The 144,179-nt window shown below is 40.7% G+C and overlaps 1 protein-coding gene across 4 annotated transcripts; it reads right to left on the bottom strand.

Moving 5' to 3' along the window:
- Positions 1–36,664: 36,664 nt before the first annotated feature.
- SHPRH (SNF2 histone linker PHD RING helicase) lies at positions 36,665–133,584 on the bottom strand. 4 transcript variants are annotated; one of them, XM_066373042.1, is made up of 30 exons: positions 133,467–133,584; positions 125,885–126,550; positions 123,231–123,357; positions 119,891–120,109; positions 117,357–117,435; positions 116,548–116,698; positions 114,900–115,008; positions 114,367–114,623; positions 111,931–112,584; positions 110,413–110,664; positions 109,520–109,598; positions 91,472–91,635; positions 91,111–91,367; positions 90,493–90,641; positions 85,627–85,715; positions 82,867–82,959; positions 80,743–80,850; positions 79,307–79,449; positions 74,638–74,811; positions 74,275–74,337; positions 73,070–73,295; positions 71,290–71,433; positions 69,428–69,529; positions 68,180–68,251; positions 63,657–63,845; positions 54,470–54,562; positions 53,708–53,794; positions 52,479–52,657; positions 41,422–41,502; positions 36,665–40,272 (listed from the first exon to the last, which is right to left on the bottom strand). In XM_066373042.1, exons 2-30 carry the CDS (start codon positions 126,515–126,517, stop codon positions 40,179–40,181), a joined length of 5,067 nt encoding a protein of 1,688 aa, XP_066229139.1. In that variant the 5' UTR covers positions 126,518–126,550; positions 133,467–133,584; the 3' UTR covers positions 36,665–40,178. The 4 variants fall into 4 exon arrangements, with proteins under 4 accessions (XP_066229139.1, XP_066229138.1, XP_066229143.1 ...); XM_066373041.1 differs by having other exon boundaries at positions 133,378–133,561; XM_066373046.1 differs by having other exon boundaries at positions 90,493–90,614; positions 133,378–133,561.
- Positions 133,585–144,179: the final 10,595 nt, after the last annotated feature.

Below are 144,179 nucleotides of genomic sequence, written 5' to 3'. Positions count from 1 at the left end.
GCCTGGGGTTTCGAACCGGCAACCTCAGCGTTCCAGGACAACGTGTTATCCACTGCGCAACTGCAGGTCAGGCCAGGAGTCCTAGTTTCTAAAATATCATTATACATTAGAATTTTTTTTCTTGCTATCTTAGGTATCTTATATAAGTGGGATTGAGGCAGGTAAGTAAGAAACTAGAAAACTCTTGGGCAAGTCGAATGGGGAAACTGAGACAAGATAATTAAACAAGGCCAAACAATTGAACCAATTTGCAGGCAGCTAGTGAATCTCCAGACCTTATCTTCCCCAACCAAGGATACTTGAGAACAAATGGTTTATACCTCTCCTCCCTGACAAGAGAATAAGTAGCTTAAATCACCCTGGTCAGGAACAGAGAGGACAAAGACCCAATTAATACCATGTGTGCCAGCCAAACCCAAGGACAGATGAAGTTAGGGGAACAAATAACAGAAATCCGATTAGAGCCAGACGGACCCAAGATAAAAGAAAAACAATGAGGCCAACCAAAGAAACCCCCAAACTCCCTTATTCACTCATTTTAATGTGTCAGCATATTAAAAATGCACACGGGAAGCTGATAAATATTCTACTGAAATCCTCCCCTAAGATTCTTGCCTGCAGAAGAGAGATGCTAACCCTCAAGAGAAAGGACACCAGAGCAGGCTCGCTCTAGAGCACACCAATCCCCTTTCCTGAGGGGCGTGAATGGTTTACTTTCTTTCTCCGAAGCTCTAAGGCTCCCCATGAGACTTGCAACCAGGGGAGCAATGGGCAATGGCAGCTTGTCCTGGGCTAGCCCGTTGAACCTGTCTCCAAGTCGCTGAGTTTCCAGTAAGCTAAAAGCAGCCCCACCTTAGCTCACTTCTGTCACTATGACTTTTCCTTCTTAGTGAGTTCATGCAGCCCCATGTGGCTCACTTTTTTTCTATAACATTTCTAAGAAGCCAAAGCAACATTGCCTAGGCTCTTCTCTGTGGCTTCTTCTATCCGAACCCCTTCTTTGTCTGACTGTCCCCAGCTATAATAAACATGCTCTCAAAATCACCTGGATTCATGTTGTGAAATCTTTTCCTGCACCAAGTTAAGAACCACACACAAGAATCCTGAGGCAGACCTGCTTTCAGGCCTGGTCCTTATCCAGTGACAGAATCAGGTAGTATTTGTACTGCAACTGGCTTATTCCACTTAACATAATGTCCTCCAATTCATCCATGTTGTTGCAAAGGACAGGATTTTCTTCTTGTTTAAGGCTGAATAATTATTCATTGCATGGATTGACCACATTTTCTTTATCCACTCATCCAACAATGGACATTTAGGTTGTTTCCATATCTTAGCTCCGTGATGGCGAACCTTTTTATAAAAACTGCCCACTTTTGCAGTGCTGGTCAACCTGGTCCCTCCCACCCACTAGTGGGCGTTCCAGCTTTCATGGTGGGCCAATCACGGCACTGTTTGGTTGCTCTGCTACGCCCACCATGAAAGCAATGAATATGGGAATATAGATATCTCTTCAAAATCCTGATTTCTATTCTTTTGAATAGAGTATACTCAGAAGTGGTGGCTGGGGGTAGGGAGAGTGGGAAATGGGGAGCTGATGTTCAAGTGATATAAAATTTCAGTTATACAACATGAGTAAGTTTTGAAGACCTGTCGTACAACATTGTGCCTATAGTGAACAGTCCTGTATTGTGCACTTAAAATTCCCTTAGAAGGTCATCATATGTTCAATGTTCATATTACAAAACAACAACAACAAAACATATAAAACCTTAAGTTCCATCTACGGAGTCAGTCCCTGCTTTTTATGTCTCTTCACTATGGGAAGCACTACTCAGAGCTTGGGGGGAAGATCAGAGTGAGTATTATAAAAAGGATAGATTGAATTGTTACTCGATATTTAGTAAAAATTTTTAATCATGAAAGGTACCACAGTTTAAATTTGTTTAAATTACTGTATTTACTTATGTTTAGCAATATACAATATATATCTGAATTTATAAGAATTGCTGAACTATTCGATTAATATGCATAAGTAAAAAGATTCATGATTTAAAAAACATAGAAAATAATGTTTTATCAGGGAAAATTCCAAACACATTGAAAAGCAGAGACACTAGAATACTAAACCCTTCTCTACCCATCATCTGGCTTTAATAATTACAACCTCATGGACAAACTCCTTTCACCAGTTACCCTGCTCCGCTCACCTAGATTACTTAGAAGACAATACCAGACATTGCATTATTTCCTAATGTAAAGAATTAGATCAAGAAAAGATTTAGACTATGTCTGTAAATACATTCACAACATCATCACATGTTAAAAATAATAATTTAATATTATTATGAAACATCAGGTCAGTGTTCAAATACTCCTAATTGTCTTATAAAGATTTTTGAAGTTTTAGATATTAGAAACAAATTAAATCTATACATTGCCATTGGTTGGTATGTCTCCTAAATTCTTCTTTCTTCAAATAGTGCTGTAATTTACCTACAACACAATTCATTGGTCTGTGGGTTTCAACAAACACATACAGTCTTGTAATCTCCTTCACAATAAAGATTCAGAATATCTGCATTATCCCAAAAACTTTGCTCATGCACCTTGATTGTCAGTCCTTCCACTCATCCTCAATCCTTGGCAACTACTTGTTTCATTTCCCTAAAGCAGGGGTCAGGGACCTTTTTGGCTGAGAGAGCCATGAACGCCACATATTTTAAAATGTAATTACATGAGAGCCATACAATATGTTTAACACTAAATACAAGTAAATGTGTGCATCTTATGTAAGACCAACACTTTTAAAGTACAATAAGTCTCTGAATTCTTTTTAATAATGTTGTTATGCTGTTGCTAACTAATGATGAATAAAGTACTTCTTACCATTAATGCGACTTCTGGTGCTGCATGGTTTTGCTGATGGCTTTGTAGTCTGGTTGATACGTGGTGAGGTTAAGCTTCATGCAGGCGTTGAGACTTCCATCCATTAAACGTGATCATAGGTTGGTCTTAACTTTCTTTAGATGTGAGAAAGACTGTTCACATGCATATGTAGAGCCAAACATGGTCAGTATAACAATACTCACACACTGCAGTGTGTGGTATGTGACGGGAAGTGTGTTCCAAATTTTGACAATCAGTTGGTCCGCGGGTTGAAATTTTTTCATTTCTCCCCACTTGTGTTTGCTTGCCAACTCTGCTTGCTGTCATGCAAGTCTTTCCAAATCTTCATTCAGTGACTGGAACTTATTCACCCACGTCTGAGGCCTTCAAATAAGCAGCTTGTAGCTCAAAATCTCTGACCGAGACACTAGGGATGTAACGCAGGTCGGCGCTGTTCACTGCACACTCGTGTGGATGGGGTGATGAACTTAAAAAGACGAGCGCGCTCACAAAGTTCTCCAAAGCACGCTTTGAATGACTGCAGGAGATTAGATGTGAAGCTCACTAGCTGCTGGAGATCAAGATGTTGAGCAGGATCACTTGCTGTGCATGCATCTTTAAACTCTCCCAGTATTTCAAAGTATAGTAAATGACCTGTTTCAATGTCTGCGATGAAGAGTTCCAGCTTGTTTTCAAATGCAAACACTGCTTGTTGAAGGGATAAGACTGTATTTCCAACACCTTGCATTTTCTCATTGAGCTGGTTCAGATGTTCAGTCATGTCCACGAGATAGTAGAACTTCAGGAGCCACTCAGTGTTAGCTAACTCAGGATGCTCGACGTTTTTCATTTCAAGAAAAGTCCGGATTTCTCTCAGATAAGCCGCGAAACCGCTGAGCACCTTCCCTCTTGACAACCAATGTACATTGCTGTGCAGAAGCAGACCAGGATAATTATTCCCAACTTCATCCAGTAGTGTTTTAAACTGGCGATCATTTAAAGCTTGGGCAACAATAAAGTTGACCACCCGAATGACCAGCGACATCACCTCACCAAGCTGCTCACCACACATCTGAGCACAAAGTGCGTCCTGATGTAGGATGCAGTGAAAACTTAGGATGGGTCTCTTTTCATGTTCACGAAGAAGCACTACGAATCCTGTTTTTCCCCACCATGCACGGAGCACCATCAGTACACACCGAAATAAGTTTATCCATCGGTAGATTTTTTTCTTTAGCAAACTCAGTGAAAGACTTGAATAAATCCTCCCCTCTTGTTGTCTCTTTCATAGGCAAAACAGCAAGACTTTCCTCACAGTGTGTCACCAATAGCATACCTTGCAATCACGCTGAACTGGGATAAATGGCTTACATCTGTTGACTCATCCAAAGTGAGAGAAAAGAATGGTGCTGCATTTATGTCCTTCACTTGTGTTGCCTCAATTTGATTTGCCATCATGATGGTACAATCGTGAACAGTTCTTGCCGACAGAGGCATGTCTTTTTTTTTTTTTTTTTTTTTTTCATTTTTTCTGAAGCTGGAAACAGGGAGAGACAGTCAGACAAACTCCCGCATGCGCCCGACCGGGATCCACCCGGCACGCCCACCATGGGGCGACGCTCTGCCCACCAGGGGGCGATGCTCTGCCCATCCTGGGCGTCGCCATGTTGCGACCAGAGCCACTCTAGCGCCTGGGGCAGAGGCCACAGAGCCATCCCCAGCGCCCGGGCCATTTTTGCTCCAATGGAGCCTTGGCTGCGGGAGGGGAAGAGAGAGACAGAGAGGAAAGCGCTGCGGAGGGGTGGAGAAGCAAATGGGCGCTTCTCCTGTGTGCCCTGGCCGGAATCGAACCCGGGTCCTCCGCACGCTAGGCCGACGCTCTACCGCTGAGCCAACCGGCCAGGGCTAGAGGCATGTCTTTTATTCGTTTGATTATCTTGTCTTTATCTGAAAAGTCATCGAAAAGTTCATTGGCAACATCAAGCATGAATGTTTTGGCATACTCCCCATCTGTGAATGGCTTTCCGTTTCTCACAATTGCTAAAGCACCAGCAAAGCTAGCCGAATTCCGGTCACCTTGTTGGGTCCAAATACGGAGTTGCTGCTGACTAGCTTGCACTCTGCACAGTAGCTCTTGACATGCTTTCTTCCTGCTGTTCCCTGCTGGATATTTTGATGCAAATGTAGTATGGCGTGTGTTGAAGTGTCGCTTTATATTTGACTGTTTCATTGATGCAATTTTATCATTGCATATTAGACACACTGCAGAACCTGCTCTCTCCACAAAGGTGAATTCCTCTGTCCATTCTGCTGAAAAGTACGATACTCCTCATCTTTTTTTCTTTTAGCCATCTTCTTCGTCAAAAGGGTTTCTGCAATTAGCTAGCTGACTACTTGATTAAAAGGAGGGAAGTTTACTTCCTGACCTCACAACGACCCATGTCGTTACGTGCATTATCCAATAAAAATTTGATGTTGTCCCGGAGGACAGCTGTGATTGGCTCCAGCCACCCACAACCATGAACATGAACGGTAGGAAATGAATGGATTATAATACATGAGAATGTTTTATACTTTTAACGTCATTATTTTTTATTAAAGATTTGTCTGCGCCCTGGCTGGTTGGCTCAGCGGTAGAGCGTCGGCCTAGCGTGCGGAGGACCCGGGTTCGATTCCCGGCCAGGGCACACAGGAGAAGCGCCCATTTGCTTCTCCACCCCTCCGCCGCGCTTTCCTCTCTGTCTCTCTCTTCCCCTCCCGCAGCCAAGGCTCCATTGGAGCAAAGATGGCCCGGGCCCTGGGCATGGCTCTGTGGCCTCTGCTTCAGGCGCTAGAGTGGCTCTGGTCGCAATATGGCGACGCCCAGGATGGGCAGAGCATTGCCCCTGGTGGGCGTGCCGGGTGGATCCCGGTCGGGCACATGCGGGAGTCTGTCTGACTGTCTCTCCCTGTTTCCAGCTTCAGAAAAATGAAAAAAAAAAAAAAAAAAGATTTGTCTGCGAGCCAGATGCAGCCATCAAAAGAGCCACATCTGACTCACGAGCCAGAGTTTCGCAACCCCTGCTCTAAAGGTTTGCCTTTTCCAAAATGTCACACAAAGCAATTCACACCATGTAGCCTTTTGAGTCTGGCTTCCTCCACTTTATATAATGAATTTGAGATTCGGCCACGTTGCTGTATGTATTAGAAACGTATCCTTTTTTATTGCTGAGCAGTAGTCCATTGTGTGGATGCATTACAGTTACTTAATCAGCTGTTTATTTGGGTTGTTTTCAATTTTTGGTAATTATGATTTTTTAAAAAGATTTTATTTATTCATTATAGAGAGGGGAGAGAGAGAGAGAGAGAGAGAGAGAGAAGGGGGGAGGAGCAGAAAGCATCAACTCCCATATGTGCCTTGACCAGGCAAGCCCAGGGTTTTGAACCAGCAACCTCAGCGTTTCCAGGTTGACGCTTTATCCACTGTGCCACCACAGGTCAGGCCATAATTATGACTTTGAATATGGCTTTCAATATCTTAACCTGCCACAAATAGAGGCTACAGATAGAGATGGAGATAGGATTGCAATAAGCACATACACTACAAGCAGCGAGAAATAGTTGCCTAGGAGTCTGGTGAAAGGAGAGACAGTAAGAAAATTCAGACAGAAAAACAACAACAAAAAACCAGATGGATCTTGAGAACAGTGCTGTAACTGATGTTTGTAACATCATTGTTTAGCATCAAAGAAAAAATGGGTATGCCCAATGATTTGTTTAAGAAAATAGAAACAGGAATATTGATCAACATTTACGTTTAATATGGATAAACAAAACGAAAAACAGAGCCATTCATTTTCAATCTCAAAAGAGTAACCCTTGCTTTCCTCTATTGCCTGGCCTTTTAGGATATTTAATTTCCAGTGGTTTCTGGATAGTCAAGTTTTCACTGGAAATTTGTAATAGTATTATCTCTAAACAGAACCAACAATTCTATTTAAATCCCTTGATTAATCAACTTAGGTTGACACTGATCCCCTTTGCCACTCTAATTTAACGTCAAAATTACCTTTATTAGCTCACCTCTATATCTGTAGCAAAGGCCCAAACATGTTGTTGGAGAAAACACATGTACAGTGTCAACATTTAATATATGGGAGCTATTATCACTATGTTGGCTCCTATAGAAAGACCTTTGGAGAGATTTAACAATTTGCCTTCAGTTTATATATGGTGTATGTGCAGCGTGTGTACACACACACACTCACCCCCCCATACACACAACAAGCTGCATGTATGTATGTATGTATGTATCTGCATCCTTTGTACATCTTCTACTTACCTAATTAACTTCATAGAAATATCCTTATAATATAACTCTCTTAGGACTTTGCCCTAGAGAAAGAATAAAGTCACTTCTGAATCGCAGATTTCCTTTTAATCTAATGATAAAAGGGAAGTGAACTCATCTTGCTCACCTTCCTTCATCTTCTTTCTTCTTTCCCTTTCCCCCCGCCTCAACTATTAGTGAGAATAGAGCTAAAGTTATGTATCAATTGCATACAACTAGGCTCAACTATCTACTCACTACCTCCTTCATTACTTAACATTTATTATTTTATTCTTTTATTGATCATATTGTATGGGTATATTTTATTTCAGGAAGCATTCTCAAATTCTTTCTGGAAATAGGCAGCAGGATATGAACAATAAATGCAGTAAAAAGTCCCTGCTATTTTAGTAACCCTCAAATGGAGAACGGCCAAGCCAGAAGTATGAGGACAGTAGCCCTAGCCCTTGCGTCTGACAGCTGTTGGGTGACGCGTCCAGCCTTCCTGATGATCACCATCCAGGCAGCAGAACTACCTTAGAGTTTCTGTTCTTATTCCTAGTAATCGCCCTGAGAGGTGTCCGCTGCTGAGGGCAACTCCAGACTAAGAAGGCACGTAGTAGACATTTAGAGACTTTACATAGTCCTTTTAACTGAGACTGTTGTTAAGCTCTTCTCTCTGAAGAAGACTTGATCCTCCTTTGTGTCTTGGGCCCTCTATTTCTGTGTCCCGTATACTAATTTAGCTGCCTACTTTTCCTACTGGAACAGGAGCTTCTTGAGGTCAGGGGCTGTGTTTTACTCCTCTTCCGATCACCAGCGTATCTCACAGGACTAGGACATCGTTTTCAAAATGTGTTGAAGGAATAAATGAATGAACAGTACCTGAGTGGTGGCACAGTGGATAGAGCATTGTCAGGGAGCACTGAGGTTGCAGAATCTTGGGTTGCCTCTTCAATCCTGGGGTTGCTGGCTCGAGCTGCCACCCTGAGGTCAATGGTTTGAGCTCTGGTCAGGGCACATATGAGAAGTAATCAGTGGGGTACACAACTAAATGGAGCAACCAGCTGATGCTTCTCTCTCTCTCTCTCTCTCTCTCTAAAAAAAAAAATCTGTTGAGAATAGCAAGAAGAAAGGATCATTGAATGAATGTTTTTTATATTTCATTGATCTCAAACTCAAGAAGTAAAACTATAGAAATAATTATTTACTACAAGGAACAACAGGTAAATAGAAAATTTTCACCCCAAATGATATTTTGTTGTCAGTTCCAAGAATCAGCTTTAGTTCCTTTGTAAAGAACTTACTTAGTCTCAAGGTGATGTCTTACATTTAAAGCAACATAATTTATTCAAGAATTAAGTTTACTTTATAAATGTTTTGAGGCCCTGGCCGGTTGGCTCAGTGGTAGAGCGTCGGCCTGGCGTGCAGGAGTCCCGGGTTCGATTGCCGGCCAGGGTACACAGGAGAAGCGCCCATCTGCTTCTCCACCCCTCCCCCTCTCCTTCCTGTCTCTCTCTTTCCCTCCCGCAGCCAAGGCTCCATTGGAGCAAAGATGGCCCGGGCGCTGGGGATGGCTCCTTGGCCTCTGCCCCAGGCGCTAGAGAGGCTCTGGTTTGCCGCAGAGCATCGCCCCCTGGTGGGCAGAGCGTCGCCCCTGGTGGGCGTGCTGGGTGGATCCCGGTGGGGCACATGCGGGAGTCTGTCTGACTGTCTCTCCCGGTTTCCAGCTTCAGAAAAATACAAAAGAAAAAAAATAAAAATAAATAAATAAATAAATGTTTTGATATCTCTTTTCTACAAAATGTCTTTTTCTGCGTATTTTTCTCTGAAAGAAAAATAAAAGCCAGGAAGGTTTTCTGAGATAGTTTCAAATTTCTACTTAAAGTAACCTGTGCCATTGTCCACGCATGCGGAAGCCCAGGCACCTCTGTTTGAGGTGTAGCTATTCTGGCCCCTGAGAGCTTCTTGGGACATTCACTGTCTGGTCACCATTTGACTCCAAGATTGCCCTTGGGATTAAGAAACTATCCTTGATTAAAAATAGGAAGTATATTTCTAGTGGTGAAAGATATTTTCATATCTTTTCAAGCATGATTTATAAAACACATTTTGTGTTTTCAAATTCCAGAAATTGTTCTCTGACAGCTTTCTGAGAAAAATCAACCACACATTATCTTATTTTTGTCAGAAGCAGCAAGTCTGAATGAAATGGTACAACTTTCTTAGTTGTTTATCTTCATCGCATTATTATATAGCTCAGTTGCAAGGAATGAATTCGTACGAATATTTTCCTAGAAGTGGTATCCTCTGAAATACAAGTCAGGAATCCTGGGAAAAACTCAAGGGAATTAATTTTTAAATTTTTTTTAATGCTTTTTAGGAAAGAATTCTGCTCTGTGTTACTCATTTCAAATCCAGGCAAAGAAAGACAAATACCATATAATCTTACATATATGTGGAATCTAACGGACACAATAAACTGAAGAACAAAATAGAAACAGAAGCGTGGCCACAGGGAACAGATGGACAGCAGTCAGATGGAAGGGGGAAGGAGGGACTGAATTAAGGAAGGTGAAGGGATTAGCCAAAAATCATATATGCATAACAGATAGATACAGACAACATGGTAGCAATAGCCAGAGGGAAAGGGGGGTGGAGGTGAGAGGAGGAGGGCAAAGGGGACTAAATGGGGTCGGAAAGAGACTTTGCATGGGGCACAGGGTGGGGGCATGATGTGGTCTGTAGATGGTGTTACATTGAGTTGTCCACTTGAAACCATGTCAGCACAATATAATTAAAAAGTAAATTTTAATAATGCAAAAAAATAACAGTAATAATTTTCAATAGGTCTTTTGTTTTGTTTGTTTTACATTGCAAATATACACTCTCAGCTACAAATACTCTCTGGCCTCTGACAATTGTTAACTGGGCTTTGAAAATCTAAACAAGAGCAAAGTTGCATTAGGCTGGTGACAGTAGCTGTGAGGGCTAATTTCATGTGCCAGCCCGGCCAAGCGCACCACCCAGATATTTGGTCAAACATTATTCTAGATCAGCGATTCAGCCTTTTTCATCTCATGGCACACATAAACTAATTACTAAAATGCTGCAGCACTCCAAAAAAAAAAAATGTATATATATATTTTTGTTGATCTGACCAAAAATAGGTATAATTTTGATTCATTCATACCTGACGGCTATTGTTGTGTTGGCTGTTGTTATTTTTTGTTTGTTTGTTTGACAATCCAAGGGTAAAGAGGTCATTGCCCTAACTAGTCAGGTACATGCTGCATTTTACAAATGATTGCAGCACACTGGTTGAAAATCACTGTTTTATATGTTTCTGGGAAGGCCTTAAATGAGTAGACTTTGAATAAAGCATATTGCTCTGCTTAATGTAGGTGAGCCTCCCTGATCTCATCAGATAAAGTCCTTCCTGACCTCTTGCAGGGAGGGAATCCCACCAGCAATGGCCTTTGGGTTTTAACTCCAGCTGCCCCTTGGGTCTCCAGCCCACTGGCCTACTTTGCAGGGTTTGGATTTGCCAGCCTCTTGAACGTGTGCTTCAGTGTCTTAAAATCTCTCTCCCTCTCCTCTCTCTCTCCCCCTTTATATGTCAAAATAAATATATATATTTATAAGAAGAGATTATATATATATAAATTTATATATTTAAATTTACATACATTATATAAAAATTACATTTTTTATTTTTTATTTTTACAGAGACAGAGTCAGAGAGAGGGATAGACAGGGACAGACAGGAACGAAGAGATGAGAAGCATCAATCATTAGTTTTTCGTTGCACATTGCAACACCTTAGTTGTTCATTGATTGCTTTCTCATATGTGCCTTGACCATGGGCCTTCAGCAGACCGAGTAACCCCTTGCTTGAGCCAGCGACCTTGGGTCCAAGCTGGTGAATTTTTGCTCAAACCAGATGAGCCCACACTCAAGCTGGCGACCTCGGGGTCTCAAACCTGGGTCTTCCGCATCCCAGTTCGATGCTCTATCCACTGCGCCACTGCCTGGTCAGGCTAAAAATTACGTACTTCTATAAAAGTATATATATGTGTGTATATTCACACACACATACACACATACACATTCTGCTGACTTAGTTTTATCTGGACTTTTTATCTTGTTTGGTCAGTGAAATCTGAACAGCCTCAAGGAGTGATGCCAGGTGGACCTTTTGTTTTATTGATCTGCTTTCACGATGTGTTACAATGTATGATATTAAACACCAAGGGAAGTAGTTTGTTTTGAGCCAGGAATTTCCCTATTGAAACCATTTGGCATTTCTGCTATGAAGAAGGTCACTACTGCATGTTCACTGACCGATGTTCTTTAGGTTAACAGTGTTTCGTAATTGCATGCTTTTCTTTCCTCACCGCAATTCAAGCAATGATGATGTCTTTAAAGGTCCCTGTGGTCTCCGATGTGACTGTTTGTCTGCCAACGGCAGTTTAGTGACAGAATAGAGCCACAGACATAGCCATCAGTCTGTGGGGAGCTCTTTCCCAGGGTTTTCGCCTGCACCCTTCTCCTTGTTTCCCTTCTACTATTGGAAGTCAGCAGATGGCGGGGGCAGGATGAGGACACGAGGGAAAGCTTGTCTTGAACAATTGTCGGTGTGGTGGGCAGCTTATAGTTTAAGGTTGACTGAGGCAACAAAACTGGTTTTATCTTCCCCAACTCTCACCAAGGCATGTGACAAAGAGCCAGGGGCAGAGCTAGGCAAAGCCAGTGTCTCATTTCCTATAACCCCTTCCCGCTCGTCGCTTTTTCAGTCGACTTTCATGTTCTAAACCATACGTGCTCCTTCCCAGGGGTTGACACTCCCAGTCCCCTGCGTGGTGCAGGCCTTTCCCCCTGGTTCCTAACCGGCCCTGGCTTCCTTGAGCACCTGGGTGCCCATCGTCCATCGTAGTAAGCCTAGGATAACGGCCATGCAGGTTAAGTGAAAAACTAGAACTGCAAAAATAATGGATCACTAATTATTTAATATAAAGTGTTCATACTTATGAGTTATTGCAATTGCCTTAACCGCTTCTTATCAAAAAGCTTCTGAGTATGTCCCTGTACACAGTCATGTTTATAAATTGCAACGGTACCTTTAGAACAGCGGTTCTCAACCTGTGGGTCGCGACCCCAGCGGGGTCGCATAAGCCATCAGAAAATACATAATGCATATCAGGTATTTACATTCCGAATCATAACTGTAGCAAAATTACAGTTATGAAGTAGCCACCAAAATTATTTTTTGGTTTGGGGTCACCGCAACATGAGGAACTGTATTGCGGGGTCACAGCATTAGAAAGGTTGAGAACCACTGCTTTAGAAATATAGACTATTTGTGGAGTGACTATACATTTTATCATCCACACCAGAGAACCTTTTTTTTTTTTTTTTTGTATTTTTCTGAAGCTGGAAACGGGGAGAGACAGTCAGACAGACTCCGCATGCGCCCGACCGGGATCCACCCGGCACGCCCACCAGGGGCGACACTCTGCCCACCAGGGGGCGATGCTCTGCCCCTCCGGGGCATCGCTCTGCCGCAACCAGAGCCACTCTAGCGCCTGGGGCAGAGGCCAAGGAGCCATCCCCAGCACCCAGGCCATCTTTGCTCCAATGGAGCCTTGGCTGCAGGAGGGGAAGAGAGAGACAGAGAGGAAGGGGGGGGGGGTGGAGAAGCAAATGGGCGCTTCTCCTATGTGCCCTGGCCGGGAATCGAACCCGGGTCCCCCGCACGCCAGGCCGACGCTCTACCGCTGAGCCAACCAGCCAGGGCCCAGAGAACCTTTTGAGAGTAAAAGAAGACACTATTAATTATTCCAAGCAAACCAGTATGAACCTACATCTAAGTATCAGGCATTTACTTTTTTTCCTTTCTCTGATGTTGTCTAGCTTTCCCTTAATAATACCGTAAGGCTGCTCTGTGATGTAGGATATTGAGGTTATTTTATATCTAAACACCCACCCCTTCAAATAAAAGGCAACATGTACTCATTAAAGCCCATATTAGCAAAACTTCCTCGGAGAGTGCAGTGCGATGCAATAGCCATGTATCGGATCCAGAAACCCGTCTTTAACTAGAGAAGCTCAGGGAGAGGGAAACGGCACTTTAACATGATTGGGTCCAGCCAGTCGGAAAGATGGGGCGATGCCAGCCCACGTTGCTGAGTCAGTTTCTTTCCAGACAGCTCTCATCTCCTAGCTCAATGAACCTCGCTTTCTGTTTGGGTTGTGTCCACAGTGCAGCCCAACTACATTTAAGAGAGGAATAAAATATGTTAAAAATAAAAAATAAAAGCAACAACTCCATTTAACGTCATAAGAAAAAGACAGTATTTCACAGTTCCAAAAAGAACGGAGTGTTGGAGAGGATGCCTGCCACAGAATGAAACTCATTATAAGACTGACATTCAGCCTCAAAGAGGCTGGAAAGTTTTACCTGAACGGATCCACAAAGAGGGGAGGCTGCTCCCCCTGTTGGTCTCTGGTCTCTTTCACCACGTGGATGGTTAAGGGATTGTTTAACTCGTAAAATCCCTTTTATACCCTCTGTTCTGGAAGGCACTTTGTTTATGGTTTGATACTGTGCCAGCTCTCTTGAATTCTTTTTCCTTCCTTCCTTCCTTCCCCTCTTCCTTCTTTCCCTCTTTCCCGCTCTGTCTCTCCTCCTTCTCCCTTTCCCTTGGATTCCTCTTCCTTCCTTCCTTCCTTCCTTCCTTCCTTCCTTCCTTCCTTCCTTCCTTCCTTCCTTCCTTCCTCCTTCCTTCCTTCCTTCCTTCCTTCCTTCCTTCCTTCCTTCCTTCCTTCCTTCCTTCCTTCCTTCCTCCCTCCCTCCCTCCCTTCCTCCCTCCCTCCCTCTCTCCCTTCCTTCCTCCCTCCTTCCCTCCCTCCCTCTCTCCTTCCTTCCTTCCTTTCTTTCAAGACTTTATTTATTTATTTATTTTAGAGCAGTGAGGGAGAGAAGGGCCAGAGGAGCAGGAAGCATCAACTCCTGTATGTGCCGTGACCAGGCAAGCCCAGGGTTTCGAACCAGCGACCTCAGTGTGCCAGGTCCTCACTTTATCCACTGTGCCACCATAGGTCAGGCTCTTGTTTTTTCTTGTCTAACATGAAATACTGACTACTCTGTCCTTGCTGCCTTTTCTCCCTCCTCCCTCCACTTTCATTCTCCCCATCTCTACTCCTCAAGTTGTTTACAAGAACAATGATTAAGAATAACATATATTTACTTAACAGTAATATAATAAAGGAATTTCCCCCCTAAACTATGTACAAATATATGTTTGTCAATATTTTCTAAAAGCTAGCTTATATAAAGACAGTTTTGATAATCCTAACACTTTTCAGTTATAAGCTACTGGGTTTTGGTCATATTTCACAATGTATGTTTCAGAAACATTGACTAGCCTTTTAATTTAGTCAGTTCCCAAAATGTCATTCTGTTTCTTATTTGACTTTTCTTTGCCTGTTATGCCAGCCAGTTAACACCCATTAAAATATATTCTGAAGATTTTTGGTTTTGTTTCCACTGGAAAGGATATGTCAATTGATAGTCATTTGAATTTAAATTAAATAAGTTATAAAATATGTTTTAATGCATATGCTGTACTGGGAGTTTATCTGTGTTATTTTAAACAATATTTGTTGATAGAAATAAAGGATAAATATTGTTTTCTTTCTAATGACATTATAACATATTCTTGAAATGTATGGGAAGTATTGTGGGAAATTATTTTCTAAAGATGCTTTGTTTTGGTCATTAAAAAGACAGATTTTCTTTATTTGATTTGCCTGTGTAGAAGACATCTGAAGCTTCTTTTTGTGCTTATTTTTTTATTCACTCTGTATATTTCCTTCTGGAAAACGAACCCATTCTCCACTCCCCATTCAATCACAGTCAAGGTGGTACATGCCTAGACTAGGCTGGCGAAGGGTCCTTCCTCCCCTGCACACAGTGATCAGTTCAAGGACAGACAGGTAATGCAAACTAGGTTGTTGATTGTAAGTCTAATTGTCAAAATGAAAGGTGAGCCCTTCCTCTGGGATGCAGCCATATGGATAAGGGAGCATTGGGTGGCCAGGCACCATCTCTGCCAGCACTTCGAAAAAGCCTGACTTAGAATGAGGGCGATACAAAGGCCTGAACAGCCCGAGATGGAGAAAAGAGCCTGGTGACCTTGCTTGGTCTTCTGAATCTGTTCACGGCTCGTTCAGGATGGACTGTCCAGCTTCTTAAGACTGTAAATTCTGCCCCCCCTTTTTTTTGCTTAGGATGGTTTAAGGTAGATTTCTAACTTAACTTTGAGAAAGTTTCAATGTCCCTATTAATGTGTAATTGAAATGCAGTATCACACAGTCATACTTGGTCTAAGACCAAATGATCTCTGTTTTTATTTGCACCCCCAACCCTAACTTTTCTAGATGAGAATCTTACCAGTTTGCTGATAGCAGAACTCTGTCTTATAGATTTGACTGTGGTATGGAGTACAGCTATAAGAAATCTCAACAAATCTGAACATTTGGAATTGTTTTATAGATTTTTTTCATTCATTATTTCCCATAGTATCCTATTCTTCTCAACTTCAGGGCACCTATAAGTAATTGAGAAGACATAAAGCCACGGATTGACTATACCTGTTCAAAACTCAGGAATCCTTCTGTTATCGCAAACTAATTTATAAGGTCTTTGACATGGTTCCATATGGCTAAAGCAAGAATCCTTGGACAAATGAGCAATAAATGCAAAGACTGAGACAGATTCATTTTTACACTACTTAAAAATCTCTTCTATCTAGATTTAACTTAACATTATGTCACACTTGGTGATCAGTCACTCATATGGAGAAGATTGACAGCTCATCACACTGCTCATTGCCCAGAGTTTGTTCCTAACTTTGCCAAGTTGTTGTGACTATGCAACTTATAGCCAGCTCACCACACTGCTCATTGCCCAGAGTTTGTTCCTAACTTTGCCAAGTTGTTGTGACTATGCAACTTATAGCCAGCTCACCACACTGCTCATTGCCCAGAGTTTGTTCCTAACTTTGTCGAGTTGTTGTGACTATGCAACTTATAGCCAGCTCACCACACTGCTCATTGCCCAGAGTTTGTTCCTAACTTTGTCGAGTTGTTGTGACTGTGCAACTTATAGCCAGCTCACCACACTGCTCATTGCCCAGAGTTTGTTCCTAACTTTGCCAAGTTGTTGTGAGTATGCAACTTAAGGAGGGAAAATTTGATTTGTCATTCTTACTCGGTTAACTTACCCATGAATGTGTCATTATAACTTGAATTCTCCGGATCTAATACGTTTGAAAATAGAAGCAAGAATTCCAGGATCCTAATTCTGTCAAATGAGTCACTTTTTATTTCTGCCAACGACCCCTTAGGGAATCATTCTAAAGTCTAAATGCTACGAGAGCCGTGGGTGAGTCTCTTAAAGGGTGATGCAGAAGAGTGTGAAAGTCGGTGGCTTAGAAATAACTTGCTGGTTGAAGAATGAAAGTCAACAGAACACGGCTACCGACACTCGACACTCCTCCCCCAAACACTTAACATTCTGGCATCAAGGGGCGGTCTCGTGAACAGACTATAGATCACGTTTATTAAATAAGGTTAGTAAATCACTTTACTCTGATCCTAAGTTTCTCTCCCATAAAAAGGACAATACACTTTCTAAGCATGTTTATGGGTTTTTTTTTTCTATGTGGAAAATAAATGAAGATCCAGTATATATGTGGAAGATATTTATAAATTAAGGCTCAACAAACATACTCTTTCTTCACAATCTGGTCTCACTTGCCTGTCCAGTCTTACTTTTCACCACTATCTGTCCTTGTCCCTCCAAATTCTCCACTTTGACCTAAATACTATCTGATTTCTTTTGCCTCTGAAACCTTTGCAAATAATATTCCTTCTGACCCAAAATTCTCATCTCTCCTCCAACTGCTGCCAAAATTTGGCTCACACTTATTGTCCAGGTTTCTGTTTATATTCTACTTTCTTAATCTCCCCAAACTGGATTGAGGTATTTCTTCTATTAGAGTGCTTCCTGTATTTTGTGGTACCTGTCCATTTTCCTGTTTGTCCCCTTTGTTACTTGTTCCCTCCAACATGTTGAAGTCTTAACTCCACATGTCTCAAACTTAAAATTTGACTATATTTGAAGATAGGGTCTTTAAGACATAACTAAGTTAAAACAAGGACAATGGGGTGGGTGAGCCCTAATCTGATATGACTGGTGTCTATATAAGAAGATATTTGGACATCAGCACATATGGATGATGTGAAGACAACCATCCACAAGACAAGGCAAGAGGTCTGGAGAGCCTTCCTTCATAGCCCTCGTTGAAAACCAGCTCTGCCAAAACTTTAATCTCAGACTGCTAGCATGCAGAACTCTGAGAAAATAAATCTATGCTGCTTCAGCCACCCAGTTTGTATGACTTTGTTACAGCAGTCCTGGCAGACTAACACACCATATCCACAAACTCAAATGGGAAAACTGTGATTATCTCAAGACACAGGAAAATATTTTGACAAAATTTGACATTCGTTCCTGACTCTCAAAACATTCAGAATAGAAGGAAACTTCATCTCGATAAAAGGCCTCTACAAAAAAGCTAAGATAACATGAAACTTAGTGATGAAAATTGAAGCCTTTTCTCCTATGTTTAGGAAAAAGACTAGAATGTACGATCTTACCACTCCTATACCAGAACTTCTAGCCAATGCGTTAGGACGACAAAAACAAACAAACAAAAAAGCAAGCACCTAAAGTGGGAAAAAATATGTAAAATTACCTTTACTTAAAAATATTTATATGTAAAATTACCTTTATTTGAACACATGATCATCTACGTAGATATTAATATACAGAAATCAGTGGTGTTTCCATATACTCGCAATTTGAAATTGAAATTTGAAAAGCAATAGTATTTATAACAGCATCGAATATATGGGAGACTTAGGAAAAAGTCTAACAAATGATGCGCAAACCTGGACACTGGAGAACACAACATGTAACTGAAACTTAAGAAGACCTGAACAAATCAGAGCGATATGATATTCATGAAGAGGCATACTTAGTACCACTAACATTTCAGTTCTTGCCAAATTTTTTATAGACTCAACATAATCACAATAAAAAAAACCCAAGCAAGATTTTTTTAATGAAAACTGGCAAATTGATTGTAAAATTTATATGAGATTACAAAGAGTCTAGAATAGCCAAAATGTCTTTGACAGAAATAATAAGAACAAAGTTGAGGGAACACTACCAGAAATGATAATTTATTATAAATCTGTAATTAACAAGACAATGTGGTATTGGTATAATGGCTGAAAAATAGTCCAATGAAACAGAGTAGAGTTCAGAAATATACATATATGCACAACTAATTTTTTACATGATGAAAGACAATTTAGTGACAAAAGATAGTCTTTCAACAAGTGATATTGGACAAATTAGATATCCATATGCAAAAAAGAGAAAGAATTTTTGAAAATGGTCTATGAAAGCACAGGAAGAGAGGTGACATTTTTTGAGATAAAATTTTACTTCTGTTGGGACTTGAAAATAAGAGAAATAAATGAAGAGGTTTTGATTACAGTTAACCAAGGAAGAAATCTTCAGAATAACATTTTAACATAACATAGCCCTTAAAAAGTAGACATAAATGAAATTGCAATTCCAAAGAAATACAGGGGACTAATGCTAGTCTATTGAAATGCATCTCCCCAGTTTAAGTTGTATAGCCACAAATATTTTAAGTCACCTGGATGAAAATGGCAGCGGTTGGTTGTCATCGTGCAATAGCCTCTTTTATTAAAAACACAGAGAAGGCCCTGGCTGGTTGGTTCAGTGGTAGAGCATCGGCCCGGCGTGCAGAAGTCCCGGGTTCGATTCCTGGCCAGGGCACACAGGAGAAGTGCCCATTTGCTTTTCCACCCCTCCCCCTCTCCTTCCTCTCTGTCTCTCTCTTCCCCTCCCGCAGCCGAGGCTCCATTGGAGCAAAGTTTGCCAGGGCGCTGAGCATGGCTCTGTGGCCTCTGCCTCAGGCGCTAGAATGGCTCTGATTGCGGCAGAGCGACGCCCCAGATGGACAGAGCATCGCCCCCTGGTGGGTATGCCAGGTGGATCCCGGTCGGGCGCATGCGGGAGTCTGTCTGACTGCCTCCCCGTTTCCAATCTCAGAAAAATACAAAAAAAGGAAAAAAAAAACCCACAGAGAGCCTGACCTGTGGTGGCGCAGTGGCCAAAGCATCGACCTGGAACGCTGAGGTCTCAGGTTCGGAACCCTGGGCTTCCCCAGTCAAGGCACATATGAGAAGCAACAAGCAAGCAATGAACAACTAAAGTGAAACAACTATGAGTTTGTACTTCTTGCTGCACCCACCCCTCTGTAAAATTAATAAATAAAATCTTAAAAAAAAACAAACAGAAAAAAAGGAGGAGTGCATTCTAGGTAAGGAAAACAGCGTATGCAGAGGCACTGAGCAGTGTGAGGAGAGCTTTGTCAGGGCTGCCGTCTTCGTTTGCCTGGCCTGCCATCGTGAAACACCAGAGACTGGGGGCTTAAACAACAGAAACCGACTTCTCACAGCTCTGGAGGCTGAGTCCCAGATCAAGGTGCCTGTTGATTCAGGCTCTGGTGAGGGCTCTCCTCCTGGCTTGCAGACAGCTGCCTTCTCACCATGTCCTCACATGGCCTTTCTTTGGTGAGAAAGAGGGAGAGAGAGAGAGAGAGAGAGAGAGGGAGAGAGCTCTCGTGTCTCTTCTTCTAAGGGCAATAATCCCCAGCCTCATGATCTCACCTAACTCTAGTTTCTTCTTTAAAGTTCCCATCTCCAAACATCTTCATACAGGGGGTTAAGGTTTAACATAAGAGAGGCACAACTTAGTTCATAGCAGTGACTGAAATGGGACCGGAAGTGCAGAACTGAGCCAGTTCATACAGGACAGATTGTGTCCTGTTCAGGAGTTTAGGACATTTCCAATGTCAGCAAGGAGCCTCCTGCCTTTAGTGGCTTATTAAGTGACTGGCTGGTTGTGAGGAAGCAGGACCCACATGCAGTAGGATACAGGGTAGCAAAACATTGCAAGTATTGTAATATGAAGTATTGTTGGAAGATTGTTGCTAAACAGATGGTGTTAAAATCTTTTGTGACAATCTTTTTTTTTTTTTTCTCTAATTCTTTATTTACACGAGTCATTTGAGTCATAAGAGCATCAGACTGCGGTTCCACAAACCTACAAAGCATTTCTTTCTATGAGCGGTTTATTCTTTTGTCTTGTTGACAAATGAGATCACCTCTTTGTCTTTCCTTTAATTTAGACACATTATATAATTTAAGACACATTCCTATAGTCCATCTCCTTTTTTTTCTACATTTTTTGTTTTTCATCCTTCCTCGCTTTGGACCTTAATTTGGGTTTCTTCACACTTAATTCCTTAAAACACTTATTATTGACTAAACCCCACTATTTTTACTTGTACCAAACATCTTTAAGCTGAAAAATGTCCTTTAAAAAGAAATGGAAGATTTTTTTAAAAGTAAAAACACCACAATTACAACAAAAACAAAACAAAAAGAAAAAAAGAAAAAGACCCCAGTAAGCTCCTTGTAAAGAGGTAGCTTTCTGTTATTTGGGGCAAAGAAATGTGTGGGTTGTTTATGGTCATTTAGTTTAGAGACCAGACTTTTGGAGACTTGGAGCCTAAGGCAAGTAAAAAAAAAAAAAAAAAAAAAAAAAAAAAAAAAGCACACATTCATTCCAAGTGAAAAGCCCAAAGGGAACAAGGTTTGATGATGTCCTAGATTTCTGAGATAGTCTACATTGAAATGATTATTTGTTTCTTTTGGAGTGGCCGCACTTTTTAGGTCATTAGTGGAAGGCAAATTTGTTAATGCCCCTATCTTTCTTTTGTTCATGCTTACCCCATCAAATAAAATTTAAAACGCAAACACAAGGCTTGGGATTGTGGTGCCTTTATTTCTAGTATGGAACGTTCAAAACCATAAACAGCCACATTTTCGAAAACGACTAGCTTTTTATTATTCTGGGCTGCATATTTTCTTTCCCAGGAATGACCCTGCCAGGTCCCTGACGTAAGCCTCTGATTGAGTTCACATTTTGGTGCCTCTGGCCCCTCTTGGGCGCTTCCGGCCAGTATGTGGAAGGAAGCAGAGGGTTACTTTTCATTCCAGTTCAAGCTGCGATTGCAACCACAGTGAGCAGCAATACACATTTGAGCAAATTCCAAAGCCGCTCATTTCAGGAGTCAGGAGTCGTGTCCTGGTCTGGGCAACCGCCCCGAGCCAGGAGCCAGGTTTAGCTGCATATTGCTGGGCTTGTTGGCTGTTTAAATGAGTATTTCAACACAAAGCAGGACTGCGTGTGCACAGCCGGAAGTCTCTAACCGGTTTCCCTTTTATGCTCTCATTTACCATTTTGGGAGTAACTTTATTCTACCTATTCAAAGCAACAAAGGAGTACCTTCCGCAGCAGCTAAGACCACACGTGGACTGACCCAAACTCTGAATTAGGTGCCAGAGAATCTAAGATGCAGACCCAGGCTCTATTTGGGAAAACCTATATATTGTCTAGACACCCTTCCTCAAGTTATTCTATTTTGACTTCATGGGAGCTATTTTACAACTCCATACTTTGTAAATAACTGATCGGCATATGTATTTTGTCCTGCTGGGTCTGAAGTTCATTGACGTCCCTTGGCCCCTCCCCTTTGTGTGCGTGGTGGAGAGGGAAGGTTGCTTCCGTTTGCAGTTCTCTTCACCATTCCTTTATTCTGTATTTGTGCTTCTTGATTTCTTTTTTGAATGAGCTATAACATCTGCTTACTTCCCTCATCGAATGAAGTGAACAAAATCTTTAACCCATGTCCATTCTTTTTATCCCTATGCAAGTCACAATTTTACCTTTTTTTTCTTCAAATTTTAACATTCAACTTCCCCATGGAAATGAGTATAAAAATACCTATCTCCCATTTCTCCGTGAGTTTTGGGGTGAAATGAGTTATAATTAATTGGGTTGAAACAATCCCTAAGGGCTAAAAATGTGTCTTATTTCCTTTTGTATTCCTAGTCTCTGGGAAAGAGAATCTGCACAAAGTGCTCTTTATTATAAAATACTAGACTAATAGGAGGTATTGTTATTTTCTCAGACCTCATTGGCAGCACAGGAGCCAGCCACCTCTGACCTCATTTTGGTGGTGGCCAGAGGGTTCATCCTAGGTAGCACTCACAGAGCCTAAGGTTCAGAGCTCACGCGCAGGGCAAATGGGGACATGGTGACACTTAAGTGGTTTCCGATTCCAGTGCAGAGGCCACTGGTGGCAGAAAAGGGTTAAAGGAGACTCTAAGAGTGGCCTCTTCTTTTCTGGGCTCTTCGCCACCAAGGGATTCAGAGGTCAAAGGTGCTTTCCCACACAAACATCAGCTAGTCTGACACACAATTACTTGTCACTCCTCCTGGCCTTTGCCTGTGTGGCTGAGGTGGGGCGACAGACAGACGGTGGACAGAAGGGGTGGACAGCAGAATTTCTGGGATGCAAAATCTACTTACAGTGCATATAAAGATTTTTCAGAGCACACAAAGATTGCCAACACAAATTGGCTCGATCTGTATCTAGCTTTTAACATTTAAATTATCTGTTTCAGTTCCAAAATATAAAATCCAGAACTTTAAAATAGGAAACTAAAGTTCAAAATATAGGTCTCTCTAGAAATATTCTGTGATGGTTTTAAGTTTCAGTATTCTTTTTTTTTTTTTTTTTTTTTTTTGGTGAAAGAGAGAGAGAGATAGAAAGGGACAAACAGGAAGGAAGAGAGATGAGAACAGAGGCGGATTAAGGTCAGTTGAGGTCTCAGGCGCAGAAGAAAATATAGGGACCCTTAAAAAAAGAGAGAGACAGGGAAAATAAAAATACATGTTAATCATATTTTTAAATAAATAAAAATATTATATACTATTAATGCTAAAATTGCACATATGAAACCAAACTTGGTGTCATTAGAAAAAAGTGTAAAATAGGGGTTTTGTGGGGCCTTCAGAAGTCAGGGCACGGGGCATGCGCCCAGTGCGCCCGCCATTAAATCTGCCTCTGGATGAGAAGCATCAACTCATAGTTGCAGCACCTTAGTTGTTCATTGATTGCTTTCTCATATGTGCTTTGACTGGGGGGCTCCAGCCTAACCAGTGACCCCTTGCTCAAGCCAATGACCTTGGGCTCAAGCCAGCGAACATGGGGTCATGTCTGTGACTCAGTATGCAAGCTGGCGACCCCACACTCAAGCTGGAGAGCCTGCGCTCAAGCCAGCAACCTTGGTGTTTTGAACCTGGGTCCTCTGCGTCCCAGGCTCATGCTCTATTCACTGCACCTCTGCCTGGTCAGGCAGACTCAGCATTGTTAACTTTACTTTTCCACTCTTTATCTCTCTCTGATTTCAAAGTGAACAGGTACACTGAACATCTTGTTCATCAAACATTATTAACTCACGGGTTCACAGGAAGCCAATTTGTGTCCACTAAGTGAGTATCCGAACACAGCCCTCTAATAGACTGTCACAGGCTGGAAAATGCCTCCCAAAGATATCAGGTCCTAATCCCTGGAATCTGTAACTCTTGCCTTACATAGAAAAAAGATGTTTATAAAAGTAAGTTAAGGATTGCGACAAGGGGAGATTATCTTAACTGAGTGCACCCAAATGCAATCATAAGTGACAGTATGTAGACATGGGTGACCCAGACAGAAGAGAAAAAGGCTCTATGACCATGGAGGCAGAAACCAGAGTGACATCAGCGTGATCCAGGGGACACCTGCAGCACCAGAAGCTGACTGAGACAAGGAGGGGACTTCCCCTTGAGCTTCCAGGCCGAGTGTCGCCATGCCAACACCTTTACGGCACCCCAGGGAGGCTGATTTTAAACTTCTGGCCTTCAGACTGGGAGCGAATCAGTTTCTATTGCTGTAAGCCACTGAGTTTGTGAAAATATGTCACACCAGCCACAGGAAACATACAGATAATTCTGCAAGCACTGTCTTATAGAGATGAAAAAAAAAAAAAAAATCCCTATAACTTTGTCAAGTATATTTGTTCGTTAGGACTGCTATAATAGAGGACCACAGACTGGGTGACAAACATCATGAATTTATTTTCTCACACTTTTGGGGGCTGGAAGTTGAAGATCAAGGTATCTACAGAGTTGATTTCTTTTGAGAATTCTTTCCTTTAGTGTATAAATGGCGTCCCCTGTGTCTTCACATGGTCTTCCTTTTGTGCACGCTCATGTCCGTGTCCTAATCTCTTGGAAGGATGCCAGGCACATTGAATTAGGGCCAATCCATATGACCTCAGGATACCCTAATCATCTCTTTAAAGACTTTATTGTTACCTGACTGAAGGGGTGTGTTTGCCCGTGCACATCAAAACCCAATCAAATGCTAACAGAAATTTGCAGTCATGAAAAGTTGAAGAAATGAAGCCATACCTGGAGTCCCCTGTAAGCTAGTGCTCAAAGCCCTGGGTGCCCGTTGGATTCTAGGGGACGGGTTATGCAGGGGGGAAATCATTCATCATGGTGGCTAAAGGAGTTGGAGTCCTGGGTTTTAGGGATTGGTTGGGGCCAGGGCAAGGAGTAGTTGATCACTGTATCAGGCCCTGATGTTAGTCATGGTGTTATTCTGTCTGGTTACATGAAGGTGTGGTCTGTAGGGTCTTGACTTGCATGGGCCTGGGGCTGAAACAGAACTAAAGTCGAGATGTTATCTTCAGCTTGAAGAAACTCTTTTCCTATGGTCATCAGACCTGAAGCTTTGTTATCAAGACAGTTTGCTACTGACCAGAATCCGATCCTAGAGGCTTAATGATTAAGGAAGGGAGTGCATGGAGAGAAAGGAGGAAGGCTCATGTTGAAGAAATGGAGATTTTGCACAGTTAGGTTATATCTGAATGCAGTTACCTTTGAGGTGTGGAGGATTAGGACTTTGACAGGCATATGAATTTTGAGGGGAATACAATTCAATCCATAACTCCAAGTATGATCATTATCTTCATTTCTACTTGTGGACAAGTCCTGCCAGGGGTGAGGACGATGGAGACCAGGTTCAGGGATGCAGATCCACTTTATTCAGGAAGTAAGCTAGCTTATATACGTGGGTTCAGCCTATAGGGTGTTACAGCGTGTCCTTCATAGCCAATGGCTGAAAAGATCAGGGAGCTGTGTGGTTGGCGCTGAGTCACTTCCTTATAGCGGGAGAGCTTCCTTCCTGGGTATGCCCAGGAGGCTTCTGGGAGCTGGAGTATTCTCACAGCATTGCATCAGCCACAGCTGCTAGGAATGCGCTTTGCGCTCCACCAACATTTCTCATGAAGAAAGCCCAAAGCCCAAAACTTTGCTTAACACCACACAGCTAAGTCTAGGAGCTTGAATTTAAAATCAAGTTGCTCTGACTCCTTACTGAGTTCTTAATAATAACAATAATGATAATTTTTTTGGGATACAATTAACTTTTGTTGAACTTTATTTCATATTAGGAAGTTTTGACTAGGTCACCGGTTTCAGCCAGGTAGAAATAATGATACCAAAGTTAACTTACGACACAGAAAATCAGTTGAAAGGAAAGAACCCCTGGTTTGCATTATTAAATTAAAGACAGAACAAATATATAAATTTCTAATATTTGTACTTAGAACATAAAGAGTCAAATGAAAAGCAAAAATATCAAAGGAATAGAATGTAGCTGTCTTAGAAGACTCTTGTTTTTCATACCTCACCCCTTTAATTTCTTGTTCAGTAAATTTACTCTGCACCTGAAGAAGGAGATGGAGCCTAAGCAGTCGGGATCTTTATAATATTTTTAAAAGTTAGCTATAAAACAACCACTCTTACAGCTGATTTCTTAAGATACCATTTTTGAGACAAGCATCAGAACTCTACAACAAATCATCAGAATTATTTTTAGGAGAAATTAAAAAATCTTGCATTGTAATAGTTTTTATTATTATTAAGTAATAATGCTTCCCATATACATTATTTCATGAGACAGCTTCCTTTTTTCTTAAAAAATTTGATCAAGTTCGAAAATGTTGCCTTTCATTGGGGGTTAATTTCCAAACATAACGGCCTTCGTTGAACAAATATTTATTAAAGACTATCTGCCAAATATTGTTTTAAATATTAGGAATGAAGTATAACAGCAACAACAAGAAACAAACCCAGAAACACCACCCTGAATGAAGGTGAAAGACGGAGAAGAAGGAGCAGTTTTAAGAAATGGAAAGAATTTGATAAGAGATCTTCGGAAAGAACTCGATGAGAGATGTGATCTTTGGTAGAGGAAAGCGGCTAATCGTTGCGGACCCTGCAGGGAGGGGGCTGGGAGGAGAAATGTCCTGACTCCACTCTCCATCCACCCTTCAGTCTCCTGCTCAGGCTCCCATGGGCCAAGCCCCGTGAGAAGCTAGAAGACCTGGAAGCTCACTGATGAGCAGGAAGCTGCAGAGGCAGATGGGAAATAGTGAGCCCATAGGTTAATCAGTTGGAAGGGTAGCTTGGGCTCATATCACCAAGGACTTTGAACCCTAAACTGAGGAATTTAAACTTCATCCTTTAGAAAAAGAGGAATCATTGATCATGTTTGGAGCTATAATTGAGAAGGAATTCAGTCATGGAAAGAATGGAGGAAGCTGAGATGAGAAGAAATGAAGATATGAATTTAAATAATGATAATTATCCAGAAGACAGCTTTTGTATATAAAGTTAACAGAATATTTATAGGGAGTGAGTAATAAAAAAGTTAATAGGGAGCCTGGTGCCTTGATAGGAAGGGAACTTTGAAAGCAGGTGAGATGAAGATGATAAAGACTTTGTTTGGAATGGTGGACTCGTGGAATTCTACTGCCAGAATGGCAGATCTAGGTGGTAGCTGTGGAGTTGATGAAAAGTGGTTGGAGTACAGATGTATTTGGAGGGTGGACTTTATTGGCTGATGAATTAGATGTGAAGCGTGAGAGAAGATAAAGGCATTAGGATGACCCCAAGGCTTTTGGCTTGAGCAAGGGAAGGATGGAGTGTTATTTACTGACATGCAGAAAATAGCCAGTTGATTGTTAACAACTTCCAATTAACAAGTTTATTTTATTTTTTGAAAGTTCTGGGAGAAGAACTTTCTTATTGCTTATAATCTTATATTCCTATAGTGGGCATCTGTAGCCAAAACCATGGATGTAAACTCTGGGGAGGGCTCTGGGTAGAACTTCACATCCCATGACTAAGAGTGACTAGCATGTCCACAGTTCCCTGAAGTATAATTGCAAAGAGTGGGTGAGGATGTTAGTGTTGGCTTTAGTGCCTTAATGATGTTCATTAAAGGAAAAAAGGAAAGTTAGGGACCATTTAACCCTATACTCTAAAAAGCAGAGGCATCAGGTCTACTTACAGTCCTCTTGAGGCAGGGGAAGACTTTTCAGTAGGCAAATTAATGTCATAAAGAGTTATTGTATTGGCCCTGGCCGGTTGGCTCAGTGGTAGAGCGTCGGCCTGGCGTGCGGGGGACCCGGGTTCGATTCCCGGCCAGGGCACATAGGAGAAGCGCCCATTTGCTTCTCCACCCCCCCCCCCCCTCCTTCCTCTCTGTCTCTCTCTTCCCCTCCCGCAGCGAGGCTCCATTGGAGCAAAGATGGCCCAGGCGCTGGGGATGGCTCCTTGGCCTCTGCCCCAGGCGCTAGAGTGGCTCTGGTCGCGGCAGAGTGACGCCCCAGAGGGGCAGAGCATCGCCCCCTGGTGGGCGTGCCGGGTGGATCCCGGTCGGGCGCATGCGGGAGTCTGTCTGACTGTCTCTCCCCGTTTCCAGCTTCAGAAAAAAAAAAAAAAAAAAAAAAAAAAAAAGTTATTGTATTACTGCTATGACATACCAAATTTGTGGGCAGATACCATCTACACCATCATTTCACAATGCAACTGGTTAGATAGCTCAGTTGGTTAGAGGTGTTGTCCTGATACACTAAGTTTGTGGATACATTAAAAAATCAACCAATCATTTCATAAGTAAATGGAACAAACAAATCCTTCTCTCTCTCATATTCTTTCTCTCTCATCCTTCTTCTCTCTCTGAAATCAATAATAATACACATTTTAAAACCTTGAGGTCCAATGTATTGAAACTTAAAATGACTATATCCTTCATTCTTTGGTGATTTAAATTATGTTAGAAAGACAATGAAAGTGAATTCTACCATGCTAAATTGGTGTCCTTAGTGATAAATTTATGTAGTGCTTTTGCAAACTCTTTGTCAGTAATAGTAAATATTTTACTCTCTAGCAAAATTGATTATACAAGGTGGGGCAAAAACAGGATGACAGCTATGAGTATATGAAACACAGAGTTTATTCATGTATTATTACTTATTAATTATTGTATTATTTTCCATATAAACAACTATAAACCTACTTTTGTCCCACCCTGTATAATTACATTCCTACTCCTCTGAAATGTTCTCATTCGTGTCTGAGGGCAGTCTTTTACTGTAATACAAACAACTCAATTCTTCTGTGGCTCCAAGCTGGCATTTCAGCACTGGGTTCCAATTTTAGAGCAAAGTATGAAAATCTTCTAAGTAAACTTGGCAAAGAATATGGTCACCTAAATTTATTAAAAGCAATAATTTCCCTTAACAATGGTTTGTAGTTTTCATTATATAGGTCCTTTACATTCTTTGTTATGTTTATACCTAGGTATTTTATTTTTTTTGTTGCAACCATGAAGGGGATTGATTTTTTGAGCTCATTTTCTGATGTTTCATTGTTGGCATATAGGAAGGCGATGGTTACAAAGAGCACTTTATGAATTTGACTCGAAAGGCAAGGGAAGTGAAGGCAAAGATAAATGAATGGGACTATATCAGACTAAGAAGCTTTTGCTCAGCAAAAGAAACTGACAACAAAACAAACAGCCAACTAAATAGGAGATGATATTTACAAACAACAGCTCAGATTAGGGCCTAATATCCAAAATATACAAAGAACTCATAAAACTCAACAACAAACAAGCAAACACTCCAATAAAAAAATGGGAAGAGGACATGAACAGACACTTTTCCCAGGAAGAAATACAAATGGCCAACAGATATATGAAAAGATGCTAATTTTCATTAGCTATTAGAGATATGCAAACCATAACTGCAATGAGATACCACCTCACACCTGTTAGATTAGCTATTATCAACAACACAGGTAATAACAAATGTTGAAGAGGCTGTGGAGAAAAAGGAACCCTCATCCACTGTTCATGGGAGTGTAAAGTAGTACAACCATTATGGAAGAAAGTATGGTAGTTCTTCAAAAAATTAATAGAACTATCATATAACCCAGCAATCCCTCTATTGGGAATATACTCCCATAACTCAAAAATACTGGTACGTAAAGACACATGCAGCCCCATGTTCATTGCAGCATTGTTCACAGTGGCCAAGACACGGAAACAACCAAAAAGCCCTTCAATAGATGACTAGATAAAGAAGATGTGGTACATATATACTATGGAACACTACTCAGCCATAAGAAATGATAACATCGAATCATTTACAACAACATGGATGGACCTTGATAACATTATACTGAGCGAAATAAGTAAATCAGAAAAAACTAAGAACTATATAATTCCATACATAGGTGGGACATAAAAATGGGACTCAGGGACATGGACAAGAGTGTGGTGGTTATGGGGGGGAGGGGAAAGAAGGGGGTAAGGGCAGAGGAGGGGCTCAAAGAAAACCAGATAGAAGGTGACGGAAGACTATATGACTTTGGGTGATGGGTATGCAACATAATCAAATGTCAAAATAACCTGGAGATGTTTTCTCTGAACTTATGTACCCTGATTAACTAATGTCACCCCATTAAAAAAAAAGGCAATGAAACTGCTTTTTACAGGTTATTCTATTTCTAATCAACAAAACTAATACAAGTGAACTGGAAATCAAATATACGGATTTTTCTTACTGTTTGGTTAATGGAAACTGGTTAAGTCCTCTTTGATTTAAGCCAGTGGGCCTCAGTTTTTTTTCCACTAGGAGAGATTTGGTAATGTCTGGAAACATTCTTGTCATAACCTGGGGAATGGGATGTGCTACTGTATTTGCATCTAGTGGGTTGAGGCCAGGGATACTGCTCAACATCTTTAATGAACAGAACAGTCCACCCAAGAAAGAGTTATCTGGCCTAAAATGTCAAGAGTGCTGAGATGGCACCTGGTTTATGCTACAGTTTATAGTTCATTCCACAGCTCACGTCCCATTTTCCTTTCTTTGTGCATCCTAGTTCCGTTGCTCAACTCCGTATTTGAGTGTATGAAGGAGACAGACACTGGAATGTAGTTCCCGGATGGGAAGAACCCAGTACTTTGAGGTTACACGTTTTGCAGTTAGTCATTGTTTGAGTTGGAAGACCATGTGATTCTTTATTGGAAACCAGCCGGTGTGCCGGATTATGGCTTTATGTAAGAATATCATGAGGGTTAATGGGTTTTAGAAAGATAATAGTGACCTTTGTTTTACGTCTAAGAAGTCTGTGCATTGTTTAGTTATTCCAGTCCCATGGCTCCATTCAATTGAGTGTCAACTGCAGCCAGCAATTCCAGATGCGACCACATTGTAACTGTGGCAGCTGGATATCAGCGAGATCCATGGGCCCTGAGCATTATATTCTCTACAATGTGTGACTGATTTTGAAAACCATCTGTCTCATTTTAATCAGAAGAGGCTCTGCCAAAGCTTTTGCATGCCAAATAACTTAAAAAAAAAACAAAACACCACACACCATAAAATGGTGCTATGCTAAACAATGTTTTAAAATATTTTTATTCAAATGTAATTCACATACCACAAAATCCAGCCATTTAAAGTGTTTAATTCAATATATGTTTTGTAGTGTATTCACAGAGTTGTGCAACTATCACTACAATCTAAGTTTAGAGCATTCTCATTATTCCATAAAAAACCCTCAAGCATTAGCAGTCACTCTACATACCTCAGCCTCTCTCCTAGGCCTACATAACCTCTGCTACACCTTTAACTCTAGAGATTTGACTGTTGTAGATATTTCAGACAAATAGAAGTAGACAATATGTCAGGGGTCCCCAAACTACAGCCCGCGGGCCATATGCGGCCCACTGAGGCCATTTATCCAGCCCCCGCCGCACTTCTGGAAGGGGCACCTCTTTCATTGGTGGTCAGTGAGAGAGCACAGGATGCACCCTGTGTGCTGTATGTGGTGGCGCCACAAAGCGCAGCGATGCGGGACGCACGCGTCAGGGCTCCGGAAGCACGTCATATCACTTGTTACGGCTAGCATTGACAAATATGGAACCAGACACTGACCATCTCATTAGCCAAAAGCAGGCCCATAGTTCCCATTGAAATACTGGTCAGTTTGTTGATTTAAATTTACCTGTTCTTTATTTTAAATATTGTATTTGTTCCTGTTTTGTTTTTTTTACTTTAAAATAAGATATGTGCAGTGTGCTTAGGGATTTGTTCATAGTTTTTTTATAGTCCGGCCCTCCAACGGTCCGAGGGACAGTGAACTGGCCCCCTGTGTAAAAAGTTTGGGGACACCTGCAATATGTTATTGTTTTTCTTCTCTTAGCATGTTTTTAAGATTCATTCTTTGTAGCATGTATCGTTACTTCATTTCTTTTTATGTCTATTCCATTGGAAGTCTATGCTACCTTTTGTTTATCCATTCATCATTTGATGAACACTTGGGTTGCTGACCTTTTGTTTATTGGAAATGACGTTGATAAGAACAAGTTTGAGGTGGGGCTGTAATCCAATATGATGGTGTTGAAAAAAGGGCCTCCTACTTACCCTGACAAGCTCGGGGAGGCCTGTACTGCAGACCTTACAAACTCAGAGACCTAGAGTAACCACACAGGATGGTCTGAACATGAAAAGTCCCACCTAAGAGCAAGTCATGGCAAGTAGTCATGTCCTAGGCCTGTAGCTTCCCTGACCCAAAGGTCAGGCAACCTTTACCTTATGTGAACCAACTTTCCTTCTGCATCTAAGCTAAAATACCTTTGAAATGTCAGAGTAATCTTTTCTAGAGCCCTCAGGGCACAACCCACAGACCAGAGCACAAGACTGCAGAACCCCTCATCACCTTGTTCCCATGTACCATCCCTGTGTCCTGATGTTAAGCATGAACTGTCCGGTACCCACCCAATGTAAGAGAAGTGTGTCTCTCCATTTTACTTTTTTTTTTTTTTTGTATTTCTCTGAAGTTGGAAAAGGGAAGGCAGTCAGACAGACTCCCTCATGCGCCCGACCGGGATCCACCCGCCATGCCCACCAGGGGGCGATGCTCTACCCATCCCAGTCGTTGTTCTGTTGCAACCAGAGCCACTCTAGCGCCTGAGGCAGAGGCCACAGAGCCATCCTCCAATGGAGCCCTGGCTGCCGGAGGGGAAGAGGGAGACAGAGAGGAAGGAGAGGGGGAGGGGTGGAGAAGCAGATGGGCGCGTCTCCTGTGTGCCCTGGCCGGGAATCGAACCCGGGACTCTCGCACGCCAGGCCGACACTCTACCATTGAACCATTTTACTTTTTATCCCATCCCAGAGATTCCCCTGCTTTGCTTTCTCCCTCCCCCATAATCCATCCCAATGGAGTTCTTGTAACCCTTTCATCTCCTACTTTGAGTCTAATGTATAAAACAAGCTGCAAAAGGGCCATTCTCTGGGGCATTTTCGGAATCCGTTTGAGATTTTGCTTCTTGTCAATTGTTGTCAGTTTGGCTCAAATATACTCAGATTATTTACAGGTTTGGACACTTCTTAAGAAAGGAGACACCAAGGGAGCATGCACACGGAGGAGGGACCATGTGAGGCACAGGGAAAAGGCTTGAGCGCGGGTTCATCCGGCTTGAGCGGGGAATCACTGGCTTGAATGTGGGATCACAGACATAACCCCATGGCCGTTGGCTTCAAGCCCAAGGTCACTGGCTTGAGCCCAAGATTGTTGGCTTGAGGAAGAGGTCACTCGCTCTGCTGGAGCCCCCGGTCAAGACACATATGAGAAAGCAATCAATTAACAATTAAGGTGCCACAATGAAGAATTCGTGCTTCTTATCTCTCTCCCTTCCTGCCTGCTTGTCCTTATCTGTCCCTCTCTCTCTCTCGTTAAAAAAATAAAAATAATCCTAGATATTGTTAAAATCTTTGAAAGATCACGGACAACTAAAACTGTACTGGATACTATAGGGCCGTTCTCACTGGAATCTTGAAACAACGAAATTTTTCATCAAAACTTCTTTGGCAAACAATGATGAAATCCTTCACCACACTTCCTTGGCATGATAGAGAATAGGGGAGCTCCCTTAGCCACCACGCGAGGCAACATGTGACTAGTCAGTGGATGGGAATAAAGGTCTTCATGTTGATCTGCATATTTATAAATAAGAGGAAACTTAAATTTGTTTTACAGACATTACCCCACTCAAAACGTGTTCCCCTATCTTCTTTACTATTCCTGGAATATGCACACCCCACATTGGAGGCCATTAATGAACACCAGCGACACTCATCTCAAAAGCTGTCTTTTTGTGTGTGTGCAACCTTTATTCCTTACATGTTTATGTCTAAACATTTATGGGGATGTTTTCTTAGAAACATTATCATTCCATTTAAAAGCGGCAGCACAAACAGCATGGCCCATTTGCTTCCCCAAGGGTGGTGTATGAGTCAGAGTTCAACCAGAGAAAACACAACCAGTAGGGGATCTACATTAAGGGGCTCATGGCGGGGGGGGGGGGGGGGGGGGGGGGGGGGGGCACTGACACGTGACTGTGGAGGCTGGGCAGGCACGATGGAAACCCACAGGGTAGGCCATCAGGATCCGCAGGCTGGAACTCTCGGGAATGGCTGAAGCTGCTGTCCACAGATGGAATTTCTTCTCAGGGGAGTTTTATTCCTGCTCCTAAGGCCTTTCAGCTGATTGAATCAAGCCCACCCAGGTCATCAGAAATAACTTTCCTTAAAGTTGGCTGATTACGGGCTTTAATTATATCTACAAAACTTTCACCGCAATCCACAGATTAGTGTCCGATTGAGTAACTGGTACTACAGCCTAGCTAAGGTGACCCACACATGACCACCACAGGTGCCCATTATCTCTGTGGTCACATAATTTTTTTTAAAAAAAATATTCATATGAAGGTAGCATTTAAAAAGTCAGCTGCTATATCCAAACTCAATAATTTAGATTTTTTAACAAAGTGTAAGATACAAAATTAAACAACTCCTCATTGTATACGAAGTCCACCGAACTTGCATCTATTGTGGTTGCTGAGGGGTAGCTTCCTTTCCACAACAGGCCCCTGGCTATGATCAGTAAAAATGGGCATATAACAACTTGCTACAAGCACGGGAAGAAAGTTCTGCCCATTCCCTGCCTTCCTCTTCATGAGACTTAAGATACTTTAAAAATACGCTATTTTATTCGCCCCTGGTGGGCAGAGCGTCGCCCCCTGGTGGGCATGCTGGGTGGATCCCGGTCTGGCGCATGCGGGAGTCTGTCTGTCTCTCCCCGTTTCCAGCTTCAGGAAAAAAAAAACACAAAAAAACAAAAAAACAACAAAAAAACGCTATTGCATTTGTTCTCAAACTTTCTGGTCTCAGGATCTTTATGAATCAAAATTAGTGAGAATCCTAAAGAGCTTTTGTTTACATGGGTTGTGTTTCTGTCAGTTTGGGTTGCCATAGGCCAGGTGGACTCTCTCCAGAGAGCTGCAGATTTCCAGTACATAGGCAGACAGTTTTTTAAGACCAAGGAGGAAAATAACAGATAAGAAAGGAAGAGCCTGAGTAGGTGGTGGCACAGTGGATAGCATGTCGGACTGGGAAGCAGGGGACCCAGGTTTGAACCCCGAGGTCGCTGGCTTGAGTGCAGGCTCTTCTGGCTAGAGTGCGGGGTCGCTGGCTTAAACAAGGGTTCATAGACATGACCCCATGATCGCTGTCCCGAGCCCAAAGGTTACTGGCTTAAAGCCCAAGGTGGCAGGCTTGAGCAAAGGGGTTCCTCGGTCTGCTGTAGCCCCCCCCCCCCCCCCCGCAATCAAGGCACGTATGAGAAAGCAATCAACGAACAACTATGGTGCCACAATAAAGACTGATGCTTCTCACCTGTTTGTCCTTCTAGCTAAAAAAAAAAAAGGGGGGGGGGGGAAGGAAGGAATTAAAAAGTGGTTTGCTCAGTAAAAGTGTTTTTAACCTTAACACTTGCAAGACCAAAGATATTTAAGGAAACTTGCTCATGTTTTGCTCTATGCACAAGAAAAATTGAGTAAAAACAGTATCTTCCCTTAAAAACAGTTCACTGCATACATTAGACGTCTGCTTGAGTCACTGTTAACAAACAGGAAGCCAGAAGTGCTCTGTGAATGTTTTTCATAGCCTGTCGTACAAGCAGCCAATCCTCTGGGAAGGTGAATTTGAGTGCAAGGTAGAAAACATTCCTGCAGATAGAGGCAGCCCCCTGATGGCCCATTAGGGTTTAAAACGTGAAAAGCACTGAGACAGTTTTAAGTAAATACAAACTCCACAATGATGCTTACCATTTTAATAGCTAATTATTTATAAACATTCTGATACAACAAAGCAAGATCAGGCACTAACATACATTCCCTTTTCAAACACAGGTTTGCATTTTCCAAAGAAGACACTATTCTGTGACAGTCAAAGGAAACATATTTAACATGATCAACAGGCATAATGTTCTCATTTTAGTCAATAACATTTTTTATGAAGAGTTTGGACAACACAGTGGATGTAGCGTTCATCTGATTACTGGAAGCTGAGTAACAGTAGGGGAAGAAGGCGTCTTTACAGGTCTAAGCACAGAATTAGAGATGTGGTAAATACAAAGTAAGTGGTCTTGAAAGAAAATATATACAGGTAATAAATCTCAGTAGACAACCCCTAAATAAATTATAAATAAAGTGAGGAGACACTCAATTTCTAAGGACATCTGGGTACAAATATTTGCTCTGTAAGGCACTGGAGGGGTCAATGATCAGAAGTGTGAGTCATAAAGATCACAGATCTGAAAAAATCCCACATGCCAAAAATATGTTTGCACAAAACTGTTCCTTGACTAGGTTCTATCAGGGGCGTGGTTTCCAGGAGACAAAGAAACGAGGAGGGGTTTGAAGAGGGAGACCTTTAAGAAAAGGCTGAAGGGCTGTGTATTTGATAGGCAGGAAGAAAAAGTTACTGAACAATTCTGTAACAATAGTCTTTTGTATAAAGGATCATTATACAGATAACGGAGGTTAAATTTTGTTTTACATGCGAAAAAAAGCCTAAGCTACAGTACAAAAGATTTGGTTTCAACATAAGTTTAGTTTTAGTGAACAAAATCAGTCTTGAGAGTCACTGATATTAAATAATGAAACAGGATACCATAGATGGTGAGGGACCTTCAAAGACAAGACACAGAGTTAGCTCCCGATGAAGGCAAGGGAAGGCTAGAGATGGGCGTTTTGGTCCCTGCCAAGTTCTCGTGCTATTTTCTCCACGTGATCCTTTTCTGCTCTGTAACTCTAACAGTGAAATGCCTGGTCTTTCTGATGCCATCTTGTTCAGGCCTTATTCCCATAATCTTCAGGCTACCAGCTCAGGCTTTAGACTTGAAAATCATCAGAGGAATTCAGCTTTGGCCTTGAGTTTTTACAAACACATCCCTCCTATTTTCTTTTCCTTAGACTTCGAGGAAGCCTGAACTCTTTGCTTGCTTAAGATGGATTTGAGGAAGCTCTGAGGCGCCCATCTTCTTGACTAGGCGCCTTCTCGATCAATAAAGCTTTCCTTACTCCAAACTCGGATGTGTTGATTATGGGTCTTTTGGAAGTGTAGGGAACTCCCTTCGGGAGAATCAATTACTCACAGTCCTTTCTAAGGGAGGCTTGCAGGTGGTTCATGTTCTACAGTGTTACAGAGGTACATGGAGATTCTCATAAACTTTATAAAATACAGTTAATTGAACCTATTTTGAAGAAACGCTATTGAAGATTAGATTTCTCTTAGTCCTGTCCTGTTTTGATGACATTCCATTTTTATACTGGCATGCCATTTAAAAATTATGAAATGGCATATTATTGTGGAATTTTGTTAAAATTCTAGAGAAACTGAAAGATGCTTTCTATTCCATTTAACTAAACCTGAGGTCATTTAGCATGGTGATTTTGCATTTTGTAAAGATTCTCCTTTGAGTTTAATAAACATAAAAAATGCCCAGCACACTCAATGTTGGAAGAACTCGCCAAGGACAGCAGGGGAGATTATATAGGCACCATCTCTTCCCTTGTCCACTTGAAAGGGCAGCTTGTGGCGATGGCTAATCTCGCATTGCTAAATTCAGTTCCTAAATATTTTGATAAGTACTGTTAGGCTTAATAATTACTTGTAAAGTATTTGTGGATTACATGTTAAATTATTATGTCAGGAGTCCTTAGTCTGTTGTTATCAGTATGATATGCAAGGGACCAATTGTTAAAATCAAACGCATCGATCATTCCGCAGAAAGTACATACGAAGAGAAAAGTTGAAGCTGCAATCAACACAGTCAATAAACATATCTGGTTTGAAGCAAAAGTTACGAAATTAGGTGCATGTATTTTCCATGGTGTGTATGTATCCATATAAACAAGTCTTTCAGTCTTGTAAGCTCATCTGACTCACTTCACAGAAGCTGGTTCCCTGTGACACACACACTTAAGCCCTCCACAGACTGCAACTGCCTCATTGTTTCCGGTTCATCAGCACAGCACCCATTTAAGAACTATTTATAAGCACAGGGACATTTCAGAGACTATAAAATGATGAAAAAAGAAAATAAAGTCCTTTGCAGCCAAGAAGACGTGGGGGTTAGATCTGTATTTGTTTTGAACAAGTATTTGGAAGAATTGTCACAACTGTTTTAAAGAAGTAACAAATGTCTGTAAAATATGGGATTCTATACTATAAGCAATTTTGACGTATTTTGTTGAGAAAGCAAAACAAACGAACCCTCCCACACAAAAACACTGTATATCCTACAGCTCAGAAATTAAATAAATCCCCAGATTTCAGCTTCCACTCAGATATTTATTTAATTGCTGATATCTTACAGAAATAAATAGCAGTGTGTCCTCTAACACAGACAGGTAGATTTACGTTTGTGTGTGACATACGTAGATTTTTTTTTTTACAAAATTTAAGCGTATCAAATTGCTTCCCCTAAAACTTTAGTTCAAAAGGAATACTAGAAAATAAACACAAATACTAAAATATACTCATCATTAAATTATAACCATCGGCTTTCTGAATGTCAGCATAACAGGTGAGTTAGAGAAAGAACATGAGATTTGGAGCCGGGGACCTGAGCTCCATGGTCAAACTTGCCTGTTTTACAAGCACGTTTCTGAATATTTCTGAACCTCAGTTCTCTACCTTGAAAACAGGAATGATATAAATGACAACTTCACAGGATTGTTGGGTAAATGAAACACGTGAACGCATAGGAAAGCTCATATGCAAAGAGCTATACCAATAATAGTTGTTTAATATCATATAAAAGAATCCATGCAGACCTCCATTCAACTGAAGAATAAGCACCAAAAATGTGTGTGTTTTCTTCAGCAGAATTATGTCAAATGTAGAATAAGAAAATGCACCTTAACTAAGCACCAGAGCCTCTCGGACAAATGTGATCAAGGGGGTATTTCTATTAAAGTTGGCTAAGTAAAGCTAATGAGTCCTGAGGGTCATTTAAAACTCGAACGGCTCACAGAAAACAACACAGAACACGATCATCTGCGTTACGCCCAGTGGCGGGGATGTGCTAAGCTACTGCTCGTGAGCTCCCAACCCACAGCCCACCGCTTCTTCACAGAAGAAGGAACACGAAGTCGTCAGCACTTACAATGATCTGCGTATGTAAATATGACATCCTCTTGCTTCAAAGATATAATACTAGTTCTTGAAATAAGTATTAGTGGAATAAAATGGCAAACCCAATCATAAATTTAGGAATTTGTGATTAGAAGTCACTAGGTACACAAGAACATGAAAAAGAACGCAAGACAATGCTTTTTAAAACACTTGACATATTTGCATGTCATAACAATAAAAACTGAAGTTTAAAAAATTGTAATATTTACAGATACCTTACTCTTAAAACTTGTAAAAACGTAATGAGAAAAGATAAAAGTAGAGAAAGCAGGTTAGATAATTTGAATGTAAACAGTAATACACTTAGGAACCCTATGTAAAGTGAACTGCTTACACTGACACTACTTAACATGTGCGAGACAGAAACAGGCAAAGTCGCGAGAGACAGAGAAAAGACACACCTGCCGAATATTAACCACTGTTAGGAGCTGTATTACTGTGAAGTTCCTAGGTATGGAGTTATCTAAACCTACTTGAATGACTAGGAGTTAACAAAATTTATCATCTATTTATAATATTGATATTACTAACAAGATATTGCTGAATCATATGCTAAAGATACTAAAGGCCCTTCCAAAAACAAGACTCATGTTGGTTAACAACCAGGTCATAGAAAACTAGGCTAGATTACTTCCTCTTATTCCAACTCTTTTTAAGACTGACCTTATCAAAAGAATAGTATGTTTTACGTATCTTAATTCCCTCAGATATATTCTTTAGAACAAAAATAAACGTTTTATTGGGAGTGAGAAATTAAAACCCTTTGTAAGAGCTCAGGAAACGGTGTATTTATTGAGAAGGACTCAATAACTACTAGGACACTGACAACTAAAACAAATTCACTCAACTAAGAACAGCGTGTACTGACATCTACTGGGTGTTTCCTTGTAACTTTGCTCGACAAGCTAAGCGTGTAGATGCGCTCATGCCCGCACTCGGCGTCAAGGGCTCTTCAGTCCAGGTCCTCGGTGTCTCGGGTAAACAGGTCTGCCAGGCCAGCCACGGTCAGGACGGAGGCCTCGGCGTGCTTCACCGAGTTCGTGCGGCTGCAGGGTTTTCCAGGCGAGCAGGGTCAGAAACACCAAAGAATGAATGATTTTATTTGTACTATGTAGTGTTCCAGTCTATAATAATACGTTATAACACATGAATATAATCATATTATATTCTTATGATAACATAAGGACATTATTTGTAACTAAGTCTTAAGAAACTCCCAGGAGAAGGTAGGTGATAGGATCATTATTACTTCTTGTTAAAATTAGTGAAGACTTCTATATATTATTTTCAGGCTTTGTCATAAAAATATACTTGTTCTTGGCACAATTAATAAAACAGAGAAACAACTCTCCTCCCCCACAGATACTAAGGCTCTCACTTCAGTTCATTTTCCTAGCATGCAAAGCTAATTTGTTTTAAGAGAATGTCAACAGCTCTTCTAAAACTGAGGCAACTTAAATATAATCACTGAATTCTATTACGCATGAAAACAACAACAAAAAGCCTTCATGTTTGAGGCAAAAATCTCGTGTAGCCTCTTTGCTTTCCATAAGCCACCACAGATGACCATTCCTGGCTGCAAACTGCTTCTGTGCTAACTATGCAAAGAAGTCCTCTAAGGACACATCCCTTTTAGGAGAATCATCTCTACTGTGCTATCTCACGAGGGTGCTAAGACATTTGTTGATGTTTTCAAAACAACTTTAAAGAAAACAAGTTCTGGAATAAATATTAGCAAGTTTTAGGACTCCAAAGCTGAGTTTTTAAAATCAGGGCTGTTTTGGTCTCTGCTGCTGCTCTGCCTTTAGAATTAACACCATAATGACCAGCAGAGGTTTAGTCTGGTCCTTCCTATCTGCACGTGACTAACAAATGTGAAGTTCCAAGCAGCTCTTTTGTTTTATAAATAACACACTAAGGCTTTTAGGCCGGGCATGAAGGTAGATTTCATTTAAAAATCCAACGTGGTAAAGAAATGTAGGATGGTTCAAATATTTTTATGCATTTTAATCCCTATTAACATGTTAAGTCATATACAGAACGAATAGCAGTTGAAGCATTTGAACAGGTAAAATGCCACACCACGCTTTCAAAGAGCACTCACACTTCCATCTTTCAGCTGCCTGGTGGCCGCCTAGTGAAGCAGCTCACTTACACCCTGTACATAAACAGAAAGGCTTCCCCCTGCCACCTACCTCCTCTCAGCAGCTCTCCGTATTCCTTGCATTCTTTCTTCTATGGTTGCTTTAATTAAGAATCTGTGTACAATAGTAGGTCTAGGAGGCACATAATGACAAGTTTAAACACATCTTAAAACTAAAGGCATCAAACTATTTGGTGTATGCTATATCATCCGTCAGTTCATCCCCACTGTGGCAGGCACTAGCCAAGGTGCTGGAGGGGTATTCAGCAGTGAACAGAGCTATTTAATCTCGATGAACTAACATTCTAACGAGGGGAGACACAATAATAAACACATCAACAATCAGGATACTTTCAGGTACAGATAATGCCAGGAGGAGCTGACACAGGAGTTGAAACGTAGGCAAAGGAGGAGTGGGAAGGGTACCCAAACAAAAGGAGCAGGAATGAAAAGCCAAGTCCCGGGAGGAGAGCAGGCTAGGCGCGGCTTACGAAGTTCCGGGGGCAGAGGGGTGACTACCGGGGCAGCAGCACACTAGAAACGTGGGGGAGGTGACTGTGAGCCTGGACGGGCGGCCCTGGCATGTTGGGGCTGGCAGGACATGCAGGAGCTTAGATCACACTGCGGTTCCAGTGGGAAGCCAGCAGCGGGTTTTCTGCAGGATTTGAGGTACACTTGATTACACTATAGAAACCCCTGGGGCAGCTGTGCGGAGGCTGGACCAGCGGGGCAGCGAAGCGGGTGACAGAGAAGCCAGTGAGGTTCTGTTGTCAGCCAGCTGAGAGGTAGGTGGGCCGTGGTGTGTCAGCGAAGGCAGCCAGCGCTCAGGGGACCAGGAGTACCTTTCAGGGGTGGAGCTGACAAAGCCTGAATGACGGTTTGGATGGGAGGCAAGAAAGGAGAACCATGGGAGGGTCCTAGACATCTGCTGTGAGACACCAGACAGGGCCACACCTGCAGAGGGCCAGCCTCGGGGTGGGTGGCAGTGTGGTGGGAATAGTTCGGTTCTGCCCACATTAACCTCGAGTTTTCTATCAGACAGGCACCTGAGGGCAGGTGTCGTGTCCACAGACACAGGTGCAGAGATGGACGTGGATAGACAGGCGCTAAAGAGGCGCGTCCGGAACACGGAGCCTCCCCACACGTCACTAGAGAGAAGCGTCATGCTCCTGCTGAACACCGGGCTCCACACCGAGGATCAGACCTCCCGCGCTGAAGGCCAGGGCTCCAGCCTTCTCCCCACCTCTTGCTTCATAGTTTCTCTAACAAATCATTCTCTATTTCTCCCACGTGAAGAGGAAGAGAAACCCTCTCCCAGCCCCCTCCTCCTTCCCCTGCTCTCTGCAGGAGAGAGACTCCTCACGCACTGTCCCCCAGCTCCCACAGGCAGCCGGGCCCTGGGGCCGGCACTGTCCCCCCAGCTCCCACAGGCAGCCGGGCCCTGGGGCCGGCACTGTCCCCCCAGCTCCCACAGGCAGCCGGGCCCTGGGGCCGGCACTGTCCCCCCAGCTCCCACAGGCAGCCGGGCCCTGGGGCCGGCACTGTCCCCCCAGCTCCCACAGGCAGCCGGGCCCTGGGGCCGGCTCTGTCCCCCCAGCTCCCACAGGCAGCCGGGCCCTGGGGCCAAGAGCACAGACAGTGAAGGCCTAATGGCTGTGTCTTACACCTGCCACCACTTTCCCGAGCCATGTGACCCAGACAGGTCACTTAACACCCCTAGGCTATGTAAGTGTTGCTAATAAATAAATAAAATCCTAGTCTCTCTCACACTCACCCCAGTCCATGTCTCTGCTGCTCTGGCCAAACCGGTTTGATTTCCTTGTGCTAGACCTAATGATCAATTCTCAATTCCCACTCACTGACACCTGGACAGGACTGGCACAGCTGATCCATTCTTCACTTGGCTCCGAGGACGCCCCTCCCTCCAGTTTCCTTCCTCCCACTTTGAGCTCTGTCCTCTATGCTGCTGTCTCCTCTGTTCCCAGCGCCCTTCACTTCGGTGTGCCTGGAGGCTTGTCCTTGGTCCTCTGTCTACACTTCTGTTGGCAATCCCACTCCATGCTAGTGACTTCCCAACATATCTCTCCACCCAGGCTTTCCTCCTCGACTCCGGACATCTACATCCAGTTAGAGAACAGACATCTCCATTTGGATGTCTAATAAACATGCAAATTTAGATCTAAAATGAAGTTCTGCCTTCTGTCACCAAATCTGCGCTGCCTCCCAGTCTGCCCAGGCCACAGAGAGCTGCTGCATCCTTCAGCTGTCCAGGCCAGAACCGTGGTGTTCACCTCGACTCTCACACCCCGTGCCCAGTCTGTCCACAAATACCACTGGTTCTGCCTTCAAAAGAAATCAGACCTGACCCTGCCTCACCACTGCCCCTGCTGTGAACATGGGCCAGGTCCCGCCCACCCCGCCAGGATCACTGCACCGCCTTCTACCTCGTCTGCTTGCTTCTAGTCTCCCTGCTGCCCTCGCCCCAGGCCCAGACCCGGAACTCAGTGACTGTTTCAATCCTTACGTTAGATCACGTTACTCCGCCGCTCAGAGCCCTCCAAAGGCCTGTGGGCCCTGTGTCCAGCCAAGCTGTCTGACTTCATCTCCTACCCCTCTTCTCTGCTCACTCGACCCCAGCAATTCTGGCTCTTTCGTAACCCCGAAACACATCAGGTGTGTTCCTGACTCAGGGCCTTCGAGCGGAGTATTCTGTCAGGAACACTCTTCCCTCAGGCATCTGCTGGGCTTTCCTGACCTCACTCTATATCTCTCTGTTCACAGTACCTTCTCCACAGGACTGACCTGACCTCACTCTATCTCTCTGTTCACAGTACCTTCTCCATAGGACCGACCTGACCTCACTCTATCTCTGTTCACAGTACCTTCTCCATAGGACCGACCTGACCTCACTCTATCTCTCTGTTCACAGTACCTTCTCCACAGGACCGACCTGACCTCACTCTATATCTCTGTTCACAGTACCTTCTCCATAGGACCGACCTGACCTCACTCTATCTCTCTGTTCAGACAGTACCTTCTCCATAGGACCGACCTGACCTCACTCTATCTCTCTGTTCACAGTACCTTCTCCATAGGACCGACCTGACCTCACTCTATCTCTCTGTTCACAGTACCTTCTCCACAGGACCGACCTGACCTCACTCTATCTCTCTGTTCACAGTACCTTCTCCACAGGACTGACCTGACCTCACTCTATCTCTCTGTTCACAGTACCTTCTCCACAGGACCAACCTGACCTCACTCTATCTCTCTGTTCACAGTACCTTCTCCACAGGACCGACCTGACCTCACTCTATCTCTCTGTTCACAGTACCTTCTCCATAGGACCGACCTGACCTCACTCTATCTCTGTTCACAGTACCTTCTCCATAGGACCGACCTGACCTCACTCTATCTCTCTGTTCACAGTACCTTCTCCACAGGACCGACCTGACCTCACTCTATCTCTCTGTTCACAGTACCTTCTCCATAGGACCGACCTGACCTCACTCTATCTCTCTGTTCACAGTACCTTCTCCACAGGACCGACCTGACCTCACTCTATCTCTCTGTTCACAGTACCTTCTCCACAGGACTGACCTGACCTCACTCTATCTCTGTTCATAGTACCTTCTCCATAGGACTGACCTGACCTCACTCTATCTCTGTTCACAGTACCTTCTCCACAGGACTGACCTGACCTCACTCTATCTCTGTTCATAGTACCTTCTCCACAGGACCGACCTGACCTCACTCTATCTCTGTTCACAGTACCTTCTCCATAGGACCGACCTGACCTCACTCTATATCTCTCTGTTCACAGTACCTTCTCCATAGGACCGACCTGACCTCACTCTATCTCTGTTCACAGTACCTTCTCCATAGGACCGACCTGACCTCACTCTATCTCTGTTCACAGTACCTTCTCCATAGGACTGACCTGACCTCACTCTATCTCTCTGTTCACAGTACCTTCTCCACAGGACCGACCTGACCTCACTCTATCTCTCTGTTCACAGTACCTTCTCCATAGGACCGACCTGACCTCACTCTATCTCTCTGTTCACAGTACCTTCTCCACAGGACCGACCTGACCTCACTCTATCTCTCTGTTCACAGTACCTTCTCCACAGGACTGACCTGACCTCACTCTATCTCTGTTCACAGTACCTTCTCCACAGGACCGACCTGACCTCACTCTATCTCTCTGTTCACAGTACCTTCTCCACAGGACTGACCTGACCTCACTCTATCTCTGTTCACAGTACCTTCTCCATAGGACTGACCTGACCTCACTCTATCTCTGTTCACAGTACCTACTCCACAGGACCGACCTGACCTCACTCTATCTCTCTGTTCACAGTACCTTCTCCATAGGACCGACCTGACCTCACTCTATCTCTCTCTGTTCACAGTACCTTCTCCACAGGACTGACCTGACCTCACTCTATCTCTGTTCACAGTACCTTTCTCCATAGGACCGACCTGACCTCACTCTATCTCTGTTCACAGTACCTTCTCCATAGGACCGACCTGACCTCACTCTATCTCTGTTCACAGTACCTTCTCCATAGGACTGACCTGACCTCACTCTATCTCTGTTCACAGTACCTTCTCCACAGGACTGACCTGACCTCACTCTATCTCTGTTCATAGTACCTTCTCCACAGGACCGACCTGACCTCACTCTATCTCTGTTCACAGTACCTTCTCCATAGGACCGACCTGACCTCACTCTATCTCTGTTCACAGTACCTTCTCCACAGGACTGACCTGACCTCACTCTATCTCTCTGTTCACAGTACCTTCTCCACAGGACCGACCTGACCTCACTCTATCTCTCTGTTCACAGTACCTTCTCCACAGGACTGACCTGACCTCACTCTATCTCTGTTCACAGTACCTTCTCCATAGGACTGACCTGACCTCACTCTATCTCTGTTCACAGTACCTTCTCCACAGGACTGACCTGACCTCACTCTATCTCTGTTCACAGTACCTTCTCCACAGGACTGACCTGACCTCACTCTATCTCTGTTCACAGTACCTTCTCCATAGGACTGACCTGACCTCACTCTATCTCTGTTCACAGTACCTTCTCCACAGGACTGACCTGACCTCACTCTATCTCTGTTCACAGTACCTTCTCCATAGGACTGACCTGACCTCACTCTATCTCTCTGTTCACAGTACCTTCTCCATAGGACTGACCTGACCTCACTCTATCTCTCTCTGTTCACAGTACCTTCTCCATAGGACCGACCTGACCTCACTCTATCTCTGTTCACAGTACCTTCTCCATAGGACCGACCTGACCTCACTCTATCTCTCTGTTCACAGTACCTTCTCCATAGGACTGACCTGACCTCACTCTATCTCTCTGTTCACAGTACCTTCTCCATAGGACTGACCTGACCTCACTCTATCTCTCTGTTCACAGTACCTTCTCCATAGGAATGACCTGACCTCACTCTATCTCTGTTCACAGTACCTTCTCCATAGGACCGACCTGACCTCACTCTATCTCTGTTCAGAGGGTACCTTCTCCATAGGACCGACCTGACCTCACTCTATCTCTCTGTTCACAGTACCTTCTCCACAGGACCGACCTGACCTCACTCTATCTCTCTGTTCACAGTACCTTCTCCATAGGACCGACCTGACCTCACTCTATCTCTCTGTTCACAGTACCTTCTCCACAGGACTGACCTGACCTCACTCTATCTCTGTTCACAGTACCTTCTCCATAGGACCGACCTGACCTCACTCTATCTCTCTGTTCACAGTACCTTCTCCATAGGACCGACCTGACCTCACTCTATCTCTCTCTGTTCACAGTACCTTCTCCACAGGACCGACCTGACCTCACTCTATCTCTCTGTTCACAGTACCTTCTCCATAGGACCGACCTGACCTCACTCTATCTCTCTGTTCACAGTACCTTCTCCACAGGACCGACCTGACCTCACTCTATCTCTGTTCACAGTACCTTCTCCATAGGACCGACCTGACCTCACTCTATCTCTGTTCACAGTACCTTCTCCATAGGACCGACCTGACCTCACTCTATCTCTGTTCACAGTACCTTCTCCATAGGACCGACCTGACCTCACTCTATCTCTCTCTGTTCACAGTACCTTCTCCATAGGACCGACCTGACCTCACTCTATCTCTGTTCACAGTACCTTCTCCATAGGACCGACCTGACCTCACTCTATCTCTGTTCACAGTACCTTCTCCACAGGACCGACCTGACCTCACTCTATCTCTGTTCACAGTACCTTCTCCATAGGACCGACCTGACCTCACTCTATCTCTCTGTTCACAGTACCTTCTCCATAGGACTGACCTGACCTCACTCTATCTCTGTTCACAGTACCTTCTCCACAGGACCGACCTGACCTCACTCTATCTCTGTTCACAGTACCTTCTCCACAGGACCGACCTGACCTCACTCTATCTCTGTTCAGACAGTACCTTCTCCACAGGACCGACCTGACCTCACTCTATCTCTGTTCACAGTACCTTCTCCATAGGACCGACCTGACCTCACTCTATCTCTCTGTTCACAGTACCTTCTCCATAGGACCGACCTGACCTCACTCTATCTCTGTTCACAGTACCTTCTCCACAGGACCGACCTGACCTCACTCTATCTCTCTGTTCAGACGGTACCTTCTCCATAGGACCAACCTGACCTCACTCTATCTCTCTGTTCACAGTACCTTCTCCACAGGACCGACCTGACCTCACTCTATCTCTCTGTTCACAGTACCTTCTCCACAGGACCGACCTGACCTCACTCTATCTCTGTTCACAGTACCTTCTCCATAGGACCGACCTGACCTCACTCTATCTCTCTGTTCACAGTACCTTCTCCACAGGACTGACCTGACCTCACTCTATCTCTCTGTTCACAGTACCTTCTCCACAGGACCGACCTGACCTCACTCTATCTCTCTGTTCACAGTACCTTCTCCACAGGACCGACCTGACCTCACTCTATCTCTGTTCACAGTACCTTCTCCACAGGACTGACCTGACCTCACTCTATCTCTGTTCACAGTACCTTCTCCACAGGACCGACCTGACCTCACTCTATCTCTGTTCACAGTACCTTCTCCATAGGACCGACCTGACCTCACTCTATCTCTGTTCAGACGGTACCTTCTCCACAGGACTGACCTGACCTCACTCTATCTCTCTGTTCAGACGGTACCTTCTCCATAGGACCAACCTGACCTCACTCTATCTCTGTTCACAGTACCTTCTCCATAGGACTGACCTGACCTCACTCTATCTCTGTTCACAGTACCTTCTCCATAGGACCGACCTGACCTCACTCTATCTCTGTTCAGACAGTACCTTCTCCACAGGACCGACCTGACCTCACTCTATCTCTCTGTTCACAGTACCTTCTCCATAGGACCGACCTGACCTCACTCTATCTCTGTTCACAGTACCTTCTCCATAGGACCGACCTGACCTCACTCTATCTCTCTGTTCAGACGGTACCTTCTCCATAGGACCGACCTGACCTCACTCTATCTCTGTTCACAGTACCTTCTCCACAGGACCGACCTGACCTCACTCTATCTCTCTGTTCAGACGGTACCTTCTCCATAGGACCGACCTGACCTCACTCTATCTCTGTTCACAGTACCTTCTCCACAGGACCGACCTGACCTCACTCTATCTCTGTTCAGACAGTACCTTCTCCACAGGACCGACCTGACCTCACTCTATCTCTCTGTTCAGACAGTACCTTCTCCATAGGACCGACCTGACCTCACTCTATCTCTGTTCACAGTACCTTCTCCATAGGACCGACCTGACCTCACTCTATCTCTGTTCACAGTACCTTCTCCACAGGACCGACCTGACCTCACTCTATCTCTCTGTTCAGACAGTACCTTCTCCACAGGACCGACCTGACCTCACTCTATCTCTCTGTTCAGACAGTACCTTCTCCATAGGACCGACCTGACCTCACTCTATCTCTGTTCACAGTACCTTCTCCATAGGACCGACCTGACCTCACTCCATCTCTGTTCACAGTACCTTCTCCACAGGACCGACCTGACCTCACTCTATCTCTGTTCACAGTACCTTCTCCATAGGACTGACCTGACCTCACTCTATCTCTGTTCACAGTACCTTCTTCACAGGACCGACCTGACCTCACTCTATCTCTGTTCAGACAGTACCTTCTCCATAGGACCGACCTGACCTCACTCTATCTCTCTGTTCAGACAGTACCTTCTCCACAGGACCGACCTGACCTCACTCTATCTCTCTGTTCACAGTACCTTCTCCACAGGACCGACCTGACCTCACTCTATCTCTCTGTTCACAGTACCTTCTCCACAGGACCGACCTGACCTCACTCTATCTCTGTTCACAGTACCTTCTCCACAGGACTGACCTGACCTCACTCTATCTCTGTTCACAGTACCTTCTCCACAGGACCGACCTGACCTCACTCTATCTCTGTTCACAGTACCTTCTCCATAGGACCGACCTGACCTCACTCTATCTCTGTTCAGACAGTACCTTCTCCACAGGACTGACCTGACCTCACTCTATCTCTCTGTTCAGACGGTACCTTCTCCATAGGACCAACCTGACCTCACTCTATCTCTGTTCACAGTACCTTCTCCACAGGACCGACCTGACCTCACTCTATCTCTCTGTTCAGACGGTACCTTCTCCACAGGACCGACCTGACCTCACTCTATCTCTGTTCACAGTACCTTCTCCATAGGACTGACCTGACCTCACTCTATCTCTGTTCACAGTACCTTCTCCACAGGACCGACCTGACCTCACTCTATCTCTGTTCAGACAGTACCTTCTCCATAGGACCGACCTGACCTCACTCTATCTCTCTGTTCAGACGGTACCTTCTCCACAGGACCGACCTGACCTCACTCTATCTCTCTGTTCACAGTACCTTCTCCACAGGACCGACCTGACCTCACTCTATCTCTCTGTTCAGACAGTACCTTCTCCACAGGACCGACCTGACCTCACTCTATCTCTGTTCACAGTACCTTCTCCATAGGACTGACCTGACCTCACTCTATCTCTCTGTTCAGACAGTACCTTCTCCACAGGACCGACCTGACCTCACTCTATCTCTGTTCACAGTACCTTCTCCACAGGACCGACCTGACCTCACTCTATCTCTGTTCACAGTACCTTCTCCACAGGACCGACCTGACCTCACTCTATCTCTCTGTTCACAGTACCTTCTCCATAGGACCGACCTGACCTCACTCTATCTCTGTTCACAGTACCTTCTCCACAGGACCGACCTGACCTCACTCTATCTCTGTTCACAGTACCTTCTCCATAGGACTGACCTGACCTCACTCTATCTCTGTTCAGACAGTACCTTCTTCATAGGACCGACCACCCACGCCTTCCTGACCAGCCTCCTGCACTCTTAATCCTCCCTCCCCTGCTCTACCATTCTAACTCCTAACACTGTATAGACTGTATCTGTTGTTTATTGTTTACCATCTGCCTCTTACCGACTCCTTGTAACTAGAATTTAAGCCCCACGAGGGCATCTCAAGTACCGTGAACGGTGCCTGGCAGACAGGGCTCAGTACAAATTCACTGAATGAAGTGTGTAGATATCATGTTGGTGACAGAAAGAAGAGGCACTTCTCATCTGATTGTATCTGTTTCCGCTGCATGAGGCAAGACCATTGTCAATGGGGAGAGGAAGGAGGTGAAGAAGACTTAAGATGGTCTCCTCAGAATGCAGCAGAATGAGGTCATTAGGGAAGCGCAGTGGAATTGTCAAGTAGTGTTAAATATCTTGAGACATGTGGCCTTACGCCTAAGAAGAGTCCAGGGCACGCTTTAAAGACAACGATAAGACGAAGTCTATGTTTAAAAATATAAGACAGAAACATAAACAAAAACAAAACCATGTAAACAACCAGATAAGACATGACTACATCTTCAGTGCAATTTGGTAGTACTGCAAAACAAGCCTGCACTTCCTCTACTACGGGCCCTCCTCTGCGAAGGACCTGTCAGGGGAGTGTGTCCCTGCGTGCTCACCCCTAAGCCTCACTTGTCCTGCGGCTCGTGCTCGCAGAGCAGTGCTATTGCTGCGTGTGGCACAGGAGACCACAGCTCCTGCCATCCCTCTCCTCGTGCTTCGTACCCAGCAACTGCAACCCCACGGTCCCCAGACACATCACGCTGGTTATCTCCGCTGTGTTCCGGAAAACCTAACTCTTTTTGGCTGCGTGAAACCCCCTTTTAATCCAATTCTGAAATAATTATTCCTTTAAGACGAATCCTAATAAAGTTTTTTCTGACTCCCTAGGGCACAACCTAATCACTCCCTTCCTTTGTTATATTTTGCACGTCCTAGTATAATGTGTTCAATCATCTGTTTCCTGTACTACATGCTAACCTCACTGGGGGCAACAGATTGTGTCTTGTTCAACTTGACTCTTCAGTATCCAGCCCAATGTCTGACATATAGTAGGTACTTAATTGATATTTATTTAGTAAGTTCTTTGTATGGATGCATTTCCTTGAAAAACAAGGCATCTAACATCCAAGAGGACTTATAAAGGAAAATGGCCCATTATGATATTTGAATCAAAATAGTGCATACTATATAATATATACAATTAGGTTTGCTCTGGGCCTCAAACTAAATCTAATTGTCTCTTAGAGTAGACCTGTCTCAGAGTGGGTCTGTCTTTTCTTAAGGCAGGCAGAAAATATGCCTATGAAAGCTACCTGAGACAGTAAGAAATCAATTCTTCCCGAAGTTAGGATGCATGCTTTCAACCCTGAAGTTGTCCTAAGTATTTCAAGAAACTGCTTTGATGTTTCAGGGCAGTTTGTGAAGGAGAAAAGACAAAAGTCTAGGGGAATTTGGGGGTTTGTTACTTGGCGGAGGGAGGGTTGGAAATCTTTTAAAATGTCTTTGTTCATGTAATAATATTGAAAATGTAATCAATGAGGAAGAGACTGAGAATGAATAGGTTGCTGAAAACATAAATGAAGGGTTTCGACCCCGATGTGTCCTGCAGGAACCTACAGCGAGCGTGGCTGACAGTCCCGAGCCCTTACTTGGTCTGCCCGATCCGGTGCACCCTCCCGATGGCCTGGAGCTCATGCGCGGGGTTCAGGATGGGCTCCACCAGGAGCACGTGGGTGGCTTCAATGATCGTTAGCCCGTTAGAGCCTGTGTGCAGGGGCAGCAGCAAAATATTGATTTCGGGATCATGTTTAAACGCTGAAAGGTTCTCCTAAAAAAGAAAGATACATTTAAATTTTAGCTGAATCAGTTAAAAATAAGAGCAGTATATTATAGCTCATGTTAAATATGCCTAGTGGTATCCAGGTCTTTGTGAAATGTAATAGCTAAGAAAAGTAAATGTAAAATCACCAATTTTAGAAGATGCCAACTACTTGAGGAAAAAAGGGTCACATAAGCTGTAGGGAAATCACAAGGTATACATGTGTGTTGTATGGAAATTCAACTATATGAGCTGAGAGAAAAAAGAAAGGGAAAGAATGTGTTGGAGTGAATGTGACAAATGAGACAGGAATCTGCTCAGTGTTCACTTGTCCTGTGTGTTTGTTCTTCGGTGTGGATCTGTCGCTGTGCTGAGTGTGATGCAAAGATAATCTGACCACACGCTGTGTAACCTAATGCAGGGTCTTCAGAATCTAGTTCCTGGGGCATAAGGCCTCTGTCCATTCAAAAGGTATTACCATAGGCCATTTTTGCTATATGAAAGAAATATACTTCAAGTCAGAAGAATCTTGCTATAGGTATAACTGAACAGAGAGAAAATAGCTACAGTTTCTCTACTTTGCTTCCTAATGTTGATTTTATAATTATCAAGACACAAGACAGTGCATAAAAGTAAGCTAGTTAACAGAAGTTTGTTTGTTTTTTTTTATTTTTCCGAAGTGAGAACCAGGGCGGGGGGCGGGAGACAGAGTCCTGCATGTGCCCAAACAGGATACACCTGGCATGCCCACCAGGGGGTTAATGCTGTGCCCCTCTGGGGCATTGCTCCACTGCAACCGGAGTCATTCTAGCGCCTGAGGTGGAGGCCCAACCAACTTTGCTCTGATGGAGCCTTGGCTGCAGGAGGGGAAGAGAGAGACAGAGAGGAAGGACAGGGGGAGGGGTGGAGAAGCAGATGGGTGCTTCTCCTGTGTGCCCTGGCCAGGAATCGAACCCAGGACTTCCATATGCTGGGCCAACACTCTACTGCTGAGCCAACAGAAGTTTTAATATGCACTGAATCCACTTCAAAAAACATGAGAAAATCTTTTTGACATACCTGAAATGTCTTAATACGACTGATCTGTGCAAATTCCATGTTGTTGTCCACGAGAGCTTTTGAAATAATATCTAATACATCTTGCCACTAAGAACAAATAAAACAGTAAGAACATATTTACACACAGCTTTCACAGAAACAAAATTTAAAAAGGAAGTCAAAATAACTTTTGTACCTCAGAATTAATACAAAACCATAACTTTTAAATGAAGTACTGTCAATGTTATTTAGTTCTATCTTGAAATGTTTTTTTTTTTTTTTTAAATCAAATGCTAAAGATAAGGTGAAAAAACAAATATCTTTGAGAACTGAATTAAGATAAATATAAATAACAGAAAAGAAATAATGGAGCGCTTAATGAATGTGGTTACTTATCTCTCCAAAATGAAAACAGGAATTTTTATTCCATACATTATTCAGTTGATCTTCTTTTTCTTAAACAATTAAATTTATTTGTAAAATGAGACTTCAAAGGTTATAGATCCTAATTTTAAGAAACATTAATACAAGAAAATCCGTACGTATAACTAATATAAAAACATGAAATGTAGCTATAGGAATTGTCTTGTGAAGCATCATAAAATTCTGTAAAAATATTCTATTGTATGGTCATGGAAAAAAAATCTAATGTGGAAAAGTCTATCAGTAATTCTAAATCTCACCTCTACTATGTCAAACATTGATAATTAATTCTCAGTTACAAACTCATTAAAGACAGAAGCCAGTCTACGTTAACACTGAGGATGAAAACGCTGGTCATACCGTTGAGAACACGAGCGCTTTAGCTCCCGGATCTCTAAGCTGGATTCTCCGCAGAGTTCTGACCACAGCTTCCACTTTTGTAGAATGACTGCCCTTTAAACACAAGAGGAAAACACATTACTACCAAATAAAATCTAGTTAACAATGAAATGGAAAACCAATATAAAACACTTTTATTATAAAAACTATATGATGGGTCCACATGTGTTTATCTCTTCTTATTTTGTATTTGCTGGAAGTCTTCTTTAGCCTCCAAGTGTAGAAGTTCTGGAGTTCATACCCTGAGAGAATTGAATATAAAAGCATTCTAGAAATCATACAGTGATATGACCTTGAAGGTAAGATTTTTTAGTTAAATGGTTAGGTTTGTAATTATAAAACTTTGTTACTTTTAGATAAGCACATTATATATCTACTTGAAACGTTATTCACTTTAGCTATTATGGCACTAGAAATGTTAATACAGCCTGACCTGTGGTGGCGCAGTGGGTAAAGCGTCGACCTGGAAATGCTGAGGTCGCCGGTTCAAAACCCTGGGCTTGCCTGGTCAAGGCACATATGGGAGTTGATGCTTCCTGCTCCTCCCCCCCTTCTCTCTCTGTCTCTCTCCTCTCTCTCTCTCTCTCTCCCCCTCTCTGTCCTTTCTAAAATGAATAAATAAATAAATTTAAAAAAAAAATGTTAATACAATATATCCAAACTCCAATTTAAGAAAATAGTGAAGGGTTCAAACCATGAAAAATCCTTTCCTACAATGACATTACAAAGGACAAATGACAGAGGTACAAATGTCCACTTGGACTGGGCTTTACACAAAGCTAAATAAACACTTAAAGGATACTTTTTGCACAACCATTTTCATCAGAATATGAAAATAAGCAAAAAATGAAGAAATTGTAAGATGAAGGAAAAAAGCACGTGTTTTTATAATCTTCATTGAGAAAATTTATCTTCTGGAATGCTCTAGGGATGGTATGCCATGGAGATTAAGGGCACAGGGTTTTGAATAAGATAAAATCCAAGTTCAACTGCCAGTTCTGCATCTCACTAGTTACAGATTCTAACCCTTCCCACCCTTATTTTCCTTCTTTGTCAAGCAGGGATGATGACTGTATCTACTCCCAAAGGGTGCTGTGATGGTTAGATGAGAAATACACACAAAGCATTTAGCACAATAGTAGAGATTCAATAATTTATCTTTCCGAGACATTCGAGATGAGCACTCTAATGGGACAGACTATTCCCCAACTGGGGCAGACCTCACCGAAAAGAAGTTACACTACTCTCCCAGCAGCCCTACTGCTTTCTCATCATTTTTATGTCAAGAGACGATCAAAAATAAAAATATAAACAAAACAAGGAAGAAGCTATAGTAATTTCAAGTTAGCAAGATAGAATAATGGGAAAGTTTTAAAATTCTCATATTAAAATCCTGACTCTGTTTTTATTTTTCTGGATATGTAGACTTTCAATTATTCTTGAAAGGTTAAAAAATATCAAGGAAACTATTTTAGTCTAAGCATTATAAAGAAAAAAAAATATGTTAAGAGCAAAATTACCTCAAATAAGAGAAAACAGAAAATTAGCACAGAGTGATCACATTTTGGAGTTTAGACAGAAACATCCATGTTCCTTGCAAGATCTCATTTTCAAGAAGATATCCAAATGAAATATCAGGATAACTATAAACCCTCTACCTATTAAACTGCTTCTTATAAGAACTTACAAAGGAAATAAAATAATCTTTTATAAACAGCATCCAAAATGGAATGCTAATATTATAATATTAAGGAAAAGCCCAGATCATTCCTTTTTGCCCGAGTTTGGCCAGTTCAGCAGTAGCTCTCACTGATCCCTTCCAAATGCCATAGCTCTGTGCCGTTTGGTCCCAGTTCAGTTACTTGTCACATTGAAAGAAACAAAATAAGGAAGTCTGCAAGTCCAGAGCTCTGCTTGGCAGAATGCGTATGGGCAGTGAGATGACCTCAATCCCTTTCCTTCCAGATGGACAGAAAGCGGCTACTGAGAATGAGAACAAGGAGACAGAGAGGGCGCCACATTTACCTGCAGCTCTTGGTCTGGACAGGCATACCCTGCATAATTTTTGAAAACAAAGCCAATAAAAAAGTAATCCTTATATTAGATCAATGTGTTAAGGCTGTTTCTTTGAAAGATTTCATATTTTAGACTACCTGAAGACATTTAAATTATCATAAATCATAAAATAATGTTGCTTGAAGTTGTGAGATGCTGTGTTGAAAATCCACTGCCTCTATCAGTCAACTTTAGTAAGAATTCATAATTTGTTGTTAAATGAAAAGCAAATGTTACACCCAATGATTGCTGATCTACGAAGACAACACAGAAAAATTAAATAAAAGTTACATAAGGACCTGGTTTCTGCCCTATTTGCTAAATATATCACAAGCACTTTTTGAAAATTTAAAAATAATTAAAAAGCGGTATATGTTTCTTGGACAACTAAGCTAAGAAAAGTGCACAGGTTAAAAATTTATTTTTATGCCCTACCCTCTCTGAACACCACTAAGAATTTGGCATTTATCCTGTTAGAGCTTCTTATGCATTTTAGAGGCCTATGTAAAAACGTACGCACATCCGTACTTACAGCTTTGGGAACACGTGCAAATATCATCAAAGTAGAATTGTTGGTTAAAGGATAAAGGAATTTTTCAGGTATCTGGACTTCGGTAGTTTCCCTATTAAATTACCCTCTAAAATGCTAGAACTTTTAGTGACCAACAGTTAAATGAGTAACGTGCACAATTATGACAGTTGAATATTCTGCCACCTGATAGGTAAAACAAGGAACCAAATGTTCACTCAGTCTGCATGTGCTGAGAGCGACCTAAGACCACCTGCTACCCACTGCGCTTCCTCTCCTCTGCACTGTCTACTCAGATCCTTAACCAATTTAAAAAACTGGTTATCTTAGTGATTTGTAGGACCTCTCAGATGCTGTAAATGTTAAATTTATGTTGTAAGTATTTTCCTCCCTCATTATAAGTAGTTTATTTATTGTGTTAAATACAATAATGCAAGCAAAAGTACTACATTAATCAGGGGTCCCCAAACTTTTTACACAGGGGGCCAGTTCACTGTCCCTCAAGACTGTTGGAGGGCTGGACTATAAAAAAAAACTATGAACAAATCCCTATGCACACTGTATATATCTTATTTTAAAGTAAAAAAACAAAACAAGGACAAATACAATATTTAAAATAAAGAACAAGTAAATTTAAATCAACAAACTGACCAGTATTTCAATGGAAACTATGGGCCTGCTTTTGGCTAATGAGATGGTCAATGTCCGGTTCCATATTTGTCACTGCTAGCCATAACAAGTGATATGACGCGCTTCCGGAGCCGTGACGCGTGCATCCCGCGTCACCGGAAGTAGTACTGTACGTGAGCGACGCTGCTACATACAGTACTCCAGGAGCACAGGATATGGATGCTGACCACCAATGAAGGAGGTGCCCCTTCCAGAAGTGTGGCGGGGGCCGGATAAATGACCTCAGGGGGCCGCATGTGGCCCGCGGGCCGTAGTTTGGGGACCCCTGACATTAATATACTAGTTACAGTAAATCACAAATGCTTGATGAACAACATTTCGATTTAAAAACTATTTTTCAAGTTTACTATTGTAAACATACATTTTCTGTGCTTGACATTTAAATTTGTCTTTCATAAGGGAAAGATGAGAAATTTTATTTGGAAAATAGCTTTTTCCCCTCAATTAATTCTCCTGCCATGGTCTATCTAGTATGATTTCACATGATAATTATATCATTCCTCAGAGTCATTCATTAGTCGATATATCATTGGAAAACAGGGATCAAAAGGCATTTACTTTTATATCACTAGCGCTTAGCATGGCCCTATGTAAACAGTATACATGCAATCAGTTTATTTGATGCAAAAGAATTAATATTTACATTTAGCCTTCTCAATCCTAAACAGGACTGAGTAGAGCAAACAAAATATTAATGGGGTTAGAATACAATTTAGTATTTTCAACATATTTTTTTATTCATTTAGAATGATCAGCAAGAGGCAAATAAAATCTTGCAACTAATCTTCAGTTTTCCCACTTACAAATGCTAGAGAGGCTCAGACAGTCAGTCAAGGAAGACAAAGGACTCACCCTCACACAGAGCAGGCTCTAGGCGGATTTCATGTTAGGTACTGTGCAATGAAACCGTGGGAACTGGTTTTAAAAGAAGCCATCAATTGGAGGGCGGTGTCATCACATTCAGGTTATCAAGGCTGAACTTTTCCACGAACCTATCAGCAGCTCTGGGGTGCTTAATATACTCAGCGAACCCTATGGGGTTCTATATGAACACTATTTATGGTACAATATTATATACAACATTTATTGATTTTCTCTAGATGTGGAAGCCATGTCTATGTTTAGATAAAAAAAAATGTGAATAATTTTAAAATGACATCAGAACACAAATTAGAATGTGGAGAGAAGAAAGATTACCTCACATTTTAAAGTGAGGAGTCACCATACACTTTCTCAAGCTAGTATTTTAAGAAAATTTATGTATATTATTGAAAGTCATATATAAGATCTCTGTAGCTAAAAATAGAAACTGTTCACAGTGACAAGGAAAAGGAAGGAGAAAGGAGAAAAGCATTACTTTTCATTGTGTCCTTTTGTGTGAATTATTTCTACTCAAAATAAATTCAGGGTAGGGCAAAAGTAGGTTTACAGCTATTTGTATGGAAAATAATACAATAATTAATAAGTAATAATACAAGAATAAACTGTTTCACATACTCACATCTGTAAACCTACTTCTGCCCCACGCTGTGTTACACATTTTGTCTACCGTTGTTTCTTACAGATGAACGGTATTAGGAGAATGAGTGGGAGACCTGTAATTCTGGGACTTGTCAAACTTACTACCTCAATGATACAAGTGGAATGCTGTTTCCCAAGGGAACTTGTCTTCTGAACTGTGTGAGCACGCCGGTGCTGCACGCTATCGTGTCTGCAGTACCTCTCACTGGGCTGGGGTCAGGTGGATGTCGAACCTGTGCTAGCTGCCACAGATGTGAGTTTCAGCTCTGTTGGAGAGGAGACAGGATTCTACACATAGTAGACTTTGATATATGGTGGTTCTAGGCTTCTCTGGGAGTTCGAATGCAGAAATACAATTTTTCCTCTACAAAACAGGCCACATAAAACATACCTATAAGCAATAGATTTACTTGTTAAAAATGATCTTATAACTACTAAATCAAAATCTATGGGAATGGGGCCTGAAAAAAACCTTTATTCTAAAAAGCAGGGCAGTGAATGACTAGATACTCCACAATCTGAGAAGATGAGCCCTGTGCACATATGTGGGGTGGCAGGGAGGCGGCTGCCCTGCTGGGGCTGCACCCCTGTAGTACGTCCTCCTGGTCACACACTTCCTGTGACAGAAAAACCTTGTCCGTTCCAGGGTCAGGGTTTCCACTGACAAAAATGCTTTGTATGACACCTAGCCAAACTTAGGACACAGGGGCCATGCCACGTGGGGCTGTGTTCTGCCAGGAGGCCTACTTAGCATCCAGAACGCCTGGCAGTTGTCAGAACTTGCAAGGGGAATTTTGTTTACTTTGTGAAATGCCCAGTAGGTTCCAAGGGTCATTTAGGAATACTGTCACACTGTCGTTAGGGTAAATACAGTCTTCAACTTAAGTGCATCCATGAGAAGGAACACTGTGATCTCAGGACTCATTTTATTTCTATAGTCCATCAACAGAACTCCTTACATTGTGAAATACCAACAGAAAAAAAAGTCAAGTTATTTAATACTATTTTTATGTCCTCCAAATATTATCTGAAATCAGCTCTATAATTAAGCACTATGTGTGGTATTATATTGTTTATTATGGCCCAGAGTCTCAATGATTGGCTTAAAGTAAAATAAACATTTTAGATAATACAAAAACTTTAATGAAATAAAATTAGTTCTCAGGATTGTTTGATCAAGATCAGAGATTTGGTAATCAATAACAATTTTTTAAAAGCCTATGTTTAGGAATAGTTTAAACTGTTATTTACAAAATTTCAAAATAATGCCTTCATCGTTCACATAGAGCCAGCTTCCTTTTGTATCTGATCGTGCCTTCAGCTCCAAGACCACGTGACCATATGGCAGAGAGTTTCAGCAATCGCAAGAGTGTCGTGAGAGTCTGGGAATACAGTAAGTAGGCGCTTCGAGGAGAAGTGGCAGATACCAAGGCAGAAAGAGGACAGAAGGAAGAAAAGGGGATAGGTGACAGAGGGCAGAAGTGGCAGACACCAGTGGTGACAGAAACAATACTGAGTTTAAGCTTGCATAATAGGTACAATGTTCAGTCATGTATTTAATAAAAAGTGGAAATGCAAGTATATATGTATCTATGACAAAAGAGAAATTAACTTTAGTAAAAGTTGTAGTCATAGTTTTTTACAAGATGGTTCAATTCGTTCATGTGATCATAGATACTCATGAAAGACAGGAAGAAGTCAGAGCGTAATAAACACACTTGTACACTGATATTCTTGTCCCAACAGGACAACACATGTAACTGTCCTAATGTCCCTCCCGGGTGTCTAGGAAAGCTGCCACAGGATGAACAGGTGTGAGGTCTGATGGGCTCAGTGACTCAGTTTCGCAGAGGCTGTCCTGTTTACTGGTAGCCGGAGCAATCGCTCCCTAACCCTTGGTGCATTCGGCCTGACACAGCAGTTCTTTCTTCTGCTGTCCCCTCGACCGTGAATGCTTTCGTCTAAGAGTCAGCAGCCCTTCTTAGCCACAAATGCCTTCTGTGGCCCTTGGGGTGCCTGAGGCTAGAAGAAGAGACAGGAGAAAAAGAAGAAAGCACTAGGAAAGACTGTTTTTATGAAAAGAAAAGGGAGAAAGAAACTACAGGAGTGGGAAGAAAGGGGGACAGAGAATGAAAGCTAATAAAGTATAATCAACTTTAGATATTATATACACTGCCCGCTTGGACAGCTCAATCAACACTTGGGTCTCACCACTTCGCCTTCCAGAACCTGCTTTCCTTCACCTCACTTGGGTCACCGCTTCTACAGTCACATCTGAGGTACTGAATACCTGGACCTCTCTCAAAATGACTAATTCAGGTCGCTTCCTCTCTGATAAAAACACCTGCCCTTACCGCTTGTTTGCTCGACAGCCCAACATATACCCACTGATTTCAATTAGCTCTATTTTCCTTCTGCATATTAGCATTTTCCCTGTCTTTCCAAAAAACTTACAGTATTTTACAGATTACCCCTTTTCTCTCTATATCTTCAACCTATCCTTCTTTATTAGAGATTAATCACGCTCAAGAATCTTTTCTCTTAAACAAAACAAAATAAAAGACAGCAGTCTTTCTGTCCTTCTTATGTGCTTCTGCTTGTAACTCCCGCTCGTCAGTTTCACGGCTAAGTCTGCCCAAGAGCCGGGCATTGGTGCTTCCTACTCACTCCCTTCCCTCATCGTCTGCTCCTCATCCCGTGCCAGTCTGCTTCCAGCTCTACACTTCCACTGCACGGGCTCCTTCTGAAGTCATCACTGCCCTGCGTGAGCCCAGACAGCCCAGACTGCGGGTGACCCACCTCCAGCACATTGGAGAGTGCTGGTGACTGCTCCTGTCGAAGCAGGTGTCCTGTGGCCTCTGTTGCTAGCATACTCCTGGACTGCCGTGTCTCTGGCTGCTCCTTCTCGGTCTTGTTCAGCTCTCCTTCCTTTAATTCCACCTTTAAAGAGCTATGGAGTTCCGCAGGACTTGATCTAAAGCTAACTTCTGTGTTTCCTTCCTTAGGCCATCTCACTCATTCTCATGCTGCAGAGAGCACATATGCCAATGACTGATTTTTTCTTTTTAATCTTCAGCACTACATATTAAGAATCTGCTGAATAGTTTCACTTGAACGTCTAGGCACTTTAAAGATAGTATGTGTAAACGTGCTCTTCTTCCAAATACCTTAATACAGTAACTGCACCGTTACCTGCCTGGTTTTTCATACCAGAGACGAGGAGGTCACCTATGAAATCTTCTTCATCAACCGCTCCAACATCTCATCTCACTAACTACTTTTGAATATGTCCACTTTTTCCCTCTCCTCCGCCACCAATATAATTAAAGCCACCATTACTAGTGGCGTAGACTCCTCAACCTGCCTCTCCAAATGTCCTCTGCTGTACTGTTTCCTAGAGCAACGTGACTGGTATTTTCAGGTTTTACTCAAGTGATAGTAGAAATAAACAGCAATGAGATACTCTTCCATTCAACTTGAGTTTTCTTGGGAGAGAGCATCCTAACAACTGCCTAATATCCTAACAATTCAATTTGTAGCTAATTCTACCACAAGGTATAGTCCTTAAACATAAGAAAGAACACCAAGGAGCCAGAAGGAGAAGGAACTAAGGAAGAAGTCTACCATCTCTTTGCCAAGAGCACGCTGCACCATTCATTCTATTGACTACTCCCTCTGACCCATATCCCGTACTACATGCACATGTTTATCTGTCCATCTAAGTCTGGTTAGGGGAGAAACAGCCCACATGTGTAATAACAACAGAAAAATCTAGTATAGGTTTTTCATTAATAAATGTCCCTCAGGCAGAAAGTCCAATTATAGACTCTGTTTGGATTTCAAATTTTAAGTACTTTCTTAAAATTCTGAATGCAGCATGGGAAAAAAAAATAGGAAAATAAAGCCAAGTTTTGGCCTCACCCTGAAATATTATTCCATGCCATCTAAAAGAGCACTAAGTTCAGTAACCAACCTATTTCTTTTCTCCTTCTGCTTGGTTGGGCACATCCTTTTCCCTGATATCTTGGGTTAAAGCAAGAAGGAGGGAGAAGCTTTCCTTAAAGACACCCTGAATTTAACCGGACCTGTCTCTGCAGGAGACGGAAATACTCCAGAGCACAACAGAGAACTGGACTCCTGGTCGGTCACTTGCCCGCACAGCGGGCGGGCGGGCGGGCACGCAGGGGGAAGGGAGGGTGCTCCTGCAGACCCCACAGGGAGGCGCGAGGGCAGGGCGGAGGCTTTCGGGAGGCGTGCTCACCCACAGACAGTGGTGCCTACACATTCACAGCCTCAGCTGATCTTGACTTTTCACTGCTGACTACATATCTACGTGCTCTTAGTCTACTTCACCTTCACAGGGATGTCCACTTCCTGGCTGGCCGCCTCTGAGGTGAAGACATAGGAGATTTCCTTGTGAGACGTGGTCTGGCGGCAGATGGCACACTTGATGGCGCTTCTGTGAGTTCCCACGCTATACTGCTCGATGATGATGGAGATGCACTCATTGCAGAAACAGTGCCCACAGGTCAGGACTGCCCACTGGGGAGGAAAACACAGGACACGCCACAGTGAGAGGCCTCCTAAACATTTCACCATCTTCATATTCTTGAAGTAACAAAAGCTAAGCTGTACGTTCACACGAACTACTTTAAGTCAGCCAGCGTCGGTTTTCAGTCTCCAGTCCTGCTCACCCGGACAGTGAGCACAACAGTCAGGGAGCCGTCGCTACTCTGTAAGGAGCTGTGCTGTCAATTCAGTATTTAGGAGAAATGGGAACGACCCTTTAACACTGACGGCAGACACATACAGGGACCAAGAACAATGTTCATTTGCAGGCGATACCACACTCAGTATAGTCAGTACAACGTATTACACAGATTTACATTTTTACACGTTAAAGCATTTATTATCTAGGAAGTAAGATGGGCTAGTCTCTCAGATTTACTTTAAAAGTGGTTCTGGATACATTTTAAACATTCCTAAAAAAATAAAATAAAAAGGTATTTTTGAAAACCCCTTTGTCATATTTCAAGAAAGGCACAATCATCCTCTCTGGAGCATATCATGGGGACTTCTCCCCCTCTTTGGCAATGGGGGTGAAGAAGAGAATCAGATTTCATCAGGGTGTAGGTTCTGAAAGCTTGCACATCTTATGCTAACTATTTAACCTTTTCACCCGGTAAAGACCCACAACAATAATAGAACCAGAGTGGTGACAGGCTCCCAGGCCCTAAACTGCATAGATGAACTGAGTGGGAAAGACGGTGTGTGGCTGGGCCTTCCCGAGGCGCTCTGCAGGAGGGACCCAGCAGCCCCTGGGAAAGAGCCCGCACTACAGGGAGAGAAAATGTGGACTAGAAGCTGGGATTCAAATCAGACCGGGAGGGAGGAGGGTCATCCAGGGTTTCATCGGCCTATGCGCTCGCTCAGGCTGCTCTCCAGCGGCACCGGCTCTCAGAGACATGCCGGGCCCAGCGGCAGTGGACGCAAGCTGTCCCACAGGCGGTTCGTAGACAGAGCGCACTGTTCCGTGCCCGAGCACCGCTGTTCCACCGCTGGGAGGAACGGTGCTGCCCCTACTGGAGAGGAGAGGACCTGTGCAGAGGGTGAGAGCTCCGACAGACAAGCTGAAGAGCCAGACAGGCCCATCTGCAATGAGGAGAAACCAGAGACCTCTGGCACCAGAGCATGAGGAGTACCAGGTGACTGACATGGCCTCAAGAGAAGAACAGACAAATGGCAGAGCCTCTGGGGCAGGGGTCGGGAACCTATGGCTCGCGAGGCAGATGTGGCTCTTTTCATGGCTGCATCTGGCTCACAAATCTTTAATAAAAAAATGTTAAAAATATAAAACATTCTCATGTATTACAATTCATTCATTTCCTACCGCTCATGTTTATGGTTGCGGGTGGCTGGAGCCAATCACAGCTGTCCTCCGGGACACCACCAGATTTTTATTGGATACTGAGTAACATACACGGGTCGTTGTATGGCTCTCATGGAATTACATTTTAAAATATGTGGCATTCATGGCTCTCTCAGCCAAAAGGGTTCTCGACTCCTGCTCTAGGGCATTAGCTAGTAGCTGTGAGTTATCTCCAATGGGTCCTCTGAGGAGGGGGTGGGGGTAGGGGACACGACAGGACAACAATTGAGGTGCCAATGAAAAAGGCTGTGGTGTTCTTAAAGATTTTGCATATGAATAGTTAGAGAAGTAGTATATTGTTACTCTTACTGTAATCCAGTATGTTCTCCTTAGTCTAGGAAACCCGGGTTATGCGACAATTAAATGAAATAATGTACATGAAAGAACTTTAAAAACTGGAAATGTTGGCCCTGGCCGGCCTGGCATGCAGAAGTCCCAGGTTCGATTCCCGGCCAGGGCACACAGGAGAAGTGCCCATCTGCTTCTCCACCCCTCCCCCTCTCCTTCCTCTCTGTCTCTCTCTTCCCCTCCCACAGCCCAGGCTCCACCGGAGCAAAGATGGCCTGGGCGCTGGGGATGGCTCCTCGGCCTCTGCCCCAGGTGCTAGAGTGGCTCTGGTCCCAACAGAGGGACGCCCCAGAGAGGCAGAGCATCGCCCCCTGGTGGGCGTGCCGGGTAGATCCCGGTCGGGCGCATGCGGGAGTCTGTCTGACTGTCTCTCCCCGTTTCCGGCTTCAGAAAAATACAGAAAAAAAAATAACAAAAAACTGGAAATGTTTAGGACAAAACTAAGTAAAATTATTGAGACTATCCAGTTGTATAAATTTCACCAAAATTTAAAGGAAATCGGTTACACCATGATCTTTTCAATTTTTATCATAAGTCTGACTGCAGCAATTTTATCATTGACTTTGATCAGAAATCGCAGTATACCTGTGCATTACTATTCTTTGGCTCAGTTTTTAATGTAATAGCCAAACCTTTCAGATTTATTGTCAAAAAAGTGTCCTTTAAAATCTTATCGCCTCCGGTCCTGGCCGGCTGGCTCAGCGGTAGAGTGTCTGCCCAGCATACGGAAGTCCCAGGTTCAATTCCTGGCCAGGACACAAAGAAGTGCTCATCTGCTTCTCCACCCCTCCCCCTCTCCTTCCTCTCTGTCTCTCTCTTCCCCTCCCGCAGCCAAGGCTCCACTGGAGCAAAGTTGGCCTGGGCGCTGAGGATGGCTCCATGGCCTCCGCCTCAGATGCTAGAATGACTTAAGCGGCAATAGAGCAAGCATTGCCCCCCCCTCCCGTGGGCATGCCAGGTGGATCTGGTCAGGCACATGGGCAGAGAATTGCCCCCCGGTGGGCATGCTGGGTGGATCTGGTCAAGCACATGGCAGAGCGTTGCCCCCCGGTGGGCATGCCGGGTGAATCTGGTCAGGCACATGGCAGAGCATTGCCCCCCGGTGGGCATGCTGGGTGGATCTGGTCAGGCACATGGCAGAGCATTGCCCCCCCGGTGGGCATGCTGGGTGTATCTGGTCAGGCACATGGCAGAGCATTGCCCCCCGGTAGGCATGCCGAGTGGATCTGGTCAGGCACATGGCAGAGCACTGCCCCCCGGTGGGCATGCCGGGTAGATCTGGTCAGGCACATGGGCAGAGCATTGCCCCCCGTGGGCATGCCGGGTGGATCTGGTCAGGCACATGGCAGAGCACTGCCCCCCGGTGGGCATGCCGGGTAGATCTGGTCAGGCACATGGGCAGAGCATTGCCCCCCGTGGGCATGCCGGGTGGATCTGGTCAGGCACATGAAGGAGTCTGACCTGCCTCTCTGCTTCTAACTTTGGAAAAATATATATAAAAAAAATTTATCTCCTTCATAAATCATGGAAACTAAAAGGTGCTTTCTTTCTGATTACTGTTGGTCAGACTATGGAGCTCATTATATATTTAATTTTCTATCAATTCCATAGAAAAAAACCCAAGACTATTTTTATTCATTTAATAATAATACATGTATCTTTTAAATTTTGAAAAGCAATGAATACTCTAATATTGGAGATAATAACTTATCATACAAAGTAGGAATTTATAGTTTCATAAATCACAGTTGAAAGGATAAAAATAAGAATCTCTTTGAGGGGAATAAAATGCCATCAAGTTTATAGGTATCTCTATACTAATATTCACAAAGAAATACACTTAATTACTATAATGGTCTAAATTTCCAAAGGACTGTTATTATTTGTTTTTTATAGTCTGGTATCACTAAATATTAATAATGCTAAGTAAGAGCTAAGTTACTATACCTTTAAAATACTTTCTTAATAAATATATGTGTGCTGTATTATATTTCTGTACAATTACCAAATAACCATGTTAAACTAACAAAGTCAAAATATTTAGATCCAATCTTATGACTGGAAACAATATTAAAACCATACATCTTTAATGAGAAAGGTGGAGTTATTATAAAAATAGGTTTTTACCTTGCTCAAACTGTATGTGGCACTAAGCATGTCGGCTAACTTTTGGCCCTACCTTTAAGATAAACATAACATTTGCCTTGAATACAAAGTTGTTGACAGAGATGGGGGAGAGACTTTGCCTTTGAAAGATACAAAATGTTTTATTTATTTATTTTTTTGACAGAGATAGAGACAGAGAGAGGGACAGACAGGGACAGACAGACAGGAAGGGAGAGAGATGAGAAGCATCAATTCTTCGTTGCGGCACCTTAGTTGTTCATTGATTCCTTTCTCATATTTGCCTTGACCAGGGGGCTACAGCAAACTGAGTGACCCCTTGCTCAAACCAGATGAGCTTCTGCTCAAGCTGGCGACCTCACAGTCTCGAACCTGGGTCCTCCGTGTCCCAGTCCAACGCTCTATCCACTGTGTCACCGCCTGGTCAGGCTGCAAAATGTTTTATAAATGCATGTGATGATTATGATCATCTCACCTGTTTTCCCAGCTGCCGAGCACAAATTGGACAAGGTTCTGGATTAATACCTCCTGATGTTTTGTCTTGAGACTATCCAAAAGAGAAGAATTAAAAAATATATTAGTTACATTTTAAAACCTGCTACATAGTTTAAAACTCATAGAAATGTATTCTGGCAATTGAAATTTTAACTGCTTGATAACTGAGATGACCTAATAATTTACATATTATTTTTTTATACTATCATTCCTGGAATTCACAAATAACATTCATTAAAGAAGTGAACAAAAAATGTAAACAATTTTTATTACAGTGTGTTAAAGTTATGATATTACTACAGTTATGATTACCACAGATGACAAAATGAAAAGAAAAATATGATATAACTGAACTGAATTCTCAAATTTTATTTTCAGGCTAGATTTTTGTTAGAAATGAAATACTTTGCATGTCCACTTAACATGGGCTCACAGACATGGGAAGAGGCATTACTTATTTGTATAACTCCTTAGTAATACCGATTTCTTCTCAGCACCTTTATTCTGATCTCATTAAGGCAAAGCAAATAAGCAGAAATTAGAAATAATACTGATTTGAGACCTATCTATGCCTGGGAATTAGGTTGAAGTATAATAGCTTTTAAAAATCTCCTATTTAAAAAAAAAAAAAAAGGAGCTTCAATAAAGTCATCAAATGGACAAGTTTAAAATGACGAAAACATAATGGAAAGTAAACTAGGCTTACTGATCACTAAATTTTTAAGTCTGTGGCTTCACTAACCAAATAATTTTCTCAAAAAGTTGTCCTTGATTATCCTTGACTCTCTTAACAATTTTCTAATATACAATATTTTTATTTTTTTCTTTCAACTTTCTAACAAAAGTATTTTCTTATCTCATTTATTCATGGAAAATGCCATTCAAAATAGTTATATCATGTCATAACAATAATCCATGATTTAATGTAAATGTAATTTTTGTTGGCTATAACTACAGCCTGTTTACACTGCTCTGTATTATATAGTACATACTGTATATTATCTGTGTAACATATTTTCTATAGATCATTACCTCCTTTTGTGATGTGTGTTGCTATTGTAGACATAATTAGTATTCTGATGTATACAACTAACAAAAACAAATAAAACACCAACTTTAAAAAAACCTACACTATTGATTATGGAAATAACAGTTAAAATGGAAAGAGTCACTGTAGCGGTTTATGGTCATACGGGGTGAGAAGCAGCAGCATCTTTTCACACAATACCTTCTCCAGGTTATTCAGGTAAAGAAGCTGCCCAAGTTTCTTCTGCAGCTGGGACGCAGCCACGGCTTTGTCATTCAGGAGCTTTATCCGAGTTTGCTCTACCTGAAATACAAACAGAATAACTTTATTCTCTCTCCGAATGATGGTAAAATTCTATTAAACGTGCATAATTCTCCCGCAACAATATCTGTTCTCTTTTAAGAAAACTCATTTACATGTGAAAACTCAAATTTGCAAAATGGATACTAAATAATATATTTCAAAAGGAAATATATATTGCTTTACAGAGAACTCAACATTAAACTGCTTTAAATAGGAAGCTTTCCCATACAGTGCTACCTGAAGATAAGAACAGACCAACATACAGTTGTTGTTTTTTTTTAAAGATACAAGCTGCAACCCAGTCCGTATTTTTGTTTGAGATCCAAGCGAAATTCTGAGATGAGTTGCGATTTGGGAAGCTGCCGCTAGTTGGTGCCAAAAGTGCAGCCAAAAGGGCAAAAACAGGTGATGATTAAACAAAAAATATGTAATGTTAAGCTTAGGTTAAGTTTAAGGTTAAGAAAGTGCATTTTTTTTACAATTAAGTTTTTGTGGTTTCATTTTAAGTAAAGAAAGTGCAGTTTTAGTTTTGTTTAAAGTAAAGAAAATGCAGTTTTCATTTACATTTAGTGTTAAAATGCAGTTTTAGTTTCCGTGTCTACAGTGCCTGCATCCCTTCCTCCCTCCCTCCTCCTCTGCCATTCACCTCCGTTAGCCGGACTCGTCTGTCTCCAAGGTAACTAAATAACACTTTTTTCTTTTATTTCATATATTTTGTTATGCATTGGTAAAGTATACATGTGTGTTTCTTAATTAAAAACATGTCTTTTTTCTTAATTTAGGATGGTTTGGGGATGTTTCTCACAGGGCTTGAACGGATTAAATCTATTTCAGTTATTTTAAATGGGAGAAATTTGTTTAATATACGAATTGACTGACTTACGAGCTTGGTTACAGAACGAATTAAACTCGTATCTCAAGGTACCACTGTATACGTAAAAACAAACTAAATTCTGTGTACTGTTTTTCAGTAATACATTTATGGCATAAAGAAAACTAAAATGATATACTACTCTGGCCAGAGTGATTTTAAAAATTCCAGAAGAGTCTCTGTGCCCCCATCCTCTCTGTGGCCTCTTTCAGAATATACTAGACAAAAGAGGTTGTAATAATTATAGGAATTTGTTTTCAAAGAAAACACTTACTGAGAATTCTATTTTAAAAGTTAAGTAAAATAGTATATAATGAATATTATCAACTTTTCTAAGTCACAGTCTCCAAGTTTTACAGAAAAAAAAGATTTAAAAAATTAAAAACACATAAGGAATAAAAATAAATTATATAAAGAAAATAATATTTTTAATATGGAAAAGAAAGGCTGGTGAAGTTACTTTTTAACCCTGAGGTAAATACGGAATTTATTAGAAGATAAGTTGTCAATATTTGTCATTAGCAAAGGAAAACATTGCAAAAGAAGTCTGTGGTTGTTCCTAGGGAAGAGTTCTTAGTTCTAAAAAAGCTGATATAAAAGAATATACATCTGAAAACTGACAAAGAATATTTTAGGTTCTGACACACAGAAGGGGTTCAAAAATAGGTGAATATGTAATCTGGAGAGAAATGAATGTACCAAAAATAGTGAATTTTAAGCTAGCATTAGATCTGAAATTGCTCACCTTTGACCAGTTTTGACCTACATAATCAAACAACCTCATAAACACATACTTATCGAGCAGCTCACTGCTCTCTCTCGTCTACGAATCTCGGACTTTGTGATGCCTATGTGCTGTGCTCTCCTCTAAGGTTTAGTTGCCAGTTACCTCATATGGCTCAATGATGTGATGAACAGGTGGGCTGGGCTTCGGCTCCCTAGGGTCACGAACTCTCAGGCGCTCTGTAGCCATGGCCAGTTCATCAACAGCAGAGACACGATTCCGCAGAGCCATCCAATACTCATGAAGCAACTGCAGGAACAGAAAAGACAAGCATTGGTAAAGCACAGAATTAAAATGGGTTAAAACCACCACGATGTGCCTTGCTCAAAAGTCTGCAGTGAGGTCTTATGACATAAACTTTCTTCATTAAGTGTTTGAAGTACAAGAAGTTCTTGGGCCATGTTCGGGATGAGGAAGTGCGACCAGCAATCTCCACAGGACACTGCAGAGCACTGCTTCTTTAGTTTCTTACCAGAATGCCCAGGGCTTTCTGGGTAGGACCAAAGAGCTTTATAGTTCAACAGTAGGCTGGTGCAATCTCTGCTTTATTTTTTAAAGAAAATTTCATTTTAAAATATTTTACATATTTAAAATATATATGTATGATAATGAGAATACTAAAATACACAAGTGAGTCCCATCAATCAATTTGAGAACAATACCAATTTCTTAGAAAGCCTCTGTGTTCCTTCCTCACACATTTTTTTCCTTCAACCCCTCAAAATGGGGTCACTATTATTCTGAATTGGACATATTACTCCACCCTTAATAACCAGGATATGTATGTTTCTGAAATTTATAGAAGTGGTGCCAATCGCCATAACAGTTCTGAAATGCTTTCCTCGTGACCACTACACTCTGCCGGAGATCCCGAGTGTGCAGCAGCAGCTCATTCCCTGGCGCTGCTGAAAAGGGTTTAGTCTGCAGTTACGGAGCAACAAGGCGCAACGTTCTGGGAGAACTGCAGGATGCGCACTCCTCTGACAGAGCACGTGGCTAAACTGAGCCCGAGAAGAGTGCAGGGCAGAGCGGACACTATCCCGTACCATCTTCTTCCATGGCTCGGTGTAATTAACTGCGTTAATGTGCTTTTACATGAAAATAGTAGTGTGAAAACAATTATTATAAACCAATGATTTCAACACTATAAATGTACCTTTCCCCACATGTCAAACATATACACTGATATCATAGACAGCGTGCCTTCATTTTCTGGATACTTTTATTCTGCTGTAAAAGGCAAGAACTTTAGATTAAAAAAAAGATATTAAGTAGAATTATAACATAAATAAAACACTTCTTTCACTGCCTCACCCATCTCACCTGCAAAGTAGCATAATGAATTAACAAATCCAAATATAAAGAAAAATTCAAAATTAATTAACTGGAATCTTACCTCAAGGACAGAGTTATAATATCATGAAATTACTAAAGTAGTAATATAAAGGGTGACTTTTTGCATTATTAACTGCAATGATTTCCAGTCTCAAATATTGAGAAATACTAAGTTCTTCAACCTCAGCTCTCATTCATGATTGTTGATTGTTATTCACAGAGCAAAAACAAAGGAAAACAAAAAATTCCCTTCTTTGACTTCAGCGCAGTAGTGTAAGCTCAAGCTAAGAACAGAACAACCATCTTCACAGCTAAGTAAAAGGTTTCATATAATTTTAATAATGATTTTATATTAGTAATTTAATAGAAGTTCCTTATTTGTTCAGTATTATTGTATTTATTTTTCATTACAGTCATTATATTTTAGGAAAAGAGAAATGATAACACTTCAAGTCTCTAAGCAGATTAAAAAAAACTAAAGAGAAAAAGTATCAATTAAAAATTGTCAAGTAGAATTTTAATATTAGAAGGAAATTTTACAATACTGGACCTTATACTCCTTCTTCCAAGCCTCAAAGAGATCCATGGCAGTACTTCCTTCATCAATTAATTCAATGTCAAATCTGTGTGACTTTGCAAATGACAGTAGAGCTTTCAGAGACCGCTCTGTCTCACTGATTGCCCACAGACCCCGGTTGGTGGTAGGTATTCGATCATCCACCAGTCCTTCTTCATCCTCTATCATCTCCTCAAATATTGCAGTCTGGCCTTTGACTCTGAAAACATAAGACAACAAAGTAACAGCAACACTGTCAGTGGGTAGAAATCACCATAAAAATCATACTGGCAGAGCCAATAGAAAAACAGGCCAGCGATAAAAATTTCAACAATTTTTAATGTCACTTCTACAAGATCATGCTTGCAAATTTTTGGAAAAAAATACAGCAACTCTTAAAATGCTTGAAGCATCATAAATTTGACCTGTGTTTCTGGGAGGCACCTGGCATAAAATATGGCTATAAATTCCAACCTGAAATCTTACTCTGAGAATTAAAACCACATAAAACACAAGCTATCGCCACCATCAACCATGCAAACAAACAGAAAAACCCAAAAAACAACACAAGGTGATCTAAAAGTACCTGCGAATCTCTCTTTTTTGAGGCAATTAGAACTTAGTCTTTTCTCAATTTCCATTTTGTAAAATAGAAATAATTTTGCTAAGGCCACAGCCACATGCACTTACAAAAGTAGCTTAATCCCTTACACAGGATAAAGACTTCAAGCTTGTGCTAGAGAAAGTACATTAATAATGAGAGCTAATATTTCACAGGATACTACCCATGTATCAAACCCAATGCTAAGCAATTCTGTGCATTTTCCTACTTAATACTAAAAAAACCTCAATGAGGTAAGTGTTGTTATTCTATGCATTTCATAAATGAGGATACTGAGGCTCAGAGAAGTAACTGGCTCACAATATTTGAGTTAAAATCTGTTGGACTCGAGAGTCCCTTACTCCTGTAAACTATCACTCAATTAGACATGAATACATGACATGAGCAATTGGGGGTGAACTTCTGCATAGGTGAAACTGAGCATGTTTAATGGTCAAATGCCAAAGTATATTGAATTGATTTAATAAGAGAAAAAATATAAGAAATATTACTGTAAGGAAAATCAAGTCTTCTAGTTTAAAACATCAAGTCGTGTAAATGTCTCATGTTCATAATGGGGAATAATCAGAGAACTTACGTGTGAGAAAACAGCTTCGATTCATATTCTGTGAACAGTTCATCAGCCTTACAAAAGACACAGCTGGAAAAGAAGAAACAGTCAGCAAAACATTCACAAACATAACCAGCAATCAGGTAATTTCTAAAAAAGGCTTACTATTTTATACTACTTCTTTTTAAGAAATATGCCATTTTAAAAAACAATGGTTTTCAATATGTGGTCCTTGAGTTTTGTTTTTTTTTAAAGTCAGATTGATAATACATCTCTACTTCTGTCTGAATTCAAATGAAAAAAACTTATGAATCACTGTTTCTTCTCTCAGAAAAAATCTAGCTTACTGCAATGATGCTTTGCCATCAAATGATTTCTCCTGGTACCTACCAGTTAAGAGGAAGTCTGGCTGGTCGCAGGTGGCAGATTGTTGCAGACTCAATAACATTACGAGATGGAGGCCCTTCCAGGCTTTTTACAGACTCTCGTACTAGCTTCTGGAATTTAGTTAATTCCTCCATTTGCGTTGTTAGTAAGAACTGGAGACCTCTGCAATCACGGAACCTAATTCCCATCACCAGCACCAAACACAATGCAAAGAAAAGAATAGTAGGTCAGTTTCTTTAAATTCAGAAAATGGTTGCTAAACAAAGTAACCGCACCATTTTACCTAGTCACACACAAGTGAGTTTACCTTGGGAGTGCATTCTATTCATATCTATTAGTAGACGAGGACTAACAATGGATTATCTACTATAAAAAATAAGACAGTTCCTATTCTCAGCAACACAGCATTCAACAAACTCTTCTGTCTCAAGATCACGATTGCCACATTCTTTCTTTTTAACACTGGCTGACCACAGATGCCCCTTCTGACATCCTAGGTCTATATGAGGTGACTGCAGGATGAAAAACAGAGACAGAGAATTGGGAAGAAAGAAAAATAGCTAAGAGATATGGTACTTGTCACAAGATGCTGTGTGTGTTTATTGTTAAGCATTTCCTGTGTCTGAGGCACTGCGCCAAGCTCTTCTCCCGTACACTCTCAGGAGATACTATGCTCATGTTATACAGCTTAAAAAATTAATTTAGTAAGTTACAAAGCTATTATGTGGCAGAGTCAGTAGTTAAACCCAAGCAATACTCTGAACTATTCTGATAAATTACGATGACAAGGCTAAGAAAAAAAATGTACGGATGTATCTACGGACTTACGAAAGGAAAGAGAAAGCCTAGAATAATAAGAAATTAGAAAATGGAAAATGCAAACACGATTTGCTTTTTAAATTAAGAGTATATACTTCTTATTTTTAAAGTGCCATATGCCCTTCTCTTCAAATTGTTCTTAAGAACCCACTCTCCTTCCTGAAGTCTTCTCCAACATTTCATAACACTAAACTGTTTATGTCCATGGAGTTTATTAAAAATATCATTCATTTTAGCGGTTTGCTATGTTCGGTTTTTATACAGTCATATTTCTCAAAGTATTCATGGGTATTTCATAATAAACTATTTTTTTATTATTATTAAGTGAGAGGCAGAGAGGTAGAGACAGACTCCCACATGCACCCGACTGGGATCCACCTGGCAAACCCCTACTGGGCGATGATGCTCTGTCCATCTGGGGCTACTGCTCTGCTGCTCGGTAACTGAGCTATTTTAGCACCTGAGGTGAGGCCACCAAGCCATCCTCAACACCTGGGGCCAACTTGCTCAAGCTGTTTGAGCCATGGCTGCAGGAGCAGAAGAGAAAGAAAAAGAGAGAGAGAGAGAGAGAGAGAGAGAGAGAGAGAGAGAGAGGAGTGGAGAAGCAGATGGTAGTTTTTTCTGTGTTCTCTGACTGGTAATCGAACCTGGGACTTACACACACTTGGCTGATGCTTTACCGCTGAGCCAACCAGCCAGTGCCTAAACTTAATTTTAAAAGGTAAGAATTAGATCATATCCTTTAAAAAATTTACTATGTAACAGAATAGCTGTTGAATAATATCTAAAAGAATTTGCATAGACATACTTGAACAAAATTTACAAAAAAGAAAATTTAAAAAAATCCTAACTTATTAACTTTTGAACCAAAGGGAAGCAGCAGCTCTGGAAAAACTTCTCTTCACTAACTCTTGCCCAGCCATGTAATTAATTAGGGCCTGAAAAATATGTCACAGATTAGCATTTAACAAGTCTTAGCAATGTTCTCTCTTATAAGTCTTTTAAATGAAAGAGAGGAAACATAGTATAATGTTCTCAAGGGCCATCCATGTTGTTGTAAATGTCACTGTCATCATTTCTTATGGCTGAGTAGAATTCCATTGTATGTATGTACCACATCTTCTTTATCCAATCCTCTATTGAGAGACACTTTATTTCCATGTCTCGGCCACTGTGTACAATGCTGCAATGAACACGGGGCTGCATGTGTCGTTATGTATCAATGTTTTCGAGTTTTGGGGAAAGATATCCAGTAGAGGGATTGCTGGGTCATATGGTAATTCTATTCTTAATTTTTTGAGGAACCACCATACTTTCTTCCATATGGATGTACTAATTTACATTCCCACCGGCAGTGAATGAGAGTTCCTTTTTCTTCACAGCCTCTCCAACATTTGTTTTTAATCTGTCTTGTTGATAATAGCCAATTTAACAGGTATGAGGTGGTATCTCATTGTAATTTTGATTTGCATTTCTCAAATAGCTAGTGAAAATGAGCATCTTTTCATATATCTGTTGGCCATTTGTATGTCCTCTTGGGAGAACTGTCTGTTCAGGTCCTCTCCTCATTTTTAAATTGGATTATTTGCTTATTTGTTGCTAAGCTTTGTGAGTTCTTTCTATATTTTGGGTATTAACCCCTCATCGGAACTCTTGTTTGCAAATATCTCCCATTTAGTTGGCTGCCTATTTGTTTTGTTGTCAGTTTCTTTTGCTGTGCAGAAGCTTTTTAGAAACATAATAGAAGGTAACTCTTAGACATCAGACTAAATGGAAGACGCCATTTTAAGTAAGCACTTAACAAATATTTTCTAATGCTCATGACAAAGCTGTGTGGTTTTATAGATGAAAAAACTAAGGCACAGAGAATTTGTCTTCTCTCCCAAGGTCAGAGAGCTAATCGTGGTGGAGTTGAGACACGAACACAGTCTGACTTGAGAGCCTATCTGTGCTCTTAATCACCAACAATCATTAACAAGTATACATAACATACATATAAGTTATGTATTTTCCAATTTACTTTCTATTTATGTCTATTTTTTTTTCAAAAGAATGCTTATATAATGAGTGGCACATTTTACCCCTCCTATTGGTCCTTCTATAGCCCTGGCTTCTCAAAACATTTAACAAGGGATATGTTCTAATATGAGGGTTTACAACTTTTAAGTAGTTTCTGTATGATTAAAAAAACAACCTGAAGATATTTTTAATATTCTCTTATTAAACTGGATAAAATGAACACTGACTTAAATGACACTTATTCTGGAACAGTGACTCCTGAGCTTAGCAGGGAGAAAGGAAGTGGACTCAAGGGTGTAACATACTTCACGTTTCAGAAACAAGTGGCCCATCAGGTTCGAGTGGGGAAAAAGATGATTGCAATAAAGTACATCCAAGTTAATAATGACACATGCAAAATACGGCATATCTCTTTAGGGTTTTAAGCAGACATTTGGAAAAGCTTTTGGAAGAGTAAATTAAAATACTTTAAAACATTTCAAAGATATTCTCAGGATGAACTTTTCCCTGAAAACTGTCACTGATCCCAAGGCTGGTCTTCCGCTGGGCTGTGGTGTGAGCAGCAGGGGGAGTCTCCCTGTCCCCCTCCCCTGCTCCCCCAGCTCTGCGGCCCCAGCCTGAGTTCTGAGCAGCAGGGGGAGTCTCCCTGTCCCCCTCCCCTGCTCCCCCAGCTCTGCTGCCCCGGCCTGAGTTCTGAGCAGCAGGGGGAGTCTCCCTGTCCCCCTCCCCTGCTCCCCCAGCTCTGCGGCCCCGGCCTGAGTTCTGAGCAGCAGGGGGAGTCTCCCTGTCCCCCTCTTCCTCCCCTGCTCCCCCAGCTCTGCTGCCCCGGCCTGAGTTCTGAGCAGCAGGGGGAGTCTCCCTGTCCCCCTCCCCTGCTCCCCCAGCTCTGCGCCCCGGCCTGAGTTCTGAGCAGCAGGGGGAGTCTCCCTGTCCCCACCCTGCTCCCCCAGCTCTGCGGGCCCCGGCCTGAGTTCTGAGCAGCAGGGGGAGTCTCCCTGTCCCCCTCCCCTGCTCCCCCAGCTCTGCGGCCCCGGCCTGAGTTCTGAGCAGCAGGGGGAGTCTCCCTGTCCCCACCCTGCTCCCCCAGCTCTGCGGCCCCGGCCTGAGTTCTGAGCAGCAGGGGGAGTCTCCCTGTCCCCCTCCCCTGCTCCCCCAGCTCTGCTGCCCCGGCCTGAGTTCTGAGCAGCAGGGGGAGTCTCCCTGTCCCCCGCCCCTGCTCCCCCAGCTCTGCTGCCCCAGCCTGAGTTCCCCACATCAGACAGATATGGACGGGTCAAGCCCCTGACAGTACTTTAGATAAAGAGTAAATTTGTTCTTTGGAAATAATGACTCACCGTTTCTGTATCTACAGATGAATTCAATTACCTACGAAGATACTGCAGAGTGGCAAGTGCTGAGAAGGAAGATGGAAGGAGAGAGCAGGTGCTATGAGGTAACCTCTGCGCTGCGGCACTCTGAGCTTAGGACCCAGGGAAGTACAGAGGCCTTACCCCCAGGACAAAAGGCTCCAAAAGAAAATCTATTTCAAAACTTCACTAAAAGTTGGCTTTAAGTAACTTTGTCCAACAAAGACACAAAGAAAATACCTTAAGCAAATTAAAGAAAAAAAAAAGCAGTGAAAAGATGTTTACATGAGTAATATATTGGAAAAAAGCATTTCTCTTTTAGATGTATAGCTAATATTTTGGTCTGAAGTATACACTTACCGACATGTAACATCTACATGTTCACAGTCACACATGCTGCTCTATTTAATTGTACCTCGTAATACCAAATGATCTCAACAGCTGGGGAGCTAATCACACAGCCACTCTATTCTGTACTGTTTTCTTACTTCTCGGACATAGAAAGCTTGCTAGTTTGCTGCTTGTAGTTGCTGGTTATCTCATTTCGCACTCGCAGAACAAGCTCCTCATCAATAGAGAATTCTATTGCTCTGTGGATCACATTCAGCCACCAGGGAGAATTAGAATACATCTGCAGAAAAGACAAGAGCTGATCAATTAATGCTGTTGTAGTACTCACTGTGCCTGTATCACTTGGAAGGGTGCTGTGAAAAATCCAAAGGCAGCAATAAAGCTGCTCTAGAGGGAATTGTAACAGTGGCATACATTCTCCTTATACGATGTGCGAGCACAACTGCCACATAATGTAATTCAAGAGAACACCTGTTTCCTGACTACTTCAGATGAATGACAATTTACTGCGTGCACATTTGTATAGCAAAGTTGTGCTGAAAAGTATTTTACCATAATGAAAATTCAGTACTTATTCATATATTTGAAAAGGTTAACAGGTTCCTTTGTCAATATAAAGGCATCAAGCTAATACTCAACTAACAACTAAATCTTATTCAATGAATAATCTGTGAAACTAACAAAATTATATGCCTGAATATTAAATAATTAATAAATTAGGAAGAATAAAATGTGGAGTAACTGGTAAAAATAAAAAAGTAAATGAGCTTGCCCTGGCCAGATAGTTTGGATGGTTAGAGCGTCATCCTGAGACACAAAGGTTGCAGGTTCGATCCGTGCTCAGGGCACATACAGGAACAGATCAATGTTTCTCTCTCTCTCTCCCTTCCTCTCTCTCTAAAATCAATAAATAACTTTAAAAAATTTATTTCAAGGTAAACTGAGTTCTCTGCCATGTAAGGACTCAACAAAAAGACAGCCATCCGCACACCAAGAAGCAGGTCCCCACCAAGAACTAATTTGTCTGTACTTTGATCCTGGACTTCCAGCCTCTGGAACTGTGAGAAATAAATATCTGTTGTTCATCCCCACCCCGCCCCAAAGTAAATTAGAGTGTATTTTGTGTAGCCTTCTTTTTAGACTTTGCTACTGATTTCATAAAAGGAAAATTTTAGAAATGACAAGTGGCTCACATTCCAAAATACCTGTGGTTCTAACGTTCTGACATCTTAATAGAAAAATTTTGGCAACATATACATCTAAGATCAAAAAGACAGTTATGAAAGTCTTTACTTTCTTCAAAAGACAACCCAAGGTAAAAGAAACCCATTACAGCTGAAAAGAAATGAAAAAGAACTACAGAATAGAGGATTCATCTGTGCCCTGCTTGTTCAATCAGTACAAACACCTCTAACAGCAAGTCCATTTTTACTGTGGGACAGGCACCGTACCAGAGGCTTAGAATTCCAAGATGACCACATAAATTCAAGTTTCTCCTCACACTGAACCAAACGCCAAAAGCTCTGTGGCGACAAACAGCAGGAAGAAAGTCACTCCGGGGACGGGGACGCACCTTCCTCTGGAGCTCGCGGATGGTCTGCTGCACGGGCAGCAGGGCCTGCTGCGCCTCGGCCACCTCCGAGTTACACTTGCTCATGTAATGCTCCCGCAGCTGCCTGGCCTGCGCGAGAGCAGACAGCACGCACGGTCACTCCGGGAATGCAAACAACACAGTCCGATGCTTTGACAACAGTGCAGTTATTTTAAATACTTAAAGCTACTTAACTCAATCGAAGCATAAAACTCAACCAGTACACTGTAGTGAACATAAAAGCCACACCAGAAGTGCCTAGTATATTCAAGAGAACACATTTACCTGTTAAGTCACAAAATTTAAGAAATCCCAAGGGTTATTTCCCAAATTTTATCAACTTTGTAATTTAAAAAAAGGAAGGGAGAAGAATAAGTTACATTTAAAATTATGAAGCAAAGCAAGGATACCACTTAGAATCTCATATCTGATTTCAATTTCTTGGAGTTTAGTTTAGAAATAATACATACTTGAGAATATACAGTAAGTAACACAGTATACAGTGTGACAGATTGACTTGTGTTTCCCCAAAATTCTTATGGTGAAGCCCTAACCCCCAATGTGATGACATTTGGGAACGGGACATTTAAGGATAAGGTGATGAAATGAGTAAATGCAGTTAAATGAGATCATAAGGGTGAAGTCCTAATCCAATATGATGGATCACCTTAAAAGAAGAGAGAGAAAACAGAGATGCAAGTTAAGAACTGGCCAGGTGAGGACACGGAGACGGCAGCCATGAAGAAGCCAAGGAGATTCTCAGGAGAAACCACCCTGCCGACACCTCGACCTTAGCCTGCCCGACCCAGACTGTGAGACGTACATGTCTGTTGTTTCAGCCTCGCAGTCTGTGGTCTTTTGTTATGGTGGTTCTAGCAGACTAATGCAACAGGGTATAAAAATTCTTCCCCTTTCATCTTATAATGGGTCACATAATTTGCAAACAATAGAAATACTATAAAATTTATTCTTAGTTACCAATACTAGACCACTTTGGACTTATTTTTTTAAAAGGCAATTTCTTGCGTTTTGACTTAACAGATGTACTTCTTTGGGCAAGGCAATGCCTCGCTGGGCTTCCATTACTTCACTTACAAAAGGAGGTGGTTGAAGGAGGTGATTTCCCGATCTTTTCCAGCTCTGAAATACTGTGCCTTCGTCTGCTCTGAGTCAGGCACAAGAGATGATACATGGAAATACATATACAGAATGAACCCTCCTCTTCGTGACGCATTTTTCCTTTTCCTGTCACAAACTTCCAATTAATGTGTATTAAAATTCCTTACGTTATTATTAGTCCACTAATAGACTGAGCTGTTTCCCAGAGTTTCCTGTCACTAGATACATTAAAACAAAGTGACTGATATAAGCAAAGATTATATGCCTGTAATGGGAACAAAATTTCACTCAAAATTCTTAACACTTAGACTGCCATCTAACATTAAGAGAGAAGTACATACTTATATACTCCTTTTTTATTTTGTTGATTCAAATAAAGACTCTACTTACAGGTTCAATACATTTCAAACATATCTACTACTCTTTAGATCTAAGCTTTGCTATCTTTCTTTGATCTTTAAAAAGGCAAAAGTCCATGGGTGAATTAGCATAATAAGCTTATTTACAGTGAATTCATTTATAATATCACTCTTTCCAGAGAAAGGCAATACTTATTGCAGAGAACACTTCTTTGAGGACATAAGAAATACCACTGAAAACTTATATTTTAAGAAATAAAAAGAAAGGTAGTGAAAGTATAAAACTTTTTATTTTTACTGAACTATGTCTTTTGCAGATTTGTCACGAGACCAATAAGGTCTCCTTTTCAAATTTGTTATTTATATCCTGTGCCACTGACTCTCAACAACCATATCGACAAGCAGCTGCCCTATAGCTGCCTGCAGATCACCAGAGAAACAGAGTTAATATGGAGCACTGCCACTCGCTGCCGCCCAGAACAACACAGCCAAGTCTGAAAGGGCAGAGCAGCAGGAAAACACAATTACCTTTATTTAAATGTTGTAATCCCTAGGAAATAACAATTAGGTGGGGCACACAGTCTGAAAACAATATTCTTTAACAGACAGAATGAAAAATAATAATTACCTCTTCCTCAAGTCTGCTATCTCTCAAGGTAGGAGGTATCCCTGGGTGCTTGGCTACCAACAATTCCATCAAGTTATGAGTAGCATGGAGTCTCTACAAACACACAGAAGGCAGTAATCATGAGAGTCAATGCAGTGAACTCGAAGGGACACCCACTGTTAATATGGCATGCAGAGCACTAACAGCGTGTCACTGATCTGAGGACCAGCCTTCTCAGGGAAAAGCAAAACCAGTTTTATAGTAAGTCTTAATTCACAATGACATGATTTTTCTTCAATTAAAAGTCTAGTCTTATGAAATATGTCTATGTATTTAGCAGAATACGTAATATAGGTACATTTTTTTCTATTATATATTTGTCTTTATGGGGAACACGAGGAGGCCAAGGAAGTCCAGTAAAATAACAAGGTAGATGCCTAGACTTGATTCCTCTTTTGGGAAATGAGTCTGAATGAGACTAGCAATTACATCATGATAACAATAAAGACAATGAAATACACATGAAAACAGGGCTATGGCCTGGAGGTGAAATGGTACAGAAAAAGTCTAACTTATATCTCTGTATTTATTCCCTATAAACCAAGCTTCTCACTGTGACACTGAGTCTGTAACTGGTTAGACTCCTAGAGTCAAGGGCTATGAGAAAAAATAAAGTGAAAGGAATTTTTACCTGTTAACCTAGGAAGATAGGTGAGGGCTAAAGGGGCAGAAAAAGTGTTTTTCTGGTGAGACTTGATTTGGTACCACTAATTTGAGACCATAAAGGTTTAATCTGGCTACAGGTCTTTAGGAGCCATGGTACAGATCTCTGTAGCTGACCTTTGAGGAGTTACTTCAACTGTTCCAGGTCTTCTCAACACGGCTACATAGGCAGTTCAGTCAGTAACACCATCGGATTCAATGACACTAAATGTGTAGTGAGACTAGAGAAACAGAGTAGTAGAAACCTGGCTCCTCTTGTCTATGTGTGCTCACCAGAAGAGGAGTTCTGGTTCGTTCTGTAAAAGGTGGTTGAATGGACTGGGAGAAATACTTGTCGTCCCCCCCCCCCCCCCCCCCCCCCCCACACACACACAATCTGACTGAACAGAACAACATATTCAGGGGCCATTCTTCACCAGTAGGTGGGGTTCTTAGGACCGAAAGGAAGAGCCAGGCTGGCTGCTTCCTCTTTTTTTTTTTTTAATTAATTTTTTTAAGACTTTATTCATTTTAGAGAGGAGAGAAGGAGGAGAGAGAGAGAGAGAGAGAGAGAGGAGGGGAGGAGCAGGAAGCATCAACTCCCATATGTGCCTTGACCAGGTAATCCCAGGGTTTTGAACCGGTGACCTCAGTATTCCAGGTCGACGCTTTATCCACTGCGCCACCACAGGTCAGGCCAAATATGCTTCAATTGGAGCTTTTTCCTGAATAGCACCCAAATCCAACTTCAAAGTTACTCTTCCCTTTTTTTTTTCTTTTTCTTATTTATTCATTTTTTTAGAAAGGAGAGAGAGGGGGGAGAGAGAAGGGGGGGAGGAGCAGGAAGCATCAACTCCCATATGTGCCTTGACCAGGCAAGCCCAGGGTTTCATTTCCAGGTTGACGCTTTATCCACTGCACCACCACAGGTCAGCTTCCTCTTGAACTTAGGCATAATGGACTTACTGTCCTGACAACCCTGTACTTTGTTTCCTTTATTCAGGGCATGATACCTTTGTATTTCCTCCCCCTATGAGGCAAGCACGTTTGCCTGAGGTCCAGGGCTTGCCTTCTCTCCTCCTCATCCATGCAGAATATAAGCAGACGTGAATTTATCTTCCCCTCCCCTCTCTCCCCCCAGCACACCTCCTACTGCTCTCTGAAGCCTATGTGAACATGCAGGTCTCAGAGTCTAGATGCTGAATGATAAAGAAGTCTCACCAGGGACTCAAACCTAAACTCATCAAGATTAATAAAAGTGGTCCTCATTTACCATTTAGCTAGAGATCCTTGTCTATAGAATCTACTGGGCAGAACCAAGAATGAGAATGTCATAATTCAAATTTTCAAATCTCCCTAAAAAACTTCCAAAAATTAAATTATATCACTGGACAGGTATTATTGGTACTTAGTTCCATCACTGAGTTTAACTCATCTTCTTTAACTTTTTGGTGAAAACTATGTGAATAGATACTATGTTGATGTTCACATGCCAAAATGAAAAACTAACCCCCTCTTTGAAGAACTTTCCCCAGTGTAACTAGTCAGCCTTGTGCTGATGCTGGCAGGAGCATATGGAGGAGTAGTGAGTGATTCTCAGACTTTCACGTACAGTCCGCCCTCCAGATCTGCAGGTTTCAAATTTGCACATTCAACCAATCAAGGATAAAAAATATTCAGAAAAAAAAAATCCCAGAAAATTCCAAAATGCAAAACTTGAACTTGCCACGCACTGAGCATTAACGCTGCACCCACAGAAATGAAATAACGTGTAGGCACACCCTGCTGTAGCCTGTATGCAGATATAGGTCATGTGCGAAACCATGCCATTTTCTGTAAGGGACTGGAGCACCTGCATACTTTGGTATCATGCAGGGGAGAAGTTGGGCTGGTCCTGGAACCAATGCCCTGAGGACACTGCAGAAGGACTGTGCAGGTCAATCATCTTGAACTGAATTGCAAATTTCATCCCCAGATTATGACTCAGTCCGTTTGTTATCCTTCACCTTCGTAATATTCAGAAAAACCATTCTGTAAAAAACATACACGATGTACTGAAACTGTTTAGTTTTTACTCACTTGGAGTGAGTCGGTTTTGAGTTTTCCTTTGTGTTCTTCAGATGAACGCAACACCTCTCTGTACAGTTCCACGGCCAGAGCGTATTCACCTGGAGTTCAAACGGATTTAAAAGAGATAGTTGGGCATTTAGCTCCCAATGCGATCTAGTTATTTATATATAAAAATGTCTATAAGAATAGAACAGCGATTAAAACTCACTATAGTTTTAAGAAAAGGAATCTGGCTTAGTATTAACATGACTGCCCCAGTAAAACAGTGGATGGTAGGTCCTTTGCTCTGTTAATTTCACAGAATACGATACCGATCAAGTGTTTTACAATGTTTTAAAATTATACTGAAAAACAAACTCTGGATTTATTTCTAATTTAGAAAAATGATTTTCTTCTCATTGAAGTTAGAGAATACCAGTTCAGCAGTCATTATGATGTTTGAAATGAAGACAAGTTTGGAGTGATTATAAGCGTTTACAGACAATTATTCCAAGCACTATGACCAACCAATACATAATTCACAGGTGGTGGTCTTCTTGGTAGCCAAAGTAACTTGTAATTCAAAGCTATATTTCAAAAACTTAAGAGAGTCTTCTTTCTATTTCTGGTCATGCAAGTCACAGTCTGAGTTTATGCTGTTTTATATTGTTTATAAATAGCAGCTCATTTAAATAAAATAATTCAAAAAGTTATCAACTGGAAGTACAGGTTGGCAAACGACGGCCTATGGGTCATATCTGACCCTCTATTTTTGTAGGAACCTTAACTAAGAATGGTTTTTACACTTTTAAATAGTTTGAAAACAATTCAAAAGACTAATATTTGGTGACATGTAAAAATTATGCAGACTGAAATTTCGGGGTCCATGGATCAAGTTTCACTGGCTCTCGGCCACGGCCACTGACTCATGGCTGTTCTGCTCTGTAACAGGACTGAGTAGGGCAGCAGACTGTGGCTCACAAACCTGAGAGATATATTACTTGTGCTTTCAGAAAAGGTGCGATTGCACCTCAACGCAAGGAGAGATGAAACTTTTTTAATGGCATGAATAATAAATCTATCTTATTTGCTGCTTAGGGAAAAATTTTAAACTGGTAATTTATAAATACAATTAGAATAAAAATCTAAAAGTGGCAAAATTATGAAATTCCAAAAAAGGCAAGAAGTGTTCTAGTTTCAGTTTATTGTGGGGAAAAAGCCATCATTTCCTGATCATCACATAAACCTGCTTTTCGTTTTTAAACTTCAATCTAGTTTTATTGATATCGTCAATTAGGGTCTTCGTTCAGAGCCACAATGAGTTCTCTCTCTCTCTCTCTTTTATTAATGATGATTATATACAAATATGAATATACATTTTTATTGTAAAATATACAGAACATAAAATTTACCCTATCAACCATTCTAAGTGTGCAGTTCAGTTGCAGTAACTATAGTCACATTGTTGTGCAAAACACTTGCTTTTATGCCATTGCTTTCTATTGAGTTCTATCACTAATACAAAGCTTTCTAAAGCATACATTTTCATACTACTTTACAATAAGGTGATTTCTATTCACTTTGATAAAAAATTATTTTCACAATAAAATCACATCATAAGGTAGGAGTAATACTCAATTACTGTCACACAATGAGCTCTTTTTTTAGTTTTGAAGATTCTTGTGAAGCTTTTGAAAATGGATTCTATTAGTAGTTACACTATCATTTATAGAGAATAATTTATTTGACAATTCTCCTTCCATAATGATACCCTTTAAAGAAGGTATAATGACTAAATTAAAACGTAAGCAACTGAATTTGAACTATTCACTATCTTTTTTTAATGCTTATTAAAAAAATGCATGTTTTTGTGGGAAGACTCAAAAATAGGCATTTTTAGAAAGTTATATAGGTTTAAGTAAAATTTGGAAATACCCAGTCCATGCCACTTGATGGCAGCAGCATTTCCAAGTTAACAAATTGTACTGAATTTGGTATTGCCAACCTAATTTTCTCCAAAAAATATATGCAGAATACACATTATACAAAATTGGAGTAACACCATGTGTTTAAATCATAATCAGTGAGGACTTAGAATATGCATTGCATATGATAAATATATATTCACCTATAAGTAAATCCCTCTAGAGTTTGAAGTTAATTTTATATCTTTATTGTCTGATCGCTACACTGAAAGAGTTTAAACTACCTAAGTTAAACATGTAAAGTTACATTTGAAAAGATGTACATTGCTTAACATAGCACTGTGAAGTTAAGCGATGGAAAACTACTGCAGTAAATACATCACAATTAAATTTATAATTATAATTAAATTAAGAATGGACATATCCTTTACTAATGGATTTTACATTAACAATCAGCGGTAGTTTCCACCCACGGAAAGAGCGAGAACTGCAGTGGGAACACAGGGCCAACGAGTTGGAAACCGCAGTGGTGGCGCCCTCGAGGCCGGCACACAGGGACCACTCCACACTGATCCTGCCAGAGGGCTGCAGTGGGAACACAGGGCCAACGAGCTGGAAACAGCAGTGGTGGCGCCCTCGAGGCGGGCACACAGGGACGGACTCCACACTGATCCTGCCAGAGGGCTGCAGTGGGAACGCAGGGCCAACAAGCTGGAAACAGCAGTGGTGGCGCCCTCGAGGCGGGCACACAGGGACCGACTCCACACTGATCCTGCCAGAGGGCTGCAGTGGGAACGCAGGGCCAACAAGCTGGAAACAGCAGTGGTGGCGCCCTCGAGGCGGGCACACAGAGACCGACTCCACACTGCTCCTGCCAGAGAGGGCTCAGTGTCTGGAAACACCAGGTGAAAAACCTTTTATCCCCAGTGCCCATATCATGCACAACTGCACAGGAAGGAAAAGGAGACAAAAGATCTCAAAAGGAGACTAGAAAATAAAACGAGAGGAAATTCATCAGCTGTCTAAATTTCTGAGTAATAACATAGAATAAAATCAGAAATGCAGTTTTAGAATCAAAAGTGGAAATCTGCATTTTATTTTTATGACACTCTACAAGCAGTATATTATTCCATTTTAGAAATTTTGATGGTGAGCTTCAACCTACTATATATAGCATAATACTGAGGTTTATATATATATGTTTGATAAAGAAGCTGACACAGTATAATAAAAACATTAAATGTGTGATTTTAAATTCAAAGATCTAGGGAAAATTCTCTACCACTTATTAGCTACAATCTTGAGAAAGCAACTAAGCCTTCTGAATTAGTTTTCTTATACAAAAAGGGTATGATATGTCAAACATTGGGTAATTATGATTAAATGGAATATATACATGAGAGTGTTATGCATAATAGAAGATGTTTATAGAAATACAATCATTTCTGAGAGATGAAGCCAGATTTCATGACCTACATACTTTAAATAGTCTATTAATTATTCATGTATTTTAAAGACCAAGTACACATACATTTCATCTGTGATAGTCAAGTATTTTGTAGCTTTTCATCACAATTATTCTACTCCATTAATTTGGGACGAGAAACTGGTATTACATATGACGTATAATTTCCCATTTTTGCCTGATTATTTCCAAGTCAAAATAATTTAAAGTTTAAATTAAAAAATAACTTCTACTAAACGTTTCCTTAGTTGTTCACTTTGGATTATAAAGCTCAGGCCATTGTCACTTTTAGACTTATGCCTGGAATGCTACATAGTCACAGGCACACTCAGAAATTTAGATGACAAAGATGATGAGGGTGATGATAAGAATTATTAGAGCAAATCCAAACTTGCAAACATTGCTAGCTAAAATGCAGATTCCCTAGGGTGTGTCCTAAGGAAAGATTTGCTCACAAAGGTGTATTTGCTATACTTAAACAATTTATCAAGAGTATGTAATAATTTGTCCTTTTCTCCTGTTACCAGTTATTAATAAAATTTGCTTTGTGAACAAGTTGAAAAGTGGTATGAATTTGAGGTCACTTCATATAACCACAATTAACAACACTGTCCTTTACCTATATGTTTCTATGAAAGTTTCAATGTGCACCCACATTTCACATTAAGAACAATACTTCAAGGCACATGGTATCATCTACATGTTATTGATAAGAAAACAGATTCAGAAACCTTGAATAATATACTCAAGTTCACAGGACTACAACTATAGTAACTAAGAAGCCTCATCTTTTCCAGTTGTCTAGAGCTACTTCTACTCAGCATCTGTGAGTCTTTCTAACTCTGCCCAAGTATCTGGAGTTTTAAGAGACACTTTCTGGTTCTGGCTGTTATGATGAAGAGCTAATAACTAAAGACAGCCCACTCCATTTACAGAGGCTTAGGACACTACCTTGCACTCCACAGAAGCACAATCTTTCCTGGCAACTGATTTCTTTAAAGTCTTATTAGGTAAATGAGAATAACGGTAAATTTTCTCCATGACTGTGTGTATCCAAGTTCACTAATGGTTTAGTAATCTTTGGGGAAAGGTTGAAGAACTGAAATTATCATGAAATGCCTTTCTGGCTCAAAAACTATAATAATCAGCTAACTTCATAGATTTTGTGAGGAATGTAGAAATAAAGAAGCTTTTGTACATCCAAAATTATTTCAGTGCTTTAAGCTATGTATTATTTCACCATCATGAAATACTTACATGACTTTAAGCACTGTATTCTACTTACTTTGGAGAGAATAAGAAAGCTCCCAAGAATCACTATGGTTTGTTATAAAGCCTACAAAACTATACCATCTCTTATTGTATTACAAATGCAATAACAGAGGAAGTAGTTGTTGAAGAGAACGTTCCATGATTTATTAAAGTTGCAAAAAAGTAATCCTTGAGTTGAAATAGCCAGAAAGGTTTTCGGGAAGAACCAGAGGTACCACAGCCCTCGCCTTCTACCTTGAATGATGTGGATGCCGGCTAAGCCGTTGAGCGCACAGACGAGCTGCCGGTGCGCTTCTTCACACTCGGTTCCACATTTCTTCTGCAGTGAGGTCAGAAGCTCTTCCATTGTCATGGTGCTAAAAGAAGAGGCAGACTGTTCAGAACTGGAAAGAAAATCGTGAGAGGATTATATCGCATAAGATAATCAGGCCCTTACAGAGTCTTTGTCACATCCTCAGCATCTTCCCCTTCACCCCCTCTTTTCTCACTACCGCGTTTAATTAACTTCATTGCAGTCACCCCCTCTTATCGGTGGGCTACGCTCCAAGACCCTCAGACGCCTGAAACCTCTTCTAGCACCCAACCCTATAAACCAAACAGAAAAACGAAAGCTTCCATATGTAGGGTGACGCAAAACCAAACAAACAAAAAAACAAAATTCCAAAATAGTCCTAATTTAAAAAGAAATGTTCAAAACCATAAAAGCAATTTTGAAGATGTTATTCTTTCACAAATGAGGTTCCACAGCAAAGAAAAAGCACCACACTGACGGCTAGGTCTAGGATGCTAATTGCCTAAGTACTGCCTGCTGCCCCTATGTTCTCAGTGAGTAAAGGAAACGGCTAAGCCAACCTTTTCTGGAGCGGCAGGAACTCCCCGCGGACGGCCTGCGGGTGGCAGCAGGCCTGCCGGAGCCTCAGCAGTGGGTACAGGATGGAGTTGACGGTCCTTCTGTCTAGGCTGCTGAGCTTCATACTCCAGTCGGGAATCTTCCTGAGCTTGACGACCACGTCCTGGCAGCACACCTCATGCTGGCGGTGATAGAAATGTCTCTCCACCGGAGAAAAGTGGAGCCAGTGGGTTTCTTCTGTCTGCGGAGGTATCTGAATCTGTAGAGGAGGAAGAAAAGATACCATACAGAAATTTAACTGTCTATCCCAACTCCTGTTTTTCCTTTTAATGCTCTTAATCAATAAACATTCAGCATGCTGACCTGGTCAATCACATCTTTCTTGGCAGACCTCCACAGAATCTTGGCAATAAAGCTGTAGAGGGGCTGAGGATTCTTCTTGCAGTAAGGGTGATAGAGAAGTCGGACCCACCAGTGTTTGACACAGAAGGGTTCAACACCGAGAAAGACCACGAGCCCAAAAAGATCTGAAAAGAAAAAAGAACAAGCACATTGAGAATAACTGCCTCTCTATTTCTGTTACACACAATGAGTAACCACTTTCACAGACACTACACAGGACACAGTACTTTCCATGAACTAACATGCAGATTGCATAGGCTCTTGAATCTGAAAGTCAATTCCAATTCAACTTACATTTCCCAAGTATTTATTTGTTCTATGTGTTCTGCTAAGAGCTAGGTTTAAAGTTTATAGAACTATTATAAAAAGCTTGTAGTTAGTTCAAAAGTCTGAAATTTCTATCAGAAGTCAAGTCAGAAAACTACTTAACTGAGTGTGCCTGATCAAGATATATATATATCATGTAAGGAGAGATGCAACATTGGCCATTGAAAAAAGTTATAATTAAATAATTAAAAAGGCGACGTGGAGAATATTCTCTGTCCTAGTCTTCAAACCCTTTGATCTAATAATTCTACTTCTAGGAAGTAAGCTTAACACAATAGTAAAAAATAGAGATGCGATATACCTAAATGGTGACAGTTATAGCAACAAGATACAAAATAAAAAAATCAAATAAAAAAATGATTAAATAAATCATTTTATTCCCAACCCCCACCATAAGACAAAACTTTTTTTTTGTCCTGATTCAGCAGTCTTGCATTTGTTAGCTTTAAAGCATGGTATTTCTCACATTATTCCTGATTTAGACACTCAATTTTATATTCCCTATTTTTTTTAAATTTTCTTGTATTTTTCTGAAGTTTGAAGCGGTGAGGCACTCAGACAGACTCCCGCATGCACCTGACAGGGATTCACCCAGAATGCCCACCAGTGGGCGATGTTCTGCCCATCTGGGGCATTGCTCCATCCAGCTGGAGCCATTCTAGCGCCTGAGGTGGAGGACACGGAGCCATCCTTAGCACCCCAGTCAACTTTGCTCCAATGGAGGGGGAAGAGAAAGATAGAAAAAAGAAGGGGAAGGATGGAGAAGCAAATGGGCACTTCTCCTGCCCTGACCAGGAATCGAACCCGGGACTTCCACAAGCTGGGCTGATGCTCTACCACTGAGCAAACTGGCCAGGGCCCAATATTCCCCATTTTTGACCACTTAACATTATACCCTAAGCATTTTTCTAGATATTCATGATGAATTTTTAAACATGGAAGACTCCTCAGGATTTAATGTTAAGTAAAAAAAATAAATGGAATATAGAATTATGTATGCAGTATAAGTGTAAATATATAAACATATAGAAGACAGAAACAGTGGTTATATTTTCAAATGAAGATAATAGCTAACTGTAATTTTCTTTACATTCTTCTGTATTGTTAAATTTGTTCACAATCAGTATATTTTCTCTTCAGACGTCATAAAAAAAATGACCACCAATATTTCAGCTGCATTAACATACTTTGATGGTTCTTGAGTTAGTAACATCTGAAAGAACCACTGCCTAGATGCAGGTATCCATAGATCTAAGTTTCCTGCTTCAATCAATCCAATTGTCTGTGTTTACTTCTTCTTCGAGGTCCCAAAGATACCTCAGCTTAACCTACCAAAATCCAATCCATAACACTGAGGAACAAATTTTTTTCATTTTCTGTTGCATGACATTTTAGAAGTTTTTCTATATATTTCTACATTGCTGATTCCAAATCTGAAATCCATTTTTTGGTGCATGCTCTAGTTTTTATGCAATTTTAATTTCTTTTTGTTACAGTTAATGGCATGCATTGGTTTTTAAATTTGAGTTAAAGGGCAACGACTCTTGGATTGAACATAACCACAAGGTAATTAATGTTTTACAAACATCACTTTTGCATAATTGTAGTTGTTTTTAAATGTAAAAAATTATTACCTGATAAAAAACCTTCTTATTTTGTTTTAAGATTGAATCATGGCTTCTTCGAGTAGGCGTAAATGTAAGAATAGTCCTGACACCTTCTGTTATATATGTGGCTGTTACACACTTCAATGTCAAAGGTGCAATATTTCATCATTTGTGACACGTGCATATATTGCCTATTTTCAAGTTCCCCTTGGTGATCAAGACAAGAATTGGGCTCCTCATATAGTGTGTCACAATTGTGAGGAAATGCTTTGTGACAGGACAAAAGGAAAACGCAAAGGAATGCCTTTTGAAAAACACAAAGGAATGCCTTTTGGTATTCCCATGGTTTGGTGTGAACCTAAGGACCACAGCAGTGACTGTTATTTCTGTCTGATCCATACAAAGGGCATCGGCAAGAAAAAACAGCATATGATTGCATATCCTAATATTCCTTCAGCAATACGACCTACCCCACACTCTGAGACACTCCCGTTTCCAGTTTTCAAAGGTTTTTTATTTCTGCTAAGGACAAAGAGAGTGAACATGGTGATCAAGTGTATTTTGATAAGATGCATGAGGAAATGGTTGTAAAATTTGAAGGGTCTTCTTCTGATGCCAAGCAGTCATTAACCTCTCAGCAGTTTAGCCAACCCGAATTGAATGACTTAGTAAGAATGACATAAAAATTGTCCTCGACTTTCTGAAGTATGAGGAGCATAACAGGATCATTTGTGTGGATCTTAAAATGGTAAATTTCGGCCCTGGCCGGTTGGCTCAGCGGTAGAGCGTCAGCCTGGTGTGCGGGGGACCCGGGTTCGATTCCTGGCCAGGGCACATAGGAGAAGGGCCCATTTGCTTCTCCACCCCCCCTCCTTCCTCTCTGTCTCTCTCTTCCCCTCCCGCAGCCAAGGCTCCATTGGAGCAAAGATGGCCCGGGCGCTGGGGATGGCTCCTTGGCCTCTGCCCCAGGTGCTAGAGTGGCTCTGGTCATGGCAGAGCGACGCCCCCTGGTGGGCAGAGCGTCGCCCCTGGTGGGCGTGCCGGGTGGGTCCCAGTCGGGCGCATGCGGGAGTCTGTCTGATTGTCTCTCCCCGTTTCCAGCTTCAGAAAAATACAAAAAAAAAAAAAAAAAAAAGGTAAATTTCCTGCTAGGACAACAGAGAGGTTTCACGAAGTATCCTTGCTTTCTGTGTTTGTGGGACAGTTGAGCTCAGGAGAAACACTGGACACAGAAGGAGTGGCCGAAACGTGAAGCTCTGGAAGTAGCGATGCAAAATATTATTGTGAATGAACCTGTAGTTAATCGTGACAGGGTCATTTTTCCCCCACTTCACATAAAAGTTGGCTTAATGAAGCCGTTTGTTCAGGCCTTGAATAGAAAAAGTGAATGCTTTCAACATATTATTTCTGCTTTTTCTGCCTTGTCTTTTGAGAAGATAAAAGCTGGTGTATTCAATGGACCTCAAATTCAAACCCTCATATGTGATGAAGAATTTGCCAGGAAGATGAATAAGGAGGAGAAAGCAGCATGGCAGTCTTCTATGGCAGTTACAAAGAACTTCCTTGGCAACAAAAAAGCAGAAAACTATGAACTTCTGGTTCAAAGGATGCTGTTGGCTTTCCGCAACATTGGATGTAACATGAGCCTTAAGATTCACTTCCTGAACAGTTACCTTGATAAGTTTCCCGCAAATCTTGGAGCTGTTAGTGATGAGCAGGGAGACCACTTTTATCAAAATCTGAAGACGATGGAAGAGCATTATCAGGGGTGATGGGACAGAAATATGATGGCAGACTACTGCTGGAGCATCAAACGAGATTGTCCTCAACAAGTACACAAATGCAAGAGCTACAAACGTCAATTTTTGCGCAAGTTCTATGATTAAAATAAGTGTTTTAATATGTTCTATTTTGAAATTGTAGACAAATTCTGATGCAATTATATCTTTTAGTGTATTAGTGTATTTACTGCATTATATAAATTATTACATTTTCACAAAATGATGCCCAAGAAGATTTCTACTTCATTATGTTAAACTAAATGTTAAAAATTTTATAATAAAATGAAAACCTAAAATCTTGAATTGCAAAAAACTGCAGCTTACAGAGAAAAACTAATGTCAGATTTGAGATGAACACACTTGAATTAGGTAAGAACAAGTGTTTCTGTGGATGCAACAACAATTTTGTTCCCCAGTGTATCTTTTTGCCTAAACACACTTTTCTTCTAGTGCAGGGGTCTCAAACTCGCGGCCCGCCAAACAATTTTGTGCAGCCCGCAGACAAAATTGTTCGGCAGGCCGCGAGTTTGAGACCCCTGTTCTAGTGCTAGTCACTGGCAAATATTTTCACTATCCATGGAATTATGCAAGTCAGAATCTTGGCATACCCTGATCTATCACTAAACCCTGTTCATTTCTCATCATCTGCTTTTTTTTTCTATTTCCTTGAGATAGCATGGTCCAAATCGAAAATGTCAGCATTACTTGCCTAGATTACTTATTGTAGCCAATCAATTGATAGTCTACTAGCCAGTGTGCCTCCCTTCTAAACCATTCTCCACATTGCAACTAGTGATCTTTTGAAATATAAGTCTAACCACAAGATAATTCAAAACCACTCTGTTGAAATCTTTTCAATAATTCCCAATCTTCTTTTCTTTCTTTTTTTTTAAAATTTATTCATTTTAGAGAAGAGAGACAGAGAGAGATAGAGAAGGGGGGGGGGGGAAGCAGGAAGCATCAACTCCCATATGTGCCTTGGCCCAGCAAGTCCAGGGTTTTGAACCGAGGACCTCAGCATTCCAGGTCCGCGCTTGATCCACTGCGCCACCACAGGTCAGGCAATTCCCACTCTTCTTAAGAAAATAAACCAGGCCCTGGCCGGTTGGCTCAATGGCAGAGAGTTGGCCCGGTGTGTGGAAGTCCCGGGTTCGATTCCCAGCCAGGGCACCCAGGAAAAGCATCCATCTGCTTCTCCACCTTCCCCTTCTCCTCTCTCCCTCTCTCTTCCCCTCCCACAGCCAAGACTCCATTGCAGCAAAGTTGGCCCTGTTGCTGAGGATGGCTCCATGGCCTCCACCTCAGGCACTAGAATGGTTCTGGCTGCAATAGAGCAATGGCCCAGATGGGCAGAGCATCGCCCCCTAAAGGGCGTGCCAAGTGGATCCTAGATGGGCACATGAGGGAGTCTGTCTGACTGCCTCCTTGCTTCTCACTTCAGAAAAATACAAGAAAAAAAAAAAAAAAGGAAAAAATAAATCAGTAAAATCCTCATCAGGACCTGCAATGTCGTCCTCAAAGATCCAATGAATACCTAACCAATCTCTCAACCCATTCTGTTTTCCTAGCCTTCTGTCTGTAGTCACACTAATACTCTTCCTGTCTCTTTCTGCTATGTGATCTTTATATTTTCTGTTTCTGCGGCAATAGAGAACTTCCCTCCCCCCACCCTTACCTAGCTCTTGTCAATATTTCAGACCTTATACAGTTGTCACTTCCTTCTGCATCCCTTTCATGTAATGTCATAGAATCAGACGTTGTTTTTGGAAAACTATCATTAGAATTTTATGTCTGTCTCATATATGAAGTTATCTTGATTGCAAGATTGCAATCTTTTATTCCCCTAAGCAGTTAATAAATAGCTTCTGCTCTAAACTGTAAACTTAATGATACCAGAAACCCTGTCTTTTTTCTTATACACTGTTATATCTCAAAAAGAATAAATGAAGCAATAAATGCACCACAAACTACTACTTGAGTTATTTAAAATCTACATTTTCAAGAACACTAAAACAAATGAATACATAAATAAAAAATAAGAACAAAAAAGCAGCGGAAGCAGGTACATTCACTGAATATTTAGTATCTTCCAGGAACGGTGGTAAATGCTTTGCAAACTGTATTATAATTAATCGTTCATACACCTTATTTTACAAATAAGGAAAAGGAAGATTTGAATAATTAGGTAATCTGTTTACGGACATACAACTAATAAGTCAGGACGTAAAGCTAGTTCACATCTCTCCCAAAGCCAATACTTTATATAAAACGGTACAAAGAAGTATGTTATACAGACATGGAGTGTGGTGCGTGGGGGAGAGAGCAATGGTTTTTATTTTTATAATTTTTATTTTTGTTTTAAAATTGAATTATTGGGGTGATACTGGTTAACATAATTATATAGGTTTCAGGTGCCCAATTCTACAACACATCTCTACACACAGTATTGTGTGTTCACCCCCCCCCCCCCCGTCAAGCCTTTGTCCATCATCATTTACCCCCCATACTCTCCTCCACCTTCTCCCACCCCCACAATCACCACACTGTCAGTGTCCTCGAGACTTTCCTTTTGGGCATGGACTTTCTGCTCAATTCCTCCACCCCCTCAGTGCTGTTTGACTTTCCAGGTAAACTGACATTATATTAGTTTCCCTGTAGAGATATATGAAAGGCCTGGCAAATTATGAAATGAAAACATCCCAGTCTCATTTCCTTGCTCAATATGTGGCCAACCTGGGACTCACACGATCTCTGGGTTGTTGCTAATTAATAAAGCATCAAACCTGACTTACCTCTATCAGTCTAACACACTGGCTCTCAACTGAGGTGGACACAGAGGAGTGCAATTTTGCCCTGCAGGGGACGTTTGGCAATGTCTAATGACATTTGTATGTGTCACAACTGCAGGAGTGTTACTGGCATCTAGTGGGTAGAAGCTAAATATCCTAAAACGCACCGGAGAGCTACCAACAAAAAAACTATCTGCCTCAAAATGTCAGTGGGGCCATGATTAAAAAATGCTGGTGTAACACAAAAAGAAAACAATGAGACTTTCACTTCTAAATACAACACAGTAAGTCACAGCAGGCTAACACCCTCACTGCAACTACCAAAAGAACAAATGCCCCACAAGAATCAGAGCGTTAAAGATATCAGAGAGCTATGGAAACAAAGACGAAAGAGAAACTAAAGTTCTAAGAGAGTTTGGAAAATCTTTTTTTTAGGTAGGAAGAGATTTTAGGGGAAATCTTGGTTGTGAAAAGATTTATAGGTACTCATATACAGTGGTACCTTGAGATACGAGTTTAATTCGTTCTGTAACTGAGCTCGTAAGTCAGTCAACTTGTATATCAAACAAATTTCTCCCATTTAAAATAACTGAAATAGATTTAATCTGTTCCAGCCCTGTGAAACATTCCCAAACCATTTTAAATTAAGAAAAAAGACATTTTTAATTAAGAAACATACATGTATACTTTACCAATGCATAACAAAATATATGAAATAAAAGAAAAAAGTTATTTAGTACTGTATTCTTACCTTGAAGACAGACCAGTGCGTTTAACGGAGGTGAATGGCAGAGGAGGAAGGAGGGAGGAAAGGATGCAGGCACTGTAGACACGTAAACTAAAACTGCACTTTCTTAACACTAAATGTAAACTAAAACTGCATTTTTTTACTTTAAACAAAACTAAAACTGCACTTTCTTTACTAAAATGAAACCACAAAAACTTAATTGTAAAAAAAATGCACTTTCTTAACTTTAAACTTAACCTAAGCTTAACATTACGTATTTTTCATTTAATCATTACCTGTTTTTGCCTTTTTGGCTGCACTTTCGGCACTTTTACTTGCAGGACTTTTGAATACAAATCTATCCAAAGAGGTTTGCTTTTGCCTGCCTTTTAAAATGTTACGGAAATGTGACAAACAAGTGTCATTAAAAAGTGCCAAAGCATGACCAGTTGAAACTTTTTCTGGGTGTTTCTTTTCAATGAAACTTGAAAGCTTTCCCCACATTGCCAGCATGTCTTTAATTTCACTTGTAGAAATCACTTCCTCCACTCTACCTCCTCCTCACTTATTAATCTCTTGCAGAAGCTCTGTATGTTGTTGCATCATCTGTAGCTCCTTCAGCTCCTCAATTGAGAGTTCCTCCACGTTTCTCGACGAGCTCGTTTAGGTCACCCTCATCTACCTCCAGGACTTTCTGAGGGACACAATCTCCTCCAACACTTCTACCTCAATCTCCGTCTCTGGTTCGAATCCTTCAAAGTCCCTGTCTGCAACAACATCAGGCCATAACTTTTTCCATGCCGAGTTTAAGGTTCTTCTTGTAACCTCTTGCTATGCCAAGTCAATAATGCGTAAACATATCACAATGTTGTAGTGATCTTTCCAAAACTCTTGAAGGGTTAGAATTGTATTCTCAGTCACCTCAAAGCAGCGGCGGAACAAGTGCTTTGTGTAAAGCTTTTAAAAGTTGGAAATGACCTGCTGATCCATAGGTTACAAGATTGAAGTCGTGTTGGGTGGGATTTAGCGGACTTTCACGAATTTGAACTCATCGAGAATGTCATCTTCAAGACCAGGTATGTGGGCTGGTGCATTATCAAGGATTAGTAATGTTTTCATCAGGAGTTTATCTTCTTGAAAATATTTCTTCACTGCAGGACCAAAACCAAGATTTACCCATTCAATAAAAAACTGCCATGTAACCCATGACCTAGCATTGGCACACCACGTAACCTGCAGTTTTTCTTTAAGAATTATGTGAGTCTTAAAGGCTCGAGGATATTTGGAATGATACACTAGCAGTGACTTTACAGTCACCGCTAGCATTTGCACACAATGCAAAGGTCAGACGGTCCTTCCTGGCTTAATGGCCTGGCAGCTTCTTCTCCCCTGCGGTGGTGAAAGTTCTCCAGGGCACTTTTTCCAAAATGATCCTGTTTCATCACTGTTGAACACTTGTTGGGGGATGTAGCCTTCCTTTGCGATAAGCGCAGCAAAACATGCGATGTACTCCTCAGCTGCCTTAACGTCTGCACTCGCAGCTTCACCACGCCTCACCACGGAGTGGATGCCAGATCTCTTCTTGAAAATTTCAAAGCAGCAGTGACTTGCCTTAAACATATCTGCTGCTGCCTCTTTTGAGGTTGATGGTTCTTTCTTCTTCAAGTCGCCGTAAATAATTCGTGCCTTTTCGCATTTACAGTCTCCATCACTGTATCTCCTGTCAGCTCTTTCTCTTTCATCCACACCAGCAGAAGCTTCTCCATTTCTTCATGGATATTTGTCCTTAGTTGGGACAGAATTGTAGTTCCTTTTGCTGGATTTGAGCTTTTGATGGCATCCTTTTGTTTAAGGATGGTACAAATAATAGATGTATTGCGGCCGTACAGCCTTGCCAGTTCAATCACTCGTATACCATGCTCATGTTTTTCTATTATTACTTGCTTTACTTCTATGGACATCATTCTCTTCTTCTCACCACTGTCCTTTACACTCACTTTCTTCGGCCCATGATAGCACACAAAAAAAGTAAAAAATGCAAAAATGATGCAAGAACTAGTATGAGATTCGACTTGATTCTGTGGTTAACATGTGAGAAAGAACGAGATGCTGGTGTTGTGCTGCCGATACTGGACCGGTGCGCCAATGTGCCAACTAGCGGCAGCTTCCTGAATCACGACTCATGAAATTTTGCTCGGATCTTGAACAAAAATATGGACCAAGTCGCAGCTCGTATCTCAAGTTACCACTGTATGTTTAATGTTTCTTTTTTGTTCTATTTTTAATATTGTTTAAAGTTTCTAAATTTTACATTTTAAACATTTACTTAAGAGTTTTATTATGTCATTTTTACCTTAATGAAGGTGCTTTTAAAAACATTACTCAAGAAATTTGCTGAATAATGACAAGTACTCAAAACACCCACCAACATCTAACATATTCAAAATAACCTACACAGAGAATTGAAGAATTACTGCTCATATACTTTTTTTTTTTAATTAAGTGAGAGCAGGGTAGGCAGAGAGAGACTCCTGCATGTGCCCCAACCTAGATCCACCCAGTAAGCTCCCTATGGGGTGATGCTCTGCCCATCTGGGGATTGCCTTGTTGCTCAGCAACCAAGCTATTTTTAAAGCCTGAGGCAGTGGCCAGGGAGCCATCCTCAGGACGGAGGGGGGGGGGGTCTCATACACTTTCAACATTAAAATTAGAATAAAGTGGCCCTGGCTGGTTGGCTCAGCGGTAGAGGTTTGGCTCAGCGTGTGGAAGTCCTGGGTTTGATTCCCACTCAGGGCAAACAGGAGAAGCGCCTATCTGCTTCTTCACCCTTCCCCTTCTCCTTCCTCTCTATATCTCTCTTCCCCTCCCAAAGTCAAGGCTCCATTGGAGCAAAGTTGGCCTGACACTGAGGACAGCTCTGTGGCATCTAAAATAGTTCTGGCCGCAACAGAGCAACACCTCAGATAGGAGAGCATCACCCACTAATGGGCATGCAGGTGGATCCTGGTCGGGCGCATGCGGCAGTCTGTCTGACTGCCTCCCTGCTTCTAACTTTGGGGAAAAAAAATAAATTAGAATAAAGTAACTCTGACAGTCATTTTCTTTTTTCTTTACCCTTTCAGCTAACTTTTAAGCTTAATGAAATCTTATTAATACTGAAACACCTACAATTTCAGCAGTTTTCAAATATTAAAGCAGACGACAAAATCTGGCCTTTTAGTACCCTTATATTCTCTTATAAATATGTATTTTAATGAAATTTACTAAAGTTATATAAATATTTAAATACGTACTTACCAAATCTCCCTAGATGTTTTTCTTCTTAAAAATAATCATCAAAAAACATACTGTTTTTCAGATTACTGTAATGAGTGTTGATACTAATTTTAACTTTAGCAGAGTGATAAATTATCCTGATTAAAACAAATACTATAGAAACAGTTGAATTTTCATAAAGACCTTTTTTTTTTTTTTTGACAGAGACAGAGAGGAGAGATAAGGACAGACAGGAACGGAGAGAGATGAGAAACATTAATTCTTCAATGTGGCACCTTAGAAGTTCACTGACTACTTTCTCACATGTGCCTAGACTGGGGGGCTACAGCAGAGTGAGTGACCCCTTGCTCAAGCCAGTGACCTTGGGCTTCAAGCCAGTGACCTTTGGGCTCAAGCCAGTGACAATGGGGTCATGTCTATGATCCCATGCTCAAACCAGCGACCCCTCTCTCAAGCTGGTGAGCCCGCACTCAAGCCTGAGGAGCCCACATTCAAGTGGGGATCTTGCGGTTTCAAACCTTGGTCCTCTGTGTCTCAATCCAATGCCCTATCCACTGCATCACCTCCTGGTCAGGCCAGAGAGATCAGTTTTGAGAATGAATGTGTGCCACAGAATTCTCCTCCAAGAACATTTATACTTTCCAATTTAACTTCATTTTAATTATAGGACGTTTAATTTTTAGGAAACTTCTTACGTAAAACAACATTTAAACTTTTAGTTTTAAATATTCACAACTTAAATAAAATTTTTAAAATGCAATGTCAGCTTTTCAGAACAAATAAATTCTATGGCGAGAGGATGTAGAAGAATGAGTTCTGACGTGTGTGCAGGAGGGAGGGGAGAACCAGAAACAGTTTCTGTGCCCAAGAGGAGCAGCTGGGGGACTGAAGATGGAACACAGGGTGTGATACAAGGCCATTCATATTTTATAATTTTTACAATTAGTAAAATTATAGTCCCACAATCTCTGGATTCAGGTGATAAAAGTCAATGTGCTATTTGTGCTGATTAAATTTCTTCTCTCTCTCTTGTCAAGGGTTTTCTGTTTTCTACCTACATCTTGGCTCTCCCAGTTTAATTCACACCTGTCCCTAAACTGTTTAGGCAGGCATAATCCCTGCTCAACTCAGCACAATGGGATTATACCGTATCTCTGTCCTTACATCTACTAATAAAGCTCACCCAATTTCATGTAAAAAGATAAATGCTTGAAGTTGAGAAGATGGCACCGGAGTAGGCAGACGCACAAACGCCCAGCTCTCACCACCAAACTGGAATACAAATCAATTTAGGAAAAATCAGCGTGAAAAACCAACTCTGGACTACAAGAACAGCTCTCAAAAACCCAAGGAGCAAAGAAGAAGCCACAACAAACCTGGTAGGGGGCGCCTGAATCTCCTCTGCTTACAGGAACGGAGAGGGGGGTGAGGCTGAGAGCCCAGAGGGGATCTCACCCAAGAGAAAAGAGCAGAAAATACTGCTCACAGCCACTTGCCTGGTGACCAGGGAGAGAGGTGTGTTGAAAAGACCAGCTTATCTCCCAAGTGGAAAGGACAGGGAGAGGGATAGACTGTGAGGGGCTAAGGAATGCAGGACACGAACTAAAAAAGCTGATTCATCCGTGCTGGAGGCGGCCATAGCTGGAGGAGGGACTGAACCTTCCACAAAACAGTACTGACTTGCTTCCGGATCAGAGATCTCTGGACATCTATCCAGCTCCAATCAGCGCAACAAGACACAGCTGAAAACAAGAAGTGGGGAGGAGGGGCAGTAACTCAGGTCTCCATGGAGATCTGAGATACACATGCCCCTACTGAAGCTGAGAAAACACCCTGCCCCCAGAGAGATTAGTTGGCTGAAGAGGTCTTCAGAGTCTCAAGTTACACCCTTCGCATTCCTGGATACACTTTCAAGGAAGCCACCTGATGAGATCAAGAAACAAGACTATCACCTGTTAAGAAAACAAACAAATCAAGACTTCAAAGCTGCCCAAATCCGAAAGTGGATTACAAATAATAGCTGATACCAACCCAAGAAGACCTAGAAATAACACAACTGAAAACTGGAGGCAGAAAACACCAAGCATAGACTCAACCAACTCTTCAAATAAAACACCCAAAAACAATGAGATGACAAAAAAGTGCAATCCAAATGAAACCACAAGAGATACCTTCAGGAGATGAACTGAGTGATATGGAAATAATCAAACTTCCAGATGCGGAGTTCAAAATAATGATTGTAAGGATGCTTAGGGATCTTAGAAAAACAATGGATGGTCATGATGAACACCTAAATAAAGATATAGCAACTATAAAAAAGAATCAGATGGAGATGACAAATACAATATCAGAAATAAAGACCACAATGGAAGGAATTAAAAACAGGATAGATAGAGCTGAGGATCGAATCAGCGAGTTGGAGGACAACTGGAATGAAGGCATGAAAGCAGAGAAGAAAAAAGAAAAGAGACTCAAAAAGTCTGAGGAAACTCTTAGAGAGCTCTGTGACAACATGAAGAGAAATAACATCCGCATCATAGGGGTTCCTGAAGAAGAAGAATAAGAACAAGGGATAGAGACTTTGTTCAAGCATATCATAGCTGAAAACTTCCCTAAATTAATGCAGGAGAAACTCTCACGAGTTCAAGAAGCACAGAGGACTCCATTAAAGAGAAACCCAAAGAAACCTACACCAAGACACATCATAATTAAAATACCAAAGCTAAGCGATAAAGAGAAAATATTAAAAGCTGCAAGAGAAAAAAAAGCTATCACCTACAAAGGAGCCCCCATAAGGATGACATCGGACTTCTCAATAGAAACACTTGAGGCCAGAAGGGAATGGCGAGAAATATTCAAAGTAATGCAGAACAAGAACCTACAACCAAGACTACTTTATCCAGCAAGGCTATCGTTTAAAATTGAAGGAGAAATAAAAAGCTTCCCAGACAAAAGACAACTCAAGGAATTCATTACAACCAAACCAATGCTGCAGGAAATGTTAAGGGGCCTGTTGTAAACAGATCAAAGTGGGAAAAGAATATAGCAAAAAAGGAATATACCTTTAAAGAATAAAATGGCAATAAACAACTACATATCAATAATAACCATAAATGTAAATGGATTAAATGATCCAATCGAAAGACATAGGGTAGCTGCATGGATGAGAAAACAGGACTCGTACATATGCTGTCCACAAGAGACACACCTTAGAACAAGAGATACACATAGACTGAAGGTAAAAGGATGGAAAAAAACATTTCATGCAAATGGAAATGAAAAAAAAAGCTGGGGTAGCAATACTTATATCAGACAAATTGGACTTTAAAACAAAGGATATAGTAAGAAATAAAGAAGGCCACTACAAAATGATAAAGGGAGTAATCCAACAGCAAGATATAACTATTATAAATATCTATGCACCTAATATAGGAGCACCTAAATATATAAAGCAGACTTTGGTGGATTTAAAGGGCGAGATCAACAGCAATACTATAATAGTAGGGGATTTCAGTACTCCACTAACATCACTAGATAGATCCTCAAGAAAGAAAATTAACAAAGAAACAGCAGACTTAAAGGACACACTAGATCAACTCGATTTAATAGATATCTTCAGAACCTTTCACCCTAAAGCAGCAGAATATATTCTTTTCAAGTGCTCATGGTACATTCTCTAGGATAGACCACATGTTAGGGCACAAAAGTGCTCTCCACAAAATTAAGAAGATTGAAATCATATCTAGCACTTTCTCTGATAACAATGGCATGAAACTAGAAATGAACCACAACAGAAAAGCTCAAAAATTCTCAAACACATGGAAACTAAATAGCAGGTTGTTACATAACAAATGGATTAAGAATGAGATCAAAGAAGAAATAAAAAAAAGTCCTAGAAACGAATGACAATGAGCATACAACAACTCAAAATTTATGGGACACAGCAAAAGCAGTACTGAGAGGGAAGTTCATAGCACTACAGGCACACTTTAAGAAGCTGGAAAAAGCTCAAATAAACAACTTAACCCTGCATCTAAAAGAACTAGAAAAAGAACAGCAAGTAAAGCACAAATGTAGTAGAAGGAAGGAAATTATAAAGATCAGAGCAGAATTAAATGACATAGAGCCTAAAGAAACAATACAGAGGATCAATGAAACTAGGAGCTGGTTCTTTGAAAAGGTAAACAAGATTGATGTACCTTTAACTAGACTCACCAAGAAAGAGAGAGAGAGGACTCAAATAAATAAAATTAGAAATGAGAGTGGAGAAATAACAACTGACACAACAGAAATACAAAATATTGTAAGAAAATACTATGAAGAACTGTATGCCAAAAAACTAGACAACCTAAAAGAAATGGACAAATTCCTTGAAACATACAATCTTCCAAAAATCAATCTAGAAGAATCAGAAAACCTAAACAGACTGATTACACCAAATGAGATTGAAACAGTTATCAAAAAACTCCCAACAAAGAAAAGTCCGGGGCCTGATGGCTTCATAACTGAATTCTACCAAATATTCAAAGAAGAACTAACTCCTATCCTTCTCAAACTATTTCAAAAAATTCAAGAGGAAGGAAGACTTCCAAGCTCCTTTTATGAGGCAAGCATAATTCTGATTCCAAAACCAGGCAAAGACAACACAAAGAAAGAAAATTATAGGCCAATATCTCTGATGAATATAGATGCTAAAATCCTCAACAAAATATTAGCAAACTGGAACCAACATTATATGGAAAAAATCATACACCATGATCAAGTGGGATTTATTCTGGGGAGGCAAGGCTGGTACAATATTCGTAAATCAATGTGATTCATCACATAAACAAAAAGAAGGAGAAAAACCATATGATAATTTCAGTAGATGCAGAAAAAGCATTTGATAAAAGCCAGCACCCTTTCATGATCAAAACTCTCAGCAAAGTGGGAATACAGGGAACATACCTCAATATGATAAAGGCCATCTATGACAAACCCACAGCCAACATCATACTCAATGGGCAAAAATTAAAAGCAATCCCCTTAAGGTCAGGAACAAGGCAGGGGTGCCCCCTTTCACCACTCTTATTTAACATAGTCCTGGAAGTCCTAGCCACAGCAATCAGACAAAAAGAAATAAAAGGCTTTCAAGTTGGAAAAGAAGAAGTAAAACTATCATTATTTATTTTTTATTTTTTTATTTTTTATTCATTTTAGGAAGGAGAGAGGGAGAGAGAAGGGGGGAGGAGCAGGAAGCATCAACTCCCATATGTGCCTTGACCAGGCAAGCTCAGGGTTTCGAAACGGTGACCTCAGCATTTCCAGGTCGACGCTTTATCCACTGCGCCACCACAGGTCAGGCCAAAACTACCATTATTTGCAGATGATATGATATTGTATATAGAAAACCCTAAAGTCTCAGTCAAAAAACTACTAGACCTGATAAATGAATTCAGCAAAGTGGCAGGATATAAAATCAATACTCAGAAATCAGAGGCATTTTTATATGCCAACAATGGTCAGAAAGAGAAATTAAGGAAACAATCCCCTTCACAATTACAACCAAAAAAATAAAGTACCTAGGAGTACATTTAACCAAGGAGACTAAAGACTTGTATTCGGAAAATTACAAAGCATTGATAAAAGAAATCAAGGAAGATACAAACAAGTGGAAGCATATACCGTGCTCGTGGTTAGGAAGAATAAACATCATTAAATGTCTATATTACCCAAAGCAATCTATAAATTCAATGCAATACCAATTAAAATACCAATGACATACTTTAAAGATATAGATCACATATTCCAAAAATTTATATGGGACCAAAAAAGAACACGAATAGCCTCAGCAATCTTAAAAAAGAAGAATAAAGTGGGAGATATCACACTTCCTGATATCAAATTATACTACAAGGCCACTGTATTCAAACAGCCTGGTACTGGCATAAGAACAGGCATATAGATCAATGGAAAAGAACAGAGAACCCAGAAATAAACCCAAAGCTCTATGGACAACTGATATTTGACAAAGGAGGGAAGGAAATACAATGGAGTAAAGACAGCCTCTTTAATAAATGGTGTTAGGAAAACTGGACAGCTACCTGCAAAAAATGAAACTAGACCACCAACTTACACCATTCACAAAAATAAACTCAAAATGGATAAAAGACTTAAATGTAAGTCGTAAGACCATAAGCATCTTAGAAGAAAACATAGGCAGTAAGCTCTCTGACATCTCTCGGAGCAATATATTTGCTGATTTATCTCCACGGGGAAGTGAAATAAAAGACAGGATAAACAAATGGGACTATATCAAACTAAAAAGCTTTTGCACAGCTAAAGACAACAAGAACAGAATAAAAAGACAAACTACACAATGGGAGAACATATTTGACAATACGTCTGATAAGGATTTAATAACCAAAATGTATAAAGAACTTGTAAAATTTAATACCAGGAAGACAAACAATCCAATCCAAAAATGGGAAAAAGAAATGAATAGACACTTCTCCAAAGAGGACATACAGATGGCCAATAGGCAGATGAAAAAATGCTCAACATCACTAATCATTAGAGAAATGCAAATTAAAACCACAATGAGATATCACCTCACACCAGTCAGAATGGCGCTCATCAACAAAACAACACAGAATAAGTGCTGGCAAGGATGTGGAGAAAAGGGAACCCTCCTGCACTACTGGTGGGAATGCAGACTGGTGCAGTCACTGTGGAAAACAGTATGGAGATTCCTCAAAAAATTAAAAATCGAACTGCCTTTTGACCCAGCTATCCCACTGTTAGGAATATACCCCAAGAACACCATAGCACTGTATGAAAAGAAGAAATGTACCCCCATGTTTATGGCAGCATTGTTCACAATAGCGAAGATCTGGAAACAGCCCAAGTGTCCGTCAGAGGACGAGTGGATTAAAAAACTTTGGTACATATATACTATGGAATACTACTCAGCCATAAGAAATGATGACATCGGATCATTTACAATAACATGGATGGTCCTTGATAACATTATATGGAGTGAAATAAGTAAATCAGAAAAAAACTAAGAACTATATGAATCCATATATAGATGGGACATAAAAATGAGACTCAGAGACATGAACAAGAATGTGATGGCAACGGGGGTGCGGGGTGGGGGGAGGGGAGATGGGGCGAGGAAGGAGAGAGGGGGTGGGGGAGGGGAGGGGCACAAAGAAAACCAGATAGAAGGTGACAGAAGACAATTTGACTTTGGGGGAGGGGTACACAGCACAATCAAATGTCAAAATAATCTGGAGATGTTTTCTCTCAACATATGTACCCTGATTTATCAATGTCACTGCATTAAATTTAATAAATAAATTTTAAAAAGAAGATAAATGCTTAAAACTACTAGGAGTTAATATAAATACATGTATCACCACTTAAGTGAGAATTTCAGCAAACATTAGATATAACACTACTTTTTCTTAAAAAATTAAGATTTTCAAATATATGCAAATAGTGAGGAAGCCATTCATTACCCTCCAGTCCTCTCTGTACGGGAGTGCCACTGATACACCAGCGGTTGATGCCGCCCAGGCGCTGAGCCATTTCTGCAGCCTGAGGAGACAGAGACATGGAATCAAAAAAGAAAATTAACACCGAGGAGAAATGCAGAAGTTCGGTGTGTTTACTCATGAACACAGCCCACGGAGAGCTGCACCTCCGGTCGCTGCATTGCTCCCGTTTATCAGTTCCCACTCTCAATGCTGAGCGTCCTCTTCATGGGCCAACTTCCAGTACAGTGGCTCTCAGCAGCAGACACCACATGCACCCAGGGAGGGAAGGGGAGTTCAAGACATGCAGAATGAAAAGGCTCCCCGAATGACTGACCCATTCTCACCCCATCTTTCAGATGTCAACCGCTATAATAATAGATGCAATTCAAAAATTTGGGACAGGCTACAGACTGGCCAAAGAAGACAAAATAAAGATGTATGACAAAGGCTGAATCAAAATTCTAGCTTCTAAAGTTGCATTTTCATTACCATCTGGTCTGTCTGATAAAAATCTGCCAAAGTCAACGTTGGCCAAAGCTATCAGAGACTGTGGTAAGCTTTCCTCTTAGCAGAAATGCTAACAAAAGTCCTTAAATACAGTCTACTTTGATCTTCATCACATAAACTGCCATCTTATTCAAATACACAGGGGCATTGCATGTACAGCAATGATTCATAGCACCAAAATAATTCCTAGGGGTCGTGAAGTTCACAGTAGAAAAGGAAACGTAACAGTATTTAACAGTAAGATTTTGGCTAATATAAATATTGTGGGTTAATTACACTTAAATTATTGAATTTTCTATGGACAGTTTCTCCCAATCCCCTTCCCTTTGTTTCTTGCCCAGCTCTCAGAAGACTGCGGAAATTCTCACTTTTACAGTGGGACATTCGACCATCTGAGCTTCGTCCAGGCAGATCCGCCACCACTCCACGGCCACCAGGGGGCTGGGGATGGCCATGTAGCGCTTCTGGTTCCTTAAGCGACGCCCGTCCTCACTGTTGCTGTGTGGAATATCTACATAATTTAGCTCTGATCGAAGGACATCATAGGTAATAATAACTATATCCTGTTCTGCCAAAAAATGAGGCTGCAAGAAGCCATCTTTCTTTACTCCTTGATATACCTAGAAAATAATCAGCATATAGTTAATTGTGGAACAGCTCTTCAAAGATAACTGAAATAATCATTTACTTACACCCTCACTGAGCCCTTTGTCCTGGTTTAGGACCAGACAACCTTGGAGATAATTCCCCCTTGTCTAGAGGAAGCCGCACTCAGTGCGGAAGACTACTAGAAGCGACATGAAAGGAGATGTAACAGGGCTAAACGGGCTAGCACCAGAGTGAAGGGACCAATTCTACGGCTGAGAAGGCAAATTCAGAGGGCAGTTAAAATTTGAGGTGGATCTTGAAGAACGTTTGGAGTTTTCAAGGGACAGAAAGGAGGAAAGCACATGAGATACAGGTAGGTAGCAGACAGAATCAGCAGCATGTGCAAAAACCTAAAGGTATATAAACCAGAAGAGTAAGAGCTGTTATTTACTGAACGCCTTTTATGTTTCAGACACTGCTAAGCATTATCTGTCTTCAGCAACAGGTCTGGTAGACATTGTTATTATACCTCTCTCACAAGCAAAAAATATGGAGTGTTTTGCTCAAAACTGGCGGAGCCAAGACTCAAACTAAGGTCTGTTTATCCCATAAAACAGGGCTCTGCAATTGCAAAGATGGTGTTTTACTTATTACTGTATTCTCTGTCCATGCCTATGACAGTGTCTGAGATGTAGAAAACCTGCAATAACATCTGAATGGAAACAAGGAAAGAAAAACTGAGTGAAGAACACTAACATTAGCAAACACTAACACTGAATGACCACATACTACGTGCCCGTGCTTTATCAATGTAATCTTCACAGTAAGTCTATAAGGAACACTATTTTCAGAACTTAGCACAGTTCCTGGCACAAAACCGGTGTCAATAACGATTTGTTGAATAAGTAAGTTCTTATTTTACAGACGAGATAACTGAAGCTTCAGAGGATGGTTCTGGAGCTAAGAACTGGTGGCTCAGACGAGCGGCTATCACACAGTGCTGTTTTTTGAACTGCATTACTCCCTGAGGATAAATGCTTAGACAAAGACTTTTTCATTTATAGGATAAAGCATTTTTTCAAAAGCTTTCACATCTTTCTACTCTAGTACTTTAACTTCTGAACTTCCAATGTCAGAAAAAGTCTACTGTTCTATTTCTTATTCTCAATGTCCTCTTCAAGTTCTGATTTAATATTATTTTCTCAAGTTAATTTTGGGGATAAACAACAAAGTGACAATGACTAAAGAAGCAAAACTTGACATTTTCCTGTCCCTTTAAGGCACCCAAACCGCCATACCAAGACTCGAAGAGACGATGACCTCACGTGCCGGTTGATTTCATCCACCCACTGGTGACAGATGGAACTGGGCGAGATGATGAGAGTCGCTCCGGTTGACACTGGCTCCATCGCAACCAGGCAGTGGGGGCAATAGAAAGGCTTAATCTTCAGGTTCTTCTCTTCATAATTTACACATTTTGCATGTTGCCACAGGTGGCATTTCAGGCACTGAACACGAGGCTTACGGTCTACATGGTCCAGTTCACCACATATGCATTCAAAGCGATAATCAGACGAATCAGAGGGACTCATACTGGAATGTGGTGCGTCACCAACAGCACGGTTCAGAGATTCAGCTTGGTCCCCTGTTGCATGTTCTTGTTTGACTTCAAAGACACAGGTCCCCCTGGATGTGGTAACATCGGGAACTCCAGAGTCACTGGTGGCTGAACTGTCGTCTTGTGAACGAAGGTCCGTGTCAGGCTGACTTTTCCCCTTTTTTGTGGACGCGACAGGCTTTCTCATTTTACTACGGTATCTCTTGGGCTTACAGTAAGAATGGGAAGGGTCATCGTCATCATCAGAGGTGTTTGATGGCAAGTACTGAGAATCTGTGTCCTTGCTCACTGGTTTGCTGGGTTCTTTCTGAACTTTCCTTGGACTCCATACTGCCTATGAAAAACATTATTTAATTAATTTATTTCAACAAGTTCCTTTCCTGAAATTAAATTCTAACATTACTTATGTGCTTTATATAAAAATCGTGCTACTTTCTTTCCTGAGGAGAATCAGTCTTGATCAGGGGGTTCTGATGTGCCCTCTGAAAGAACCCTACCTATGGTCTGCAAGGTCAAGAGAAAGGCTTTCTTGATAAGGAAGATTTGGAGAAAATAAAAATTAGAAAGATAAAGGGAACTAATAATACTTTGGTATTAAACTCTTACAATTTATAGTCTGCCTAAATCAACAGAAGGCTAGTAGTTTCTAACACATAAATATAAATTAAATCAAGGCGATTATAAAAATACTAAGTACTAACATATAGCCTTTAAAGAAAGTAAAAGTTAATGTATGAGTTACAATTAGCAAAGAAAGCCCCTCTTTCTCTCTCCTTTCTGCTTGTGTCCTCTTTTACAATTATTCATGGAATGCCAATTTTGTGCGGTGCTGAGGACACCCATGAGGAATATTTAGCTCCTTGTCTCATAAGAGTATGCTGAAAGAGAGAACAGTGAAAGGTAAAGTGATGCTATAGGAATGCCTAAGAAGGGCGTCCCGAAAGGGGCTGGATGAGAAGGCAGACCCAGCACTGGCTTCCTGGAAGGAATGGCAGGCCCAAGGTCGGAGAGGACGTAGGACACTAATGAAATACAGTAAATGGTCTCAACTGAAGAAGATTTTCTTTGTTTTTCTTTTTGGTGATAGAAGAATTAGTAAAAGCACAGAAGTTCACTGCAGTCTTTTACCCTGGCTGGGAAAAACTATTGGAGACTCCCTAACGGAGGAAACTCTTTTATCCGCCGTTTTAACAGTGGCCAAGCTGGTAGCTCCACGCTTGGGCTTGTCATTCCTCTTTCCTTGATTTATGTTTACACATTTGTAACTACTTTCTTAAAAAAAATTGAAATGAATAATCCCAAAGAAGCAGTTTTATAACAAAATGTAAAATATTAAGACAGGGGTCAGGAACCTTTTTGGCTGAGAGAGGCATGAACACTACTTATTTTAAAATGTAATTCCATGAGAGCCATACGACGACTTGTGCACATTACACATTATCCAAAAAAAATTTGGTGTTGTCCTGGAGGACAGCTGTGATTGGCTCCAGCCACCCGCAACCATGAACACGAGCGGTAGGAAATGAATAAATTGTAATACATGAGAATGTTTTATATTTTTAACATTATTTTTTTAATAAAGATTTGTCTGTGAACCAGATGCAACCATCAAAAGAGCCACATCTGGCTTGCGAGCCATAGGTTCTCGACCCCTGGATTAAGATGATGATCATGGGAAAAGTGAGAATTTAGATAAAAGATTCAAAAGTATATAAAGAACTCTGCTAATATAAGGTATCATTAACACTGTTAAAATAGGTAACAAACTTTTAAACTGCTGGCAATAGCACAAGAGTAGAGAAGTTAAACTTCTGAACATGCTTAAGGAACTGATTTAATAATTCCCTCTCAATGAATATCTGAGCACTTGCTATTTGCCAAGCACCCCTCTTTGGGCTTAATGGTAACCAAAATAAAATTTATACTCTGATGGAACTTATATTCGTGGAGTAGAAAATTATTCAGGAAGCAGAAAACGTAAGTCACATACACAAACGATGTCCCTAACGAGTTTGCTTTTTATCTTCAGAGAGCAAGACCTTCAGTGTCAAGGTGAGATCTGTCAGCTCATTCAGTGAGGCATCACACACACATAGCTACTTCATAATGCTGTTACCTGCTTTTTTGTTTTATCATATATATCCTCTTCCTTGTAATTCTTCCCCAATGTGAAAGTCCCAGTAAAACCATGGCCTTTGATCTGTTTCACAAGACCTTCAAGAATTAAACATTTCAGCATCCGTTTCAGAAGACTCCTGTTACGCTGAACATCGTATCTGTATGTGGAACTGATGTACTTATAGATGGAAAGGATGGAAACTCCCTTTTTCCCACTCATTTCTTTCACAGCTGTCAGGATCATGACACGTGTAGCTAAATGCAAAAGGATATGCTAACTCAGTCAAAATAATTAAAATTAAAAGAAAACAAAACTCAGTTAATCATTAATGGACCAAATTAATTAAAAAAAATAAACCAAACATTTATAGAAGGCCTGTTGTGTATACAGTCATTTTAAAGAATATGTAATAAAAATTTATCTCAACACATTAAGAAATAAATGACTGTAATGGAAGTAATTTAAGAAAGAATCACTACAACAGGGAACACTGTGAAAAGATATTTTCTTAAAAGAGATTTCATACTTACGGGGGCACTGAATTTTTTCTTTTGGTTCAATTTCCATATTCTGAGTTTCTGTGTTTTTTACTTTTCCTTCAGAATAAGGTGATGGAATGAAATAATTCACCACTTTTCCCTGTTAAAACAATATGCAGTAGTCACACAGTGTTTTGCTTTCAGTATTCTGAATTACTTATTATCATTAACCCTTTCAATTAAGGAGATGCAAAGAGTTGTAAAAAGTTATGAAAAAAGGGTCTAAATATGCAGTTCAGACAGACAAGCCTTATTTTTAATTTTGGTGTTACAGCTAGTTATCACTTTTATTAAATGTATTATCTAAAATTATCAAAATGTTATCAAGTGTGAGACTTCTGCAATGAACTTTTTAAGGCTTGTTTAAATACAAGATTAACCTACTGAAAATATAATACTAAAAATAACTTAGAATTAAAATATCTAATGAGAAGAAAATGCCAAAAAGAAGTTACTGATAGTTAAAACTGTATATGCTACCCTGGCCGGTTGGCTCAGCGGTAGAGCGTCGGCCTAGCGTGCGGAGGACCCGGGTTCGATTCCTGGCCAGGGCACACAGGAGAAGCGCCCATTTGCTTCTCCACCCCTCCGCCGCGCTTTCCTCTCTGTCTCTTTCTTCCCCTCCTGCAGCCAAGGCTCCATTGGAGCAAAGATGGCCCGGGCGCTGGGGATGGCTCTGTGGCCTCTGCCTCAGGTGCTAGAGTGGCTCTGGTCGCAACATGGCGACGACGCCCAGGATGGGCAGAGCATCGCCCCCTGGTGGGCAGAGCATCGCCCCTGGTGGGCGTGCCGGGTGGATCCCGGTCGGTCGGGCGCATGCGGGAGTCTGTTTGACTGTCTCTCCCTGTTTCCAGCTTCAGAAAAATGAAAAAAAAAATAAAAAAATAAAAAAAATAAAAAATAAAACTGTATATGCTAACTCATTTTTCCATGAAGGAAAAAGGTATTTTCTATTACCTACTCAAATCTGCAAGGCTAATTTTGCAAACTTGACCCTATCAGAAGATCATATAATCACCAAGGTTGTGAGCATGGTGGGCCTTACAGGTAATTACAGTTATACTCTTAATTAGTTGCCTCATTTCAGCAAATTGAAGATTTCAGATTTCATTATGGAAAAATGTGAACTCTGTTTCCTCAGTGGAATTTTTTTTAAACTTTCAAATTTATATTTTAAGACAATTATATATTTTAGAACAAGGACCTAGCACTCTAATTACTAAGCTACATATCCTTTAACAAAGTTCTAATTATTATATTCTTGATTTACATATCTGAGATTTGTACAGCTTAAAAAAAATAGTTCTCAAAAACATTTAGTGGTAATATGGAGACTTGTAGCAGAGACAAAACACTGAGGAAGTGACAGTATTTTCCAACAGGAAGTTCTCTGGCAACTACAAGGAAGCTCTGGTAAGTGACGGAATATCCCCCCTCCTAGTTGGCCAACATCACTTAAAAAACCCTGCCGGGTCACAAACATCCCATTTTCTGTGCGCACTTAACGTTTAACAACTAATATAAGTCATCAGCTGCAGCATAAATGGAAACTGTTGACCTAAGTGCCAAGCAAATGTTCAGCAGACGAAGATTTATGAGAACATAAGTCCCCCGCTTCCCGAGCCCTGCGCTCTCCTACCTCAGGAAGAGTTAGAGCATCTTGTTGAACATCTTGTCGAGTATGTGTCAGAATCAGAGCCAAAACCTCTACTGTCTTTCCGAGACCCATCTCATCTGCTAGGATTCCACCAAACAACTGCGGCCCCGCACTCGGGTATTCACGGACGATGCTAACAGAGAAAGCAAGAAAGTACATCACAGGAATACAGATAACAACTAAACTGTTCCGAAAGAGAACTGGGAGAAATGCATCAAGTCTAACTTCTAAAACTACATTTTAGGGTGCAACAATTCAAATCTCTATTTCTAGAATATAAGAACTGTGATAGTAATAATTAAAGAAAACTGCCTGAGATGACAACCAAGTCTGTAGAAACAAGAGCAGATTTGGTAAAACAGCCATCATTTTTTCTCTTCTAAAATAAAAGGTAGCATATCTTCCTCCTTTCTCTGAGTTTTACAATTTTGAGAATGAAAAAAGAAGGGCAATACTTACTGATTCACTAATTATGGTTAATGATTCCTAAAACTCCTTTATAATAAACATTGACAAATTTAATGAAAAATAGTGACCTATAATATGAAATTGTTACTTAGAATTATAGTCTCTTTAAATATCAATAACTAAGCATCTTAAGTCTCTTGTATAACATTCAGTTATTGAAAAATGACAGGTGCTATTAATTCTGTCTATCCAAGCTATAAAGATGTCTAATAAGACTTTAACTTACTATTCCTTCTTGAGGTACTTACTGCCAAGGCTAAAAACATATATGACCAAACTCATATAGGTTTTCATAATATTTATTTTTAATATCAAACACATACCAGCCTGTGTATGGATTGTAGTAGAGTTTCAAACCCTCAGAAGTAATGATCTCTCGCCATAAGAAGTGCAGGGCATTTTCTAAAGAAAAATATACCCATAAGAACAAGTTTTTCTTTGTTTGCTTTTCTGCCAGACAATGACATAAGAATAAAAATAACAGAGAGGATACCCTGGTAGGCAGCATATATACACATAGGAAAGAGGCTAGATCCTTTTCACTCTTTTCTTCAAATATTATTCTTTAGCTTCCTCTGCTTTATGCAAAAGTATTTTCCAAACAATTTGAAATACAGAAAATAACAGGATTAACAGGAAAAGAAAACTAATACATATAATCAACTGCTACCCAATAAAGAAAAGTAGCTTTACCTTTTATAAATCCTTCAAACTCAACAGACATATACTAGTAGGATAATATAAATACATTATTCCTAATCCAACCTAGCCTTTTATATGGGTCTAAGAGTGAAAGGAAAGGCTTATTTAACTAAGAAAATCATCTAAAACTGTAACACTAAATTACTGACTTAGTTTCAACCAGAAATATTCCACTCTCCTCTCATTTAATATTTTAAGTTGCTTAAACCAACTGACAAATAGGAAGTACGTCTCTACCTACCAGTTAAACATAAATTATTTGTTGCCTTCATTAGCGATTAATAGATGAAATAGGAATGTAGATACAAGGGTTTAGAATATGGAACAATTAAAAGATAAAAAGCTTTGATTTATGGGAACCATAGGGAACAGAAGAACTACTAAATGACAAATGAGACTTAATGAAATCCAGTCTGTGGACCAAAAAAAGAATGAATTACTGATACAAGGAGCATGGATGACTCTCAGATACATTATGGTAAAAGAGGCCAACTCTCTCCCCCACATTAGAAGTTCCATTTATTGTTTCAAAAGCAGGAAAACTAATTTGTGGTGAGATTGGTTTCCTCCCAAAGAGGTTGAATTCAGTATGAGAACGAACTGAGCTATGAGGGAACATTTTGGGCTGATGAAAATATTTTATATGTCAGCACTGTATAAAGAAATAGACAAAAAAATTTTAAGTCTATTTTATTTAGCCCAAAAGAACCAAAATAATATTTCAATATGTAATCAATACATAAATTATTGATATATTTCACACTTTTTGTACTACCTAAAATCTAGTGTATTTTAAACTTAGAGCACATGATTTGGACAAGCCACATTTCAAGTCTGAAGAGCCATCTGTGGCCAGTGGCTACTTCTGGGAAAATTTTTTCTACATCTTATTTGGGCTGCTGGTCACACAGAGGCATAGATTTGTCAAAACTTATCAAACTATGCCTTTAAGATCTGTACTTTTTTTGTATATGTTATATCTCAATAAAATTTAAAAATTGTATGTTGGAGAAAAAAATAATCCAGTGTATGGGAAACTCTACAGAGCACAATTTCTTCAACACACAAGAGTTTTAAGAAAAAAGAGATGAAAGAGGGATGCTAAAAATCTATGAATTAAAAGAAACTTAAGAGGCAGCAATAAATTCCAATGCCTAGATGTTATCTGGATTCCACTGTAACAAACTGCAAACAAATTCTAAAAGAAAATGGGAGAGGGGATGGGGGAGAAAGGAAGGGAAAGAAGAGAGATTTAGGGATATTAAAGAATTACTGGGTTTTAAAATTCATCCATATATATATATATTTATATATTTATATTTGTTTAAAAGAACCCTTATCTTTTAATGAAATATTAACAGATGAAATATGATAATGTGAAATTATTATTTAAAAATTATTCAGAGTATGGGAGGAAGAGAAGTAGGAAGAAATAATATTAGTCATAAATTAATATTTATTTTCTAAAATAGAAAGTTAAAAATAAAGTCTGTTGGCTACAAAAGTATAAGTTGAAACTCATGGGAGGAAAAGCTATTTATCATGAACTAGAATAAATCAATATAGGAAAAATGAGTAATAGTCATGTAAAAAACTCCTATTATGCCCATACCTTTGGGTTGCATAATAAAGAAGTGGCATAAATGATCCCTTTAAACTTAGTATTTTTTATGAAAACACTTAATATGTAATGTTTTATTTTGTTATTTACTTTGTGAAGTAAAGACAATAAATGTACACTTAGGAAAATTAGATTAATCACACACATCTTCCATTTTTGTAAATTCGCTTTTTGTCATTAACATTCAGCATCAAATTGTGAAGTGTCTTACAAATGATGAGCAAGATTTGGACATAATCAGATTCCAAAAACAATTCTCAGTTGGAAAGGCATGTAAAAAATTGCAGGCTTTAAAAAAATTCCAAGCAAGACTGGAGAAACCAGTCAAATTCTTTAGGATAAAAGAACTCACAATTGAATTTCTCTAGACTTCAGTTTTTTGGGATTTCTCAGAAAATCATTTTGTTCATAGTAACCCTCGTTCTATCCTCTCTTTTCAATATGATTTGTGTAATGATCAATTCCCCCAACGTCCACCCTGTCCCATACAATCCCTCTGATCAATCTGTATTTCATAAAGCATCTTCTACTTGCCATTAGGGGGAGTGCTTCTGAAATGCTCTTGTTGTAGCATCCAATTGACAGCCTCTCTTTGGTATGGTCTCAACACGGGCGTCAGTGCAGGATGCTGGACATCCACTTGAATGGACTGTGTTTCTTGCTGATGTGTTTGCTTCACAAAGTGGTAGAGCTCATCAATGTCCTGTCCCTCTGACTCACTCTCTGAATCTTCCTCATCCTCTTCCAACACATCTGTACATCCAACAACAAGGTACTCAAAACATCTCAATCCAACCTTTATAACTACAGGTACAGCAATTCTTATTTCAAAACATACCAGGCAGCTCTGGGGACTTAACCAGTGTGTTTCGTGACTGGAAGGCCTTACACTTAATACTTCATGCATTAAAAATCTCCCCATCCATCCTTCAAGGTAGTTCAACTGCTACTTTTTCCATAGCATCCCCTGCCCCGAGCCCCAGTTATAATGAATGTGCTCCTCTGTGTTCACGTAATACCCTTATACTTTGGGTACTGCAGTGCTATGTATTGTCTGGTAGTGCAAACATCTATGCGTGTTTGCTCCTTCTACAACGAAGTGCAATGCTCTTTGAGGACAAAGGCGGCCTTTTGTTTTTATAGCTCCCTAGAGCCGGCACATGCTTTGCCCATTGTGGATATTTCACAAACATTTGAGGAGATGAATGTATATACTCTATCTTTTGCAGTTTGTAAAAGAATAATTCATTTTACTTTTAGATCTTTATGTAAAAATTATTCATAGGCAGACATAATTTCTCTAATATGGCAAATACTAAAAAAGGCTTTTAGTAGCAGCTTTAGCCAACTAGGAGTAATTATGTAAATCAGTAATATAAATCTGTAAGAATATCAGATTCATTTGTTGGACACAACTTCCATGTGGAAGATTTGTGCCTACTATATATAACATGAAAAAAATTCAAAATCTTGAACAAATTAACCCCATTTAGCTAATAATTTATTTCTGAATTGTTTCAAAAAGGACTATATACTTTTATAAGACACACCTCATATGCTCTAGAATGAAGTGTACCACAAAACACAAAATTTACCTTTTTTAATAAAAAATATGCCATGAAAGATTTTTTTTTTACAGGGACAGAGAGTCAGAGAGAGAGAGAGAGAGAGAGAGAGAGGACAGACATGAATGGAGAGAGATTAGAAGCATCAATCATTAGTTTTTCGTTGGGACACCTTAGTTGTTCATTGATTGCTTTCTCTCATGTGCCTTGATCGCGGGCCTTCAGCAGACTGAGTAACTAACCCTTTGCTCGAGCCAGCGTCCTTGGGTCCAAGCTGGTGAGCTTTGCTCAAACCAGATGAGCCTGCGCTCAAGCTGGTGACCTCAGGGTCTTGAACCTGGGTCCTTCGCATCCCAGTCCGGTGCTCTATCCACTGCGCCACCACCTGGTCAGGCCCATGCAAGATTTTTAAAACTTTATAATTAATGTTTATTTTTATGTTTGGTTATTTCAGATTGTTACTGTAGTTGTATAATTGTAGTTGATAACTAAATCGATGTGTTCCTTTGAAATCCTTTGAAGTTTTACTTCGAAAAGTGCGTATTGTATTCTTTATTTTTTATATTTTTCTTAAGTGAGACGCTGGGAGGCAGAGAGACAGACTCCTGCATATCCTTGACCAGGATCCACCCGGCATGCCCACTAGGTGGTGATGCTTTGCCCATCTGGGTCCGTTGCTCCACTGCAGCCGGAGCCAGAGCCATCCTCAGTGCCCAGGCCAACTCCCTCCAGTAGAGCCTTGGCTGAGGAAGGGGGAGAGAGAGACAGAGAGAAGGGAGACGGGGAAGGGTGGAGAAGAAGATGGTAGCCTCTCCTGTGTGCCCCGGCCGGGAATCGAACCCGGGACTTCCACACGCCAGGCCGACGCTCCACTGAGCCAACTGGCTAAAGCTGCATACTGTATACTTTTTAAAAGGCAAAATAATGGGCCGTAGCCGGTTGGCTCAGCAGTAGAGCATTGGCCTGGCGTGTTGAAGTTCTGGGTTCAATTTGCGGCTGGGGCACACAAGAGAAGTGACCATCCGCTTCTCCACCCCTCCCCTTCTCTTTCTCTCTATCTCTCTCTTCTGTTCCCACAGCCAAGGCCCCACTGGAGCAAAGTTGGCCCAGGTGCTGAGGACGGCTCCATGGCCTCCGCCACAGGGCTAGAATGACTCCCAGCACAACGCCCCAGATGGGCAGAGCATCGCCCCGGGGTGGGCATGCTGAGCAGATCCTGGTCAGGCGCATGCAGGAGTCTGTCTGCCGCCCCCTGCTTATCACTTTGGGTGGGGGTGGGGGGGTGGAAGGGGAAGGCAAGATAATGAATCTGTCTTAACTTTTAAAAGTATACGTCTTTAAAAGCATTTCTTCCAATTCTGAAGCCAGAGATCATTCTTCCTTTTAAGACTTTAATATGCAAAATGATTTACTTTGATTAGCATTATGAAACTTTACAAAGAATGTCCTGAACAAACAACCTAACAATCAAGCCAGAAACTTATTTTCTAAGTATTTCTGTGTGAAGACTTGCACCTGAAATAATGGTGCCCCACCACGGGCAGGGCTTGAGGAATCTGAGCCGTTTTCCAGTAGTGTTGATGGGCTGCACCAAGCTATCCGCACTCTCCCTTGGGAACCAATGGCGGACACCGGAAGCTGCAGTCCTGACCAAAGATGCAATGCCTTGCCAAGAAATAGTAGCAAAATTAACTGGCCTTTTAAGAAGCAGGCTCTTGACGTTGTCAGACTAAAAAGGAGAGGTAGAACAAAGGCCAGCAAAAAACCTCTGGCCACAACAAAGTAAAAACACAGGAATATTATGAAAATTCCAATCAGCTCAGATCCCTTTAGACTAGGGGTCTCAAACTCAACTCAGCATGTGGGCCGCAGAGCAAGATCATAGCCGTTCAGCGGGCCGCACTAGGTCTACAAAAGGCAACTGTTAAGCAACACTTTTCAGTGTCACAAAACGACCAGAAACTGTAGTTCGTGGATTAGTCTGCGGGCCGCAAAAAATTGTTCGGCGGGCCGCATGTAGCCCGCGGGCCACGAGTTTGAGACCTCTGCTTTAGACTCTGCCTATTGACTCTGCAAACATTTCTTGCCCATTTACTCTAAGCTATGCATACTATTAAGCAAATAAGTCCACAAATTATATTAGCGGGGGCATTTCAAAAAAGTATAATTTTGTCATACAGAGACTTTACGGAGGTTAATTTTTATTATGGTTTTACTAGCTGTTTTTTTCTGGCTGTTATAAATAGGACTTAGAGCAAAACCCACAACTCTTAAGTAATAGCAATTTTTAAGTTTACTTTAAAAATTACCTGGAATAAAATTGTATAACTTTTCCATCACTTTCTTCATGAGTTGACTGAACTTTTTCATTCTTGAATTTGCATCACTGAAAAAGTCTAATTTTGCTAGGCCATCTTCCAAAAGATAAATTCCAACCTACAAAGAATTAATCAGTACAGAAGTATTTTTAATTGTACTATGCCACACTTTGAGAATATAAGAAAAATATTTTTTACCATCACCACTTTTAAAGATATTCATGGTATTTGCCCCACAAACACCAATTATATATCTATCAAATCTCCCTCACATATTTTCACTTTCAATAACAAATCCATTTCCCAAAAGCAGTGCCTACTCTGTGTGATGCACCCTTCAGGTTGCTAGAAAAAAAAAAAACTTCCCTAGCTGGAACCACACCAGGGAGGGTATGAGAGAGCATCAATTCTACTGATCAAGTCAACGGTTTCCAAATGTGACGAGCATCAGAACAATCAAGTGACTTTGGCTAATAATACAGATTCACCCAGAAGATTCTGACACATACGCCAGGAGTTAGATTTGGGAATCCCTATTACTACATCAAACACTTCAATGTACAGGAAAACTGAACTTAATTGTTTTATATCTCAATTCTGGTGAAGCAACACAGTATGAAGTTATACAGTCAAATATTGAATATGAATAATAGCATTGGTATTTAGAGGCTAAATAAACAGCCAAATAGTTCATCTGTTTTGACCGAAGTGTTCTTATTTGTAGAATGGAAAGAAGCCCACATAACGTAGCCTGGATCATCTTGAAGACTTCCAAATGGCAGATACTCAGGAAGTGGTTTCCTCCCTTCCCTCTACCACCTGGGCCCCATTTCCTAAGCACTGAGATTCTCATGTTCTTTCACTCAAGAACAAGACTCCAACCCAGCATTATACAGGAATGTGTGGCAAAGATTACAATTCATTAACATTTTTACCTTGGCTTGTTCACTTAGAGATGGCAGCATTTAAATAGCTATAAAAATCAAGATCGGGGAACACAGAATAGGTCAAAACCTGGATTGTGAGGCAGGTGGACAGAACACAGATACAAATCCATGAATTCTTACTTGTTATCGCGGAGCCACAATTTTGATATGATCAACAAAGAAAGAGAAGCTTGGTTGCAGAGTTGCACTGTTTATGGAATGATTAATTATAATCTAATGCTGCTAAATTTTCTCCTTTTCTACGGTCTATTCTGAAACTATAAACAGGGCTAAAATGCAATTGTTTTTTAGTGTGAGAAATGCAGCAGTTTTCATTTGAACAAAAGTGAATTCAACATAGAATTTTTTTCCCTTTCAACTTTTAGTATGAAGGCATACTGACCTGCATCAAGTTTACAAAGTACACCTACTTACATTATTCCACCTGATTCTCAACACAATTGTATGAGGTAAAAAAGGATGGATATTATTTATATTTGATACAGAAAGAAGCTGCAATTAGAGCATTTTAATGATTTACATAGTTACTTGGCTAGTGAATAGCAGAGCGTGAAATGAATGATAAGTTTATTTATTCATTTACTGAAATCTCTTCAGTATCAGGTGTTTCACTAAGCTGCGAAGGTAAGACTTCACAGTCTAGTGAGGGAGAAGGACCTAAAATGTAAGTGCGCTACAAGTGACCAAGCCAAGTTAAGCATATGCATCGGGTATGATAGGGAAGAGCATGTTAAAACCATCCTGGGAGTTGAAGAAGAGTGCTCCCTAGATAAAGTGAGCTCTGAGCTGAATATTAAAGAATGACCAGGAATTACCTGGTCATATTAGGGAAGAGGAAGGGGACAACCCAGGCAGAGGGAACCAAGAAAGCAAAAGCAAACATGCAGAAAGATGGCACGAAATGTGTAGAAAACAAGTCAACCAGAAATTTCTTGAACCAAATAAAAAGCAGGTTGATAAAAGATGAGGCTGGAGGAGCAGACCAGGGTCTCCCAGAGGAAAGACCAGTACGCCAGGTTATGCTCAATACTGCAGGCAGTAAAGAATAAAATTCCACCTGCATTTCATATTAAACTCTTCCAGGGACAAAGTAGATGGAGGAGTTGAAAGGCAAGCAGGGAAATGGTTCAAGGATTGCAATCGGAGGAGGAAGAGATCACAAGGACTAAGACAAGTCAGTAGGAGTAGAGCTGCAGGGAAGGAACCAGGAGGATAGCCTTGAAAAAATTTAGCCTGAAAATAATTAGCTACAATAGTCATCCCCAACCTTTTTTGGGCCACGGTCCGGTTTAATGTCAGAAAATATTTTCACGAACCGGCCTTTAGGGTGGGACGGATAAATGTATCACGTGACCGAGACAAGCATCAAGAGTGAGTCTTATAGACGGATATAATAGAGGGAATCTGGTCATTTTTAAAAAATAAAACATCGTTCAGACTTAAATATAAATAAAACGGAAAGTAAGTTATTTATTCTTTCTCTGTGGACCAGTACTGGTCCGCGGCCCGGGGGTTGGGGACCACTGAGCAACAATATAGATATGTATAATTCATAGTTATTGAAAGTCCAAAATAAAGTATACTTTCAAACTTAATAAGAGGTTTGTTGCTGGCATTTCAGATCTTCTATCTTAGGTAACTTTAGAAAGGACTACCCAAGGCAGAAGACCCTTAAAAGACACCATAGAAACTGGGTACCTTAATAATGTGATCTCCTTCTGGTTTCTGGTGAAGCTTTATTTTTCTCTTCTTCTGCAGCCAGCCCAAATCTTCTAACAGTTCACCACTGAAGGATGATTCCACTAGAATGCCCTTGACACAAACACTGATTGGCTCACTGAGTCCTTTTTTCTGTTTATCTACATCTGTGCATTCTGAATGGAAATAGACCAGGAACTGATTGCTGGACTCTGAACTCATCAGTGTAAAGCTTCTTTCAGAACAATCTTCCACTAAACTCTGTTCGGGAAGAAGCTGAAGAGTGAACTCGCCTAGAAACGCTTTCCAAGAATGATCAAAGTGACAGGGAGAAATCACAACATTCAGCTTCACAGACGAACGGGAAAGGCTGTCACCAGTCTCTTCTTTATCGACTGATTCTGAGTTGCTCACTGCCCCTGCATACCTTCTTCTACCTCTGGGAGCCACTTCCTCTTTCCCACAGTCCTCCAGGATGACGCAAATGGCAGAGGAGGTGTCAGAGCCGGAGGACGGGTGCTCGTCGTCAGTGAGCACCTCGTCCCTTCTGTCCTCGTGCATATTCCAACGCAGCTGCTGCTGCTTCTCCTCGTCGACCCTGACTGGGGGGGCCCGTTTCCGTCGGCTGCTCATTTTTCACTTTCTCTTGGTTAGGAAACGTGAACTCTAGAAGACAAATGCAACAGTAGGCATTCCAAGAGATAATTTTAGTATTAAAGTGCCCCCAGATGAGAAATTCAGCATAAACTAATATTCCACATACACATAACATGAAACCTTCAGAGATACAAAAAGCAATGAATAAATAAATGTGTTAAATAAGTCAATACTGACCATATAAAATAAATTCTAAAACTACATTTAACAAGCAGCATGGCAGCAAATTTCTCAAATATCCTGGAAATGCATTTTAGTAACATGTAAACTCATATCGTCACTACAGAATTTCAAATGTTTTAAAATCCCAAATGCTTATCAAAGCTTCACTTGATCCTTACATAGCTTAAAAATCCCTAAACATGTATCTTCTCTTTCAAAAGAGGAAGCTAAAAATGTGGAAATATATTTCTTTTTTTGTGGATTAACAGATAAAATGGATAAGAAGGATAGTTGGGCAAGGCATAAGGTGGTGATGGCAACCAGGGAAAATAAATCAGACTAAATAAACGAATCAAGGCCCTGGCCAGTTGGCTCAGTGGTAGTGTCGGCCCGGTGTGTGGATGTCTCTGGTTTGATTCCTAGTCACAGAACACAGGAGAAGCGACCATCTGCTTCTCCATTCCCTCTTTCCCTTCTCTCTCTTAGTCTTTCTCTCTTTCCCTCCTGTAGCATCAGCCCTGGGCACTGAGAATGGCTCCATGGAGCCTTCACCCCAGGTGCTAAAAATAGCTCAGTTGTGAGCACCACCCCAGATGGGCAGAGCATTAGCCCCAGATGGGGGTTGCTAGGTGGATCCCAGTTGAGGCACATGTGGGAGTCTATCTGTCCTCCTCTCACTTGGAAAAGAAAAAAAAAATCAATCAATAAGAGAATAAAAAGAAAAGGTATGGAAAAGAAAGGTTTCCTATCTCAAAAGAGAGAACTGGTCTGAAGGCAGCTTATATGAGGTAGGCCCCAAAGTACACTTTTTCCAAAATAATAGCCAATATCTGCACAAAACAGAGTAACTCACAGAGATTAAGTCATAACGTAATAATGATGTTGGTACTTATTTTGACCTATCCCAACCATGTAGCTGAAAAAGAAAAAAAGAAGTGTATAATCAATTGAAAATTGGCTTCAAGCACAGTTTAAGAAATACTTTCTACAATTAATTCCACTTCTGAATAAAGTCCAATCAATAGGGATTGCTGCACCCCCATTATATATTCAACACTGCTATATTTTAGGAAAGGATATGAAAGAAGTGTAAGTCAAACCACGGTCATTAATTCAGTATCAACAATAACTTTTGTTTTTGTTTCTTCAATCTGAGTACATAGAGCAGCCTACATCCCTCTACCCCCACCCCTAATTACTATGCTCCAAATCTAGGAGAAAATGGGAAATGTGTTTTAAACAAACAATTCAGAAACACATAGTCCTATTTAACCCTTTGAGTAGTGAGTTCTTTTCATGCTCGCTGACCCCCGGGAGTGAGTTTTTTTTTTTGTTGTTTTTTTTTAAAAAATGAAACTAGTTCCAGTTAGTTTTATTAACTTAAAATCATGTTTGATAACCAATTTATGGAAACAAGAAGAACATACATTTGCCTGCATGCCTTTACTGCTCCAGTTCAAAGTTTAAAGATGTACGTGTATGATCATACTCTGGATAGGAGGCACAAGGACGTACATGACGTTTGTACTACTCAAATGGTTAAAACTACAATAACAGCAACCAAAAAAAAAAAGGCCATCAGGGAAAAATCTCAGTTGAGAAACTTCTAGGAATTCCTAAAAACGCCAGGGAATCAGACTGAACAGCTATGTGGTGGTATGAATTAGCACCAAAGATGGGAGCATCACCCAGAGGGCTTCCATGAGCAGTGGGGACGGAGCTGACCGTAGAACCCAAAGTGGGCCCAGGGCTACAAACAGAGATAATAATGGAGCAACAAAGTGGGAACTGGCAAGCAGCTGTGGTGGGGTATCTATGTTCTGGGAAAACAGTGCCTGAACTGAAAAGATATCCATTGTTACTGAGTCCAGAAGAAAAAGCACAGGACAATGGACTCTGCCTATAGAGAGGTTTCCCCCATTATCACTGAAGGGAATAGGAAGCAAGTCTCAGCAGCTCCTTCTGATCCTTCTCTTTGGCAAACTGTACAAGCCAAAACAATGAAAGTGAAACAGGAATCTCAACTGCAAAGATGAGCTCACAATCAACTATCAAACATTAAGGGAGCTTCACCAGGAAAATAAATCAACACAGAAAGCTTTCACCCAAGGAAACAGATGAAGCACTCTATACAATCAACATCATCACACACTCAGGGACGTAACATACTGTTATTTGAGACAGGATTTGTATGTGGAATATATAAAGAACTCTTGCAAAACAGTAGTAAGACAAAAAGCCTTAAATAAAATGAACAAAAATTTTTAACACATCAGCAAAGATGATGTGCAAGTAGCAACTAAGCATATGAAAATATTTTGGCCCTCATTAGTCATCAAGGAAATGCAAATTCAACCCACAAACTACTATTAGAGATTACAGGTCCATGCCCTGGTGGATGGCTCAGCTGGTTAGAGCACTGTCTGGAAGTGTTGGGTTCCTGGAGGGTTTCCTGGTCACGGGCACATATAGGAACAGTTTGATGTTGCTGTCTCTCTCTCTCTCTCCTTCTCTCACTGAAATCAATCAATTAATACAAAGAAATTATATATCCACTAGATTGGTTAAAATGAAAGACTGAACTCAACCAGAATTAAACTCCATATATTCCAACAGGAAAACTTGGTCAATTTCTTATAAAAGTAAATATAGACTTTCTGCAGAGCCTCATTTTCCCACTCATAGGCAATTATTAAAGAAAAATATAAACACAGATTCACAAAAGAGACTTAAAACTTTAATGTTAAAAATACTCTTATTATTCAAAGTCCTAAACTGGAAAAATCCAAATGTCCATCACCCAGTAAATAAAAACATGAAAAACGACTCTATGATTAAACTACTGTTACAACATACAACAACATGGATAAAGTTTAAAGCATTATGCTAAGTAAAGTAAGCCAGACATGTAACTACTACATCTTGTATGATTCGATTTACATTAATTCTTTTTTTTTTTTTTTTTTTTTTTTTTTTTCATTTTTCTGAAGCTGGAAACGGGGAGAGACAGTCAGACAGACTCCCGCATGCGCCCGACCGGGATCCACCCGGCACGCCCACCAGGGGCTACGCTCTGCCCACCAGGGGGCGATAATCTGCCCATCCTGGGCGTCGCCATGTTGCGACCAGAGCCACTCTAGCTCCTGAGGCAGAGGCCACAGAGCCATCCCCAGCGCCCGGGCCATCTCTGCTCCAGTGGAGCCTTGGCTGCGGGAGGGGAAGAGAGAGACAGAGAGGAAAGCGCGGCGGAGGGGTGGAGAAGCAAATGGGCGCTTCTCCCGTGTGCCCTGGCCGGGAATCGAACCCGGGTCCTCCGCACGCTAGGCCGACTACATTAATTCTTGAAAAGCAAATACCTAGTGATAGAAAGCAGATTAGTGGTTACCTGCAGCCAGGAAATGGGAAGACGTGATTAACAGCCAAGGAGCAGGACAGAAAACTTTGGGGTGACAAAAATGATTTACTGGTGATTACATGATTGTATGCATTTATGATAACTCATCAAATTGTTGAATTTAATTATATGGAAATTATACCTTTAATAAAGGATTTAAAAAGCAAAAACAATAACAACAACAACAAAAAAAACAGATACAGGGATTTAAAATGTGTAAGAGAATATTAAGAATGGCTTTACTCTAATAAACTTGAAATGTAGATAAAAGGGGTAGTTTACCTATAAAATATAAATGAATAAAACTGGTTCAAGAAATAGAAAAATCTAAGAAATAACCATAAAGGAAACTGAGGGAGTATTATTCACCTGCCTAAACTCTACCTCACTTCCTTGCTTTTGCTGACAGAATCTTTCCCTTATTTCGGAAGGGTGGTTGTTGTTTCTGTTGATGTTGTCCCATAAGGTTGCTGCTAGCTGCAGGTGGCTATTTTAAGTAAGATTAAATATTATAAACTCAGATCCTCAGTCTCAGTAGCCACACTCTGAAGTACTCAATAGCCATGTGTGACTAATGGCTACTGCTTAGGCAGTACAAATATAGAACATTCTCCAAAGTACAAAAAGTCTATTAAAAATGCTGGTCTATGTCAATCATGAGGAGCCCATTCCCTAGCCAGGCTGGGTTCATGAGTATGCAGGTAGATAGATTATAATCAATCTCTGACTACAGGTACTGTAAAGTATACATGGTAACAGAAATTCAGCACATAGCGAATGGAGTTGCTATTATCAACATACTGAGAATACTATAAGCTATATTTTACAATAACCAAATTTAATGTGGCAGGATGGCAGAGCATAGATCAGACTGTCTCAAACTTGACTGCATATTAGGATCACCTGTGGAAACTTTAAAAAATTCTAATGCCCAGGTACTACCCCAACCAATTAAACCAGAACTGAGCATGCATTTATTAAAAAAAAAACAAACCCAAAATCCAAAAAACCTTGATTTGGTTGATTCTTTTCCCATAGGATCTCTATCCAGGGATAAACTACTCAATAACCATAACGTAAATTAGAAGCTAACAAGCCAAATTCTGGTATATCTCTAATCATATTCTAAATCCTTCTGGTTTTCTTCACACCATATAAATCCCACCTTTGATGGATCTACTTCTTCCTCCTTCTTAAAAAGCAATGTTAGTGTAAAACATGATTAAATGCGGTTTTCTATATGGACTGAATGAACTTTTACTGACCTGCATTTAAATGTAAATTCCTTTTGCCTGAAATGCTTTCACACTTTTTCTGACTGTCAGTACCCTAATCTTCCCTCAAACCCCTCCAAGATCAGGCCCGCTGAGTTAAGGGCCTCTCCTCCTAGATCCCAACTGCTACATTGCTCCCCAACTGTTTGACTATGAACTACTTGAAAGCTGGGCAGGCACAGTATCCTATTCAGCATTGTACCTTCAATGCCAAGTCAGTGCCAGGATGGAAGTGATACACAAAATAAGGTGAAACAAAGATCTCTAACTCCATGAATACCCTCCCTTTTTTAAAGGACCTAACAGTACTTGACTCACATTTCTTTTTGGACAAGTCTCTTAACCACATTCTAGAAGACTGCAGGTAATGTGAAACTATTCTTTACTATTTCTGGCCCAGAATTAGACAGACAAAACTGACCGGCCCTGTCTCTTTAACCGAAAACAGAGATGGCTAAAAAAACAAAAATCTTAAGTAAATAAGACAAAAAAAAAAGGAATATCAATTAAACTTAAATTCAGATTTCTCCTCCCTATCAAATTATAATCCCTCATTAAAATACACAAATCCTGAATTACAACAAATCTATGGTCGACCTGGGTTTAGATGTTAAAGGCAAAGGAATGTACCTTTGCTACGTGTATAGATCCAAGGTGAACCCTATATAAGTAAAGCCCAATCACTACTGATGGCTAAAAAGCTACCACAATCTTCTGTTGTGATAACTCCAGCAGGATGAGAGAATTTTCATTTGTTGAACCCTAAAGTGTGTTAGTCATACAAACTTGAAAAATGCCTTCATAAGCAGCTTTTCTCCCCAAATCCTTCTAGCCTGAACACTTCATAAAAGTTTTTCTTAAATAATTCTGTAAATATAATTCTTTTAAGCTGAGCATAAAGAAAATATGAATGTCACTGCTTCTCTCAGAAGTAAATTATTTTATTCTCCACTTCCAGCTTCTTGCCTCACTGGTCCTGCAAAGCTCTAGCCAGTCAAGGCGCCCTTAGCCCACTGCTGCTCACTACTGTTCCGTTTCCAGCATGGTTACCGAATAGAAACCAACTAGCCTTTCTGGTGACAATACAGACACCAGGGATCATTTCTATTCATGGAAATTCCATCATTCCTGCTATTACCCGACAGAATAATTAAAAATCAATGTATTGACTAAAAAATTATTTTATGTTGTTCGTTGAGAGCCTCAAATTAATTTAAAAACAAGGTGGAAAACACCAAATATCTAAAATTTATACTTGGTGCCTAATGTCAAGTCACTGGGTAAAAAAGGCACAAGCTTAATAGTCATTACTTAATAATACTGCATATCTGACAGTGACCATCAATCATTAGATAACATATCTCTGTTCATAAAGCTGGCAACTACCACAGAGTCAAAATACACAACGTGCGAGCGTGGTTCTGGATGCGAAGGTAATTAATCGGCCTCCGAGGGTAACTGAGAACTTTCAGACTAACTCAGAAGCCTCGGCCGCCCCCCTTTGACTCCTCGCCTACCAAGAAGCCAGGCGGCTGACCAGTTCCAGCCTCCAGGGGGATGCGCCTTCGGCGAACGGTGACCCACCCACTCCGCTTGCTTCCGAAAGACCCAAAAGCAGTTCGGGGAGTCGGAGCAGGGTTGTCAGCGCCCGGTCGCTCCACGCAGGCCGAGCAATCAAGCGACCACGAGGCCGAGGACCGCGACAAAAGCCCCTCGGACGCTCAAGCAAAACCTCGCAGGCGCAGGCCCCCCGGGGAGAAGCACGGCCTCCTTTCCCACGACTCCACCTCCTCCCGGGGAGGCGGTCGCGGCCCAGCGGCCCAGCGGCCCGCACGGCTGGGGCCGGGAAGGGCCGGGAAGACTCGCGCGGCGGCTCCCTCTTAGCCCTGTAGCTTCCCCGGCTGCAGAGCGACCGAGTCCTCCCTCCTCGGAGCCTCCGTCTCTATCTAGAGATGTCTTCCATACTCGAACTCTGACCCCTGACCCTCCGCCACCCGAGCGCCTACCTACAAGGCTTCTCCAAGCCTCTTGAGACTCTTTGCACCAAGGCCCTATAATGTCCCCGCAAGTCACCAGGCACGCAGTCGTCACACACCCAACATCCGCTGAAGGTGGACACGCGCGCTTTAGGCCGGCGTGTCGAGTTCCCCGGGGAGCCAGAAACCACAGCGTCTAGCTGCCGGGGGCGCGCTGGACCGTGGGGTCAAAGTGTACGCGCACGTCGACTTGCCCCGCCCCCTTCCCCTGGCCGTGGCTTCCAGAACCACTTCTACGCAAGTCCACGGGATGAACGACTGCGACAGGCTACAGTTGGAGTCTCGCGGTAGCTCTGTCCACAACAGTAGAAGTCACAGGATTGGCTGGAACCTCCAAGGAGGAGGTGGGCTCTAAGCAAATGTAAATATAGGCGGCTCTCCCAGCTGAAGGGGCGGGGCGCGCCTTAAAGCGAGTGCCGGCAGCCTTTTGGCGCTTTAATAATGAAGATAGTATATAGAGACTACAAACGCACTTTTGTTTAATTGCTTCTAGAAGACTGGCACTAGTTAGAGTCTGATGAAACTTATCTCCCTCTATAATATTATTTTAAAAGACTTTCCAGTGTAATGTGAGTAAATATTTTAAGTGGAGAGAACTACAGGTATTGTGCTGAATGAAGGTGGCCTTCATTTCTTCCTTTTCTTCACTGAGAGTTAGCCGCTTTCTCATGGAGGTAGGCTGAAGCTTAGTTCTCTTCGGATAACTCTGATGAGAGGCGTCAGCACCAAGAGCCTGTAAAATAACCCCCAGGAACTAGCGCGTGCTCAGTGGTTAGTGCGTCCCTGCTAAGCACGCGGCGTCCTGCTTGGAGGGGCGTCTGGCAGGTGCGATCGCAGAAGCACTAAAGTGAGTTTCTGCCGAAGGGAGCTTATGTTGTAGTTGCAGAGACAGTCCAGAGTGGGTCCCTATCCTTCTTTGTACGGAACTTCATCACAGACCTCTGAGATACAGTAGTTTGAAAGAAGCTATTTACATAAACAAAACGCTGTAAAATCCGATGCAAATCGGTTATTCTATCCCAGGCTTCAAGAAGCAAGTTGAAAAAGTGCTAATGTTGGAGTAATGGGCAAGCCGAGTCCCTCCTTTATTGGAGAACCTATCATTTTACTAAGTACAGGGCATAATGGAACCTTTCTTTTGGAAATGTAATTTGAAAGTCAATATCTAAATGCATAGCGTGCTGTAAAACGTTATCTTTGATAGTTTTATGTCATTTCTCACTATTGGAGCAGAGATTTAAACTTATAGTTTGAGTCAGGCTGGGATCGGGCCAGAGGTGGATTTAACCAGGCGTGCGCCCTGGGCCTGGACTTCTGAAGGGCCCTGCAAAACGCCAACTTTACACTTTTTTCTAATGACACCAAGTTTGGTTTCATATGTGCATTTTTTACATTAATAATACATAATAATTTTTATTTAAAAATGTGGTTAACATGTATTTTTATTTTCCCTGTCTCTCTTTTTTTTTTAAGGGGCCCAATATTTTCCTCTGTACCCCGAGCCTCAACCGACCTTAATCCGTCTCTGGGACAGGCAGAAATATTAAACAAAAAAATAAGTGTAGCATTATTTTCTCTTTGTTCACCGTGACTGGTATAATTAAGCTCTATAGACATAATTATTCTTATCCTGCGTGAAATATTAAACTACAATATTAAACTGTGTTTGGAGATGTAATTTTAACTATAGAGAGGGTCTTCTACACAATATCATTCAGCAGTTACAATTAAACGAAATTCTTCTCTTAAATTTCCAATGGTATGTTCAATCCTGTAATTACAAAGTGCCCTGTATATTCTTTGAAATGTTTTTCTGTGTAGTAGTGTTTTACAATATTAGAATCACTAGAGCTAATTTCAGGAGGAAAAAAAAAGGTTCTTCTTTGCACCTTAGCTTTCTGGAAGCTCCCAACTGTGAAATACTTGTTGACCCCTGACAACACCGAGTTCCTCCACCTATTAGATGCTAAAGATCTAATAGCATTCCACAAATGGGAGTTAATTTTGGACTTGAACCAATCAGTGAAGTAGTTTGTTCAGAGAGTTCAACTGCTCCTTCTTGAAGCTATAAATTTGATGACAGGCCACTTGCTTCCTTGTGTGGTCTCACTAGACCAAGGCTACAGATCCAGTTCTTTTTGGAGACACTTAGCTTTATTCTAGCTATAGCCCTAACTCGGGTCATCTATTTTACAAATAAATGTTGTAAATTATCTTCAAGGAGAAGAACTGGTTGAGAGGAAGTAAATGAGTTAATACAAATTTAAGTGCCTTTGGGGGCAGAAACAGTATTATTAATGATTTATGAAAACTTTATGTTTTGCAAAGCCATTTAATGGTTACATTTTTATTCATACAATGACAATATTAGATATTCAAAATTTTCATTTTACAGGAGAGAAATATGAGACCCAGAGAAATTTAGTGTCTTGCAACAGTTCAGCTCTAAGAGAACAGGAGGACCTACAATTCCTCTTGACTCCTCTGTCTAGGTGGTTGCCTTTTATCATAAAGTCATGATCTCTATCAAATAAAAATAAACAGTGTTTCACCAACCTTCCTAGGTTGACATTAGAAAAATGATGACCCAAGGTTGTGTATATCAACAATAAGATCGTTCAGGGCCAGTATTATTTTTTCCTTACAAAGATCATTAATAAAATTGCTTGAGAATTTATTCTATATTCCACTATGTTTGCCTGCTTTCTAGAAGTGAGTCTGTTGGCCACTCAGTATAATCAAGGCTTTCCAAAGATGAATCTCTGTTGTCGTTTCCTCCACCCCCAACCTGTTGAGGACTGCTTTCCCTCCTCCTGACAAGTTGAAAATATGAGGGTTAAAGTCAGTATTCCAGAATGAATTGCAGGGTCCAAATCTATTGTTAAACTGTGTGTAGTAGTCACAGAGAGTGAGAGGAAGAAACATGGTCTTTGAAAATTGGTGCTGGCAGATGTAATCAGCTGTGCTGAAAGGGAGTGGTGTGGTTCAAACATGAAATGTTCCCAGAGGGACTGGGCATGCTTTGCTATAGCACGAGCAGGATTACAGATTACATTAGGATGAGAAGGTGTGCAACATGAATACAAACCTTTGTCTTTAGACTGTCACAGCTTTTCCTCAGGTTAGCTAAGGATAGGTTTATTACCTTTTAATTTAATTTGTCCTTGGTGATTTGCAGGTCGGATTTATTTCAAAGCCCAGAGTTTGTTCTATTCCCCTTGCTGCAAGTTAACACTGCAGACTGAAACCTCAGTGTATTCCTTATGCCTGTTATAATTTGTAAAGCAAAATTTGTGATCTGTACTCAGCATACTGCATCAAACATGAACTTATGACATGAGAAGGGAGTTCACTATTTTTTTCTAAGTGTTTGTTTTGGATGTTAGCAAACCAATGTTTACAAATAAGGCGAAAGCAAAGATAAGGTTGTAGCTGAATCTATTGGGTAAGGAAAGAGGTGAGATTATACTCCATACTTATCAATGAAGATAACATAATCTGTATCATTGGTCCCCTTCTCAGCCCCTCCCTTCTCTCTATTCCAAAATTTTACTTTTTCTAATGGAATATTGTTTTCCAACTAATTTTGTGAATATGGCCTCTTTAGTATTAAGGAATAGGAATTTGTAGATAAGTCTTTTGATGCTTATGCCTTACTTAATATTTATTATGCAGTTTTGAGAAAAATACAAGTAAATTTAAATAATTTTTCAGGGGTCTCGTGTCATTTTAATGTACAAAAATAGTGATGTAATAATTTCAAAATTAATTTAAAATCTCAAGAAATCTTGGTCATACTAGTGTTAGCATAAAATGATGCTTGCCAGAGAATAAAGAACCTTCCCAAAGCTTCCATTCACTAGAAGGGCAGCTCTATGCTCAAACTTCAGCATCTGTCTATTGGTTAGGTCAATTCTTAGAACAATGACAAAATTAGATCCCAATTTAACTTTCTTCAAACCCTGTTAAACTTTCAAATTCTTCTTTGGGCCCTTAAATAAATACTTAAATACTACACACTAGTACTATATAATGATCAATTATGTCCATATGCCATAACATCCCATCTTGATTATTTGTTCTGGAGAAATGATTTTCAAAATCCAAACTAAACCAAACCATTCAACATTCCCAGATAATTCTAGTGAGTTAAATTCAAAGACAGATGTTTGGAGCCACTTGAGTAGATGATCTCCAAATTATGACCTAATAATTAAAAAAATCAGTGGTTAAAAATAAGCTAATATAAATCTAGCCAATATTTTCTATAGCAACAATATTATAAACCAGGGCTGCAATCTTGGAAACCCATTTCTGTGCCTTAAAAAGAACAAAGTTATATTCACAAAAAATGAACTCAAGTGGACTGCAGACCTAAATGTAAAATGAAAGACTGTAAAACCCCTAGATGACAACATAGGAGAAAACCTAGATGGCCTTGGGTATGGTGATGACATTTTATGTACAACAACAAAGGCATGATCCTTGAATGAAATAATTGATAAGTTGGACTTCATTGAAATTAAATCTTCTGCTCTGTAAATTAACAACTCAACAACATCAAAGGAATTATAAGAAAAGTCACAGACTGGGTGAAAATATTTGCAGAAGACATACCTGATAAAAGGCTGTAACTAAAATAAGGAGTTAAGAAATACACAAGACAAAAAAAAAAGTAATAAAAACATAAAATGTGCTAGGGAGAGAGCAAAAAGGTGAAGCTTTAGAATGCAATCAAACTTAAGTTCTCATTAACTTAAAATGGACTATTAGAGATATTATATTATATTATATTATATTATATTATATTATATTATATGTAAGCCACAAAGTAAAAACCTATAGCAGATACACAAAGATAAAGAGAGAGGAATCTAAGCATACCACTGAAGAAAATCATGAAGTCACATAGGAAAAGAGCAAAAAAAGAAAAAAAAAAGAAAAATAGCTGTAAAACAGTTAACAAAATGGTAATAAATACTTATCAAAAATTATTTTAAATGTAAATGGATTAAATTCTCCAGTAAAAAGACATAATGTGGCTGAATGGATAAAATATAAACAAAAAGTCCCATTGTATAATGCCTAGCAGGAACTCACTTTAGATGTAAGGAGACACACAGACTAAAAGTGAAGGGGTAGAAAAAGATATTCTTTGCAATTATAGATCAAAAGAAAACTGAGGTAACTATATTTATAACAGTTAAAATAGACTTTAAAATAAAGACTGTAATAAGAGACATAAAAGAGTATCACATAATGATAAAGGGACCAGTCCAACAAAGGGATATAACATTTGTAAATAATTATATACCCAATATAGGAGCACCTGAATATATGAAACAAATATTATATACCTAAAAGAAGAAATGGACAGAAAACAATAACAGAAGGGGTATTATATATTTCACTTACATTAATGCATAGATCATCCAGACACAAAAAATAAAGAAATATCATCCTTAAATGACATGTTAGATCAAATAGACTTAGCAACTATGTAGAGAACATTTCATCCCAAAGCAACAGAATACACATTCTTTTCAACTGCACATGGAGCATTTTTCAGAATAGGTCATATATGAAGCCACAAAACAAGTCTTAATATATTTAAGAAAATTGAAATCATATCAAACATCTTTTCTGAACACAAAGTGAAACTAGAAATCAATTAAAAGAAGAAAACTGAAAAATTTGCAAATATGTGGAGATTAAACAACATGCTTCCACACAATCAATTGATGAAAAAAAATTAAATGAGAAGTAAAAAATACATTGAGACAAATGAAATTGGAAATACAACATAACAAAATTTATGGGATGCATCAAAAGTAGTTCTAAGAGAGAAGTTTATAGCAGTAAATGCCTACAAAATCTCAAATAAACAACAATAGATAAATAATATAGAATAATACAATAAATAAGTTATAATTATATAATAATCTCAATAGATACAAAACATCTTTTGACAAAATTAACATCTATACATGATTAAAGCTCTCTCTCTCTCAAAAAATAAAAAAGGGTATGGAAGGAACTTACCTTAACTCAATAAAGCTATATATGAAAAGCCCATAGCTAACATCTTATCCAAGGAGGAGAAACTGAAAGCTTTCTTTTGAAGATATGGTACAATGCAAGAATGCCTACCCTCACTACTTCTAGTCAACATTGTACTAGGAAGTCCTAACCAGAGCAATGAGACAAGAAAAAATAAAATAAATAAAAAGCAGTTAAATTAGAAAGAAAAAAGTAAAACTATGTCTGTTTGAAGGTACATGATTAATGATGTAGAAAAATTAAAAGACTCAAAAACAACAAAAAACTGTTACAGTTAAAAAATAAATTCAATATAATTGAAGGATAGAAAATTAACATACAGAAATCAGTTATTTCTATCTACAAACAAACAACTATATGAAAAAGAAATTAATAAAGCAATTGCAAGGCCCTGGCCGGTTGGCTCAGTGGTAGAGTGTTGGCCTGGCGTGCAGGAGTCCCGGGTTCAATTCCCGGCCAAGGCACACAGGAGAAGCGTCCATCTGCTTCTCCACCCGTCCCCCTCTCCTTCTTCTCTGGCTCTCTCTTCCCCTCCCGCAGCCAAGGCTCCATTGGAGCAAAGTTGGCCTAGGCGCTGAGGATGGCTCTGTGGCCTCTGCCTCAGGTGCTAGAATGGCTCTGGTTGCAACAGAGCAATACCCCAGATGGGCAGAGCATTGCCCCCTGGTGGGCATGCTGGGTGGATCCTTGTTGGGTCCATGTGGGACTGCCTTCCCGTTTCCAACTTCAGAAAAATACAAAAAAAAACCCAAACCAATTGCATTCACAATAGTAGCAAAAAGAATTAACTACTTGGGAGTAAACTTAACCAAAGAGGTAAAAGACTTATACATTGAAAATTATAAAACATTGATGAAACAAATCAATGGATAAATAGAAAAACATTCTGTGTTCATGGAGAAGAATTTACAATGTTAAAATGTCCATACTACCAAACACTGTCTAGAGATTCAATGCAAGCCCTATCAAAATCCCAATGGCATTCTTTTTTCTTTCTTTTTTTTTATTATTAAATTTAATGCCATGACATTGATAAATCAGGGTACATATATTAACAGAAAACATCTCCAGATTGTTTTGACATTTGATTATGCTGCATACCCCTCACCCAAAGTCAAATTGTCTTGCGCCACCTTCTGTCTGGTTCTCTTTGTGCCCCTCCCCTACCCCCACCCCCTCTCTCTCCTTTCTCGCCCCATCCCCTCCACCCGCCACCCCTGTTACCATCGCATTCTTGTCCGTGTCTCTGAGTCTCATTTTTATGTCCTATCTATGTGTGGATTCATATAGTTCTTAGTTTTTTCTGCTTTACTTATTTCAATCTGTATAATGTTATCAAGGTCTATTCATGTTATTGTAAATAATCCGATGTCATCATTTCTTATGGCTGAGTAGTATTCCATAGTATATATGTATCAAAGTTTTTTAATCCACTCGTCCTCTGACGGACACTTGGGTTGTTTCCAGATCTTCACTATTGTGAATAATGCTGCCACAAACATGGGGGTGCATTTCTCCTTTTGGAACCGTTCTATGGTGTCCTTGGGGTATATTCCTAAAAGTAGGATAGCTGGGTCAAAAGACAGTTTGATTTTCAGTTTTTTGAGGAATCTCCATACTGTTTTCCACAGAGGCTGCACCAGTCTGCATTCCCACCAGCAGTACAGGAGGGTTCCCTTTTCTCCACATCCTCGCCAGCACTTATTCTGTGTTGTTTTGTTGATGAGTGTCATTCTGACTGGTGTGAGGTGATATCTCATTGTGGTTTTAATTTGCATTTCTCTAATGATTAGTGATGTTGAGCATTTTTTCATCTGCCTGTTGGACATCTGTATGTCCTCTTTGGAGAAGTGTCTATTCATTTCTTCCCCCCCCCCTTTTTTTTTGTATTTTTCTGAAGCTGAAAACGGGGAGAGACAGTCAGACAGACTCCCGCATGCGCCCGACCGGGATCCACCCGGCACGCCCACCAGGGGGCGATGCTCTGCGGCGACCATAGCCACTCTAGCGCCTGGGGCAGAGGCCAAGGAGCCATCCCCAGCGCCCGGGCCATCTTTGCTCCAATGGAGCCTTGGCTGCAGGAAGGGAAGAGAGAGACAGAGAGGAAGGGGGGAGGTGGAGAAGCAAATGGGCGCTTCTCCTATGTGCCCTGGCCGGGAATCAAACCCGGGACTTCTGCACGCCACGCCGACACTCTACCGCTGAGCCAACCGGCAGGGCCTTTTCCCCATTTTTTGATTGGACTGTTTGTCTTCCTGGTGTTGAGATTTACAAGTTCTTTATAAATTTGGTTATTAACCCCTTATCAGATGTATTGTCAAATATGTTCTCCCATTGTGTAGTTTGTCTTTTTATTCTGTTCTTGTTGTCTTTAGCTGTGCAAAAGCTTTTTAGTTTGATATAGTCCCATTTGTTTATCCTTTTATTTCCCTTGCCCATGGAGATAAATCAGCAAATATATCACTGTGAGAGAGGTCGGAGAGCTTACTGCCTATGTTTTCTTCTAAGATGTTTATGGTTTTACAACTTATGTTTAAGTCTTTTATCCATTTTGAGTTTATTTTTGTGATTGGTGTAACTTGATAGTCTAGTTTCATTTTTTTGCGGGTAGCTGTCCAGTTTTCCCAACACCATTTATTAAAGAGGCTGTCTTTACTCCATTGTATTTCCTTCCCTCCTTTGTCAAATATCAGTTTTCCATAGAGCTTTGGGTTTATTTCTGGGTTCTCTGTTCTGTTCCATTGATCTATATGCCTGTTCTTATGCCAGTACCAGGCTGTTTTGACTACAGTGGCCTTGTAGTATAACTTGATATGGGGAAATGTGATATCATACCTCCTGCTTTATTTTTCCTTTTCAAGATTGCTAAGGCTATTCATGTTTTTTTGGTTTCCATATAAATTTTTGGAATATGTGTTCTATATCTTTCAAGTATGCCATTGGTATTTTAATTGGTATTACATTAAATTTATAAATTGCTTTGGGTAATATAGACATTTTATTGATGTTTATTCTTCCTAACCATGAGCACGGTATATGCTTCCACTTGTTTGTATCTTCCTTGATTTCTTTTATCAATGTTTTGTAATTTTCTGAGTACAAGTCTTTAGTCTGCTTGGTTAAGTTTACTCCTAGGTACTTTATTTTTTTGGTTGTAATAGTGAAGGGGATTGTTTCCTTAATTTCTCTCTCTGACTGTTCATTGTTGGCATATAAAAATGCCTCTGATTTCTGAGTATTAATTTTATATCCTGCCACCTTGCTGAATTCATTTATCAGGTCCAGTAGTTTTTTGACTGATACTTTAGGGTTTTCTATATACAATATCATATCATCTGCAAATAATGATAGTTTTACTTCTTCTTTTCCAACTTGAATGCCTTTTATTTCTTCTTCTTGTCTGATTGCTGTGGCTACGACTTCCAGGACTATGTTGAATAAGAGTGGTGAAAGGGGGTACCCCTGCCTTGTTCCTGATCTTAAGGGGATTGCTTTTAATTTTTGCCCATTGAGTATGATGTTGGCTGTGGGTTTGTCATAGATGGCCTTTATCATGTTGAGGTATGTTTCCTGTATTCCCACTTTGCTGAGAGTTTTGATCATGAATGGGTGCTGGATTTTATCAAATGCTTTTTCTGCATCTATTGAAATTACCATGTGGTTTTTCTCCTTCCTTCAATCAATGTGATGAATCACATTGATTGATTTGCAAATATTGTACCAGCCTTGCCTCCCCAAATAAATTCCAGTTGATCATGGTGTGTGATTTTTTCCATATATTGTTGGATCCGGTTTGCTAATATTTTGTTGAGGATTTTAGCATCTATATTCATCAGGGATATTGGCCTATAATTTTCTTTCTTTGTGTTGTCTTTTTCTGGTTTTGGAATCAGAATTATGCTCACCTCATAAAAGGAGCTTGGAAGTCTTCCTTCCTCTTGAATTTTTTGAAATAGCTTGAGAAGGATAGTAGTTAGTTCTTCTTTGAATATTTGGTAGAATTCACTTGTGAAGCCATCAGGCCCCAGACTTTTCTTTGTTGGGAGTTTTTTGATAACTGTTTCAATCTCATTTGTTGTAATCGGTCTGTTTAGGTTTTCTGATTCTTCCAGATTGATTTTTGGAAGATTGTATGTTTCAAGGAATTTTTCCATTTCTTTTAGGTTGTCTAGCTTTTTGCCATACAGTTCTTCATAGTACTTTCTTACAATATTTGTATTTCTGTTGTGTCAGTTGTTATTTCTCCACTCTCATTTCTAATTTTATTTATTTGAGTCCTCTCTCTTTTTTTCTTGGTGACTCTAGTTAAAGGTTCATCGATCTTGTTTACCTTTTTAAAGAACCAGCTCCTAGTTTCATTGATCCTCTGTATTGTTTCTTTAGCCTCTATGTCATTTATTTCTGCTCTGATCTTTATCATTTCCTTCCTTCTACTACATTTGGACTTTACTTGCTGTTCTTTTTCTGGTTCTTTTAGATGCAGGGTTAAGTTGTTTATTTGAGCTTTTTCTAGTTTCTTGAAGTGTGCCTATAGTGCTATGAACTTCCCTCTCAGTACTGCTTTTGCTGTGTCCCATAAATTTGAGTTGTAAGCTCATTGTCATTTGTTTCTAGGAATTTTTTTATTTCTTCTTTGATCTCATTCTTAATCCATTTGTTATTTAACAACCTGCTATTTAGTTTCCATGTGTTTGAGAGTTTTTGAGCTTTTC

This window comes from Saccopteryx leptura, chromosome 3, assembly GCF_036850995.1.
Source record: "Saccopteryx leptura isolate mSacLep1 chromosome 3, mSacLep1_pri_phased_curated, whole genome shotgun sequence".
NCBI lineage: Eukaryota > Metazoa > Chordata > Mammalia > Chiroptera > Emballonuridae > Saccopteryx > Saccopteryx leptura.
The sequence above is the reverse complement of the archived record's forward strand: the minus strand, read 5'-3'. Positions and strand labels throughout refer to the sequence as shown.

What these genes read in the sequence shown, in the direction of transcription:
- SHPRH (XM_066373042.1), bottom strand. Translation starts at nt 126,517, where the DNA reads ATGAGCAGCCGACGGAAACGGGCCCCCCCAGTCAGGGTCGACGAGGAG. An exon ending in CGTACAGAGAGGACTGGAGG is followed by an intron (nt 91,636 to 109,519) that starts GTAATGAATGGC and finishes TTTTCTTTTCAG; the next exon opens with ATCTTTTTGGGCTCGTGGTC. An exon ending in TTCCTGCCGCTCCAGAAAAG is followed by an intron (nt 90,642 to 91,110) that starts GTTGGCTTAGCC and finishes TTTTCTTTCCAG; the next exon opens with TTCTGAACAGTCTGCCTCTT.